The following is a 144179-nucleotide window of genomic DNA, read 5'->3' on the forward strand; positions in this document are numbered from 1 at the left end:
TGCTTGCACTTTGGCGGATGAGGTGCTCTTCAGACCTTCCAAATTCGTAACCAGGCACGAACCTTTTATATCTCTGGTTATCCATTGCAACAGATGTAACGACCCGATTCCCGTGACCGGATCGCTACAAGCAAACACCTGTCAAAATACTCATAAATTTTTTTTAACCAACCATCGCTCTTATTCCATTTCTAAAATGTTTCCTTACAATACATTAAACATTTCAATAATTTATTCAACCAAATAAAGTCCAACTGGGCCATCTAAATTAAAACCGAGACATCGACGAAAAGTATCATCTTCTCAGCTTATTCGCTCTCACCATCCTATCTTCTAGACATCCTCGTGCGTAAACGCACTCTCGTTAGCGTTCTCTAGTCCTGGGGAGAAAAATAGGGTCAGCAGGATGATAGAAACTAAACCAGTATGAGAGTTCAATTTAAAACAACAGATCAAGATCCATATATAATAAATAAGACAGTTATAATTTTTCAGAATAATATTTTACAAATTAATCTTCTAAAACTGAATAGAAAAATCATTTTAAAGTGAACAATGTACTAATAACTGAAAGCGAAAAATTCAATAACAATAGGAACAATTATAAATCTACCACATTCTTATCATAACAATTTCATTTAAACCCAGGGCACTCCAGCTCCCACTAGCTTGTTACCCTTGCCGACACGACCGACTCCGCGTGGATTTATTACGGTAGATCATACCGCCTAGGGACTCTTGGTCTCCGTAGGATTCCGACATCAACTAGGAGTTGCGCGGTTCCCCCAAGTTGTATACCTTTGTTTACGGGGATAACTCAATGCTTTCCCATCACCCTTTCTCATTTCCTCTTTGGATATTTCTTATGTTTCCATACGACTTCCAAGTTATTTCATGTGATAAAAACAATTAAACTGATAATTCTTTATTAGAAATCAGATTCTATTTTCAACATGTAATACAAGAGACAAAATTTCATTTATCATAGAATAGTTTAGAAAATCATAAAAATTTAGATACTTCACCATTGTTGTTGCATGAATTGAAAGCCATACGAGCAAAGTTAGCTATCACCTGCCTTAATCTTACGAACGCGGTAGGATGAGATGGCTCCTGTTAGAGAGTGGAGTGCAACGATCCTGAAGTCACATAGTTGAGTGTAGAGAATAGCAGTTTAGCCTAGGTTCAAGTTGTTGAAAATTTTGTACACTACTTAATCTTGATCCTGTCCCGTAGTGGGACTCACACATACTCTTAATTACACCATATTGCTGCCCTGTTCGAGCATGCAATCACACTCACCACAACACTAATAGTTGCCATGTTTAAGGGCATAAAACACGTACAAAAAAAATGCTAGTTTTCTATTTTGTTCTTGGGTATAAGGAACAACATACAATTAAAACACTTATTCGGAACTCGAGGTCATTTAAATAGTTAAGCACTCGTACTCGTATTATTTGCATGCCACCCCCAAAATATACATACGTAATAGCATGCAAGAAACCTACTATATTGAAAATAAAGGGGCTGTTTTGAGAAAATAATGCAATAGCTATTATACCCTGCCTGCACGCATGAACTGCTTTTAAGGAAATAATTACATATATAATATATGTCATAAGTAATGACTATTTTGAAAGAGAAGGCCATCCCACAAATTTTTATAAACAGGCATAGGGTCTGTTTCAAGAGAAACCATTATATACTCTTAGGATTCACACTTATGATTATTGGGTCATAAGAACTTACATAGCATAAAAAAATCATTTGATCTAGGTGTGAAATCATTTATGGGAAAATTGAAAGAAAATCATTCACTCCACCTTAATACAATTGTTGGAAAAAGGCTCATGTAATAAAGATCGTTTTTACATTGTACATGTCATTAGCACTGTTTGGGCAAAATTATACGTGTGCGAGGTTGTTCTTATGTACAATAGGTACATACGTCTGTTGTAAATCAAGGCCTACATAAAATAAAATTTTAGCAGTTTTATTTCTACATACATATATTATTTTGGAAATAAAAGAATCACTTTATTTAACATATGCCCATGAGTTGAAAGAAACGAAATTTAGATACACCTCTATACGTAAGGTATATAAATAAATGATTACATGTATATACTCATTGGACCCAAAATAATAATAAAAAGAACAATTGAAATTAATTATATCATATAAAAGAAATCTTTTGGTTTTAGAAGTCTGTCCATAAGACATACATATAGGGTCACTTGGAAGGTTTACTAATACATACAACATACGTTTGAAATTCAACTGTCAATACAAGGTTTTTAACTTGCGTATAAATTCTTTTACTGTTTGATATACAAAGAAAATAAAAATAATCAGTTGTAAGACTTACCTAGTCACAAATCACAATACGCATAAAACCTTAAAATTGACCAAAATATATTTGAGTAATAAAATAAAAGTGAAGCCTTATGATTTCATTGTCTCACCCACTGTAAAACTTGAGTAATAAAATTTCATACGGAAATCATGATTTTAAATTGAGGAACTCAATTCATCTACCAAAAATCATGAGTATTACATCCCTCATTTGTTAAAAGAATTCAACAACTTAATTAACTCTGAACGTACTTACTTGAAATTATGAATAGGATAAAAAAAAGCCTTCCACTTCTTCTTCTTCTTCAATATATATATATATATATATATATATATATATATATATATATATATATATATATATATATATATTGTAGGTGGATCTCTCTCTCTCTCTCTCACTTGGGCGTCCAGAAATTTGGACGTGGGAGAGAGCCCAAGTTTCTTATATTCTTCTCTTCTTTGTTGTAGTTTTGGTTGCCTTTCTAAATTTGAATTGTAGGATCCCTTGAATCTTTCAACTAATCTATTCAATATAGTTACTTAACCTTTAAGTAACTCAATCACATCCTTGATTTCCCAATGGACAACAAAATATAGACAATATATAAAAGAGAATGAAGGAGATATGGCAGTTGCTCACAATCAAATCCCTTGATTTCCCAATGGACCACAAACTATAGGCAATATATAAAAGAGAGAGTGTGGGTTTTTAGGAACATGAGTTGGGTGTCTCACAAATTTTGGGCGTGAGGGGATTACATATATTCCCTAATTTTTGTTTTGATTTGCTATTTTGGCTAACCTACTATTAATGATACTATTATATCCCTAAGGTTTCTCACTTGACATCATCCATAAGATTACTTAATCTCCAAGTAATCCCACTACTTCTATTAATGTAAAGTTCCCACTATTGTTAGGATTTGATTGCTCATATTCCAAAATCACAAGATCTTATCTAATAAGAAATCTGCTAAAATTTAGAGATTTTGAATTTCACATAAGTAAATCTACCATACCAAAAGAGGCGTACAAGATTCCTTTCAAAGTGGATATCAAATCTCCAAAAAGAAAAAAAATCTTTCCCTTCCCAATATTCCTAACTTATTTATCATACAATCATTGTTACTTACCCTAATTATATATATATATATATAATTAGTAGTTTTGCAATGCTATTACTAATTAAAAGCAAAGTATACAAATTCAATGGATTATTGAAAAGATTTTAGGTGGACCCACACCATATGCACGTTTTCCCATACAAGGGAAAACGTGGGTTTCTTCCCATAACTTTTTATCTTATTTTATTTTTTTGACTTTCCACGTTTTAAGTGATATTTTCCGTGGAAATTATTTTTACAACAAGACTTATTTTCTTCTCTCATTTAGGGAATTTAGTTATAACCTTCAATCGCCATAGATTCTAAGATCTATGGATCAAAACAAATTAAAGGAAAAAAAGTGATTAAAACTAAGATCAAGGGTTGATCATTGATGGATCGTTGATCCCCATCCTTGAAAACAGATTCACTGATCCAATGGCCTAAATCTTAGAGTTTTGAAAGAAGAAGAATCACAGTCATTACAACAGAGCATAGTATGGGATCCAGGGCCAACTTCCTTGGATGGTGACTCTTCTTTGTTTAAGGTATGTCTCGAATCCGAGCTGGTACCCGAATCGAGAGGTATCTCACTTGACATCTCCACTCATACTGTGAGAGGCATTTTTTTAGAGTTCCTTGGTAGAGCTCTCTTCACGTGGATGATCTAGAGACTTCCGGGGGCTCGTCCCCCGCCTCTCTCGGATCGGGGTCCACAGATATCAACACTCCTCTCTCTCTCTCTCTCTCATGCTCTAACGTTTTCACACAATATATACCTAACCCGGATTCATTTCGTTTCAGAGGAATCTTCTGGTAATTTCGTTCTTTATATAATTCTCACTTAAGGTTATCGACAAAGGATTCTTAATTTTTGGTTGCATTAATTTTTGAAGGAAGGTTATCTCCTTCCGGCAAGATCGCTATGCGCAGCGAAACAAAAATCGCATAGAACTTTAAATTTTATTTTCGATCTTGCTTTTGTCCAAGATCCTAGAGTCTAGATTAGTTAATTATGTTAATTAAACATAAAGAAACACCTCTTTGAAGAAGAAATGAGCCAGTTTTTTCTCGTGTTTGCACAGGACGACAAGGGATCACCACAATCGAGTTTTCAAAGTGGGGGGTGTTATTTAATATGCGCTACTTGCGAACTCGGGACCGTAGTCCTAACTTCGCAAGTTAGAGAAACTCAGAGTCGCCACCTAGGTTAGGGCCTAGGACCCGTATCTAATCTTCCAAGGAAATGAGTAACGACTCGAATTTCATTTGGAAGAATAGAAATTAGGGGTTCCTTTGCTTTGGGCCTAGAACCTTATAATTTACTCTATTTGCTTAAGGGGTGGTCCTTACAGATATCCGGGTAAGGGTTGTGGTTACAATTGAGGAAGGTGTTAAGCACCCCTCTTGCCCGGATTAATCCGGTCTCTTAACTTAAATTAGCATTTTGGAAGGATTTAAAATAAAAGGATTTGATTTTGTTTCCCTTATTAGATTATTTTTAATTCCGAATGTAGTGAAAGAAATTGAAAATAAGTGATAGTTAACCTGATTGGTATTGTGAGTTGCTTACGGAAGATCCAGACATCGCAACTTACTAACAATGCGGGTTAACGTAAATCAAACGGAGAATGACTGTACAGAAAGTAAAGGAAAAATCGAAACAAAGGCACGGTTCGGTTCGATCCTGTTTGAGACCATATGTCACAGGCTCCAAAGGAACTCTGCAACTGATCATAAGTAGGCCCCCTCTCCATAAATCAAACAGAAAATAACAGTACAGAAAGTAGAAGTAAGGTAGAGGGGTTTATATCATAAGTTCAGGGGGCAATTTGTGCGCCCGAGATCTTATGATGTCACCACCTCGCACCTTATTGTGCAAAAAGCTGTAAATTGCAGAAAGTAAAAGCAAATCGAAGGGATTTTTGTCTCGAGCGCTCGGCCATAGCGGAACAAGTCTCTTTGACATCTCAGCCTCGTACCTTACTTTGAAATGTAAAAGTACAGAAAGCAGTAAAGTGCTAGAATTAGTAAAAGGCAGGTAGAGGGTCTTGACATCTGGACGATGAAACCCACCCTAACAGTTTCGTAAATGAAAGCTGTATATAGCAGAAAGTAGTAAAGGCGCAGGTAGAGGAGCTTGACATCTGGACAATAAAACGCACCCTAACAGTTTTGTAAATGAAAGCTGTAAATAGCAGAAAGTAATAAAGGGGCAGGTAGAGGGGCTTGACATCACGGATGATGAAACCCACCTTACCCATTTTGTAAATACACAACTGAAAAGTAAAGGAATTACATTTTTTAGGGTTTTTAACTTACCTCTGGAGAGAGTTGGGCAGCGTAACTGCGCTTGTGTTGAAAGGAGAGCCTTCAAAGGTTGTGGAGAAATCGACGGCGTAACGGCACTGTATAGCCGAAAAAGCCTCCGAGTTTGTTGAGATTTCGGCAGAATAATGGCGCTACTATGGAAAAGTAGCTCGTAGTTCTGCGAAATTCGGCAGAACAACGGCGCAAAAAATAAAAGACGCTCTGAACCTTCTAAAATTCAGCGGAATGCCGACATCCGAAAAGAGCTACTTAGTGTTTCTCTACTTTCTCTCCTCTAAAGCAAGCTAACTAGGGTTTCTGTCTGAATTTCTGTGGGGGTTTGGGGTTTGAAAGGAGGAGAAATACATCGAAACAGGGTTATACACCGGGGGGAGGGAGAGAGAGGAGAGAGTTAAGGTGTTAAAAACCTTTACCCCCTATTTATAGGTGAGGGGTAAAAAATATCTGGTTCGAACCAGAATTCATCTGGGACGAAACAAATAAGGGCCCCAGAAGGTAACCCAAAAGCCAAAAATCTAAAATTTAATGTTCAAATCAACTTTCAAAATTTCCAGGGTTCAGACGCTCGACCCTTACCTTCGAATGCCTCTGAGAAAAATCCACTCTCTGGTTCAAATTGTATTCACGTTCGGACGCCCGAATACCCTTAGTCGGGCGTCCCAAGTGCGAGCTGGGTTTTTGACAAAAATTCTAGATTTTGCACTATTTTCACAAAACTTTAAAAATTCATATCTCCTTTGTTTGAAATCCGAATCGCGCAAGATCGGATCCGTTGGACACTATTGACAAGAAGAATCCAACCAACTCAATTTCATGCTTTGAATTTGAACAAACGACTATTGTAAAATCAATCCAGATTCTTGGTCGAATTTCCAAAACTCTAATTTCCTGATCTTCGGTTCATCGGAATTAAGAACAATATTAATCTCAAGGAATTCAAGATCACTCCTTATATTCTTAACCAAACGAAATCAAACATCTAATCAGTTCTTGTAAACCCTAAAACCCTTTGAGTTAGGGTTCCTAACATTCATAATCTTTCCTAAAGCAAAGATCTTACCTTGGTTCACGGCTTCGACTTCGAAATTGCCATCTCCTTGGTCTTCTTCTTCTCTCTTTGATTTCTTTCTCTAGGGCTAAACAAAACGTTTAGGGTTTCTTAATGGTTGTAAAATTCTACTAAGATGTATATTTATAGGTTTTCTTTAAGAAGCAATAATCTAACTCTAACTCTTACTGACAAAAACACCCCTCTTTAATAGAAGGGAACAAATATTTTCTAAGGGATAATTTCGGTATTTTACAAAAACGGCGATGCGTTTTGATAGGGTGGGTCCCACCACCTCTACAAAACCCATCCATCAGGTGGGGCTCACCATTTTTGCCTTGTGCTTTGGCGGAGTAGGTTTGCAATCACCACTCGAGTCCATGTATATGGTGGGGCCCACAATTTTACACATCATGTTTTGTTTTGAGGGGGTGGGCCCAGTTTTTTAACAGTGCATTAGAATGCTTGTTTGTAGAGATAAGATATTCCCACACCCTTGATTCAAAGCCCATCTTTGACTATCATGTGTATTTTGGTCTTTTTGTAAGGTAATTTTTCTTTTCACGTCTCTTTCAATGAGTCAAAAAAAAAATTAACATGGGTATTCTGGTCACAAAAGGACAAGGTTTAAAATTTCGGTTTCGGACTTTGAAACTTTGAAATTTCGGTCGAAATCTGGTACAAAAATTGAAACCCATATTTTATTCAATATTAAATTTCGGCCGAAATTACCGAAATTTCGGTTAAATGTTAAATTAATATTAAAAAAAATAGATTTTTTGGGTCAAATTTCGGAAAAACCGAAATTTCGGCCGAAATAAATGACCGTTTCGGATATTGCTGGAGTCGGTAATTTCGGATTTCGGTCGAAATTTAAAACCATGCAAAAGGATAGCATGACCTGATTTTAAAGATTCACTCAAACTTGTTGACTCAATCTGCAAATTCTGAAAGTAAAAAACTCAGTAGAAGACTTCTTTTGCAAAAACCCCTTCTAATAACCTTTGAAAGCCGTTGAAATGATAAAAGACAAGTTGAGTTAGTGTATTTATCAAAACATGGTAGTTCAAATATCAATACCTTTTTTTGTCATCTAAATTAGGGAAAAATACAGATACACCCCTTCAACTAAGGCCAAATTCCACTCCTAACCCCATGGTATCAAAGGTACCAAAGACACCCCTCAACTTTCTGGCATTTTAAAGTAGACCCCTGACTTTTCACCCTAAAGTTCAAAATTCATCAAGACACACGTTTAGGTGTGACAATTTCTAAGTTCCCGTCTACCTCGTCATATAACAAGCATTATTGACAACTAAGGGGTGTCTTCAGACCCAGCAAAGAGTAAATAGAGAATCAGATCACAACTTCAAAAGGCGTGGTGGGTCAGCAAGCTATCGTCTCTATTTATTCAGGGCATCAAAAATTCAGATAGAAGAACATATCGAAATCCAAAATTCAGAGCAAACAAGAAAAAAAAAACGAAGCAGGAGAGAGAAGAAAAATGGAGATTAGCTCAACAACTTCTCTTTTGCTACATACAGTTCCAAGAACACCACCTCTTTCTCTTTCTTCTTCTAACTCCATTTTCTTCAGAAATGGCAGAAAAGATTTCTCTATGAAGAAGAACAATTGCATGGTTTTGAGCAGAAACAAAGCTCAGAGGGGCCTCAATTGCCGGTGCTTGTTTGGGCTGGGCGTGCCGGAGCTCGCAGTTATCGCCGGAGTTGCAGCGCTGGTTTTCGGCCCCAAGAAATTACCTGAAATCGGTAAAAGTATAGGGAAAACTGTCAAGAGCTTCCAACAGGTGGGTTCTATTTAATTGGGTAGTTTTGGTTTTGGGTAAGAACAATTTTAAAGAAAATTTGTATTTTTCCTTTCAATTTTTTTGTAGAATTTTGTGATGTGATTTCTTATGTTGGGTTTGGGCTCTATTTGATTGTGGGTGTTTTTTTATTTATGCCTTTGTAGCTGATTTGATGTTATTTTATGGGCATGGCTAGTTTTTTAGTGTCTATATTTGATTAACTTTGGTGGGTTTTTGTTGAATTCTTTTGAGGTTTAATGAAGCTACTGGGATAATTTTCTGGTGGCAGTTTTCAATTTTAGAATTATTGTAGTTGCTCTACAAATATGTTAAATTGATAGTATTTGATCTTTGTTATGTATTTCTATATTTGGGTAAGAAATTTTTTGGGTAAAAGTAGGGAAAAACCGTAGGGAAAAACCGTCAAGGGCTTTCAACAGGTGGGTTCTATTTAATTAGGTATTTCTATATATGGGTAAGAAATTTTTTAAAGAAATTTCATTTTTTGTAGAATTTATGTGATAGGATTTTCTTCTGTTGGGTCTGTTTTTTTTTGTAGATTTTTTTATGCTTTTGTAGCCAATTTGATTTTATCTTATGGGGATTGCTTCTTTTTTTTAATGTCTATAATTGATGAACTTTGGTGGGTTTTTGTTGAATTCTTTGGAGGTTTAATAAAGCCACTGTAATAATTTGTCTAAGCACTGCTCTATAGAATACAAATAAAGATATAAATGGAATAAGGATGGAAGAAGAAGACAGGTTAATTCAAGGAAACCCAGACCTCCATCTGATATTGATAATTTTTCGTGTTCCTTCTCTTACAATCAACCCCTTCTTTATACTAATTGTATCCTTATTAACTACTTAATTCAACCACATAATTACTCCCAAAATCAAGCAATTACAATGTATAATTATTTCGTAAATCAAGCAATTACAATAGTCCCCTTTATTTTTGAAACTCATAAAATATTGAATAAAGAAGCAACCATTCAAAAATAAAAAGTTAGTTTCGGAAGGTTCCTAACGTAATTTTCTGGTGGCAGTTTTCAATTTTAGAATTATTGTAGTCGCTCTACGATATGCTAACTTGACATTATTTGATCTTTGCTATCTATGGTTGTAGACGTGTCTTCTTTTGTTTTGGGAGGAAATTATAGATGCATCAGTGAAGATATAAACTTAAAAATTAAGTAATGTTTGAGGGCCATGAAGTGATTGTGCTCTTCTGATCTTTTGTTGTAGTCCTACTTGTGAAATTACAGACGCAGTCTCATATCTAAATTGATTTTCACAGAACTTGTATGTGATATGGTCCAGTGTAAATGTCAATTGTCAGGTCTATTCCCCAGACTCTGATGTATCATGTACTTTTTTGTGGAATTGATTTGAGCATTCGAGTGGTCCTTGGTGAAAATATTGATTGAGAAGGTTACTCTTCTCACAAGGGATCATTGGCTATCGATTGATGTGAAGTTCCAATCACAGAGAGTTCTTAGTTGTCAGGTGGTTGGCCAAAAGGGCAATTCTATTTAGTGTGTGATCTCTCATCTCCACTTGGGTGTCTTTCTACTTGCTTTCTTCACAAACTATGGATTTCTCGATCAATTATCAGTAGCCATGAGCCTGGACTATGCGTTAACAATTTCTCCCCACTCGTTCCTAAACCCTCTTGCAATGCTGAAATCACCCAGATTTCCTATATATTTTCCATCAGAAGTTAAGAGGCAATTTATGGGAAGAGGGGACGATTCTCCTACATTCTTATCCACAATAGGAGAACTTCATATGATTTCCTTGTACTTTTAAAGAGGTCTACATTAGACACTCCCCAAATTCCTTTCTTACAAGAGCCCAATGGATGGTAAAAAGCTTAATTTCCATTGCAAATTGCCAAGGATGGTGCAGCCAAAATAAACTTAAGTTGAACCCAAAACAATAGAGAGTAGGTAGCGTGATAGATGACGAGGGAATGATAGGGTGTTGTTTCTAAGAGAAAACAGCAGAGAAAAGACAAAACTACTTGCATAAAATTTTTTTTGTGATGGTTAGAGAACTAGTCAAAAGGCACTTATACAGACCATATGCTTGCCCTTTTATGACTCCCAAATTAAGCACTTCTAATCATAGATACCTTCTAACTTGAAAGCACTTCTAAAACAGTCCTAAACATGTTAAAATTCTTTTAGAACACAAGTAGAAACTCTCTAAAGAAAAATAACCTGAATCCCCTTTCGAAATTTAACTTTCTACCCTAAATTGTTTCTAATTATAAGCTAGCCCTGGTTCAAGCTTCTTACTTCAACTTAAACCTCCTCAATTCATAATAGAAACTCTACATCCTCAAACAACCACATCTTCTCTCTAAACATGGACTTTCTAAACCCACCAAAAATATTTTGAAAGTAATCATAAAAAATTCTTTCAACGGTCAACCTTCTCCAATTAGTCGTTTAAAGAACCTCCTGATTTGCATTGCATCAATTCCTTCCCAGTTGGAGATAGTTTGACTTTGGCGAATTAGAAAACTATTAGGATGTCTTCAAGTTTTGAATGGAAATATTGTGGAAACCCTGTCACCAAATGTGGTATTTGGAGTAAGACTCCATACCATTCAAATCCTCCATGTTTATACTTACCAAACTCTTAGTCATTTATCTTCCAAAAGAGCATATCATCTTCTTGATGGATGTTCATAGGATTATTGTGAAAAATGAGTTTAGTAGCCATATTCTTTGTGAATCCTTTCAAAAGGTTTGATTCTTGTAACACTAGATTATTGAAATTGAACGAAACCTGCAAAATCAATAATGAGACTTCACCATTGGTATTATCTTCATCCTTTTGCAATGCTTCATCAATTTCTTCCTCCGTAGAGATCCCTTCGTCGTAATATTCAATGAAATCGGACTCTACGTAAAACGTTGAACACCTTCATTGCAGGTTACATCCTCCATTTCCACATGTTGAGTTTGGTTTCCCCAAACTCCACTGATTTCCACAAATCGGAACTACATTTCCCCCTCTCAGGTGGGTTGGGGCTTGAGCTCCACTTTTGAGACCTTCTAGTTGATTGGTGAAATTCTCTAAAGAATTGTTGACCTTCATCGGTGTGCCCCCAATAACTCTTGTTGAAAGATATGAATCTTTCTCATAACTCCATCCATCTGTCTCGCAAATGCATCTACTTTTCTTGTTAGGGCCCAGTAAGCATTCATTGAAACTCTTATGATTTATGATTCGAATCAATTCATGTGGACTTCAATTTGAATTGCATGATTGAATCAAATTTTTTATTAATTGTTCGAATTTTGACTGAATTGTACATTTTGATCATAAATCATACAATTCGTGTGATTTATCCCAGTTAAGTTTTGTATAAAAGAAAATATTCAAGTGAAAAGAAAAGTTTTGTATAAAAGAAACATACGGCGTTCTTTCGAAAGACTTCCTTTCCCAAAAGAGGAAAAAGGAAGGAGAATGGGAAGAAGAAGAAAGGGAAGGATGAGGGACGAGGAATTTGAACGAATCAAACTAGTTTGAACTGACAGGAAGAAGAAGAAAAAGAACAAGAACAAGAGCAAAAGAAGGGAAGGACCAATTCAAACTAGTTACGCATGAAGTAGTTGAACCAGTTTGAACTAGGCAAACAAGTTTTGCATTCGTTTCAAAGTTCAAACCATCAAAAAATGAAGATGGCAAAGAACATACTTGATGATTGTTGGTGTCTTTTGGCCGAAGCAGCTCACTGCCTGAAGTGGGTAAGTTCTTTGGATTTTTCCACCTTTTTTAGATGTGCGGGAATGCATGTCAGCATGTGTACTTATTTCTCTTTTTTTCACACCGAGATTAGAAGTAGGTCGAGGGTGCATTTCACCTCTTTTGGCCGCAAATAGAAGTAGTTGGGGACTGCATGTAACCTTCTTTGGCTGAGATTAGAAGCATGTGAGAAACGTGAGGTTAGAAGTTCTTTGTTTATTTTTCACTCTTTATCTTTTTTTTTCATAATGATTGCATGGGTACTTATTGTTACAAAATTAATATGCAATTAAATATTAACATACGACTTGTTGATAATTGATATTTTCCATTTGATGTTTGAGACTTTAAGAATTGAAATAAACTTGTATTTTATTATTTATAATATTATTATCCAATATGCATGGGTCTGGATGGAAAACGAATGATTAGTATGTGACAAGGTTTTTTTTTCAAAAAAAAGGGATTGATCCTCTTGCCCAATGGTTAAGCCTTTGGTCTTCAACCTTGAGGTCGGAGATTCGATGCCAACTTATCTACCAAAAAAAAGCCTATTAAAAAATATTTTGTCTGATAATATTGAATTACTAATCATGGTAGTTTTTATTTAAATTAGTGGATTCAATAGAAAATGGATAATTAGTCATTCTATTATTGTCTCTAATTTGTTTTTATTTTTATTTTTTATACAAATATAAGTGAATCTTAAGATTTACTAGACGATTTACGATCTGATATGATTTGACCTCTATTATGATTTACGGTTTGGTGGACGTATGGGTTTGCATTGCATCAAAGATGGTATGACTTCACCTTAAAAATCCTTTTTATTCCGTGAGCCACACACCACAAATTCACGATGAATCCAGAGATCTTCCATAGACTTTCTCCTTTGTTGCTAGGCAGCTCATTTTCCATTTCATAAAAAAACTCCAATATTGATATCGGGAATATTCAAAAGATTCCAAAGCTTATGAGGATATACGACAGAATACTCACAAGATCCCAAGCTTTTGAGAAGATATGACACGCCTTGTTCACCACCTTATCGTGAATGAAAAGGTTGTTGGTTAACTCCGCTTTCCTACAAGGGAAAAACATATTTGCAATTCTTAACTTCTTTTTTCTGTTAATATATAAGTGCCTTCCGCAATCTTTGTCCAACTAAAAGCGTCAACTCTAAGTGGTACCCCAGCACCCCTCACAATGTGTCGGTTAGAAGCTATTATAATATATAGAATGCCTAAGGGCATAGTTGTCTTTGTACATTTATTCCTTTAGTATAAATACATAAGTGAGGGGGAGATCTCTCCAACTCACTATTCTCTTCTCTTATTCTCTCTTGCGACATGGTGTTAGAGCAACAAGAGAGAATGTCTCGGTGTAATCAACACCAAAAGTTTGAGTATACCCTTTAGCAACAAGGCGCGCTTTCAAACGCTTGACAGTATCATCTGGCAAATTTTTTTAATGGAGAACACCCATCTACAACCAACCGGTCGAGCACCAGAAGGTAGAGGAACCAAATCCCTGTTCTAATTCGTGTGAAGGGCACCCATCTCTAGATCCATGGCAGCACGCCATCAGGGTGAGCAAGAGCCTCAGCCACAGAATGTGGTAAAGAGATAGAAGACAATGAAGAAACAAAACTTTTAAAGGTAGGGATTATATTATCATAGGAAACAAAGTTAGAGATAGGATGCACAGTAGAATGAGAACGAGTGCATGAAGCATTAGGAGAATCAGAAAGCACAACAGAGGAAGGTAGAGAGGATACCTAAGCCCAGGATCTTTGGCTGAGAAGAAGAGGGCTCGAGAGGAGGTGGTTTGGGATCATCGTTGCACCAACATCGCTGAAAGTGCTTCGTTGTAGCTAGATGAACATGTGGTGCCGAAAATGGAATAGAAGGAGGGTCCGCGTTCGCTGTAGTCAAAGGCACATATGATGGCGTAGGGAGTACCACAACTGAGTCAGGAAGAACCAGAAGAGAAACAAACGCCACCGGTTGTAAGCCGAACGGCTAACGATCACCAAATTTTGATTGGAACCAAACCCACGTTGATTGATCTATTATACTTAATGTCGCTTGCCTATGAAGTTATCAGGTATAACACATCACATTCAAGCAAAACGACTCGGACATTGTAAGAGATCCACGGAGCCTTGACACACACACAATTGGCGTGGAATGAAGTTCGAAGACTCATGAAAACTCATGAAGATTCAAAAAAACAAGAAGAGAAGATTAATTAAGGGGATTTAGACTGTAGGATCTCTCTTGTTAAGATTGAATGGTTTTGGCACTTAGGGAGTTCCTAATTAACCTTGGATATGTCTAGAAAAAACACTCCCCAAAGTAAGTTAAAAGTCCATTGAAAATTCCCCTTAGAAATATAAGTTCAGTTTTCCAGGGAAATCACGGACGTCTGGGATCTTGGCGGACGTCCGTCTGAAACCTGGACAATTAGTTTTAAATAACTAAGGGAATTGCGGACGTCCGAAAAACCGGCGGACGTCCGTCTGAAAATTGTCTTGAAAACAAAAATTGGCCGAGCAAATGCCGGACGTCTGGGAAACCGGCAGACGTCGTGACAGAACTGGGCGCTTTTGAATTTCAAATGGCACAATTTGTCGGATGTCCGGACTTCGTCCGCGACGCCCGTGAAGACCAAAAATTAGGGTTTCCTTTATGACAATCATATATATACTATGAAAAACCCTAGAAAACAACTCTTGCATTTTTGAGCCTGCATTAAAAAGCCTTAACTTCTACCTACACTCCCTTTGCACATTGATTGGAAGAGAATCTATATTTACTACTCTCTAGTGCCATTACTTTCATTCCTCAAGAGAGATTCATTAGGGATTTGTGTATTGAGTAAGACAAGAGTTGCTTTACGGTCTTCTATCTTTGTATTAGCCTAAAAGATAGGCAAGTGAGCTTTTATATTTCCTTCTCATTGTAAAAGAAGGGTTGTAACCCTTGGAGAGTTTAAAGACTCGTTGATTGTAAGGAGGCCTCGGACCCGACTGTGGTGTGGCGTCCAGAATAGTGGAAAAGCCAAATGACGACAAACTTGGAAGAGTGGATTAGGTCTTTCGAGAAGACCGAACCACTGTAAATCTTGGAGTTCCTTGTATGGTGTGCTTCTCACTCTCTTATTGCTCCTTGTGGTTGGTAATATTCTAAACCCTACTTTTCATGTTTCTAAAGTAACAAGGGTTAAAATAATTGTTAATAAAAACAAGTTTTCAAAACAACAAAAGTTTTTACTATATCTAATTCACCCCCCTTTTAGGTTGCCTAGTTGAATTTCACCGGTTCAAGAATAGAGGTATGAGGCTCAGACGCCTGAGTGAAGAATGGCTTGGACTAAAAAAAAAGGCAACATCGGCAGACACAAACCAACGACAGAGACAAGGATTGTAGCAACGATATCCCTTCTGGGTACGAGAGTAACCCAGGAAGACACAATGCTCGGAGCGAGGGTCAAGCTTATCATGACCAGGACCTATATGATGAACAAAGCAAACACAACCAAATACGCGAGGGGTGAGAAGAAAAGGATCCTGCTAAGTATGTAACACCACAAAGGGGGAGGGGGTCGCCATAAAGAACGGACAAGGGGAGACAATTAGCCACGAAACAGGCTGTGAAAATGGCATCACTCCAATAGGATTTAGGTACCCGCATTTGAAAAAATAGAGTGCAGGCCACCTCAAGTAAGTAACGAAGTTTCCTCTCAGCAACGCCATTTTGTTGAGAGGTGTAGGGACAAGAGGACTGATGAAGGATGCCATGAGTGGAAAGATAATCCTGAAAACCATTCAATCCAGGAAAATACTCTCGAGCATTATCCGTGCGTAGACATTTGAGATTGCAATTATATTGATTCTTAATTTCAGCGTAAAAAGTATAAAAAGCAGAGAAGACGTCAGAATGGTCTTTAAGTAAAAACAACCATGCCATACGTGAATAGTTATCAATAAAAACAATAAAGTACTTAAAACCAGAAGAAGACGCGATCCTAGAGGGTCCCCATACATCGGAATGAACTAACTTAAAAGGACTAGAGACTCTACTAATGACTTGGGATGGAAAAGACACATGATGGTATTTCCTGAGTTCACATAACTCGCACTGAAAAGAAGAAATAGAGCCAGGAACAATATGCGTTTGTTGAAGTCGCTGAAGTGAAGGGTGGCCAAGACGATAGTGTCACTGATAAACGCCCACAGAACTATGGAGGGCAGCAGTAGGCGGTCGACAGTCGAGGCGATAGAGCCCATCCACCTCACGACCCAATCCAATCGTCCTCCCAATCGAGAGGTCCTGAAAAGACAATAAGAAGAATAAAATGAGATTGAGCAATTGAGGCTTTTAGTAAGCTAACTAACAGAAAGCAAACTAAAGGGAGACTTTGGGACACATAAAACTGAAGATAATAGGAGACTAGGATGGGGACAAATCGTACGAACACCAGTGATGGGAGTAGTGAACCCATCAACAAGGGTAATGGACTGAGAATCATAGTGAAAAGATCTGAAAGAGGTAAGCTGAGAAGAATTACTAATCATGTGATTTGAGGCGCCCGAATCAATAATCCAAGACCCAGAGCTAGAGAGGAGGGTAGTGGGTGAACTACTTGGCTGGGCAAAGCCCGCAGTAGGAGGTCAGACACTCAAGCAAAGGCGCTTCAATTCCTCATAGTCAGCGGGGGATAAAGTGAATGAATCATCAGTCGGCACATTAGCAGTAGTGGAGGACGGGGGAGCCTCGAAAGAACCAGTAGCGGAGAGGTGTGCTGAGCGAGTCTGACGAAACTCGTGATGAAGAGTGTAACAGGTGTCAATCCGGTGGCCTTCTCTCTGACAATGATTACAATATGAGCGGCCACACCCACCATCAACACGGCTGCATCCTCTGCCACGGCTAAAGGAACCACCACCACGAATAGAGCGACTACCACCATCATAGGCTGCTAGAACAGAGCTATCGATGGGAACAACCGATGAAGAATCGCCGAGACACTGCTGGGCTATCCCTTCATGAGGGAGGGAATAGATCTAGAGCCAATGATCTGCTGACGAAAATGGATGAACTCAGGGCTTAGACTATCAAGATAATGGACAACTCGGAGCTGGTCCCACTGGCGGTGAAGAACGGCGATATCATATGTGAGGGGCATCAAGACATCAAGCTGCTGGCATAGGGAAACAAACTGGCCATAATGGGCAGTGAGGGACATATCACCACAACGGAGGTGCATCCACTCAGAATACGTGGCACAGATGCGAGGGAGGTTGTCTACCCTAGAATACAGTAGTGCAGTTTGGTCCCTGATTTGCTTCGATGTGGGAAGGAGCATTATCGTAGCAGCAATAGAGGGGGTCATACTCTGCTAAAGAAGCATGCAAATCAGTGTGTCCTCCTAATCCCAATGAGCATAGTTGGGATCAATAGACAAGGGAGGATCCTTGCGAATAAGGCTAACCTTACTCGAGCAAGAAGGTATGTCTCAATAACAACTTTCCACGACAAGTAATTGGTTCCATCCAGTTTAGCAGTGGTCATCTGTGGGAATGAGCCCTCCACAAGAGACGAGTAAGTAGCAGATGAAGTAGCCGAAGGGGTTTGTGGTACGGACCTCATTGGTCGGCCAATAACGGGTGGATCCATGAAGACAAAGAACATAAGACAGTCTAACACCCACAACAATCAGCAAAGGACAAGTGAAGACGGGAAGGACGAAAACCACTAGATGAGACGAAGCATCATATCGCGGCTCCGAAAAAGAGAAAAGGAAAAAAAAAAGATGGACATGGGAGAGAATATCGAAGCCGGGAACAAAGGTAAGAGAAGGGTAGAAAGGATTTAGGACATTAGAGGTTAGGGTTAGGAAAAGGATGGGGTTTTTTTTTAGGGTTTCAAATGGCTGGAAAAGGAGAAGAAAAGGGAGAGGAAGATGGGGTGGGAGAAGGGGCACGAGAGAGGGAGGGAGTCGTGGGAGAGGGATGGGGGGTTAGGGGGTCCCCCCCGGCTAACAAAAAAAAAAACCACCCAAATTTCTAATGTGTGGGCATAATGGATTGCTCTTCTCCCACCTGCTAAAGCCATGTCACCAAAAATGCCATATTCCTTATTATTTTTAAACCCAAGGCCACCATGATTTTATTGCTTCAAAGAAAATAAAATTTGCTCATTCTGTCCATTTTCCTTTAGAATTTCTTAAAACATTGGTTAGAACAGTTTGATTGAAATATCAAAACGAGTTTTGAAAACCATTGAAGTGAACGCTTATGGAAAAGCAAATAAGTAATAAATTGGGGTTGGATTAGACTATGTAGACTTGTAGATCTGGTTTGGTAAGAATAACCAAAAAGTCAAGTTTAATTGATTTCTAATCTGCTCTTTTGCTTTGGCCTAAATATCCGGTGAAAGTTTGGATAGGGAATCAATCTGAAAGGGTGAAAGTTGTACTCGCAGTTCTTTTGATTTTTTTATTTTCTTGCTTTTTGAAAGAATACTGAGAAATCAGTGACATTGTGACATGGTGGTCACGGGTTCGAGTCATGGAAACCGCCTGTTTGCAAAGGGGTGCGTACATCTAGCCCTCCACATACCCCACAATGGCGGGAGACTCGTGCACTGGGCCGCCCTTTCTTTTTTACTCAGAAATCAGTGACAAAAGTGCCCCATCATACTGCTCCTCTTGTATTTCAATGATTTTTATTATTTCTTTGGAAAATTTTGCCAATTTAGTTGTTATAATTTTTTTTTGTTGAAATTTGCAAATCAAGTTGTTTGATTCTATGGGTTTGTCTGTGGTTCACCAACTCACTTCATGGAATTATATACCAATTGGCATCTTTCGGCAAATAATTTTCTTGATGTATTGTTGATGCATCTTTGGGTAAATGATTATCTGGATGTCTTGATGAATGAATTTGTTATATGTCCTACACCTACAATGTTGAGCTTGGCAGTATCTTTTGGGTCACTTGCTAAAAACACGACCATTATTACTGTTAACTTCCCAACTTAAGCTTTTGGAGAAGTTAGTAAGTTAACATGTATCATAGCCAAAGGTCTCGAGTTCAAACCTCCCGGATGGCAAAAATCCACGTGCGATGGTCGGCCCAAAGTGGGACCACATGTGCCACATGTTTGCCAAGTGGGCCACACGTGCAGGGGAGTGTTAAAAGTATAAAAGATAAATAATGCCTTTCTCCAACAGCTTAAGCTTTTGGAGAAGTTGGTAAGTTAACAATTACCATTATGTGTAACCTGGTTAAGAGTCAGTTGTTTCGCGTTTTTTTCATAGCTGGGGGGCATTTATGAGTATATTTATAATTTGTATTATTAGGATGATTTAGCATGAATTTATCATTTGGAAAATGAGCATAAATTGGTTTAAATGTGAAACACGACACACGAGGCACGCGGACTGCTGTTTGGCCTTCAATGGTATCAAACCCAAAATTGTGGCCCTCTGATAGTGGAAGGTGACTCGTCGAATGTGGTTGCTTGGGCATTAAATCGGTGTAGTGGGCCGTGGAGATTGTACCACATTCTTGATGAGATCCGTGATCTAGTTCCACTGTTAAATCCTCAGATTGTACATAGGAGGAGATCTGCTAACTCAACAGCGGATGGTCTTGCTAGGAAGGAGTCGATCTCCCAAATACTATTGCTAGGAAGGAGTCGATCTGCTAAATCTTTATTCAGTTGTTACCTGCTATGAGCTAATTGAGGCTTCCTAGGTTTTTCACACTGTTTGTAATCGGGGACATCTTGTCCCTTCTTTGTTGTTTTCTTCTTATTGGCAATAAAATATTTAATTTTCAAAAATTAAAAAAAAAGATGTGAAACACAACAAAACTGTCTATGGGAACTAATTATTGTATGTTATTGTTGTAGAAACTTTTTTGACTAAATAAAGATTCCGAACAATGTGAGAAAATAACACATCAAACCTTACATCTTTTGTACATTGTACAAGACTACTCAAATTACCCCTTATGACACGACATATTTACACATGCTCTTCCTCAAATTAATGCCAGATGAGTTGATGAGCATCAATTTGTCAATTAAAAATAATGTCTTGCTCCAGCCTCCAGTCAAAGCTTGGTGAACACATTGTTTTCTGCATGGCATACAAAACGGATAGAAGAGTAATGAGCCCTCTTGAATTAAGTGAAATCAATGTTTATGAGCTAGGCTCGATTGTGAAAGACCGTTTGGATGTAAATGTAATACTTGGTGTGCTAGTATTTCACCATGTAGAGAAGTAAAAGGAGAGATAGATGCCTAAGCCTGTAAATAGTTCTCTACTCCAAATAATCTCACTATATTTACACCTTGACATCAAATCTGGTAGCTGGGTGTGATTTGGTTGACAAGTGCATCTTAAAAGGTTATGCATATTAATTGAATTCAACACCCATGTGACAATGTTATCATGATTGTGATGCCCCTACACATGCTTTAATCTATCACCAGTTTGAGGTTTTGAATCTGGTCCATCAGTGAGGCTTTAAAGAGATCATGACATGAGAAAATCCCTGAGGTGGAAGGACCAAAGGGAGTATTTCACCCAGTCCATTATACAAGGATTATGAGTTGATACTGAAACCATTAATGCTGCCATCCCAACCAACATAAGAGAAAGAGCAATATGATAGGGGCAGTTGGAAGCAAGTTATTATGTTTTTGTTTCGGCATGTGTTTCGGTCGTGATGGAAATGGAAACATGTTGATTTTAGATTGAAATTTTGGTTGAAATCTTGTAAATTTATGGAAACATATGCAAATGATGGATATTTAAGATGACACTTCAAGAGTGCTATAATAAGCATCAACATTGTGGAAACATATGGAAACATATGCAAATGATAGACATTTAAGATGGATAAGAAGTGCTAGAATAAGCACAAATACACACGGAAAAACCATCAAATAAGCATAAAAAACCTATAATGGTTTATCAGAGAACGCACGTATGATACTTCAGTACATACAGCATTTCACATATAATTGATATAAATATTTATGTATTATACATGCACCACATTTCACATGCAATTTTTATAAACATAAATATATAACACATATTGGTATAGCATATTACTAATATACTTACAGTTTTGGGTTTGCTATGCTTTTTGGTTTTGGTATTTGTTTCTGGCGCAGCCCAAATACCATGATCAAACAAAAACCAAGAAAGAACAAGTAACAAGTACGAAATCTCACGTATGTCGTGAAGATAAAATTTTATTCAATCTCAAAACTCTCCCAACTCCAATCGTCCATCTCTTTTAATACATCTCTAAAAGATTTCCAAAAGATTTCCACAATCTAAAAAGTAGCTAAAAATGATATTGGCATATCTATCTAAAATATTAAAGTTTCCTTAGCTAAAAACTAGCTACAAATAAGAAAAGAAACTAGAACCTTTCAAATCTAGTAAATAGCTAATTTAGAAAATGATAACCTTTTAGGAAACAAAATACTAAGGGAATAGGAAATCATATTTTCCAAATCTTGAAACTTGCTAAATCTCAAAGCTTTTGCAAGCTTTCCAAGAATATAAGTTTCCCATATCTCAAAATCATGTAAGCTTAGCAAGTTTCCATTCCGCCAAAATACCTCCTTATTCACGAAAACTTTCCGTATTTTCCACTTATGAATCTTCCTAAAATAGCCATCCTCAAAATTTATTGCTAATTTTTGGATTGCATCAGTTTCAGTGGGAATGGACATGGAAACATTTCGATCATTTCATGTTGGTTTCGGTGAAAATTTAAAATTATGGTTGGAAGACACGTAAAAGAAGCTCTTGGTTCCCAAAATGGATTCTCTATAAGTTTGTTAGAGAATTCTTCAAATCTGAAACAAAACAACGAAAAAAATACCCAAAAATGTGTTTTAATAGTATCTTGGGAAGCCGCAAATGGAAACAAGTTTTCGATTTCACTGGTTAAGTTTTTTCATGATTCTCTATATGGAATCCTTCAACGCACCTCCTAATACAGTTCAAAACATTTATTCAGTAGGGGATTGGTCAAAATATCATGAAAAGTGATCAGGTTATCATCAGATATGCAACATGTGTGGTGCGGCAGAGGAGACCGTTGACCACCTTTTTATCCATTGAGCTTTATCAGGGCTATCTGGTCCTTTATCCTTGGCATCATTGGGATAACTTGGGTGATGCCGAACAATATCATTGTTTGTTTGAGGCTTGGGATTTGTGCTTTTGGCTTATTAGAGGGAAGAAGCTTTGGAGTCTGGCCTGCTCAATGGTTTTTTCTCCTGTTTGGAAAGAGAAGGGTCATAGGCGGCAAAAGTGCATGCTCTCGCTAATGGGATATGCGTTGTTGATCCCTCCCTTCTTGATTCCTTAGGTAGAAGGGGATTCGCTTAATTTATGACAAAGGGATGACAAAGGATTGCTATGGTGTTTCACGGTTGTAGGGTTTGGACATCGTGGATGTTGATTGTCATTCTACCTCATTTCAACTTATATTTTGGTCAGGTAATGGAGAAGCAGATTGCTGGCCCGTAGTGGTGCTGCAAGGGATGTTACAACGGTTTTATCACCTTCTGCCTTGAGGGATCTTTGTATTGTATTTTTCCACCTTGTATTCTTCTAAAAGCCACTCTTTTCAAGTGTTCATGAGGGCATTAAATGCCTTCAAAGGGATATTTTATAGAATGATAATGAGGAAAATAGGAAATATGCCTTGGTCAATTGGTAAGAGGTTTGCAAACCTTTGAAGGGGGTTTGGGAGGTGAACAAGCTGTTGGAGATGAATCAAGCCCTCTTTTTTTTTTGTGGGTATGAATCAGGCCTTCTTGGGCCAGTGGTTGTGCATTTATTGAAAAGGAAAAGTGGTAAGAAAAATAATTTATATTGAAAAGGGAAAGATGTAGGAAAAAATGAAGCCACTTCTCAAGGGCAGAGGAACTCGACAATCTAACAATGCTTCCCTAGCTAAAGAGTCTGCAAAATCGTTAATTTGACAAACTGCGGGCCAGCAATAAATGCAAAGGCCCCCCACTGGAAGCACTCAGTTTGCTTAGTTTGAGTAATTTAGCCAGGTAGGACCCAGAGATTTTTTTTTACACTTGCCCTTTTGTTCCTAAAGGTGTTGATGCTTGTTGGACCTGCGTTGCCAAACGAATAATGTTATTTTCAACTTTTATTGGATCTTTGTCTGCAACTATTCATTAATTTAGATCTGCCAATTATTATCTCTGTCCGACCCAACTTCTCTGAAGATCTTTCACCAATACTTTTAAAAAATTATTTGCTTGTTACTGTCCAATTTTGTCATCTCGCGCACAAACTTTCAAGACGGACCATGATTGTTGTACAGACTGCACTTTTTACACAACAACTGCTTTTGTTATTTTGTATAGTCTGCACCTTTTTGCAAAACGAAAGAAGCTTTTGTTTATCCTTGGAGAAATATCAGGTCCTGTAGATGGTTCTTTTCTCTATCTAGAAAAGGTTTTACAATTGTAGAAACATAACATTTGTGAGCAATTGACGTTTTGAATTCTTCTCAAATTGAATGAAACCCAACAGATTTCACATGGGGAAACACAGTTGTATTATGCAGACTTCCATGAAAATAAACATTAAGGCCTTGCTGGTCAGGGAATCCTCAGAACAAAAAGAGTCAATTTTAAATCACCATGCCATGAAAATAAACATTAAGGCCTTACTGGTCAGTGAATCCTCAGAACAAAAAGAGTCAATTTTAAATCACCATGCCAAGTTTGCTTTCTCTCATGAAAATCCCTTATGAATGTACCTTTTTTTTTCCTTCTGGGTGAACCATATGTGTTTGTTTTGCTCCCCTTGTTTCTCTAAAAGTTTTTCAATTTTCAACCTTTTCTTCTTGTTTCTATTGAGAAGTCTTCAAGTGAGAACTGCAACTTCTGTATCACATTTTGATTGGAAAATCCTAAGCTTCGCCATTGCATCTCATGCTAACTCTGATTTGATATATGACTTGCCATTAATATCTATATTTCTAAGGTCTCACGTATGTCTGTAGATAGTTTAGCGATTGGTTTGTTCAACTGTGTTTCTTGCCAACATTGCCAATCTCTTTATCTTGAATTTTACAGGCAGCCAAAGAGTTTGAGACAGAGTTGAAGACGGATTCTGAAGATACAATTGAGTCACCTTCAGGGAAACCCACCGCCGTTAGTGAAGGTACAAAACAAGAACTGGAAGCCTCTAGCACGAAAGAGAGTTTATGAGATGCAAGAGTTCTGATTCTCCTGCGGTTTTCTGCCCTTCAGATTTTAGTGATGTACCTTCATTCGAGTTTTTGTGTTGTAACAGTAGGATTTTATTAGATGAATTTCTGATTTCAACATTGAGATATATAATACACTGAATATAAATTAAGATTGTCTATCTTAAATATAGGGAAGTGATATTTACGCCCCTTTTGATCACCAGGGACACCCAGTGTCAGTGTATCAATGACAAAAAGGGAACTAATGTACTTGATGTCCGAAAAATCCATTGGCTATGATTGCAACGTACACTGGCAATGGGTGTCCCTGGTGATCAAAAGGGGCGTAAATATCATTTCCCTAAATATATTGTTAACAGCCCACCCCTGTTAACTCGAGTTTTTCTTCCTCAGGCCACCCCTCTAGTGTATTTTACTCTCGTTATTTTGTTAACACTACTAAGGGGTGGCCCCAGAGAGGAAAAGGGGGCAAATATATCATTTCACTTACCGGATCTATGAATATTGTGGGACATTGTAAGTCTAATTTTAGGGAAGTGATATTTACGCCCCTTTTGTTCACCAGGGACACCCAACGCCAGTGTATCAATGACTATGACTAAAGGGGGCTAATGTACTTGACGTCAGAAGAATGGTTTGATTGCCCAGTGTATCAATGACTAAAGGGGGGGCTAATGTACTTGACGTCACAAGAATCCAGTGGGTTTGATTGCCTAGTGTATCAATGACTAAAGGGTGGCTAATTAGCTTGACGTCAAAAGAATCCAGGGGGTTTGATTGCCACGTACACTGGCACTGGGTGTCCCTAGTGATCAAAAGGGGCACATTTATCATTTCCCTAATTTTATCATTGCCAAAATAGTGGTTTAACTTGGGTCAGGCTCACCGGACCTAGGTTCAACACCACCCCCCCCCCCCCCCCCCCCCCCACACACACACACACACGGCCAAACGGATAAAATCCCCCTCTGTAACTGTTTCTGTGAGAATGGTTCACATCCTGAGGATAAATTCACCCCCTTAACGTTTTTCTTTATCTTTAAAACTTAACCCATAACGTTAAGGGGGGGGATTTTATCCATTAGGGGGGGGGGGGGGGGGGGGGGGGGGGGGTGTGGGGTTATCAGTCCCCAAAAAAAAGGAAACAAATAAAAATTATTATTATTTTTAGCAATCAAAGTGATTCTAATGAGACTTTCATTTTTCTAAGGCTCTGTTCACTTGTTTTCCCGGGAAAGGAAAAGAAAAGGTTTCCCGGGAATCTGACGTGGCATTAGGAAAAGAAATCTAGGGAATATGTGCGGGAAAAGGTTTTCCTGGACTGTTCACTTGTGCAGGAAAAGGTTTCCTGAGAAAATGCTTGCCCACCTTTTTTAACAAGTTCTCCTGGAAAAGCAAATCCCACCAAAGTAGCAGGGAAAAGGAATCCCCAAAGGGGGGGGGGGGGGAATAGGCTTTTTCACGTCATTTTTTGCTTTTTTGCAAATATTCCACATGTGTATTTTTTTTTCCCGGGAAAGCAAGTGAACAGCAAAATTTTAACTTTCCAGGGAAAGAAGAAACTGTTTTCCAAGGATTTGCTTTCCAGGCAACCCAAGCGAACAAAGCGAGAAAAGTACGGAATGTGGGCTGATGTTTGGAGTAATTACGGATTGCAGGCACCTTTTAAAACAAGAACAAAAAAATGGCTAATCTTCAAAATCGGGTTGGAAAAAGACCTTGATACCCTTCTGACATTGACAGAAACGTCATTCAACTTCCTTTTTCATCACTGCCTATTAAATTGGTGCGTTTCATGAGGCTTTTTTTGGTTCGTTTGAATGCGTATTTGAACTGAAAGAACCTTAGGTTCGTTTCTATCTTGGCCGTCGGAAATAACTAGAGACATATGGATGCTTGACACATGTTGAAAAACTTTTTGGAACATTGACAACCCAAAGTCAATCATTATCTTTTCTCACTTCTCTTTTGGCTTAGAACAGTAACGTTATTGAATACGTCTCTTTTAGCTTTGGGTTCGTTTCTATCTTTTCACTTCTCTTTTGGTCCTCACTTCTGTTTTTGTTTATAACGGTAATGTTTTTTTATACGCCTCTGTTGGCTTAGAACGGCAACGTTATTGAATATTTTATTATTTCTCGCGTCTCTTTTGGCTGAGAACGCCGTTGGATTTAGGAGTACGCCACCGGAATATTAAGGTTATGCCGGCAGAAATAGGGTGTACGCTGGCGGAAATAAAAGGGTACGTCGGTGGAAAGCATAAATAATGGGGGTAAGCCGACGTAAATAATGAGGACTAAAAGAGAAGGGAAAAGATTCTAAGCCAAAACAGAAATAGGGTGTACGCTGGCGGAAATAATGGGGTACACCGGCGGAAAGCGTAAATAATGAGGAAAGCCGGCGTAAATAATGAGGACCAAAAGTGAAGGGAAAAGATTCTAAGCCAAAAGAGAAATAATGAGTACGCTAGGAGAAATAATGGGGTACGCCGGCGAAAATTGTAAATAATGGGGTAAGCCGGCGTAAATAATGAGGATAAAAAGTGAAGGGAAAAGATTCTGAGCCAAAAGAGAACTATGGGTACGTCGGCGGAAATAATAGGGTATGCCAGCGGAAAACATAAATAATGGGGTAAGCCGGCATAAATAATGAGGTCCAAAAAGAGAAGGGAAAAGATTCTAAGCCAAAAGAGAAATAATGGTTACGCCGGCGGAAATAATGGGTACACCGACGGAAAGCGTAAATAATGGGGTAAGCTGACGTAAATAATGAGGACCAAAAGAGAAGGGAAAAGATTCTAAGCCAAAAGAGAAACAATGGGTACGCCGGTGGAAATAATGGGGTAAGCCGGCGTAAATAATGAGGACCAAAAGATAAGGGAAAAGATTCTAAGCCAAAAGAGAAATAATGGTTACACCGGCGGAAATAATGGGGTACGCCGGCGGAAAGAGTAAATAATGGGGTAAGCCGGCAGCAATAATGAGGACCAAAAGAGAAGGGAAAAGATTCAACGCAAAAGATAAATAATGGGTACGCTGGCGAAATAATGGAGTACGCTGGCGGAAAGCGTAAATAATTGGGTAAGCCGGCGTAAATAATGAGGACCAAAAGAGAAGGGAAAAGATTATAAGCGAAAAGAGAAATAATAGGTACGCCGGCGTAAATAATGGGGTACACCGATGAAAATAGGGTGTATGCTGGCGGAATTCATGGGTACGCCGGCGTAATTAATGGGTAATCCCCCATTAAATAATGGGGTAAGCCGACGTTAATAATGATGACCAAAAGAGAAGGGAAAAGATTCTAAGTCAAAAGAGATGTATTCAATAACGTTACCGTTCTAAGCTAAAAGAGAAGTAAGAAAAGATAACGTTGCTCACTATAGTATTCAATAACGTTAGCGTTCTAAAAAGTTTAAGTTTTCCAACACTTGTCAAGCATCCATCCGTCTCTAGTTATTTTCGACGGCCAAGATAGAAACAAATGCAAGGTTCTTTTGGTTCAAATACCCATTCAAACGAACCAAAAGAATCCTCGTGAAGCGTACCAATTTAATAGGCAGTAATGAAAAAGGACTTTGTCGATGTGAGAAGGGTATCGGGTCTTTTGACCACCCGATTTTGAAGATTAGCCCGTTTTTTATTTTGAAGGTTAGCCCTTTTTTGTTCTTGTTTTAAAAGGGGCTAGCAACCGTAATTGCTCCAAACATAAGCCTACATTCCGTACTTTTCTCTTTTTCTAATTAACTCAAGAAATCATTGGGGATTTTTTTGGGCCCTCGCGCAATGCTGGGAATTTCGTACGGGGAGCTTTTTCTCATGCTCGGAGCAACCGCGGCTTTAATCGGTAACCATATTTTGCTTTTACATTATTTGGGTTCTCTGCCTTTGTTTTTTTACATATATTATTCATATTTTTAGCTTGTAGTTTTCAATTGATCTGGTTGTGTGTATTAGAACTTGTTTTTTTTTTTTTTTTTAATATTTCAATAGATTATGACTCTAACTTTTGAAGATTTGTTTCAGCAGTATTTGGGTATTGTTGATACCCCTGAAAATTATTTTATATGCATTTGTGTTTTATAGTTTTTTTTTCCAGAGGATTTGATATTTCTATTTTTAGACTTTTTAGTTGAATTGGGTTTTGGGGTTCTCATTTTTTTTATCTTTTATTAGAGGTATTTGGGTTGTGGCTGTTTTCCAAGTAATGTTGTGGATAGGCCTGAGATCTTTTCATGTGTCACACTTGTTAGTTCTATTGGGTTCTAGGTTTTTTGTTGTTCACAGAGGAACTTGTAATCTAACTCACAAATATCGTTCTCGGGAATTTCTTGGCAAGGGAAAATCTCGGTATATATTAAGTTTTTAATTTTTTTTGGGTTTATATCAGGAAAAATGATTAAAATAAAATTATTTTAAAATATATAAATTAAGATAAATATAAAATAAAAATATTGTAAAAATATCGTGATATTATCACGGCAAATGAAAATATGGGAAATGATATTAACATAACCAAGCTTTAAGAATTGCACAAACCCATCTTGTCTTTTCTTTTTAAATTGGTTTATGTGAGCTTTTTGGGAACTGTAATAACATTTGACAGTTCTGTAAATACTAAAAGGCAAGATGAGTTAGCGAATATATCAAACCATGGTTGTGGTGATATCATTTCCCTTTTTAAATTCTCGGGATTATTTCGGGTTTTTTATTTTTGTTTTATCATAATGTCATGATAAAATTGCTCAACTCAACTAAGCCTTTGTCCCAAACTAGTTGGGGTCGGCTAATGAATCCGTTAGAAATTTTTATGAAGAAGGTGAAGAATTTTCTATAGGATTCACTTCATATAAGAGTGGCAAAGTTTACGGAGATATTAGTGACATAGCTTGTAATCTTGTATTTTTTAAATCCTTTAAAATGGAATTGGGTATTCTTGTTTCTATGGTTCAGGGCCCAAGGATCTACCAATCATCGCACGAACAGCAGGGAGGTTTGCTGGGAGAGCAATAGGGTATGTTCAGATGGCTCGTGGGCAGCTTGAAAGTGTTTTACAGCAGTCCCAAGCTAGCCAGGTATTTCTTCCTTGGATTCTTTTTTCCTCGTTATGAAATTGTGCTTCTGTAACTCGTAATTATGATATTTGGTTTCATATACATCCAATGTTATAAGGGAAGAGTAAATAGATTTTATTTCTTTTCATACGGGCAAAAGGTGAGAAAGTCATTGAGTGAGGAATGATTGCGGAATCATTGTCGTTCTTATTCTATAAAAAATGTCAAAATCCTACTTTGAGGCATTAGTAGATGAGGTTGTGCAGATATCTTGTATTTTGGTACTATAAACCACATATTAGGGTTAGAGTTATTGGTGATAAAGTTTTGGTATTTCTTGGCTGAGAGCAAAGGTGGAAAATAGAGTTTGTAACCCTAATAACGACATAGCGAAACTCTCTTCTCCTATGAACATAGGCACACCGTTGAACCACATAACCATTGTGTTTCTTGCATCCCATCTTGTTGTTGGATGCATATCATGTTTAATTCTGTTTATGTGGAGATTAGGGTTCTCTTGGTTTGCAACAAAGACGCCTCTGCTACCGTTGTATGGATGTAAACATAAGCTCTATTTATGTTTAATCGGTCCTATTTAGTAAATTTAAAGGAATATTAATCAAGAACGCGTCCCATTACCATGGGGACAAATGGGTGCACTCCTTCAATGGAGAGTACAATTAATCTAAATAATAGGATGCATTTTGATTTGTATTGCATATAATACAGACCATAGTTGCCAGGGTAGGAAATGGATTCGTAACGCAAAATGGGAAACAAAAACAGAAAACACAAGTAAAAAATAGAGGGGAAACGAGAAACGGGAAAACAATAAAAAATCATACAAGAAACGTCTTAAGAAACACATTAGAAGTGTCTCAAAAATCATAGAGAAATGTTAATGAAAACGCAAGTGAAACACTAGGAAAAATGAAATATATGGTTTTGTAGATTTAAATTTTGTTAAGTTCAAATTTCTATTTGGATATTTCTTACTTTTAATTTTTATTATAGCATACGCTGTTGTTTTCCTTTTTAATATCTATACCACAAAATTTTTTTTTTTTTGTGTTTTTTAAAAATTATTTTTGTAAGTTTCACACATATTTCCCACACGTTTTCTACAGGTTTTCCGTACGTTTCTCACGTGTTTTATGTAAGTTTCTTATAAGTTCTTCATGCATTTCGGAAAAAAATGTTCCTCATGAAAAAAAAGTTCCTCATGCATTTCGGAAATGAGTTTCCCACCTTTTGGGGGAAACCACTTTTCCGAAACGCATTTTAGGGGAAACGGGTTTCCCACCTGCCCAGGGAGTTTCCGGCTACTATGATCCAGACACAGTTAAAAGTCAGGGTGTCGAGATCCCAAAAATTATGCACGTTTGTAAAATCTGTTTCCTAGTGAACTCTTTGTCTTGGTAAATCTAATTGTTCTCATCATCTATTGTGGTTAACAGATTGGTGTTCGTTTCCTAGTATTTGTAAACCATTAAAATCAATGACTGGAGTTTTCAGTTTTGTGCCCATATTCATGTTTTTTGTTAGTCGTAGATGGGTTGTAGTGAGGGAGAGCCATCAATTTCACTTTTGTGCGGCTTGGAAAGGTGTTTCTAAATCTAATGAGGGAGAGGTTTCAGTTTGAGGGAGCAAAAATTGACATTGCTTGAATTTCTTTAGCATTGGTCTTTGAATTCTTGTTTGGAGCTAGCAGCATTAGGCTAAGCTGGCCTTATCATGAATAATTTGATAATGATCTTAAAACAACATTGATATCTGGTCCCACAAATTATATGGTGCTGAGACAGCAATGATGTGAACTGGTGCAATATTTTTTATTCTATGTTGGATTGGAATAGGCGCATGATCAACTTATGATTCACCCAACTGATGTATGTTAATGTATTGCAAAAAAAATGCACTGCTAGACCTTGTATTTTCATGATCTAAGTTTTAAACCTCCCCCGAGTTGATTCCCTTTTACCTTGGCCGCGTTCCGCGTTGCGTCGCATCCACATTGCGCATTTTTCCCTAGTGAGTCAATAGAAACTCATTTGACTCTCCTGAATTATGACCGCGTCAACCGAGTACTCAGTCACATCAACCGATTACTCGACTGCTTCGTGCCGAGTCGACTAGAATTTTCTTCGGCTGCGTTCTGCGCTTCATCCGCGTTTTTAAACACGGTTCATGATTAGGCATCTTGAATTTTTTAGGGAGGCATGCCTCGGAGAAGGAATACACCCTCAGAACCATAGTTGCCACAAACGAATTGGTGGGAGGGGGGAGGGGGGGCTTGTTTCCCCGGAAACATTTTTGGAAACGGAAACAAAACGTGAAAAATTGGAAAAATATTTTAGAAACACATGAGAAACATATGTGAAGTGCATGACAAATGCATTTAAAACATGTAGAAAGCATATGTGAAACACACATGAAACTATTTGAAATGTGTGAAACGTACGGGAAAATGTTTTGCAGAAATCAATCCAAAAAAATTGTGGAATACTTATTGAAAAGAAAAACAAAAGTATATGTAGTAATAGAAATAAAAATAAGTTAAAAATTCTACTTGAAAATATAATATGAAAAGAACATATTTAAATCATCTATGTATGTCTCTAATTTAAATACAACTCAACTCAACTCAACTCAACCTTTGTCCCAAACTAGTTGGGGTCGGCTAATGAATCCTTTAGAAAATTTTCATGAAGAAGGTGAAAGGATCTACCCGGCTCAAACTGACCAAGTCTAATCCTGACACTAGTTGGGTTCGTCTACACGGATCAATTTCTTCCATTCTATTCTATCCTATCCAAGGTCATGTTTTCTGTTATATTCCCAGCCCTCAAGTCTTTCCTCACTGTTCCTACCCAAGTTGTTTTCGGTCTGCCCCTACCTCTTTTTACCCCATCAACTTGGCACGAGTCACTTCTTCTCACTGGAGCATCCAAAGGCCTACGTTGGATATACCCAAGCCATCTTAAGCTGTGCTCACTCATCTTCTTCTCAATTGGTGCCACCCCCACCTTTTTACGACTGTCTTCATTTTTAATTCGATCTAACCTTGTGTGGCCACACATCCATCCTAAGCATTCACATCTCCGCAACACTCATCTTATGCACATGCTGCTTCTTGGTGGCCCACAACTTAGCATTCTGAGCCGTTCAGCATGGTTGGCCTCACAACTGTCTTATAAAACTTTCCCTTCAACTTGGTAGGTATTTTACGATCGCACAGAACTTCTGAAGCATGCTTCCACTTCAACCAACCTGCATGTATTTAAATACAAATATGAAAAAAAATTATAAATGCATGTATTTATGTGTAAAAGCTCGTAGAAATTTGAAATTAACAAATTCCAAATTTACAAAAGCACACACAATTATACAAAAACTTATGGGAATACAAATTTAAAAATGGTAATATGATAAAAAATAACTAAAATAAAAATAAAACATATTAAGTGTATTTCTCTCACATATTTCCCTCTTATTTCCTTTGCGTTTCCCTTGATGTTTCTCTATCGTTTTCAAAACATTTTTAATATATTTCCTATATTTCTCGTACAATTTTCTATCACTTCCCCGTTTCTCATTTCTCCTCTATTTTCCTGTATTTTTGTTTTCTTTTCATGTTTTGCTTCCTGAATTCATTTCTGAACTTGGTAACTATACTTAGGTTGAGTGGGAATATCTTAGTACGAGGGCTACCGTGGAAATTAGATGACTTATATACACTATTAGATGGTGTATACGATATATAAATTGTGCATGAGGCTTCTTTGTATTGGCTCATATCTACATAAGTATAAGTGTATGTAAGGTGTTAGGAATTGTCTTTTATGCCATTTTTATTATGTACACTAAATAATGGCTTTCTTGTAATTTGGTTTAATAATACTATAAAGGAGAAGAAACAAGTCATGCCATTGACTTGAAACTCTTTATTCCTAATTACTTCCTTCTCATCCAATCGAAATCCTCATTCTCTTTCACCCATCCATAAACCTAATTTCTTCAATCCAACAAACCAAAACCCTAACCCCTCAAGCCCTCATTCTCTTTCACCCATCCATAAACCTAATTTATTCAATCCAACAAACCAAAACCCTAACCCCTCGAGCCCTCATTCTCTTTCACCCATCCATAAACCTAATTTATTCAATCCAACAAAACAAAACCCTAACCTCTCGAGCCAAAAGACCTGAGCCCAAATTCCCCTCACAAAAGCACATAACCCTTGTAATTTGGTTTAATGAATATCTATAAAGTAGAAGAAACAAGTCATGCCATTGACTTGAAACTCTTTATTCCTAATTTCTTCCTTCTCATCCAGTTGAAACCCTCATTCTCTTTCACCCATCCATAAAATTAATTTATTCACTCCAACAAACCAAAACCGTAACCCCTTGAGCCAAAAGCCCCGAGTCCAAATTCCCCTTACAAAGCACATAACACTTCATTCCTCCCTTTGGAACATTAGAAATCAAGATTCAAGAAATAGTGAAGGGTCTTATCAATACACAAATGTATAACTCCCCATGAAAGCTAGAAAATTGGGAAATGGCTCCTTGGAGAGGTAAAGGGAAAATTCTTTGGAAGGTATCTTTCCTTGCAACATTATTGGTTTTATGGAAGGAAAGAAATGCTCGGGTCTTCAAAGGTTTCTCAAAGAGACCCCTCTTCATCTTCAATAAGTTGATAGCAATCACTATCTCTTGGGTGAGAACCATTCCTAGCTTTGCATTCGTGTCTGCCTATGATTTATGGTATGGATGGAAAGTGATTTGTAATGGAGATTGGGTAGAGCCTGAGATGGATCAAGCTTGGGGGCCACCCACTCAAGGCTTTTTGAAACTTAATTTTGATGGATCTAGCATGGGAAATCCGGGTCCATCTGGAATTGGAGGGGGTTAAGAGATGACCAAGGTAATGTCTTATGGGCCTACTCGGGCCCGATAGGTGTCACGAATGCAAACGAGAGAGAAATGCTGGCTATCCACCATGGTATCAAGCTTCTCATAAATGTTGATTTGGAAAAGTTGGAGATAGGAGATTCAAAGAATGTGATAAGATGGAGTAATGGAACTCACTCAATTCTGTGGAGATTTGCGGCATTCTTTGACGAAATTCAAGATAGGATCGGAGGAGCTCATATAAACGCATATCATGTGAATAGGTCGGTGAATGGCATAGCGGATAAGCTAGCTAGAGATGGAGTTTTCAAGGATAGACTGGAGCAGTTTGATTATCTTCCTCCCTGAATATTTTCTTTCCCTTCTATTATTGGCTTGCTTGTTATTACTGTTCTGAACTTCTCGCTCACCTTTCGTTTATATTAATACTATTTACCATTCAAAAAAAATAAAATGAATACCTTACTCCCTTGTACGTACTATGATAAGTCATACTCAACACTTGACGTGTGAGTGGCATTTGGATTTTGCATACTGGTGGGCTACCATTGCTCAGCTAACCAACCTGTTCTGTGGCTGGGCCAGTAGCTCAACAGTTGAGGCTTTGATTCTCAACCTTGAGGTCGCAAGTTCGATCCCAGCTTACCTACCCAAAAAAAAAGTCATACTCAACTCTAAAAAGACTTGCCTAATTGTCCTACTACTCCGGATTGATGGCCCTATGATTTAACCAACGATGTAGAAGATGATTCCCTAGAGGCCATATCAATATCTCAACATAATTTTCTGATTTGAAATTATTGCCTCTTGACCCAGTGCATCAATTGGAGGGAGTGTAGAAAATAAATGACTTATATACACCATTAGATGTCATATATAAGTCGTACATGAGGACTTTGTATTTACTCATGTATACTAAGTACAAGTGTATATGTTTTTAGGAGAAGTCTTTTTATACCCTTCATTTTATGTACTCTACATAACGGCTTTCTTGTAATTTAGTTTAATAAAGATTTATATGAAGGGGAAGAGACAAGTCATAAGGGTGACTTGAACTCTTCATTCCTTAGATTTGTCGATAAGTCTGACCTATTGACACCCTTGTTTTTTCTTTCAACTTGCTCAGTTTTTTGTATTCCTCTAGGATCTACTTTCTTACAGCAGGACCTTATCTCTTAGATGACCATCTTGAGCTGGAGGGGCTGAAAATTGATTATAAGTTGCATGGGTAGTTAGTTACCATTAGTGGGTCTAACAATAATTGATCTTGGGTTAAATTGCGGTGAAGGGACAAGTGGCTCATGCATGTTGGTTTGTTACTCCTCTCGGAAGCATTAATCACACTGTGTTGCATGGATTCGGATTCGCGTGCCAGGATCTGTCAAGGATTCGAGGTGTCAGGTTCGGCAAACCCCAAAAAGTTAGGATTTGTGGATTCGGTAATTTTTATATAAAATAAAATTTTAAAAATTTAAAATTAAAATTTAAAATATATATTTTGAGCAACCTATATATATATATATATATATATATATATATATATATATATATATATGAGGAAAAGGATTGTACGCTCGAGCGTACCAAGCTTATGGTACGCTCGAGTGCCCCAATCACATGGGTCCCACATTTTTTTTGGTGATCCAAAGCGTTCATTTGCAAGGCCCTATCATAGTTAGGGTGTGTACAAAAAATCAGCTCCTTTGAATCATCCTAACCCCTCCAAAAGTGGAGGGCAAAAATGGGCAGATTTGTGGTCTGTCCATTTTGCCCTCCACAAATGGATGGGTTAAGATGATCCTATGGAGCTGATTTCTGGTACACACCCCATCTATGTAAGGGCCTTTCAAATGAATGCTTTGGATCATCCTAACAAAGTGGGCCCACATGTGATTGGGCACTCGAGCGTACCATAAGCTTGGTACGCTCGAGCGTACAATCCTTTTCCTCTCTCTCTCTCTCTATATATATATATATATATATATGAAAAATTTGAGGATGAAGGGTTTAGCCCTAGAGTTTTTATCAAGAGAGTTGAAGAAGGAAGGAAGGGGGCTCGATGTTCTAGGGTCGAGGCGCTAGAGTTTTTATTAAGATAGTACGGGTTGTGCTTTCATGTAAAAAAATTAAGAATGAAACACGTTTAGAGGGAAAATATTCAGGATTCACATTTTAAAAGAGACAATGATGAGTCAGATTCGTACGGGACACGGCTACGAAAAGAATCCGAGTGTATCCCACTTGAATCCATGTCTGATTCGCGTGTGGAGATGTTCAACGCGGATTCGGCATAGGGGGCAAAGAATCCATGCAACACCGATCACACTAATATGATCAAAGGATAAAGAGAACAATTCTCTATGATGATATATCGTAGAATTTGGCATGAAACCGCAGAAACATCCATTGTTGTTGGTAAGGTGCGGACATAGTGTTGGACTGAATGGCCAGGAGTAGTTCCAAAAAGTGCATCCAAGGTGACGATGAGTATTTTGTGTTGGTGGAATGTAAAATGATGATACCAATACCCTTGGATTTCTTGAAAATAGTCCACTTATGGCGGAGTGATATGTGGGTGTGTTGAAAATAGTAAAAAAGGCACTAGTGAATGACCTACTCAAATGGACATTGGTGAATTGGTAGAAAGACAAATTTTAACGGCGTAGTGTAGTATGTCCTCTTGTACACATAGAAAAAGTGAAGACCTACATCTGCAACTTCTAGAGCATCCAAAGGAAATCAAAAGATACACAGAAGGAGAAGGAAGGGCTGTTCGTAAGGGTGTGAAAAGCATGCGAGCAATAGGGGTGGAAGTATTAACACAAGTGCTGGAGAAGAGGAGTTACTTCCCCACAAAATTGATGCCCACTCTTTTTTTTCCATTGGGTTTTATTTAAGTTGTTGAGGCTAAGTGATAGGGTCCACTGTTTATTTCATTTAGTCATAGGTTAATTAAATTCAGTTTAAGTGGTAGGGCTCATTGTTAATTCTTAAGTCATGTTAAGTCATCTTTAAGTTATAAAGATGGGGCCCACTTCACTATTCCTCACTGTTCATGCTCATTGTTCACTCATACTGTTCACGCGTCCCGTTTATTGGGATTAAGGTTACATATGAATGCTTATAAACATGTATGTAAAGTTCATTTTGAGCAGTTTTGAATGGAACAAAAAAACGAAGGGTCAAGGTTTTCCTGTGTGCACTTTCTTGTTGTAGGTTGTACGTAGCGATTGGAGGAAGAAGCTTCTAGAGATGAGGTTTCTGCTTCTGACTGTTACAGGCACCTGAAGATTATTTTTTGGCTATAATCAACCTCCGGAATCCATATTTTTTTACTGTAGTTTCAGCGAAGATAGTTAGTTAACAACATGATTAATGGCATGTTATTCTATATTGTTTTTTTTATTCATGCAGTTTATTTTCAAGAAGCCCAATTAGGTATTGGAGTTTTATGTTTGGAAGGCATCGCCAATCTTGAATCCACAAAATTCAGCAGTTGTACTTTAGTTTGATGTCTTGAAAATATTGTTGTAATTTTGTTTTGATCACACAAAATACGACTGTTAAATGAGTTTTCGATTATGTGAGACTTGAGGATATGGTCCTTATATCATTAATTGGTATTCAGAGATTCCATTGTAGAATCCGTCCCACATTATTTGGAATCAGAGCCATCCCAAGATGTCTCTGTTATCCGAGCCTGTATCGAGCAATGAATCAATTGAAGACAAGATGGAAAAAATTAGGGAATTGATGTGACAACAAAGGTAGAAACGCCATCAAGATATGAAAAAAAAATATAAGAACACCTTAATGCGTTTTCAATCCTATTTAATCAAGGGTTGCCAATTGCGCTGGGACATCTCGAGATCAATACGAGAGGAATTGTAGAGGCGAAAACCCTGGGCATGAAGTGGTCATGAGCTCCGGTTACTTCGGGATACATCGACACAAGTTAACACGAAGTTGAAGATGAACTCGTTCAAACCGAAGGTGCTCATACCTACGACAGTGATAGAGAAGAGTATAGAAGATAAAATGGATATGAATGAAGTAGTGAAACTAGGTTCGCTTTCCAAAAAATAGTTGCGCCATTTCAAAAAAAAAAAAAAACTAGGATTAGTTTCCAATGTAACTTCAACTATGATCGTTGATGAAAAGGTACCTGATGGAGAACATCTGATGCCTTTTATTAGTTTTGATTTTTCAAGATTAGAGGTGTTTGACCTCATCTTGAAAACATTCTCCATAATCGCGTGCTATCTAGTATGTTGATGTATATACTATCAGTTTTCAGTCCCCATAAAGTTGTTCATTAGGAGAATGGAGAGTATTTTTGCTAACTTCTGTTGGGGAAATTCTAAAAGGTAAATTTAACGTCCGGTACGACATCAAGTATGGAAGAGGGCCTCTTAATGAAGCAACTAATAATCTAAATTGTGTGATTTCTTTTTTATTTGAATGATGAAGAATTTCATTAATAGAAAAAGGAAAAGGGAAAGGTCTTCCCAAGCTATAAAAGAATGGGAGCCCCCTCCTTCTAGGATGCTAAAGCTAAATTTTGTTGGTTCTTGCTTGGGTAACCCAGGCTCGGCTGGAATAGGTGGTGTCCTAAGATATTCAAGGGGAGATGTCATTTGGGCCTTTTTTGGGCCTATTGGCATATTAGATGCCAGCGATGCGGAGGTTCACGCCTTTCACCAAGGATTAAAATGCTCGGATGTTGATCTTTTGGGCATGGTGTTGGTGGAGGGAGACTCTCTTAATGTTATTTGGTGCTTAGAGGCTCTATCGTCCCCCCCATGGAGATTTGCTCACCTTTTTGATGAGATCCAAGATAAGGTGGAAGGGTCATCAATCATATTCAAGCATATAAGAAGATCCGCCAATAATGTGGTGGAGAAGTTGAAGAGCTCTAGGCTGGCCCTGTCAACCCCGGCCTTAGCTAAGCTGTCAGCCTCCCCATTTGTCGATCTTTTTTCGTGCTTGTAAATGGTGGGAAAGCCCTTCCACACGATCCTGGATTTTGTCGAACCACTTCCCGAATCTCCAATAATAAGGGAGACTACCCCTTAGCCACCTAATCACATTTAGGGAGTGTCCCTCTACTATTAGACCATCCAAGATATCTGCCTCCATTAGCTTCAAACCTTGATGGCCGCTCTCACCTCTGCTTCATTGGAATCCACTACAATTAGATCAGAGAAGGCCCTTTAGTCCCTCCCTGGTCATCTCTCAGAACCCCTCTTATTCCCGCAAGACCTGGGTTCCCAATGCTAGGGCCATCAAAATAAACTTACTTTTCCTGCTTCCGGCGGCTCCCACCTGGGAAAGAGGTCCTCACCTCCTCTGTACTATTTCATACCTCTCTCTAGTCCAGTCACAAATCATGGACTGAAACAAACCTAACACTTGGTGGGCATTTCATCCATGCAATGGTCAACGCTACGACCTTCATGTAGACGAAAAGTGGAGACTTAACCAAGCCCTTGAAGACTTGGGCATTTATTTCTTTCCATAGCTCCCATAATGTGGTTAGTAACACCATATTCCATAACGTTTTACCTTTAGCTCGCCAAGCAACATGAGACCAACCCTCTAATAGGTTGATCAGCTTATGTGAAAATACGCACATGATGCCAAATTTGTTCATTAGCTTACCCCACACTTCTCTTGCCATCCTACAATGTAAAAACATATGTTCCACTGTTTCGCCTAACTCCACACATAAAGCAGAGTGGCCAATGATCAGCTTTTGTGACCAATGATCCATTGTCAAGATCTTGTCTAAGCAGTCAGTCTATCCAAACGTGCAAACTCTGGGGGGAGCCTGAATGGCCCATACTTTGGCAAACGGCGAAAGTTTAGAATCAGGGGCCATGTGACGATAGAAAGACTTGACTGAGAAGGTCCCGGAAGAGCACCAAGTCCAAACCCTTTTGTCCCTACACGTCTTCTTAATATAACCTGAATCCGATATTTCCAGTAATCTCGTTACCTGTTCCATCTCCCTTTAAAAAAAATCCTTCTAAAATTTAATCTCTAAGATACCCTTCCTTCCACCCACTCAAAGCACTCTGTCACAATCACCTCCTTATCCACTACCATAGGAACCAGATGGAATTTCCACTTTTCATCCGAGCCTCCACATAAAAACTATTTGCTCTATCCTGTTGATAATGCTTGTTGGGCATTTGAATATTGATAACTGATAGGGGGAGTGTTGGCTAGAACTGCCTTTATAAGGGTGACTCTCCCTCGAGAAACCATGTTTCTCTTCCAAGTGTCCTATCTCTTTTCCACCCTCTCAACAGTTGGGTCACATTCCTTCCTCTTCGGTCTTCCCACGCATAGCGTAAGCCCTAGATATGTTGATGGGAATTTATCCACCTCACAACCCAGGATACCTGCTAACCCTCCTCTACTGCCTCAGCCGCCAGATGAATCCCAACTAGTTTGGACTTGCGGAAATTTGATCTCTGCCCTTTAATCATCAGTAACATGTAAGAATCGCCTTCAAATTAAGGACTTTTTCTACTTCAGGAGTGCTAAAGACCAAGGTGCCATCTGCAAATTGACGGTGGGAGACCTCGAATTGCTTCTCTCCCACTTTGAGAATTTCATTTAATCCCAAGCTACACCCCTTTTCTACCAGTCTGCTCAGGGTCTTTTCCTTAGGCCTCTTGAAGACTTGAAGGAACCTTTGGGGGATCCATTTATCAATATCAAGAACCATGCTGAAATGGTGCACTTTCTAATATCTACGGATATTAGAAATGGTAGGATTTCTAATCTTCGTAGATATGTTAAATGCCAACGGTGAATGGAATCTATCTGAAGTAGAAAGTCTCTTTCCTACTTATATTGTTGAAGGTATCAAAGAGCCTTTAACACTAGATCCTTCAATGTGATGACAAGCTCATTTTATGCCTCACGAACTCTAGAAAATTTTCTATTAAAACAACTTGGAATTTTGTTAGACAACATGGTAGCAACAAAGATCAGGCAAATTTTATTTGGGAGGATCTTCTTCCTAAAATTAGCTTTTTTGCTTGGAAATTTTTCAATAAGGCGATTCATGTAGCTGAGGGAATTTAAGAGAAACAAATTACGCTTGCTTTCAAGTGTAACACTTCCAAGTGTAACTGTTGTGAAATCAATACAGATGACATGAATCACCCCTTTGTGGATTGCAGACTTGCTCAAAGCCTCAAACCATTTGGTGTTATTTCTCTAATGCTTTAGATATTCATATGATTCACCATCAAACACTAGAGACTAGAGAGCAGTTTACTATTTTGGTTTGGGATATTTATGCACAACAAATCATTATTTGGTTTTGTTATTAGGGTGGTTCTACTTCTAAGGAATTTAAACCATCTGAAGATTGCATGTATATTGTAAATCTGGGTTTATCACAAATTGTATTAGAATCTTTCAAGATTCAATATAAAAAAGCTATCATCTTGTATTGGAGCATGCCGACTAGGACTTTTTCAATTTGAATGTGGATGGTGCCTCTAAAGGCAATTCAGAGCAGTCTGGAGGAGGCATTATTAGACATAGCAAGGCTAACTTAATCTTTTTATTCTGCAAATGCCTTGCATTCTAGTATTGATTCATCATCCAGGAGGACTAATATGCACAACACAACAGTTGGTCAATATATAAGGGTATTTTGTCAATTCTTGATGTATTGGCATCAATATATAAGCCGCATATCATGTTTATGAGAGCACAAGTTTGGGTTTCCTTGGATGAGGAAAATGGTAGAAAAGGGAGTGTGTAACCCTAATATCGAAATATTAATACTCCTCCTGTAGACGTAGGCATATTGCCGAAACACACAAATTGTGATTCTTCTTTTTGTGTTTGTGTTTCTTGCATCTCATATTGTTGTTAGTTGCACATCAAGTTTGATCCTGTTTTGGGGAGATTAGAGATATCTCGATTTTCGACATTTGCTTTTGTAACAACCCAAATTTCCACATCAGGTCGCTACGCGAAAAAGAAAAGAAAATACAAGGAATTTTTTTTATCATAATACATGAGAGGCATTCAAATAACAGAACTAACATGGGCAATCTTATTCCATAAATTTTTAAAGGGTCTATTACATCTGTTCAACCAGATAAAATATCTAAATCCATAACTAAATGTCTAACTGGACTAAATAACTCAAACTAAGATTTCAACTCGAGGGATGACGCCTTCCCCAGCAATTCCTTCAATAGCGGCTCTAATGTTAAATGAAAACCTTCCACCCAGATCTGATTCTAGCACAACTGCGGTTTGTGATTCAATCACAGCGGGTAGACCAAGAGCAGTTTTATTTTTCGCTATTTTCTATATCTAAGCTGATTCTTGTTAGAAAGAACGGTTTCAATATTTGACTATAGTGACTCCTCCACCCGCCCTTCCGATTGATTTGATTATCAAGTTGCCATTATCGTTTTCAAAACCTGTTGCTCACTCCCCGTCCTACTGTGGTTCAAAGTTGTTCATTTACAACAGCACCGTCTTCTTCGTCTTCTATGTTACCTGGAAGAGGCAACAGAGTCAGAAAACTAAACAAGATCCTATAGAAGACTCATAAAATAATTAGCAGTTTAATGAGATTGTATTATAATTAGGTCCATACGCAGACATACAAGAAATCAAGTATGGACATGGATATGAGAATCGCTAAGAGAAACATGTACGATATTCGAAAGACATAAAAATAAGAGAAGAAAGGATATCATCCAGAGCATGGCAAATGATATAACTAATAAAGCGAACATCATATGGATGAAAGACAATATGGCAAAAGAATTGTGAATCCAAAGATCTCATCTCATGACTATCTCAAAGAAAACTCATCATATGTATATACAGTGTTATATTTAATTATTTTGTCTCACATACCGTCGCATGCGAAAAGTTTACTGTATAAAGGCCTTAGTGTTACGAAGTAATATTGGAAGACAGATATATACATATGACCAAGAATCAACACACATCGGTCTCAAAATTCATTTTTGGAAACTAAACATGTACAATGAAAGCATGCATGCTACTGAATTATAATATCAACCCACCAAAATGCTTTTATAGAATGAGCCAACTATCACTTGCCTTGATTTTTGAGTGTAAGGGCAATGCTAGTAGGTGTCTCTACGAATCACGCAGAAAGGTGCCCTGTAAAATTTATATACCAATGGTGTCAATGTATTACTTTGTAAAATCTCTTTCTTATTTCTAATATTTTTTATCTAACCCATCTTTCATTGTTCTCCTCTTTTCCCCTCATTTTTTCCACAGTTTTGGGCGTGCGCAAGCGGGCGTGAATTGAGAGTTCACGCAATATATTTTTTTTTCCTTTTTCTATGTGTTTCCTTGTTTATTTCTAACATATAATAGGTTTCCTAATCTAAGTCACTCACTAATAGCAAGAGTCCAACTTGATTATAACACTATAAAGGTTGTATTTACAAATTTAGAAGCTAACTAAAGCTTTTAAGAGTTTTTAAATTAATAAGTGGCGTAATAGGACAAATCCCGTCATAAGGGCCCACCTTAACGGAAAAGGCTTATAACTTCGCCAAATCGCGTAATCTTGGGACCGTTGGATAGATAATCGAAAAACCCATCCAATAAGCACAAAATCAAGTCAAACGGACAAGATTTGATGCCCTGAATTCAAGCTATAAATAAAATGACGGGAATACACTATGAGCCATCGATTTCCCGAAATTTCTTGATCTCTTGAAGTTCAGGGGAGATCGACAATCAAATGACGTGATATGTCATCCATTCAAGTGGAGTTCAGGGGAGTTCAGAGGGATCCGGTAATCGATCCAACGGTCTGAAAGGCTACAAATCACAATCTAGACCATTGATCTTTGATCAAAGGATCTATGGCCAAGATTGAATTAAAATTTATTAATTTTCCCGACCCTTGGTGGGGCTGCATGTTACAGCTTTTCTCATTATTATAGCACACATGGTCAAATATGCTAGCTGGAAACTAGCAGTCTCCTTGATGTGTTAAGATATTGCAACATCGTAGGTAAGAGAGAGACTTGGGTTGACATGTTCTAATCAATTTCATCCAAGGTAGTGGTAATTTGCCTGGGTCCATGTTATATTGCTGGAATACGATCAAATTTCTTTTTTCTGATTTAAATACTATGATTTCTCATCAATTCAGAGAGGGCAACTGTGCGGCAGATTCATAAGCCAGCTATGCTTGTGAATCCAAATCCAATGACTGTTTCCGGGATTGGGAAGAGCTTCCTAGAGCGAGTAGGAGAGCTGTGAGATGTGATTTGCTGGGTGTCCCCAACCTCAGTATCAAATAGTAGAGGTTCTGTTCTTTACTCTTTTTTATTGGGGTTTAAGGCTAGGCATGGTGTCCTTATGTTATTATTATCTTTTTCATCAACAAAATTTTAAGTTCTCGCCTGGGTTATAGATAAATTCTGGGTTAATAAAAGCTTGATGGTACAAATTTCATTCTTCTATTTGTGTTAGAAAATGGATCCACCTAAAGATCCATTGATAGGAGATAATATGTACAAAATGACCACTTGTTATAAACAAATCTTCATTAAATAGTGAACAATAATAAATATACTAACTTGAACTACAAATTGCATAAACATTATGTTTGTTGTTCTTCTTCTTGCCTCATACTTGTTTCAATCATTTGATACTTCTCGAGTTTACTTGTCAAGAAAATGTTTTGGTATAAAAATTATGATAATAATTATCATGCAGAGGGGGAACATTATTTTTCCTATTCTTTTAACCTTGCAATTTATTTGATAATTTAATGTTAGAATCGGTTTTGTTTTGTTTTGTTTTGCAGCTTTTGACTTGTTTCATTTGCACTGCAACAATAGATTTTCCCAGCATATTTCTAAGTTTGTAGCATTAATTGCTTATTCAAAGGGACCTGAAAATTATTCACATCTTTTTATAAATAATTTCCTGAAATTTATTCACATCCTTTTACAAATAATCATCAGCCATGATCATATGCATTCCTTTTTTGAAGGTTGGCGGAGTATTGGTAAATGTAGGACTTTTTTTTTTTTTGAAATGGAATGTAGGATTTACTTATTCATCAACAATATTGTATTTTTTTCTAGATTGACACATGGATTTTTTGAAAATTAATTGTTCATTATATTCAAATTGATTGTATTTACTATAATGTAAAAATTGTTGCCTCTCTTGCAATATCCGATGTCTCATACATGACACATAACTATGGAGCAAAAATAAATAATATATTTTATTTGTTAACCCTTTGGTGATCACATTGTATTTAACTCAAGGCCACAAAATAATAGTATTGCTTGGGCATATGGTATTTATTTAAAGAGCAATCATCCCTTGGAAGCATACACAACCTAAACCATGCTCTTTTTTACCTTCTAGGTGCACAAAGAACTCCAGGACACATTGGCCCAATTAGAAGCAATTCGTTATGAAATCCGAAGCATATCAATCATGAACCCTGGTCCAATGACACGGAGGCTAATGGATGGTACAGAGCCTGTACCTTCTAGTAATGGTATGATCAATCTCAACATTTATGAGTTCCTGCATGGATGAACTATCTATCCTTGGATTTCATTTTTAAATATTTGTGTTTCCTTCCTACTATCTTTGTTGTAGACTTGTAGTTATTTTGTGAATTTCTAATGTAACCATGGTTTTAAATTTGTGCCGAAATTTCAGATTTCGATTGGGACTGAAACCGAAATTTTGAAAAAATATGATTTTTTTATGTTTGTTTACAAAATTTCGGCCTAAAATACCGAAATTTCGGTACAATAATGAAATTTGCTTTGTATTTTTACTGAATTTTCGGTTTCGGCTATTGTCCGAAACCTAAACCGAAATTTAAATCCATGAATGTAACTAGGTTTTCCTTGAGTACCAGGGACTGATACCACTGAAAAGCTTGACAAAGAGCAGAGCACAAAAGAAACCATTTCCAAGGTTTTACTTGACCTCTCATATTATGTGGTGCATTTATTTTTATAGGAATTTCTCTGCATTTTAAATCCATCTTATTTTCTTCATGTTTCCTTTGCAAGGATAATGGTGCAACTCCCATAGGTTTGGCTAGTTTGCACATCCAGGCAACAGCATATGGGAGGATAGCTGAATCACCAGCTGTAAAAACTGTCTCTTTAAAGAATAGTGGGGATATGGAGATGCTCAATGACGATGCTGGTCCTTTTACAGTTCTTCCTGTCTCTGCTGAAAGCACTGGGTTAATAGCAAATCGCAAAAGTAATAACCTTAGTACTTTTTACCACTTTTATTTCCACCTCATTGTGTTACTATTTTTTTTTCCTAGAGTAAAAAACGCATTTGATCATGTTCCTTTTTAACTGTTTTTGGTAAATCATGAACAGATCCTAGTATTATCTGAGCTTGACAAATGAAGAGAATTATGGCGAGTTTCCAAAAATAAACTGGGACTAGTGTGCATAGGCTTTATATAAAGCCATAATATGTTGTGGGCTTGGAACATTTCTGTAAGATAAAAATTTATTTTAGCTTCGTTTAAAAATTCAGTAGCCTAAACTAGTTCTGTCTGATTCAGGTTCAGTCATTTCACAATCCATGCTTTTATGTCCTTGAAGATAGAATTTGGAATATTTTTTTACCCTTGCAACTGTAAATGCAATCTAAGGTAGAGCTGATAGATTCGTGCCAGAAAACAGTGACCTTGTATTTAACAGTCAATCTAGTAGGCTGCCTGACACTAGGTTACTTCTAAGAAAGAGGCATCATGGCTAAGTTTTATGTTAATTCAGGTTAGGGCTCATGCATTATATTAGATGTAGGTAGGCTTTAGACGTTCCTCTTTTATTATTTTTTCTGTAGTTCTTTTTTGAGTGCAGTGAATGTCACAAGCCAAGTGTTTTCACCAATTTCTGATGCTCTTGTGATCATTGGTATATGTGAGTCTGCTTGTGATGTTTTCTATATTTCTGCTATGAAGAAAACAGTCCCGACTTATTCATCGGGCTATGGAAATCAAGTTTTTTTTTTTTTTTTTTTTCTGTTCCAACTAGAAAATCAGGGGCATTTTTTTCTAGATTGACATGTGGATTTTTTGAAAATTAATAGTGCATTTTACTCAATTTGATTGTATTTAAATAATGTAAAAAATGTTTCCTCTCTTGCAATATCCGATGTCTCATACATGATACATAACTATGGAACGAAAAGAAATAATATATTATATTTGATAACCCTTTGGTGACTTCAGGCCGCAGAATAATTTATTGCTTCCATTAAAAAAAAACTAGAAATCAGGGGCATTTTGATTTTACATTGGAATTAGTTTGGTCACTTTTGGAAAGGCTAGAAATCTGAATGCGCTTGAGTTGTCCATATGTTAACCGTAAACTCATCAGGAGCAGTGGATTTGTGCTACATTGATATTTGTGGTCATGTAAACCTTTGAGTTTGTACATATCAAATATCACTTTCAATAAAAATGTTGTGGGAAATAGTAATCACACTCTACCTTCTGTAATTTTCTCATCTAATTTGGAAAACTCATTCAAAAGGCAATATCATCAGTTTCACCTTTCAGGGAATACCTTAAATTTTTATATGCAACATGTTTCTGTGGTTTATCTTGCTTTGCATCAGCAGTCCCCGTCTTTCTCGTAGGAGTTATTACCATTCATACCCTTTTTTGGCCCACATTGTTTTTGTTTATATTTCCCTCTTAAGACCCTCAAACTATACAAAGTATATGCTATGCCTGTGGCCTGTCATGCATTCAATAGTGTTCATGCACAACCATTTGTCAAGCATTTTCTTAGTTTTACTTCTGGATGAACGCATGTGCAATCATAGATCATACATGGTTATGCTGGCAGGTGCAATCATAAAAAAAACCATGGGAATGTTCCATGGTTGTCTCACATTTCCGTTATCTTTGAAGAAATTATCTGGTGGTTATGCTGGCAGGTGATGCAAAAGGATCAGACATCGTGCTAGAAGCCATACTGGAAGCGGAAGTGGCTCGCAATGCCAAACATTTTTTTGCACAGCCTGACAATCAAATACAAAGTGATTGAAATGGTAACATTCAAAATCTATCTACTTTTTCACTATCTGGGCTCACAATGCCAAACATTTTTTTTCACAGCCTGAAAATAAAAAACAAAGTGATTGAAATGGTAACATTCAAAATCTATCTACTTTTTCACTATCTGGGCCTTTGTTTTTCGTCATTACGAAGAAAAGAAAAATTCTGTTTAAGAGAATCTGGTGTTTGATTGATTTTGAAAGTGTTCACAGTATTGGTGATTTCTGTGATATGCCGCATTTACTTGCAATTTTCATTATTTAAAAGAAATGATGGGTGAAACCTAAGTAGAGAAGTCAGAATGGTAGGCTGGTCTTTTTTGTTCGCTCGCTGTAGCTACTTCTATCTATAGTTGTGACAATGGGAGTTTTTTTTTTTTTTTTCCTTTTAAACAGAATGTTTTTTACTTGATTCAGGTGCTGCTGGCTGATTGCGATCTACTGAAACAAATATTAATAATATTATTTATGGAATCTGGCACTCAAAAATTAGTAATTTTTTCGAATTATGAGAATTATGGTTTACCCTACTTTGATCATGTTTTTGATCAAATCTATTCTTGTTTAATCTCTTTTTGTCATATTTTGTGAAGACCTATTGGTTTTGTGTGGTTTATCAGAACTCTAGCAATTTTTCTAGATTCCTAGGGCAGTTTGGCTAAACATACCATCAAGAGGGATTGTACGTAGAACCTCCATACACCACTCATGAGCAGGGCATAATAACACCTTTAATGCATTCAGAATCGAGAATACTCGCACCCGCGCCTTCCTCCTTAAAACTCAAGTGCTTAACTGTTGAGAGAAAATGAGAGAAGAAAATGTGTGAGTTGGAGAGATCTCCCCCTCACTCATGTATTTATACTAAAAGAATATAAAGTACAAAGTCAACTATGCCCTTAGGCATATTACATGTTCTAACACCCCCTCAAGCTGGAATTTATTTATCATACATTCCTAGCTTTTTACAAATATCACTCAATCTACCCTTGCTTAGTGACTTTGTAAACATATCGGCTACCTGATCCACTGAACGAGTAAACGCAGTGCATATTTCTCCCTTCTGGAATTTTTACGAATAAAATGACAATCCCCCTCAATGTGTTTCGTGCGGTTATGGAAAACTGGATTGGTAGCAATGTGTATTGCAGCCTTGTTATCACAGTACAGTTGCAAAGGAGAAGAGGCCAACTGAGTTCAGTACTTGTGTGTGCCATTGCTTTGTACTCGGCTTTTGCACTGGACTTGGCTATGACATCTTGCTTCTTGCTTCTCCACGACACTAGGTTACCTCCTACAAAGGTACAATACCCAGTGGTTGATCTCCTATCTGGTTGATCTCCTATCTGCTGGAGATCCAGCCCAGTCCGCATCAGAAAAGCCTTCAATTTTCACATGACCATGCCTTTTAAACAACAGACCCATTTCCTGGAGCACCTTTCAAGTAAAGAATTTGGACTACTGCAGCCTAGTGAGAGGCACGTGGAGAGCTCATGTACTGACTGACTACCCTTACAGCATATAATATGTCTGGGCGAGTAACTGTGAGATATATGAGCTTACCAACCAGTCTTCCATATCTGCCAGGGTCTTCCAACAAGTCCCCTCCTTTTGGAACAAGCTTCACATTAGGATCCATGGGTACATATGTTGGCTTAACTCCATGATTGCCTGTCTCTTCTAATAGATCCAAAACATACTTCATTTGTGATAGATAAGGGTGTCAATTTTGGCTCGGGCTCGGAAGCTCGCTCGAGCTCGGCTCGAATCCTTAACGAGCCGAGCCAAGCTGGCTGGCTAGGCTCGTTAAGCTTAACGAGCCGAGCCCGAGTTAGGCCAGGCTCGGCTCGGCTCGTTAAGGCTCGTTAAGAATTTAATATATTTAAATATATATATATATATATATATATATTATATATATATTAATATATACACTAAAACTAGGGGTGGCCAGAACCGAACCAGAACCGAAGAACCGAACCGGAACCGAAGAACCGAACCGGAACCGAACTGTAAAAAAATATTTTTGGTCCGGTTCGGTTCCACTGATGAAGAACCGAACTTATTTGGTTCGGTTCCGGGTCTAATGTTCTCGGTTCAGTTCCGGAACCGAAGAACCGAACTTTGAATATATATATATATATATATAATATTTTTATATTTCTATTATACATATACTTAATAATATAAATTACTTATAATATTAATAAGTAATAGTTAATACTATTCTTATAATAAGAAAGTAACTTATATTATAACTTTAATTAAAAGTTTTTATAAATTATAATTAATAATTAATAATTAGCCATTAGAACCGAAGAACCGGACCGGACCGAACCGATTATGTTCGGTCCGGTTCGGTTCGGTCCTACTGTGTACTACGGTTCGGTTCGGTTCTTACGGTTCATGGAACCGAGAACCGAAAAAAAAGGAACCGAGAACCGAACCGGTTGGCCACCCCTAACTAAAACGGTTGTCCAGGGAGTGAAAGGGGGAGGCAAATATGTCACTTCTTTTTTGGAATCCCATTTGTTACTTAGACCACCCGCCGTAGTGTAAAAAGAGTAGTCAAATTACACTAGATAGGGCTGTCCAGGGAAGATGAGGGGTGTGAATTTAATATAATCCGAGCTCGATAAGGCTCGCGAGCCTGGCCGAGCCTGACCGAGCCGAGCCTGGTTCGAGCCCGAGCCGAGCCCGAGACGAACTTTTGAGCTTAACGAGGCCTCTAGAAGAATGTGCTACTTCTATCCCAAGAAAGTACCTGAGACGACCCAAATCCTTAGTGGAAAATTCTTTCTGTAAGAAGATCTTCAATTGATATATACCTCCTGAATTACTGCCCGTGATGATAATATCATCAACATACATGATCAACAAAATGCAACGAGCTTAAGAGTGATGACTAAAAACCAAGTGGTCTACGACGCATTGTTTCATGCCAAAGCGCATAACTGCCTCACTAAAACTCCCAAACCATGCGCGTGGAGATTGCTTGAGACCATAGTGATTTTCGCAGACGACAGACAAAGGAGGACATCTCCTCCTGAGCAACAGAGCCTGGAGGTTGCTCCATATACACCTACTCAGTTAGGTCGCCATGGAGAAAGGCATTCTTCACATCCAACTGATACAGGGCCCAACCATGATTCACGGCCAGAGAAAGGAGTCCACGAACGGATGGAATCTTCGCAACTAGAGAGAATGTCTCAGTATAATCAACACCGAAAGTCTGAGTATATCATTTTGCAACCATGCGCGCCTTCAAGCGCTTAACAGTACCATCTGACAATATTTAATGGAAAACACCCATCTACAGCCAATAGGACGAGCACTAGAAGTAGAGGAACCAGATCCGAAGTCTGATTTGTGTGAAGGGCACCCATTTCCAGGTCTATAGCCTCATGCCATCCAGGGTGGGCAAGAGCCTCAGCCACAGACTGCGATAAAGATACAGAAGACACAAAAACTGTTGAAGATAGGGGTGAGATTATCATAGGAAACAAAGTGAGAGATAGGATGTGTAGTGGAATGAGAACGTGTGCGCAAAGCAATAGGAGAATCAGAAAGCTCAATTGAGGAAGGGAGAGATGATACCTGAGAAGTAAAGACCGGGATCACCGGCTGAGAAGAGGACGGCTCGAGAGGTGGCGTGAGCTCAACGTTGTGGCGACGCCGCTGATACTGTTTTGTAGTAGCTGGACGAACAGGCAGCGCTGAAGGGGTAATAGAGGGAGCATCCGCAGCTGGTGCAGCCACAGGTGAGGTGGTAGCACAATTGGGACTACAACTGAATCGAGAAGAACCAGAAGCAAGAGTGAGATTTCTGGGTCAAGAAGAGAAGAGCGAGACTTAGACACCTGAGTAAAGAAGGGATCGGACTCAAAAAATATAACATCAGCGGACACAAACCAGCAACGAAGACGAGGATTGTAGCAACGATATCCCTTCTATGTACGAGAGTACCCCATGAAAACACAACGCTCAGAGCAAGGGTCAAGTTTATCACGACTTGGACCTAGATGATGGACAAAACATATGCAGTCAAAGACACACCGGGGGAGGAAAGGGATTCTGGTGAGGATGTAAAACTATAAAGGGTGCGAGCTACCTCAAGTAAATAACAGAGTTTCCTCTCAGCAATACCATTCTATTGAGAGGTGTATGCACACAGGGACTGATGAAGGATGCTATGAGTGGACAGATAATCCTGAAAGGCATGCGAGCCAGAAAAATACTCCTTATCATTGTCGGTGCGTAGACATTGGATATTGCAATTATATTGTTTTTTTAATTTCAGCATGAAAAGTGCGAACAACAAAGAACTCAGAACGATCTTTAAGTAAAAACAACCATGTCATACGCGAATAGTCATCAATGAAGATAATAAAATACTTGAACCAGTTGAAGACGCTACCCCTAGAGGGTTCCCATACATCAGAATGAACTAACTGAAAAGGTCTAGAGGCTCTACTAACGACCCAGGAAGGAAAAGACACACGATGATGCTTCCCGAGTTCACACGACTCGCGCTGAAAAGATGAAATAGGGCCTGGAACAATATGTGTCTGCTGAAGTTGTTGAAGTGAGGGGTGGCCAAGACGACAATGCCATTGATAGGCATCTACAGTACTATGCAAGGCAGCAGGCGGCCGACGGTCAATACGATATAGCCCATCCACCTCACGACCCGATACAATAATCCTCCCAGTCGAGAGATCCAAAAAAGACAATAAGAAGGATAAAACGAGACAAAGCAATGGAGACTTTAGTAAGCTGACTAACATAAAGCAAACTAAAGGGAGATCTAAGCACACATAGAACTGAAGATAAAGGAAGACTAGGATGAGAACTAATAGTACCAACACCAGTGATGGGAGTAATGGACTTATCAGCAAGGGTAATGGATTAAGAGTCAGATGGAAAACATATAAACGAGGTAAGCTGAGAAGAGTTACCAGCATGTGGTTTAAGACTCCTGAATCATAATCCATGACTCGGAGCTAGAGAAGAGGGTAGTGGGTGAACTACCTGGCTGGGCAAAGCTTGCAGTAGGCGGTCGGGCACTCAATCGAAGACGCTGAAACTCCTCATAGTGAGCACAAGATAAAGTGTATGAATCACCGGCTGACCTACTAGCAGTAGTGGAGGACGGGAGAATCTTAGAAGAACTAGTAGTAGTCAGGTGCGCTGAGCGAACCTGGCGAAGCTTGAGATGAAGAGTGTAACAAATGTCAATATGATGGCCCTCTCTCTGACAATGAGAACAAAACGAGTGTCCACGTCCACCACCAACACGTCCACCTCCACGATCACGTCCTTTGCCACCGCTAAAAGAACCACCACCACGAGCAGGGCGACTACCACCATCATAGGCCACCAGAATAGAGCTATCGGCGGGAACAATCGATGACGAATCACCGAGACACTGCTGGGCATGAGAATATACCTCTGTAAGGGAGGGAATAGAACCAGAGCCAATGATCTGCTGACGAAGATGAATGAACTCCGGGCCCAGACTATCAAGATAATGAACAACTCGAAGCTGGTCTCGCTAGCGGCGAAGAACGACGATATCAAAAGTGAGGGGCATAAATACATCAAGCTGTTGGCAGAGGGAAACAAACTAACCATAGTGAGTAGCTAGGGACATATCACCACGATGTAGGCGCATTCACTCAGAATACGTGGCACAGATACGGGTGAGGTTGTCAACCCCAGAATACAGTAGCGCAGTATGATCCCAGATTTGGTTCGATGTGGGAAGAAGCATCATTGTGGCAGCAATAGAAGGAGTCATACTCCGCCAAAGAAGCGTGCGAATCAAGGCGGCGTCCTGCTCCCAACGAGCATAGGTGGAATCGGTCGACAAGGGAGGATCCTTGCAAATAAGACTAACCTTGCCCCGAGTAAGGAGATATGTCGCAACAACAACTTTCCATGACAAGTAATTGGTCCCTTCCAGTTTAGCAGTGGCCATTTGAGGAAAAGAACCCTCCACAGGAAACGAGTAACTAGAAGAAGAGATAGCCTTCCGTGGGTTTGTGGCTTGTACCCCATCGGTCAGGCCGGTAGAGGGATCCTCAATGACGGGTGGATCTATGACGAAAAAGACAAGAAGAAACAGTAATACCCACTACAACAGCAAAAATAAAGGGTGATAAAAGGAACTAGAAGGGATGAAGCAATCATAGTGCGGCTTCAAAAGGGAGAGAAGATCCGAGAGAAATGGCCATGGAAGCTGCGAAATCGAAGCCGCGAACCAAAAAACATTGAAAAAGGAAGAGGAAATATTTAGGACATTAGGGTTAGTTTTTTTTGTTATTTTAAGGGTTTGGAGATGGTAGAGGAGGGAAGGACAAAGAGAAGAAAAAGGGTTGAGGATAGAGGGTTGGGGGCGGGGGGGGGACTAGGGGGTGGCAGCAGAAGAAGGTGGGTGGTAGGGTTTGCGTAGGGTTCAGTTAGGGTTAGGGGTGGGAGGAAGAAGAAGATGGGCGGGGAGCTAGGTGGTCCCTAGGGGATCAAAACCCTAGGGCTCTGATACCATGCTGAGAGAAAATGAGAGAAGAAAATGTGAGTTGGAGAGATCTCCCCTTCACTCATGTATTTATGCTAAAGGAATATAAAGTACAAAGTCAACTATGCCCTTGGGCATATTACATGTTCTAAGGTACAGTACCATAGCTCTATCATCATCCATCTCATGCCACTTTAGCATTCGTCGACACTCTTTATAAGAGAAATCAAGGAGAGAGTGAAGGATGGCATAAGCCTTAGTCATTACATCAACGCTCGTATTCATAGGCGAGGTAGAATGAAACAAGGATTATCATCCTGTGAAGGATAGGCTATTTTAGGATCGTAAAAGAACATAAAGATTGGGGCGATGTAGTAAGAGGCCCACTCCAAGTATTCAGGCGTAAATGGCCATAATCGAGACTGAGCATAAGGGCTCTCCCCAACTTTGTACAAATCCTTCATTAACAGCCTTTTCCTGTAGGCTCTGTTCACTTGTTTTCCCGAGAAAGGAAAGGAAAAGAAAGGAAAGGAATCTGACGTGGCAAAATGGAAAGGAAAGGAAAAGAAACTGTGATTTTCCCTTGCTTTATCGCTGTTCACTTGCCCAGAAAGCGAGGGAAAATATGCAGGAAAGTTGTTCACTTGCCCAGAAAGCAAGGGAAAATATCTAGAAACCCATATTAAACAAATTTTGCACAAGATTTTTTTTGGCGTTAAATGCTATCACACAAACAACACGTACATAATATGATCTACCAACAGAAATTAAACATAAGTTATAACATTTCTACCAATGTCTTGGTACACCCAAAATATACATATACACACATTAGTTCATATATAAACGGTTCAACAAAAAATAGATAAACATCACAAAACCAAACGGCGCAGAATGCGCCCCAACATCTCCACTCGATCCATCTTGTACAGAGAAAGGAAGGCCTCGGCTTCCTTCTGATGCCCATCCAGGTGAACATAAGCATCAATGAGCTCACCTTTGGCAAAACCATCAATGTTCAACACGGCATCTTTGAGGTCAGGGAGGCTGTGTGTCTCACCAGTAGTAATTTTGGCATCAACAACCATTTTAATGCCCAGTCTGCATATAAAACCATAATGCGAGTCAACATACCTCATAAACAAGTGGAAAAAAGTCAAATGCTACTGTCATAGGTACTAACCCCACACCAATGGCTAACCCCAAAAACCAAGGAACACTTTGGATGTCCTCTTCACGCTTGTCTTTCAAATCCTCATGGCGCTCAATATATGCATTTAAGGCTGCTTCTGCCTCCTTCCTTGTGGCATAGGAGCGATAAGATGCTCCACTATACCTGTTCACTTGAAGGTGACAGTCTGCCCAACTCTCGAATATGCCCACCTGTCGTCCCTTGAAAACCACATAAAACTTATCCTTCGCCATTACCTGGTAGCACATAAACAACACATACATAGTTGCAACAAGAAATGATAGATAAACAACATTTACTTAGATGAGAGGCAAATATCATCCATGGAATCGGTCCGACAATTAGCCGAGCATAAAGAATTCAATATGTTCCAACAGAAGCCCAAGCAATAACATGTAAAAAAAAAACATATTCTCATCTTTCTTCAGTACTAAATATCACTATCACTGCGGAATCTAAAATAATCATCCAAATGTGACTTATACAACGATTTGACAATGTAGTACCATTTGCCTGCCTGCAAAAATCCTATCCCACTACAATATTGAATGCAATAACATCACCCAAGTTAATTAAGGGCGTTAGTGGGCTGAACGCAATCTGGATAGCTCCAATAAGAAGAAGGGCCCTTTGAAGCTTTCGTACAAACACAACCATGCAAATAGTGGAGAACTTGAAATTGACAAACCCAACCAATGTGTACGACTTCTCTTTAACACTAGGGGGAGCTGTCCTAGTAAAAAAAAAAGGGCGACTATTTCATCCTCCCTGTTGTTATCAGACATTCTTACTAAGGTAATTTTCTTTCCGAGTTGTTTGATGTGGTTGAAGGAGCAGACGAGTACTTGCAACTAATGGATGTGGCCAGCAACACAATGCGAGCTCTTTGTAACATGCCTGAAGAGTTCTGCTACGAATAATTTTCTTCAGAGCCACAAGTCCGAGCAACATAATTTTCCAACAGCCCTATGATTTGGGCCAAGGACCACAACCTTCACACACACACACACACACACACACACACACACATATATATATATGAGGAAACTGTTGGTGCGCTTAAGCTCACCAAACTTATGGTGAGCTTAAGCGCCCAATCACATGGGGGCCCACTTTGTTAGGATGATCCAAAGCATTCATTTGAAAGTCCCTTACATAGATGGGGGGTGTACCAAAAATCAGCTCCATAGGATCATCCTAACCCCTCCATTTGTGTAGGACAAAAATGGACAGACACAACTATGATAAGGCCTTGCAAATGAATGGTTTGGATCACCACAGAAAATGTGGGACCCATGTGATTGGGGAGCTTAAGCGCACCATAAGTTTGGTGCGCTCAAGCTCACCAACAGTTTCCTCTCTCTCTCTCTCATATATATATATGAACAGTAACCACCTAAAATTATCATCAAAATTTAGCCAAAGACCCCAACCTTCACATAAATATAATATATCTAAACATTACACCCATCCATAAAACCAATAGTTCCATCAAACTATTACACCCATAGTTCCATCCATAAAACCAACAACACATAGTTCCATCAAACAAATACACCCAAAATATATCTAAACATAACACATAGATAGTTCATAAGTAAAAGGTTCATAAGTAACCCATAGTTCCATCCATAAAAAAGACTCAAGAACCAAAAAAACCATCAACCGAAACGGTTCAAGACATGGACCCACCATCTCCTCTCGGTCCATCTCCTCTAGAGAAAGGAATGCTTCAGCTTCCTTGTGATGCCCGTGCATGTACACATAAGCATCAACGAGCTCACCCCTGGGGAAACCCCCAATTTCAAGCGCGGCATCTTTCAGGTCTGGGAGGTTGTGCACCTCACCAGTAGTAAGTATGGCATCAGCAATCCTATTAATGCTGGAAGACACAACCTGCAACTTCGATAGAAGTGCAACATTAGGACGCTTCTTTGACTTCTTCCCACCACTAGCAGATGGGCCCCTGATAGGAGAAGAGTCACTATAGCCCATGCTAACATCTACGGCAGGTGTAGATGAAGAAGCTCTACCACGAGGTGGAGTACGGAGGAAGCTGTCGTCCATATCATCGAGCCCAACCGGAAGGGTCGATGAAGAAGCACCATGTGTGTCTTGCGTCGGCTGAGTGGGATCCCTTCTTATATCCCTGACATCCTCCCCACGTGCGTAATCACCATCACAGACAGCTTTCATATCTTCATAGAGGGGATTCCGATTGCTAAGAAGCGCTGGTGTTCTGGATGCAACTGTAAAAAAGGAAAGGAATTGTCACGGAATATTATTTAAACATGTAACTTGTAAATAGAGGAAGCGATATACGAAAAATAAATATTACCCTCAAGTATTCATTCTTCACTTCTTCGTCAACTGATAACTTGCATATGGTTTCATCCCAGCCAAAGCCACTGAGATTTATGATGGAGTTCAGAGTCCTGTATGTTGTCTTCAACCGATTTTTCACATGCTCTTTCGTTAGGGTCATGTTCAGGACAGTAACCAGTTCCTGCGCAACAGCAAAATAAGCACTCTTTGAACCCAGCACCAGTCTTCTGCCCCTCGGCTATCTGATTCTTAAGGGCTGCCAAGAGAGCCCCATCCATAGTCACATTCCATGAGACATTCACCTTCTTATTCGCCGTACCTGCAGTTGCTGCCATCTCGCCTGCAACTTTTCGAAACACTTCATATAAAAAATATTCAATCATAGAATTATTGATAACCAATAGACATAAGCAATCATAGAAGTTATATTAACCAATACTGTAGTAAACATAGAAATTACATAAACAGATCTCAACCCAGCACACTAAATGAGTATCTATAAAAATAGTACACCACAAAGAAAGGAATATAAGCTACAGTTCCAACAAAGTACACATCGAAAATGTAAACACAGGTGCGCAACTGTTGCGACCATGTCTTTTCCTAACGACGACGACGTGCTTGGAAATCATTCCACATCTGATTTATGATTGTGGTTCGAATGTTACGGCCTTCCCTTAAATCCTCGGCCCTGGTCATAGGAGGAGGAGGAACAGGTCCTTCCTCCTCTTCCTCTTCAGGTGGAAGCAATGCCAGCTCATCGTCAACATCCTGAATGTAGGCATCATCAGGCATCTCCCTCCTAATGTGGTTGTGGACGCAGCAACAGGCCAACACTATGTCGATCTGCTTGTCATATGAGTACATTGGTGCTGAATTTAATATGCCGAATCGCTTCTTCAGGACACCAAAAGTTCGCTCGATTACATTCCTCGCTGAAGAATGCCTTTGGTTATACAACGCCTCGGGTTTTCTAGGTCTGCGCCCTCTAATCTGATTGAGATTGTAACCAATACCTCAGATTGAAGTTATAAAATGGGACAGGCACGGATACCCGGCATCACCAAGGTAAAACTTTCCTACAATCAAAGAAAGGATTATACTTAAATTAGCTATGTACTACGGGAACTGCATCGATACAAATGGAATAATAAGGTAACTATTACCCGGCAAAATAGGAATCCCGTTCTGCTTTGATATGGCAGATGCTAACACCCGTGAGTCCGATGCCGACCCCTCCCACCCACAAAGGACGTACGTAAATTTTAGGTCAAAGTCGCAACAGGCTAACACATTTTGGGATGGGAAGTGCTTACGACAAATATATCTTTTCTGAATATCCTGAGATACTTTTGTAGGAATGTGCGTCCTGTCAATTGCACCGATAAAATCCTATAATATGGACATTCAGATGTCAACCATCACTGTGAACATGCCTCAATTACTAACAACCTACAGTCGAAATACGTAGCTATCGTAAACGTACCTTAAAGTAAGGCATGAAATTAGGATTATCAAGGATTGCCCGTGGTGTCTCCCTTGATGGACGTACTATGAACATGTATTGCAGAATGAGAACAGTATCGAGAACCTTATTAAAATACTTTGAAATAGTTGCCCCTGACCTTCTTGTGGTTGCCCTAACAGTATGATTCCTTTCGTTGTGTGCAATCACACTTAAGAAAATCATAATTTGTTCCTCAACAGTGCAGTGAATTGTGTCTTCCAGCAAGGTAGTGTTTCTGAAAAGGCCCACGAAGGTGCGGAAGCACCGAACATCCATACGAAGAAGAGCAACACAATGGTTCTCTGCGTCCGTGATACGTCTAACAAAGGTCCTACGGGTTAGGTACCCGCTTTCATAAGGTGCTCTTGTAATATTTTGCTCTAGGTGTAGTCGAACCCTAAGCATAACTGCACCCGCCGCAGAGATTACTATAGTTGTAGCTCGAAGGATCAACATGCGCCTATTTGCTGGCTATCGAGGCATGATGGTAGCCCTATAAAATACTAAACAAACACATAATTGAAGATAAGGACCCAACCACCAAAGACACCATAACCACAGTCACAACAATTGAAATAAAACTCCCACATCCACCAACAATCATCCACAACCACCCACAAACAACCATCAACCACCACCCACAACCACAAATGAAACAAAACAACCACAATCAACATAAACACCTTAGATCCACCCAGAAACAAAAAATATATCCCCAACCCTCATCAGCACCTCAGATCCACCACCAAAAAAATACATCCCCAACCCACATTAGCACCTCAAATCCACCACAAAAAAATGCATCCCCAACCCACATCACCAACAACCAAAACACCATATATCAACACCCACATTAACATCCAACCACCAAAACACCAATACATCAACACCCAACCACCGAAACAACCAACCTCCAAAACATCCATACATACAGTAACATCCAACCACCCAAACAGCCATACATCAACACCCAACCATAGTATCAACCATAAATCAACACCCACAAGCACAAATGTAAAATAAAAAAATAGCCACATATGAACAAAGCTCCCAAAAATATTATATAATCAAAAAATCAGAGGCAGGCCTACAGAGAGAGGTAAACGAGAGAGAGGAGAGGCATGAGAGACAGAGAGGAGAGAAATGAGAAAGAGAGAGGGAGATCATACCAAAAACCCACAAAAATCAGATTCAGATCATACAACAGTATCCCTAAAAAAAATCAGATTCAAATCAGATCATAAAATAGTAACCTTAAAAAAATGAAACCCAAAAAAAAATGAAACCCTAAACCCTAATCTCGAAATCAAGCACAAAACAAAACCCCTAATCTAGAGAGAGGGAAAGAGAAAAATAAACCCTAATCCATGGGAAAACGAGTTTAAAGAAAAGAAAAACCATCAAACCAAAACAAAACCAGAAGTTTGTTTAACAAAAAAACCAAAACAAAACGAGTTTATGAAATCAGAAGTTTTTTTAACAAAAAAAACACAAAACCCTAACAATCGAACCCCCAACACAACAGATCCTGTATAAATCATAAACTCTCTGAAAGAAAAAAAGAAAAAGATGAAGATCTCGCATGGGGAAGAAGGAACGAAGCAATATCTTGTTCGACGGAGGAGAAAGATGTGCTTCGTCGGTATTTGTGTGCTCGCCGGAGTATTTACCGTCACCGGAGTACCCGAGGAAGATGAAGACGAACGGCTAGGGTTTCGTTTCTACTTTTAAGAAAAAACAACAAACAGAAAGGAAAATGGAAGAAACAAAGGCAATAACAAGAAATCAGACCATAAAAAGGAAAAAATCGAACCCCCAACGGGACAGATCTTGTATAAATCAGAAACTCAAAGAACAAAAGAAAAAAAGATGAAGATCTCACATGGGGAAGAAGAAACGAAACAGTACTTTCTTCCAAGGAGGGGAAATATTTGCTTCGCCGGTCTTTCCGCTGCTCGCCAGAGTGATTACTGTCGCCGGAGTGGCCGAGGAAGATGAAGAGGAGCGGCTAGGGTTTTCTTTCAGACGATTGAGTAAAAAAGAAAGAAACCTGATAAATTTTCTCGCGCCTCGTGGGAAACGCGCTTTCCTAGCCTTTTTGACGGAATTAGCGAGAAAGTAAATCGCGCATTTGGCGAGAAATTTTATTTTTCAAGCATTACTTTTCATATTCCATGTCACTAATTATACTTTCCCGAGAAGGCAAAAGAACAGCGGGATTGTATCTTTCCTGAGAAAATTTAGCCTATTTTCATTTCCTTTCTTTTCCTGAGAGGGCAAGTGAACAGAGCCATAGGGAGATGGAAAATCACTCCCAAATCATCATGTGGAAATCACTTCAAATTGGTACCAGAGCAAGTTTGGTGCGGAAATTCATTTAAAGATTTAAAAAATGATTTATAGATTCACGATGAAATTGAAGACAACTATATTTTTTTGAAAATGGGAAATTGAAGACAACATTAATCTACATGTAAGGATCCCATTCGAAAAAAAAAATTCTACATGTAAGGATTGGTCATTTGGAGCATATTCTCCAAAAACTGTCACTAGGGATAAATCAACTCAATTGCGGATTCACCCACATGGAAGAAGATTGTGGAATAGAAATGGTATTGATGTGGAACGAAGATGATGTTGAATGATGGACGACGCACCAACATCACCCATTTCATTGAATCTGGCGTGTGAAGTTCGATCAAGTGTGGAATTATGGCGATGACCAATTTGTTCATGCCATTTCCCAAGCTAGCAACAAAATGGCAGAGTTTTGGGTGACAATTGCGTTGTTGTGTTCCTAGATCTTACCTCACTTTTCACTCAACAAATCATCCACATATTGTGTTGGAAATGTGGTGAAATGCAATACATGCTCTACATTCATTTTCCTTCTTGCTCTATTTGGTTCTCCCTTGAGTGGAAAGGGTAGGGAAGTGACTTAGCGATAGGGAGAATGCAAGTGGAGTGGAAGGAAAGTGAAACTTCACTTTCCATAGGCTACTTGGTTGTGAAATTAAAGGAAAGTTGATGGGGACTGTTAACTGAGATTAGAGAAAGAGAATAGTGAGTTAGGGCTAGGCTCCCCCTCACTCAAGTATTTATATAATAAGATGGAGAAGTACGATAAATATAATAACCCTAAGATTAAAGCTTATTCTAACACTCCCCTCAAGCTGGAATGTATAAATTATACATTCCTAGCTTGTTACAGATATCGCTCAACTTTGCTTTACTCAATGACTTTGTGAACATATCAGCCAATTGATCTGCAGAACAAGTGAATATAGTACATATCTCCCCCTTCTGAATTCTCTGACGAATGAAGTGACAATCGACTTCAATGTGCTTGGTGCGCTCATGGAAGACTGGATTTGTTGCAATATAGATGGCAGCCTTATTGTCACAATACAACTGTGAAGGCGAAGAAGGTACGATACCAATCTCACATAAAAGTGATCTCAATGAGATATTCTCTGTACTCGTGTGTGTGCCATGGCTCTGTATTCTGCCCCAGCACTCGACTTTGCAATGACATCCTGCTTCTTGCTTTTTCATGATACTAGATTACCTCCTTCAAAAGGTACAATACCTGGTAGTTGACCTTCTGTCTGCAAGAGACCCAACCCAATCAGCATCAGAGAATCCCTCAATTCGCATATGACCATGTCTCTTAAATAATAGGCCCTTTCCTGGTACACCCTTCAGGTATTTAAGAATCTGAACCACTGCACTCCAGTGTGAGGTACGTGGGGAGCTCATGTACTGACTGACTACCCCTACAACATAAGATATATCAGGGTGAGTGACTGTAAGGTATATGAGCTTGCCCACCAGTCTTCTATACCTGTCAGGGTCCTCCAAGAGGACCACTTCTTCTGAAACTAGTTTCACATTGGGGTCCATAGGTACAGATACAGGTTTTACTCCAAGATTCCCTTTCTCCAACAAATCCAAGACATGCTTCCTCTGTGATAGAGACAAACCACAAGAGGAATATGCCACCTCTATCCCATGAAAGTATCTGAGGCATCCCAAGTCCTTTGTAGCGAACTCTTTTTGTAAGGTCTTCAGCTTCTGTATTCCCCCTGAATTACTACCTGTAATGATGATGTCATCAACATATACAATCAATAGAATGCAACCCGCTGAGTACTGATGACTGAATACCGAATGATCTACAACACACTGTTTCAAGCCAAACGGCATAACTGCCTCACTGAATCTCCCAAACCAGCTCGTGGAGACTGCTTCAAACCATACAGAGATTTCCTGAGGCGATAAACAGAGGAGGACCATATACACCTCCTCATGGAGGTCGCCATGTAAGAACACATTCTTCACATCTAACTAGTGAAGGTCCCAACCATGATTGACTGCAGGGGATAGAAGAACACGAACATAGGGTATCTTTGCAACCGGAGAGAAAGTCTCATTGTAATCAACCCTGAATGTTTGAGTATATCCCTTAGCCACCAGACGTGCTTTCAGTCGCTCAACAGTTCCATCAGGCAAATATTTGATATAACATACCCATCGACAACCAACAGGTCTAGCACCAGATGGAAGAGGAATCAGATTCCACATCTGATTTGTATGTAGAGCACACATCTCAAGATCCATGGCAGCATGCCATCCTGGGTGAGCCAGAGCCTCTGCCACTGACTGCAGTAACACAACATAAGACATAGAAGAGAACTTTTGAAAGTAGGAATTAGACGATCGTAGGAGACAAAATTGGAAATAGGATGCACAGTAGAGTGAGACCTAGTACGAGAAGCAATAGGAGAGTCAGAGGGAACTACATGGGATGGAAGGGAAGATACCTGTGTGGAGGGGACGGGGATCTCTGCCTGCAAAGACGAAGTGTCTGGGTGAGTAGGTGGGAGACCATCTGTGCGCGGACGCCTCTGATATTGCTTTTTAGTAGCCGGTGAAGCCTTTGGGACCGAAGAAGAATTAACTAGAACAACAGAAGGCACAGATGGTGGTAGAACCAGATCCGGAACGGTGTTAGGAAGTATCAGAAGAGAAATTGAAACCTCTGGTTCCATAAGAGAGGAGTTAGGTGCAGAGGGAAGCTTGAAAAAGGGCTCCAACTCAAAGAATGTAACATCTGCCGACACAAATCACCTATGAAGACGGGGACTATAACAACGATATCCTTTCTGGGTACGAGAGTAACCCAGAAATACGCAGCGTTCCGACCGAGGGTCGAGTTTGTCTCGACTAGGACCTAAATGATGAACAAAACTGACACACCCAAAGACTCGAGGAGTGAGGAAATGGCTCATGCCAAGGATATAAAACATGAAAGGGAGATGCATCACGAAGGACAGAGGACGGTAGGCGATTGGCAAGAAAGTAAGACGTCAAAATAGTGTCACTCCAGAAAGATCTAGGAACCTCCATCTGAAAGAGTAAGGTGCAAGCCACCTCAAAATAGTATCATGCTCTGCCAAATTGTGGTACCAGATGAGGAGATCCCTTCACGACCACGAGGATGCCTTGGATTTGAATTGCTCTTTACTGGTTTATTAATTTTGATAATAGTTCTCTTTTCCGTGACCTTGGGACTACAAAAGTAATCCAAATTTCACAAAAAAAGAAAAGACCAGAGTCCCCACCTAGGTAATGGACTTAGGGTCCGTTGCTTGGTTACGAGAATGGAAGGTATTAGGCACCATTTTCGCCTGGTAAACCAGTCTTCCATTTCAAAGGACGATTCACTTAAACTTGTTTGAAAAGGGCTTGTTAGATTCTATAAGATGTGCTAACTACGAGACATGCAACCTAGAGATCTAGTTTCGATGTGGTTCCTAAGTAATTTATTTAATTTATGTCTAATGAAAGTAAGAAGCAAACAATCATGTAAACCATGAAGCAATATATACAAGGAAGCAAACAAAGAGAAATTGACCACATAAGCAAGGAGATAATACATACAAAAGAGCAAGCAATGAAATAATATATACAAGAAGAGATAGAAAAGAGCAAAAAAAGAATGCGTATGAACTTGCAGGCCACCCGACCTGCCTACGTACCCCAACCGATATGGATCAAGTCGCTCGTAGTTCATCGTTCCTAGTTCTAGCTAACATGCCTAAGTACCTAGGAAAACCGACATGCCTAATGAGATGATTGATGACGTGATTTGATAATGATGATTGATTTGATTTAGTTTGAGAATGAGTGAGAGGGTTCCATCTAGGATGCGTAATGCCTATATGACCCTAAACTAATGCAAGTGGGCCCTATCTCTAAGTTTAACTAGGCTTGTCCTGCAGGGGAAGGCTTTCTAGTGAAACCTAGAACTAGGGTTTGGTTGCATATAGGTACAACCAACCCGATGCAATGGATCCCGGTCCGGGAGGAGATCCCTTCACAGCCCATGAGGGTCGCTTAGATTTGAATTACTCTTGACTGGTTTATTAATTTTTGATATCTGTGAACTTGGGACTACAATAGCAATCCGAATTTCACACAAAAGAAAAGACCAGAGTCGCCACCTAGGTAAGGGATCTAGGACTCTTAAGTGACACTGTAAATAGTTTGTGATCTCATATGTCTAGGTCCGTTGCCTGGTTAGGAGAATGGAAGGTGTTAAGCACCATTCTCGCCCGGTAAATCGGTCTTCAATTTCAAAGGACAATTCACTTAAACTTGTTTAGAAAGGCTTGTTAGATTCTATAAGATGTGCGAACTACGGGACATGCAACCTAGAAATCTAATTTCTATGTGGTTCCTAAGTAGTTTTGTTAGTATGATGTGATCTATGTGACATGTAACCTAGAGATCTAAATTGAATGTGAGACCTATCATTTTATTTAATTTATGTATAAAGAAAGCAAGAAGCAAACAATCATGCAAACCATGATGCAATATATTCAAGAAAACAAACAAAGAGTAATTGACCACATGAGCAAGGAGATACTATATACGAGAGAGCAAACAATGAAATAATATATACAAGAAGAGACGTAAAAGAAAAGAAAAGAAAAAGAGTGCGTCTGAACTTGGAGGCCACCCAAGCTGCCTACGTACCCCAACCGCTGGGGATCAAGTTGCTCGTAGTTCAACGTCCTAAGGCGTCTAAACTGCATGCTTAAATGCCTAACTTATGGGATTGGAACTGGGACTGGTGGTTGCCGACTATGTGTGCTTAAGGGTTCCATCTAGGACTCTACATGCAACTAATTCAAAGGACCTAATAACCCTCTAAGTGCGATTAGGCTTGGCCTAAGGGTTTAAGGGTTCGCAAGTGATCTATAGCTAAGGTTTACTAGCCTAATGACGAAGGGTACCTAATGGGCTCTTAGGGTTCATAAGGGATTCCGAATCCAAAGCTCTGGGGAATTTCGAGTTCTTTCCGGGTTTGTTGAGTCTTTTAGAGTTTTCTGGTAGCTTTTAGTTATCTGGAGATATTTAGGTGTGTTTGGTGTCTTTTAGGTTGTTTATTTAGAAGATTTTAGTTTCAGTTGGGATTTTTAGGGATTTTGATTGAATGGCTTTTAGGTTAGTGGCTTTTAGATTGATGACTTTAGATTGGTTTGGGGAAGGGATATCAACCCGACCATGTTTCGATACTTGGACAAACATGGCAAAACTTTGACTTTTTAAAGATTCAACGAACACAGTCCACTAAAACTATCATAACTCTTTAGCCGCTTTGCAAAATTTGAAGTGTGAATATGCGTTAGAAAGATCTTTCAAAGGGCTACAACTTTGTTCTTTACCATTTTCCATGAACCTGTCGTTTGAAGGTTCGAAATGGTGTTGTAAACAAAGGATCAACAACATTGAACCGGAAACGCCTAAAGCGGCTAAAAGTACGCTGCCACCATTTCATTTGACATACAAGCTATGGATTTGTAAGGTATTATTATGTAGGGTCATTACATAGCCCTCATTCCTTGGTGTAGATATAATCAAGGTTTTAAATCTCGGTTTCAGGCATCATGGAAACGGAAACGTTTCGGTTTTGATTGAAAAATTCGCTGGAAATCCTGTAAAATTATGGAGACTTTTGGAAACATTTACAAATGATAGAATTTTAAGATGAAAACTTCATGAAACACTTAGAAACCATCCCATAAGACAACCATCATAATGGTTTAATAACATTGAACACCTAGTGCGCATGTCAGATAATTCAGTAAATACCACATTTCACATGTAATTCATCTAAATAGTATTACGTAATACATACACCACATCTCACATTCAATTCATATAAACATAATTGTGTAATACATGCTGACACTAATGCATTTATGATTTTGGTTTTGGAATGAGTTTCAGTTTCGCTATTGTTTTGGTGGAGATGGCAGCGGAAACATTTTGGTCGTTCGTGTCGGTTTCGGTGGAAATTTAAAACCATGGATATAATTTCGTCTTGCTTTTAATTCCTTTTTCCCTAACCTTCTTCTGTCTGTAACGAGTAACTGTGCTTTCTTTACATGTAACGAGGAACTGTGCTTCCTTTACATGTAACGAGGAAATTGTCCCTTGTATTTTAATCTAATTATTGATATGAATGGTTCCTATATATTGATGCTTTAATTCAATGATTAGTGCTGTAATTTGGATGCCTTCTATCCTTTTCTTGCAGCTACATAATGGTAGCAAAGGTTGCACATGCAAGTGATGAAGCATGGCTTTGTTTTTAAATGGAAGGCAAAGAAAATTATCGGGGTGCTTCTTTTAGAAGAGATATCCATGGTGACAACCTCTTGATAATAACAAAACCTTGTTTTTGTTAGTTTTATGCCAAATTTAGCTGTGATCCCTTACCATGCATAGAATTGGGTGCTCTTTTCAATCATTTCTTTGGGTGTACTAATTTTGATATGGAACAAGGGTTTGGGCTTTTTTCTGTTTCATTTTTTGTAAGGGTCAAAGAGACGCCCTGCGGAATGCCTTTTGGGATGGTCCCTAGCAAATCCCTTATTCATGTAAATATATGTTATTTAAAATACAATGGTTATATCATTTTCATGCATGATTTTCTTCCTCCTATTGGTATGAGAAACTAATTTAGGTGCATTCATATTGAACTCGAGACCTTTGGCTCTGATACCATGTTAACTTACAAACTTCTCCAAAAGCTTAAGCTGTTAGAGAAAGGCGTTATGTATCTTTTATACTTTAACACATCATTACTAACAAGAGGGTGTCTGGATGTACATTGGAAATGCAATTCGGTGACTTTGGAAATTTTCAACTTCTAATTTATAAGTAAATTCTAGTTTAAATAAAGTTTTTTATGTTGTAGTTTACCCAGGACTCTAATTTGAAAAGGCATCACCCATTGAATGTAAAATTAGTGCTATAAGGGTTTTGTTATTACATTTGAAGAATGGGATCCAAAGCTCTGCTGCACATATTCTTATTTTTAGAATAGCACCAGCAGTAAAATGTGTCGTATAAATAAATGATGAAGCCTCTCTCAGATCTCCCAATACACCACATGTATTGTAACATCAACATGAGAACCTACTTGATTGGTTGAAAGCTTGGATCTTATTGAAGCAAATAAAAACGGGAGACGATATTTTCACCCCCTCTGCAGTATGCATTCGCCCCCTTTATAACGTGAACAGTGGGCAACTTTTAACGCTTTTTGACGTCAAATCACGTTAAAAGGGGGGCGAATGCGTACTGCAGGGGGGGTGAGATATTGTTATGGGTTGTATGTCTCAGGTTATTGGATGAGATGGGTGACCCATTAGGTCAAGTATAGTATTTATAAAATTAAATTTGATGTTGTATATTCATTGGAATTGTCAACTAATTTTTAAATTATAATTTTGATTTAATTGTCAACTAAACAATGCAAATACAATTTCTATAAGAATAAAAGATATCATTGCAAAACTGCATCTTCGAATTCACAGGATGTGACCTGAATGGCGGAAAACATATTCCACCCGCACACCCCACCCCCCCCCCCCCCCCCCTTCCAAAAAAAAATCCCCAGCAAAGTTACTCTATCCTTCTTCATATCTTCCCTTTATTCTCTTCTAATTTCTACTCTTCTACTCCTCTTCTCTTTCTATTCTATTCTTCCTCTCTTCTGCTCTTCTTCTTCTCCTATTCTCCTACTCTATTCTTCTCTTATTCTTCTCCCCTCCATAGCCAACATCGAGTTGCCACTATATTCAATCAAGCATTTGCTCAGGATTGAAGAAATGTGAATTTTAAAGTCGCCCTTCATGCCTTTGATGTGAGAGAAGGCTAGCAAAGGCGCATGAGAGTGATGTTATCTATTATTATTACGTATTGTTTTTGGCGTGCTGTAGATCATAGTTATGCCATGATTTCCATTGGAGAAGGAACATGGGCTGCAACCCGATTGCCCTTATCGTCTGTACTAGTGCCTAGTATGCTTAAATGGTGACCCATATCGGATTCAAGCAAGCACCCCCAAATGGACAAATTATCTTGTGCATAAGATTTTCGATTCCACGCATCTACTAGGGTTCATTTAAAAGGAGACCCCTTGAGTGAAAATGAGAAGTAATCTATGGAATAAATTATCTTGTTATTTTAGAGAATAAGATCAAATCTAGTAAGATCTGATATATTTAGTAGCTGTATAGTTTATAATATTTATTTAGTTATTTATTTAGTAGCTGGATAGATTATAATTTAGATTAGGATAATCTTTATTTAGTTATTTTTATATTTATCGTAAGTTCTTTCTAGATCTTTCTATGTTTATCTTGGAGTGCTTTATACATCATAAATTACTATATTTTGTCTATTGTTCCACAATATCCTTTCTTCTTACAGAGATTGTCTTAGCATGACACACCAAGCGTGGGCTCACCAATTATTCTATTTCACAATTTTGGCACAAGGAGAGTGGCTCACATGCTCATTATTAATGTTACCATGTATTTCATTTCACAAATGTGATGCACCAAGATTAGGCCCCGATGTACTTCATTTAACAAGTTTTCTAGCAGAGAATGGAAGCTCAAGTGTACTTTGTTTTTACCTACTTGAAGCAAATAAAACTACCTTTTAAGTGACATCAATTTTACTATTTTGATATTGTTATGTTGTATGTCTGAGGTTCTAGGATGAGATGGGTGACCGAGTAGGTCAAGTATAGTTTTCATAAAATTAAATTTGATGTTGGATATTCACTGGAATTGTCAAACTAATTTTTTTCTACTTCAACTAAAACTTCCATTACATATGCTTGCTACTCGTTAAATAGATAAATACATAAGAGAGGACGTTCCCACTAACTAGTTTAGGGACTTACAAACATAATAAATAGCCTAGGAACTCAAAACATTGACTAGTCAAGGCTAACAAAATACAGTCTACTAAAACTGACATAACTTTCTAACCAGTGCTCTAAATTTCGACCATGAGTACTTGTTGGAAAGATATAAAAAAGATCTAAAACTTTGTAGTTTATCATTTTCTATAATTCTGTCATTTAATAGCCCAAAACCATGGTTGAAAAATGGTCCAGAAGCTTGTAGCAGGAATGCACCTGCATCATTCTCCCTCGGTTGAACGTCAACTCGTCCTTGAGTTGACCGGGCCGCTGTCACGATATGGAATAAGATAAAAAAACCATTGAGAGTAGCTAAAACGCCATAATCTTCGCGTGATTGAACTCGAAACGGACCATCCGCACGATCTTGAAGTTCGCCAAACTTCCTTTGTTCAACAAGACTCGACCTCGAGTTTTTAAGTGTCGAAGAATGTTAATCATCTAAAACTCTTGACGAACAGATCCTACTACATAATTCCAAAGGCAAAAATAGAATATGTCTCCATTTTGAATATGCTTGAATTCATGAAAAAACACTATAGGCTTCGATGTCGGATCGAATAAAAATGGATCAATGTAATTGGGTGAAAAAATCGATGTAATTCTTTTCCATTCACCCATCTCTTCAATATCCATCGGTTCACCTTATCAGTTGTCCAATCCAATCCTTTTGACGATGAATTCATTAAATTGCCGTTGAAGTTCCCTGTGCTTTTCATTCGTTTCAATATCAAGTAGAGCATAGGATATGCCATTACCCTTGGTTTCTTGATCAAATTTGTTCTCTTAAAGAAAATTTTTACTCTCCTTCACTTTCTTGAACCATGCAAGTTTGAAATTCATAGGCCTCCTCTTGGTCTCAAGATTAACATTGTCCACTATCTCTTGTACCACCACATTCTCACAATGCCCACTATCAATGATAAGATTGCACATCTCTTCATTTGACATATATCCTTTATGAAAAATATTATGCGACAACCTGTGAGGATTTTCTTCCACTTTGGCCGTATTCATAGCATGCTGAATAACTAACGCCTTGCCACAATCGTTCCAAATGATCTCATCACTCTCATCATCATCATTGTAGTCATCAAAATGTGGTTGCTCATCTAGAACATTAAATACAACGAAAGTAAGGCATTCTATAAAGATATTCGATTGTATCTTTCCTTCAAACTCGAAAACCTTCACGTTAACGTCGGTGAAACGTTGACATAAATGGGGATGTCTCAAAGAAGAACTGTCACTCTCTCCTTTGCATTGGTGTGACCGAGTGAAAGGGTTGACGTCTGACTCCGATCCATTACTTTCCTTCGCCTCAACGGGAGGCTCTTGAAGAGCTAACCTCTGGGTGAGGGTTTGAACTTGACGCCTCAACTCCTCAATCTCGATATCACGAAGATCCCTCTCTCGATTGGGAGCCTCTCTTTCAATTGGACCTCGGCAACGTCGATTGGCTATTGAGAAACTTGAACTAGCGCAAATTTCTCGTTGGTAAGAACTAGCGTAGGATTGCCTCACGATCACCGTCGTAAGCTTACACCTAGATGCTCTAATAGCACTTTGATACTGTTAGGATCGGCAAAACGCAATCCTTAGGGTTGTGGAGGGAAACAAGAAGTAGAATTCTTGCAAAATGCTTAAAAAAGCTTTTCTACTTCAACTAAAACTTAACTTCCACTACAGATGTTTGCTACTCTTTAAATATATAAATACATGAGAGAGGACGTTCAAGCTTGCCCACTAACTAGTTTAGGGACTTACAAACATAATAAATAGTCTAGGAACTCAAAACATTGACTAGTCAAGGTTAAGAAAACATAGTCTACTAAAACTAACATAACTTTCTAACCACTGTTCCAAATTTTGACCATGAGTACTTATTGGAAAGATCTAAAAAAGATCTAAAACTTTGTAGTTTATCATTTTCTATAATTCTATCATTTAATAGCCCCAGACCGTAGTTGAAAAACGGTCCAGAAGCTTGTAGAGGGAATGCACCTGCATCACCTTGAGTGAAAATGAGAGGTAATCTTCACCTCATAAATTACTATATTTTGTCTACTGTTCCACAATATCCTTTCTTCTTATAGAGATTGTCTTATCATTTACTTCATTTAACAAGCTTGACACACCATGTATGGGTTCACCAGTTATTCTATTTCACAAGTTTGGCACAAGGAGAGTGGCTCACCATGCACATTATTAGAGTTGCCATGTATTTCATTTCACAAGTGTGACACACCAAGATTAGGCCCCGATGTACTTCATTTTACAAGTTTTCTAGCAGAGAATGGGAGCCCATGTGTACTTTGTTTTACCTATGTGATGCACCAAAGGTGGCCCCAACAAGAGGGGATTATCACAAGAAAATTTATTAGAATTTTTATTGATAATGCAAAAAGTATAAGAAAAACACTATCGCATACCTCCCAATCGCAACCTTGCTCCAACTCCAACGACTTCACTCGGTGCCTCAAGATGAATGATGAGATTCTCCTTGATAGAGTTTTGTTGTGAGATAGAGTTTTGTTGTGATCTTCGTGAAGTAGTTGTAAGAATGGAGCTAATGGGCCTTGGTTAGTGAGAGGGAGAGGTTGTAAGGAGTGAAGATTTGTTTAGTTGAGAGAATTTGGGGCTTTAAATAGAGGATATAATAGAGGGATTTTTAGGGATAAATTAGTAAGGGTGAGGTAACTTTACTTTATTTGGTGCATGCATGCAAGGGTAAAATAGGCCATTTCACTAGGATCTCTCTTAGGTTCTTAGATCAACCTATAGGTAGGGCTAAGATCAACTCAGCTCTATTGTGGCATTGGGGGGGGGGTGCGGCGCTTACATCCCTACATGACCTTGATTCAAAGTAAGAATTACCTTTTGCACAATGCAATCTTATAATCTTTGAATGTATTTAAACCCTCTCATATCCTTGTGCATAGCTTAGGAGCAAGTCATTCACATTTAGATTCACAAGGCAATGATACATACTTAGCTTAAGTGTGAGGCCTTCTGTGACTAGGAATGATGACGTGAATAAGAAATCGAGAAGAGTAAGGGCATTTGGGGGAAGGGAGAGATAGGTTCCATGATATTTCTTAAAATTTAGGAAGATACTGTTATCATAATATGCCCTCAGCAGCCAAATGTATGTTGCATACTTTATGTAACACTACTTTCCATTTGTTTTTTGAAAATTGACAACTATATTCATAATATCAAGATGCTTTCCATTTGTTTTTTGAAAATTGACGAGTATATTCATAATGTCAAGATGTACAAAGAATGGGGAAAAGTAGTCCCACCCCATTACATATATCGTGACAGCCATTGGATTACCCTCCAAAGGCCAAAACAAAAGGAAAAATACATCAAGAAGTATATAATAGATTCAATTGATGCCCCACACTACACCTCCAAAATGGAACACAGAGCTTCAATTCCGCCAATACCCAAAGAGAACCAGTTGTTATCAACGTCCAAGACCGACACCATCAGCAAATCCCACCCTCAGATCTTTACGATCCCCATTCCTTCAGTATAAATGTTGGTTAGCCATCCACGGGCAAGAGAAATCATCAGCAGCGAAGAACCAAGGTTCCTCAAGCACCTCTCAAATATCATTACAGTTCATCCCCTTAAACCCAACAATACTCGCTAAAAACTTTCACCAAAACACAAAGAGAAACATCTCATAAACAAACCATTTAATGTGCCCCTTTAACTGTAAATAAAGAAGAGATTAAATAGAGGAAGCTCCTCGAGTAGCAAAGGAACCAGAATCCCTCAAGCATACTCCAATAACCTCAAGTCATAGTGAGGCACATGATATGGGGTGCCCTACAAGAGATCCTTTCGCTGTGGAAGGAAAGCAATCAAGATGGCTATGTTTAGAGACTATTTTGGTTATATTTTCTGAACGGGATCCCATTTTAGAAGTTTTTCCTAGGTTCAGTATATTTTGTCTAGTTATTTTTAACATACATAATATATTAGAGAAAACGGTTCCTACACATATGTGTAGAGAGTTCTCTACACACTAGCTTAAAATACAGTGGGGGCCCACATTATTTGGGTGATCCAAGCCATCCATTTTAAAGGCCCTCACATAGATAGGGTGTCTACAAAAAATCAGATCCATAGGATCATCCCAACCCTACGATTTGTGGAGGTAAAATGGATGTCTTTAAACCTTCACAAATTAGTTCATTTTTTGCCTCCAAAGTTCGAATGGTTAGGATGATCCTATGGATCTGATTTTTTGTGGACACCCTATCTATATGAGGGCCTTAAAAATGAATGGTTTGGATCACCCAAATAATGTGGCCCCCACTGTATTTTAAGCTAGTGTGTAGATAGCTTATCTACACATATGTGTAGGAACCGTTCTCTCAATATATTATATAATTATCATTTGTAAAAGGAGAATTTTACAAATTGTTTTGGAGATTCAATACAGATAATAATAATTATTCAAAAAAAAAAAATCAATACAGATAATATGTCATATGTAAAATTCATGGGCCACATATGACAAGAAAGTTCATACTGGCACACGTGATTGTTGGATGGAAGATGGGTAGGTTAGTCATTTTGAAGGAAAGGTTTACTTGTAATTATTTTCAACTGTGGGGGTACTTGAAATTTTATTGATGAACATTAATTATGATATGTGAGAGAGCTTCAAATTAAGGGAAGTGATAATTACCCCCTTTTGATCACCAGGGACACCCAGCAAGTGTAGCAATGACAAAAGGGCGGCTAATGTACTTGATGTCAGAAAAATTCAGTCGGTTTGATTGCAACGTACACTGGCGTTGGGTGTCTCTGGTGCTCAAGAGGGGCGTAAATATCATTTCCCCAAATTAAATATTTTCAATTTGAAAATTTCATGGAAATATAACTAATGTTCCATGTTGGAAATGGCTAGTCCCCGGCCCTGAAGTCCCTTGATATTTGATCCAACGGCTGACCACTTTTTAAGAGTCTTTTGTTGGATCAAATATCAAGGGTGGTACTTTTATAGTACCACTTACACTTTACTTCACTGTAGGGGCACCCTATAATTTCTCGGAAATGGTACGAGTGATAAAAAAATTTACATTATGTCTCCTTTGTATTAATTGCACAAAAGATTTGATTGAATATTTTCTATTTCAATTAACGTAGACACGTGGATGAGGATAAGAATAAAAAAGAGTTTCTATTATTAATAAAGTTGGTATAGAATTAGAGTTATCCTATGTATGGAAAGTTCTTTCCTTGATCAAATTTTCTACATTCCATGTTTGGAAGAGATCTCACACGGAATTTATAATCTCTTATATCTTATTGCTCATATTAGGAATACTCTCTTATTTTTTATACTTTATAAAGAATCAAGTGGTATAAGATATAAGGGAGTCCCTTCTTAAAAAAGCATTGTTCAAAACATATGCAAGTGAACAATAATATTGTTAAAGTATATGTTGTATGTAGTTGTGTATGAAACATTCTTGAATCCCTTATATTCTGCTGGTGGAAATCCCTAGAAAATGACGTGGCCAGAAAGAAAAAGAAAAGGGAAAATGATGAAAAAAAGGCAATGTTTATTCGAAATTGTGAAAAAAGGGTGGTAATTTGTAAATTATAAAAAAAGGGTGTGAGGTGAGAGAAAAAATGTATAAAGACCAAAATACCCTTAGTTTAGGTTTTAACCTTTTACACTGTTGATATTACTTTGGTTTTTTACTTTTCACACGGTTTTTTTTTACCTTTCTCTTCTCCGACGAGAGCTCTCACCGCCGGTGGAGAAACGACCGTTGTCACCGTCGTACGTCCGCGTGAATCTCGGTGACGCACCACCAACTCGCCGGAAAGCATCCCCTCTCGCCGGAAATATGCTTCGTCCACTATTCAAAGGTAATTTTGAAACATTTGATGTAGGGTTTTGTTAAATTTGGGTTTTTTTCGTGATGGGTTGGATGTCACGTATCTAAAGCTGTTTTAAGTACGTCTTTGGTAGTTTGTGAGAGGGATTTGCATGAGTATGTAGTTTTGAAGCCTTTGAAATGCTTTGCAAGGGGTTTCATTTGTATGGATTTTGAAATTTTTGGATTTTAATGGGTTTTGATATAGGATTTATATCAAAGGGTTTTGTTGGGCTTTGATTTTGTGTTTGAAAGGGTTTCGTTGAGGGCTTAAAATGGGAATAATGAGTAGAAAAATAAGAGGAGATCTAAATCCCAAGGGGCATTGCGAATCTTCCGCCATTTTTCCTTCGCTAACGATTTGGGAGTATTTTTGAGAAGCAATTGCATTTTGAATTTGTGTCCTTGTATGTTCATTCTCTTTTGCTAAATGAACTCAACACTAGTTATCTACAAAGCACCTACATGCAAATACACAGATATGTATGTGTATTAGGAATTTAGGAGTAATATTACAGAGAATGTTGTTTCTTGATATCAATGGGTTCTGGTTTTTCTATTATTTATACCCAGTTGCTATCTGATCTTCTGTAACTTGGGATGGTTTAAGGTTCTGTACAGAAGCACATACATGCAAAAAAAAATTTTGCTTTTAGAGTTTCATATTGAAAATGTTATTTTTAAAATGTTAAATCATGAAAGCCCAATATTTAATTGTAGGGATTTATAAGTCAATACAACTTTCCCAAACCTACTTACTTTTAGAAGCATTTACGAAAACTTTCTTGAGAGAGATGTGTTCACTTAATATCAGTTCCAAGATTAGCTTACGCTTCAGGTAAATATAAGAAAAAAAGGAATATTTTCCATCTCAAACTTATGACAACCTATGCAACAATTTAGCACTCTAGCAAATGGAAACTGAAGTAGACAAGAACCATCTGAAAGTTGTTCTATATTACCCCCTCTCAAACTTGTTCTGTATTACCCCCTTCAATTCCATAAAATGTTTAATCCATGCCATAGTTTCAAAACTCCCCCACATCATCATGGACTCACCCAAGTCAACTCTTTTTAACTTGGCTGTGTTCTTGGCCGAGTCCGCGTTTTGTCCTACAAAGTTCATCAAAGCTCCTCTGATTCTCCTGGTTTATGTCGGGGGAGTAAACCGATTACTCAGTCTCATCAACCAAGTACTCAGCCGCATCAACCAAGTCGACTAGGATTCACTTTCGCTGCATTTTCACCCCATCGGCATTTTGAAAAACTGATCCATACTGAGTTACAGAACAACCTGCTAATCATGGAGCAACTTTGCCTGTATTTTTTCCCTTTTAAGATTCCCTCCTGTTCTTCAATTTCTTTTTGTTGGTTAAGGTAATGCTAGCCTCGAACAAACTTGATGATTTGAAGTTCTAATTGGCATTGTGATGAATATTTGTTGTCCCTTTTGTTCTTCAACATCTATAATGAAACTTTCATGTAGTTAATGTATTTTTTTTTTAAAGGGAAAAATACAGATACACCCCTTGTGGTTTGGCCATTTTCCACTTTTAACCCCGTGGTTTGGAAGTTAGTAATGACACCCCCTCAACTTGATGACATTTTTTAGTAGACCCCCACTGTTGACGGTCCGTTAGATTAACCTGACGGAATGAGTAAAACTAAACATGGTTAATATATTGAGGACAGAAATACCCTTATCACTGGTTTGAAGCCATTTGCAGAGGGATTAGGGTTACGCCATTTGCCACCGCCACCTCCTTCCACCGCCACCTTCGCCATCTCCGGCCACCGCCGTCACCTCCACCACAGACAATGAAACCCCACCCCATGGCTACATTAAACCCACATTTTAAGAAAGAGAACATTGATAAAAACAAAAAAAGCCCTAAAATATTAGGGTTTTTGTGGAAATCATGATATTTGGACGTGGTCATTAACGGGAGGACCACAAGGCTTCAGTGTACATATGCATAACTCGCAACTTCGTGTTGGAGGATGTTATGCCGTTAGGCCTACAATTTGCGAATGACTTTACACCCGTGAAGGTCGTAAACTTGGGAACCCACCCTAGGGTGGAAAAGGTGTGGAAGTAAAGTTCGTAGAGTTCCATCAACCTCACGACAATGCCCTTGTACGACTACCAGGTGATACAAGGAATGGAGTTCTCATGTGCAGCAAAGGTAGGTAGTTTCCATACCTCATCTTGTAGTGGTAAGTACCATGGGCGAGTGGTTCCCATACATGTTCCCCATTGTACATACGAAGAATGGCAAGGATGGGAGAGTCTCAACCTTACAATTAGTTGAAGGCCGTATGATGGAAAGAGCAATCTGGGCAAGAAGGAATGGGCGCTTGGAGTGTCCCAGTCGGTCGAAGACTCGATGGGAGGACCGAGTTCCTCATCGGAAGAATTGATGGAGGAATTGTTGAAGGAGGTGGTATGCTGAAGGAAAGAAAATGACGTCAACGAGATTTGGTAGGGGAGGATTGTTGTACGATGACAATTGGTCTCCCTTGATATCATTTTATAGGCCTAAACGAGGCTGAACCAAGGTTTTAAACTTCAGTTTTGAATTCGGTTTCAGTTGTGAGATAAACAAAAATGTTTCGGTTCGAAATTTTGCTGGAAATCCTGTAAAATCATGAAAACCTATGAAAATGCTGGACATGTAAGATGAGATTTAGGAAGTGCTAGAATAAGCACAAATATCTAATCTCTGATATTACGTCATCTTGCTTCCAAGGTCCTGACGATTTACTAGCAGCCTAAGCGATGGCGTTAGAGGAGTCCCCTTCGATGATCAGTGGCTCTAGTCTAGCATTTGAATACCATTTCAGCCCCCATAGTAAGGCACGGGCTTCTCTTGTTTTTCTGTCCTTGTAATCTTTGGAGTTTCGACCATCTTGGTCTTCTTCCTTTTAATGAAAGCTTCAACATTCAAAAAAAAAGAAGAATTAAGGCATGGGCTTCTACTTCATTTGCATCACATATGCCCAGTGGTACAGAAAAAGATAAGATTTTTAAAGAACTTTTTTTTAATGGCATGGGATTGTTTACCCATCGTAGTTACGGAAGATTACCCCAATCCTTACCCAGCCCGGGCTTCCTTTGTAGCTTCTGTGAAAATTGAATTTGATTGATCCAAGGGGTGGGGTGTACCACTTTAGCGAGGTTTTAGGTTTTCCACTCTTCTCCATGATAATCGTTGTCCGACCCCTTAGAATATCACTCACCGTGTTTGTGGCTTTGAGCTTGTTCCCTCTTCCCCATAGTATAACAATCTTGATATGTAGCAGTATTCTTCCTATTTCTCTCTCGCGCTCCTTCACTATTCAGTTGTTCCTTATTTCCAAAGTTGACATATCAAAACAAATGGGACATTCTTCCATGTGATTCAACCATCTTCGCCGAAAGAGCCTATGCTCCAATTAAGAATGACTTTCTTGATTGATCCTTGAGATACCCTAGCTATGCCAAAACTCTTGATAACGTGCATCCACAGTTGATAGGAGAATTGGTAAGTCACCAGGAGATGATCTTAGGATTCTTCGCTTTTGTTGCATGCCACATACCTGGTGGTGTCGTTGGTAACTTCCAAACCACGAGGTTAAAAGTGGGAAATGGCCAAACCACAGGCTTCTGTCTTAACTCCACCAAAAAGAAGAAATGTAACACCAAAATAAGAACTCTTTATGCTCTGTATGGTTGCCAGGTTTTTTTTGTTCCTGGGAGTTATGTGGGAGAAAAAAATACCCTGGGAGATAGGTGGGAAAAAAAAAGTCGTAGAAGTATCCCGGTAAAATAAAAATCCCATGTTTGGTTATGTGGGAGGAAAAAATACCGTGGGAGATATGGTGGGAAAAAAAAACCTTTGTTTGGTTGCTTGAACTGTTGGGTAGAAAAAAATTCTTCTCAACCTTATTTTTGGTTCCTGAGTTTATTTTTGTTCCTGGGGTTATCTTGGGATGGGATGACATTTCAATCATTACAAAAGTGGGATTAAAAATTTCACCCCACAAGTAATCATTACAAGAGTGGGATTAAAAAAAACCTAGAGCTAAAAGGCAACCGAACATGGGATGGGACCAAAATTTAACTTACTCTCCATAACTGACACCACAATCACTCAAAACCAACTCCATTACATAGATGAGAGTGACCCTACGGGAAAATTAACATAAAGGAAAATAACTAAATAACTGGTACAGATTCTGCACGTAACAAGGATCCTCTATTTCGGCATTTTCCAATAGGTTCATCTGGTTTCTCTTTTTGTATATAGTTCGAACCAATTTTACTTCCAAAGGGTTTCAATAGTTTAATTTTTGGTTTGAAAGGGTTTCAATGGTTTACGCTCGCATTTATGGTTTCAATGGTTTGCCTGGTTTCATTTAGGGTTTAAATGGTTGCATATAGGTTTTCAATGGTTTCAAGGGTTTCATTTAGGGTTTCCATGGTTTTCAATGCTTTTCAATGGTTGCATTGTTTTGAATTTGTTTGAAGGGTTTCAATTAAGGGTTTCAAAGTTAGAACCGTTATTCCATGGAAGTTGCATCCATGAAACCACTTATTCTGCCGAAGTTGGAACCAGTATTCCATGGACCCTGTATCCAGTATTAGTGATTAAAACTGTGTAATTTGTGGTTCCGTACTTCCTCTATCCAGTTATTGTGGTTTGAACTTTCTAATATGTGGTTCCACTAATCATATTTGTGAACTTTCTAATATGTGGTTCCGTAGTTCCTCTATCCTAACATTGGTTTGAAGTGGTTCGAAGTCTCTAAATAGTGTGTTTGTACAAACTTTCTGAAACATGGTTTTCTTTGAAGTATCTTTAATTTCAACTTTTCAACTATCTTCTCCTTAAAGTATCTTCCCCTCCAAGTTATTCTCCTGCTTTATGCAGATAAGGACCGGAAGCAGCTCCCCTTTTACTTTGTGAACCCCACTAACCACCTAACCCAAAACCCCTATAGTCATGCAGCGCGCGAAGCAAAGAAAGAAGAATGTGAATGTAGATGCACGGTCTTCCACTCGCAAACGGCGTGGGAAGGCTATCCGTGAGCCCTCCCCTAGTCCTCCTGCCTCTGATGAGGATATGGGCAATGAGGATGCAGATGTAGAGGTTGGGTCCCTCGGTCGTATAGAAAGGAAGGGCATACTCCGAGGTAGGAAAGTCATTTTTAAAGATGTCGAAGTTTATAATGTGAAACCCTTATTTCTGGCCGTTGGATGGGTCAATTTTCTCGAAATTCACTGTGACTCATACCCGACTCTCGTCAAGCAATTCTATGCCAATTACAGATTCGACAGAGATTTGAAGGTCTTCCAATCTAGAGTAAACAACAAAACCATCCATATGACAGTTCAAAAGTTTTGTGAAGTTGTCTCTGTTCCCACCACAGGCGACGAAATCTACTTTTGGCCCGGAACCATGGATGACATTACTGCCTGTATACATGATCCAGTCGCCGCCTATGAGGAGCTTGGTTGCGAAGGCCCACCTACTGACGGGTCAACCAACGTATCCTACAATTCCCTGAGCCCAATGTGCAAAGTCCTACACAAGATTCTGAAGAGCAATATCACGCCTCGCGGAGGCAATGCTGACATGGTCCGGCCTTTTGAGGCTTTTATTATGCACCGACTTCTTCGCGGCACGCCCCTTCACCTTGGCTATATCCTCCTTAGGTTCATGGAGGACACGAGGACGAAGGCCTTGGCTAGTCTACCATTCAGGATGCTTCTCACGCATGTCTTCAACCATGAGAAGTTGATACAAGGTGGTGAAGAACGCCTTAGACCCGCAACTGTGTTCAATGCTAAAACTATAAAGGCCATGCGGCTTGATATACAGGGCCCTGCTCCCCCTCCTCGTCAGCCTGCTCAGCGTTTTGCATCACAGGAGTTTGTTGCGCAGGAGCTTCGTGCACATCGTCAGCACCTTGACGGCAGTTTACCGCGGTTCATCAGCTTTTACAATCCCATCATGAGGACCAATTGGCGACTCAGCAAGCTTTGACTGGGGTACGCACCGAGATCTCCACCCTCCGCCAGGACTTCGGCACAGCGGTCACCTCACTCACGGAGCAGGTTTCTTCACTGACCAACTTGGTCCGCCATCTGTTGCCCCCAGATCATTAGAGCGTTGCTGTGGTTGATTTATGGATAGATGGATGTTATGTTTCTTTTAAATTTTTTTTTAATGGTTCATGGATGTTATGTTATATACGGGTTTGTGGACCCCGATCCGGGAGAGAGGTGGGGGACGAGCCCCCAGCGGCCTCTTGGATCATCCACGTGTGAAGGAGAGCTCTACCAAGGAACTCTCGAAACGGTTGCCACCCTCATAGCATAGCACGAGTGGCGATATAAAAGAGATACATCTCGATTCAGGAACAAGTCCGGATTCGAAACGTATCTAAACAAACTCAGAGTCGCCATCCACGGTATACGGCCATGGATCCTTTAAACAAAAATATGCTCTGTATACCATGGATAACCAGAAATATATATGGGTTCGTGCCTGATTACGAATGGAGAAGGTCTGAGAGCACCCCCAATTCGTCCGAGTGCAAGCACTTGGTCTCTTATGCCATTTATTATTAACCTCGAAGAGTTTTGGGCAAAAATCATGTGAAATGGGAACAATCCTCAGGAGTCGTCTACCTAAGCATGTATTTCCCGAGGATAAAGATAATAAACACCCATAAAATAAAATGAAAGATGTGTTGCCTAAGCATAGCTAGGTTATGAGTGACATGCCTAAAGGGTGTCTAAGTTCTGGTGGACGAACACATGCATGCTACAGCTAAAGGTATAGGTCTGCACAAGAAAGTAAGAAAACACAACAAAATATACAATATAACACAACACAACAAATCCTAAGACTCTAAACGATTTAGCCCGAGTCCTCGGATGGTCTGATGTTCATCCAAAGAAGCCTACGTATCCCCGCCTCCACGAGAATCAAGGCAACGTAGTTCTTCGCGCCTATTCTAAGCTAGGATGCCTAAGACACCTAGACCTCTATCTTAGACTCGATCTAAAAGACTGGACTAGTTATTAAAGCTTCTTGAACGATTATTTAAATTCCAGTGAATTGTAGATTTTAGGACACCCTATATGCCCTAACTAAATGCTAGTTAGCCCTAAGCTAATGCAGGTGGTTCCTACAACCTATGTGTAACTAGGCTGTGCATCCTAAGGAAAACAATGAGATCATTAACGCATCCTAGACCTAGTCATCAGTCGGCGATGTGAATCGCCAACCGGACGGAGGCGCTCCTAGCTAGGACAAACTCCTAACTCTAATACAAACACACAACAAGCAACAACAAATCAAAGACAAACCCTAACTCTAAAACCTTCCATCTAAGACAAAGTCCTAACTCTAGAGGAAGATCTTGTTGAAAACAAGGTTTTGAAGAAAAAGGGGGTAAAACATTTATTTACAAAGTTTGGCTGGACTTGGGATATGGATCCCAAGCTGCACTACGTACCTCGTGGAAGAGGATCAAGCCAACGTAGTTCGAAACGAACTCTCATAATTGCTACCTCTAAAACATTCAACACTTTATATTTTTGATATTTTTTAATGTTTTTGATGTTTTTTTAAAGTTTTTCCAATGTTTTTGAGTTTTAAAGCTTTTCAAATGCTCTGAACCTTTAAATGTTTTCAATCTTAAAGGGAACACGCAAGTAACACCACAAACTAGGGCAAAGCCCTAAATCTAAAGGGGAAACCCCAAATAAGCAACTAGCGTCTCAAAGAGACAAATCACAACAAGAAAGATAGCGACCCAAGAACAGAGAAAACAAACAAAGATCCTAAGCAGGGAAGGCTCTAATAAGACTGAGTTAGTCTTGAATCGAAGCGAAGTAATCAACAACTCTAAAGGAGAAACTCCGAACTAACGACACTAAAGAGGGGAACAAATGAGTCAGAGACTCTCTAATAACACTACCGAGTCAAAGACTCACTCTAAAAGAGGAGGCCACTCTAACATGAGGCTAGGTAAGCCTCCTAAAGGGGAAACTCTCTACATGAGACAAGGCTTGTCTCCGAGACACAAATGACGTAAAAAGGAAATAAGAGACCCTGTGCATATTTGGCAAAGGTAAAACACCCGGCCGGGCCGGACAGCTACCTAGCCCTAGGGTGCAATAAATGTGCAACCCAATACCCATAAAGGTAAGGGTATGAAGCCAAGCCGAGTAGGATGTTCTTCCAAAACCAAACGACGCACAAAGAGGAGAACTAGCGAGAGAATGAGACCGGACGGGTCTCCCAAACACACACAAAGATGGGCTCCAAGTAACCTTATCATTGCCCTTGCAAGGGGTAAGCAAGGCTAAGACAACTAATTGACCAAATTGGTCTCTAATTAACAGAGGAACAAATTGAGGTGCAACCTCAGAGAGGATTCTACAAATGAGGCCAAGCAGGCCTTCTAAAAGCTAATTACTTACAAAGGCAAAACAGATGACTCCCTAATAACATTAATAAAGATTAAATGAATCAAAGACTTCCCCGATAACATCACCACATAAACGAAATATTCAAAGGCTCTCTAAATGAGGCAAGGCATGCCTCCTATGGGTACACCATTTATCAAAATCAAAGCAACCTCCTTGAGGTCAAGCTAAAAGCGAGACGTGCCTCCAAAAGATGATTGCCTAACGAGACAGAGTATGTCTCCTAGTATAGGTTATAGTGTCTAAAGAAATCTAATCAGAAACCCAAAAGACTGTGCAAGTCTACCCAAAGAGAGGAAAAAGGATACCAGATAATCTCAAATTTTCAATCAATTATTATAAAAACAAATCAAATATCAGCAAAATATGATCTACAACTAAAGAGTGCACAACCTGTAGCAATCAGAAAATAATAAACAACATTAATTAGTCCAGACCAGCCGCTGAATAGCCTAATAAAGCAAAAACAATATCAAACACTTCTATGCCCAAACACAAACACCACCCCAATATGGGGATGAAATCAGATGATGCTAAAGTAATCATTTGATATCATAATACACATGATAATATTTCTAATCCCGCCTTGAAATCAGACAGTACTCATGTCGATAATATCGAATAGAGTAGTCATCTGATCTCCTTCTTTCTTAAAACAATTTATTTAAATAAAAGAGAAATAAATATCATAAGCCTCAAGATAGTCTCACCTGAATAATCCATTTATTACCTTCTTTAAAACCTAACTCAAATGCTTAATACAAGAGAAGTGTTAAATCTTCAATATATTCAATAATATTCCCAATTTGTAAAAATTTTAGTGCGGAACAAGGGTATCAACTTATGTAGATTCAAGTGCGAAAACACTGTGAGCCACAAAACACAAAGACGGGCTTCAAGTAACCTTATCATTGCCCAGAGAAGGGTTCTTTTTTCTTTTCTTTTTTTTTAAAAATAGTTAAAAGAAATCCAAAAGGTTGGGTAGGCCTACTAAACAAAAGAGGGGAGCGTTACTTGGATTGAGCGGGTCCTCTAAGGATGGGCTTAGACTATCGCCTTCATCGCCCACGCAATGAATGAAGGGTTCTAAGGTTTACAAATACCTAAGAGGTTGAGACATCTCCTTCTAAAGAAAGAAAAAAGGAAAGAGAGTACTACCCTATTCTAATAATCTCTCCAAAGGAGGGATTACCAAAAAGAAAATGATGATTTTTGAACCAATCATCAATGGAAATTTTAAAACCAATGAAAAGGGGACTCCTAACAATAAAAGCTGAAATTTAAAGTTCATGACTCAAAGAATAAACATCAAAATGAACGGGAAGCTACAGGTAATAATGTCATCCTTAAATTGTTTAATCACACAAGCACTATTTATACTCTGTCTTTTACCAATTTTCAAATTTCTTCTATAAAGTTGTTCATACTATCTAGTAAAAACATTATTAGATAGTAGAACATTAATACAACATTAATTTCATGCAAGAAATTTATTCATGTATAGAACTAATCATCAGTACAACGTCATTTAGATAACTTTCTAACCCTCCATCTCTAAAAAGAAATAAGAAAATTTAAAAACTAATAGCTAATTTATTTACACATCAATAGACATAACAAAATTCAATTTGATGGATATTACAGCACAATAATAGAGATACTATTAAAGAAGGGAAATCAACAATATATGACAGTATTAATACTGTTGATGAAGACCAGATACTTGATAATATTACTACCCTCTTCTATTGATTCCGATTAGAATATCCAAAATATAGAGAAAATTTTATTATCTCAGCTCTATTTCTCAATTATATATTCAATCTTTCTTTCTGGGCTAAGACAATATAGGCACGGCTCACAGTCATAAAATACATACACACACATATATATATGTAGCTTCACATACCAGCCAAAACAACATATATACAACTATCTTTTCTATCTCATTATTCTCTATCCTCATTTATAATGAAGAGAGTTTTGATCTATCTTGAACCAGATTCCACCAAAAATATGAAAGTAATACCCTCTTTTACACTGCTAATTCCAACCACATCCATACATGGATAATTATTCAAAATATTGGCTATGACACAACATTATGGAAAACAATGCACAAGCTTAAAATGGAACCATATAATCTGTCCCAGTCACACCTTTATAAGTCATAATAATTTTTTTTATTTTCTAAAACAAAATTAAAGCCAAGAGACTAAAATTTCAAGTCATTAGGAAACTATAAAGTCCAATTATTTTTAAATTCCATGACTCAAACCTATACCATTGTTCTCATTCATGTATCAATATTACTAGTTCTCAAATTTCTACAGGTAACCACCCAAATAAACAAGCAACATCCTACACACTCGCACAAATGTCCATAAGCTTCAAAGCATATAAAATGAAAGTAGACAAAGCAAAGTTATGACTCTCATTTCTTTCACAGGTAAGATATTAATATTAGGGCACAAATAATTATGTGGCGACAAACAAATTAGCAAGCACAGTTCCAAAATAGAGGATGAGATGTCGTGAGAATAATAATAAATTGGGTTAAAGCAATGATAAAGCTAGATAAAGGATGTAAAAATGAAGTCCTATAGATAGGCCAATACAATTCTCAATATTCGAAATGATACCATTAAAATCATAAAAAAAAATTAAAACAGACATGAAGACTCGTACACTTCACCTTATTAACATATTTTCCAACAACACCTTATAAGTCTAGCCTCTATAGCTTTCATACAAGAATAAATCAAGAGTGTATACTAAAAAAAATAATCAAAAGGATATAAAAAGTACTCTTTTCAGTTTATGCTCATAGTATATCAATATCAAAGCAGGTCTAAATGAATTTAAAGCAGATTTCTTCATGATTTTTCCATTAACATACAGATCAAGAATTTATAACATATTTCTTTATAAATCCAACAGATTTAGAACAAGTCTCCTCATAAATCACCTAAATTTAATAAAGTTAAAGATTTTACACATGTCTCTTCCTAGTTCTTTGTTAAATTCTAAATCAATTCAACCTTAAGATATAAATCAGAGTATTATCTATTCCTTTTTAGATGTAAAAATTAAGCACAAGAAATCAAAAAGCCATATCAAGAAAATTAGAGATAAAAATCTGCTTAACCTTTACTAATCAACATTATAATCCCACTAAGAATAAAAATCATCAAAATACCTGAGGTTAGAAGCAGATCAGATTATAGACTTGCTAAGATTTGATTCTGATCCAGCAAAATTCTCGCCTGAGAAGATGAGCTCGTCTGAGTTTTCAGCCGGAGCAAACCAAAGAAAAAGATCGGTGAAGAGGAAAAGTTAGGGTTCCAAAGTAAAAACAAAAGATCTAGGGTTTCCAAGAATTAAATTTGATTTTTCTTTCTCAAAGCCCCCTCAAATCTCTCTCTGTATTTCTGATCTCTCTTTCTAACTCAAATTTCAAATATGAGCTATATATTCCTTTCAATAAACAAATCTGAATCTTCAATTCAAAGGAAAACAGAAAATCCAAGCCTATGAGACTCAGATCTAAAGAGAAAATGTATAGATCTAGGGTTTGGTGAAAGCAATTTGGGGATTTCTCTTTTTAAATCTCTCTTGATCTCAGATCTGTATAAATGAAGAGTGCAGTTAGACAAATTGTGGCTGCGAAATAGATGACCGGAGGAAAGAGCGGAGCCGTGCCAGAATGGATGGAAGTTTTGATCGGAGTCGTCGATCGGATGGTAGATCCGATCGGATTTGCAGAGAGAAGGTTGGAGGTTGCCGGAGAAAGAAGCTACCGGAGAAGGTGAAGGAGATGGCCGGAGAAGATAGATGATCAGATCCGTGCCGGAATGGATGGAATTTTTGATCGGAGCCGAGAAATGTAGAAGAAAAAGAAAATTCGAATGGCGGTGAGAATACGGCCTGAGCAACAAAGGTTTTGGTCGGAAATCCGAGGGCTCGGATCAAAAAATCCGATCGGAGAAGGGAAACCCAAGCTTTTCTTCTCTCTCTCTCTGTCTGCGAAATTTCCGGCTGTGAACAGTGTTTTTTTCTTTTTTCTGATTTTTTAGTATATATAAAGAGAAGGCTGCTGATAATGGCACTACTGTTATTGATAAGGCGCGCGAATTAATAATCGCACCCTTCCCGCTTTGTCGTATTAGCGAAAGGACAAAATCGAAATTTCACACTTCAAAGGTGCACCCCCTCTTCGGATAATCCACCCCCCCTTACAGCTTTAAACTACGACATTGATTCAATCCGTTTGCTGATCAAACGAGCTCGGATTCCAACAAAATTTTACAGGGACCTATGGGGGACTCTAACCTAGCTTAGGGTGCAATTTGGGATCCTAGCTCCGTGATTGGATGGGGCTTCTCACAAACACAGTGAACTTGGGTCTGGTCAAAATGGGGTGTCTACAGATGCCCCTCTTCGGCAGAGCGTGTGCAACACGCGAATGCCGAAGCTGAACAGACAACACATTTTGATCGACCCGAAAACAAAGCAAAGTAATTTTTTGGGTTTTTGGTTCTAAGAACGATATCCACAAAAGTAAAACAACAAAAATACACCATAAGACTCAAAGCAAATAGGGAAGTGGCCTCCCACCAACCCTTAAAAATGATAACAACGATATCTCAAAGAGATAACCTTTCTCTAACGCTCATGACTCAACTAAACAAACAAACACAAAAACACTCTTTCAATTTTGAAATCACAAACATTCAAAGAAAATTTTATTTTATATGGTGCCGCATAAACCAGCTCCATATAAATCCAAATTCATATGGCTCTGCGAAAATCAGATTCATATGAACCTCCTCTTAGACATATTAAAACAAACATAAAACCAAACACTCAAAGAGTTTTTTTTTATTTTTATGCGATGCTGCATAAACCAGCTCCTCATAAATCCAAATTCTTATGGTTCTGTAAAAATCAGATCCATATGAACCCCTCACAGATATCACAAAACCAAACATCCAAAAATTTCTTTTTCAAAAACATGGTGTTGCATAAACCAGCTCCATGCAATTTTTCAAAATAAATGGCACAGATATACTAAAATAAACATAAAACCAAACACTCAAAGAGTTTAATACTAGGGCGATAACTATACAGACTATTGCTGAAAATTCATCTGTTTAGTTATCAAGGTAACTCTGACTCCTCTCTTTCAAGGTAGCGAATCACCTAAAATTTATATGGTACTGCAAAAATCAGCTCCATATAAATCCAAATTCATAAGGCTCTGCATAAACCAGCTCCATATGAACCTCGCAGATATGCCTGACCCCTAACTTCATTAGGTAGCAACACATTGCGGATCAAACTTGATTTGTATGGTGCCACATAAACCAGCTCCATACAGATATAAAACCAAACACTCAAAGAGTTTTTTTTTTTTTTTATTATTTTTTATATCATTGTATGAAAAACCTCACCAAAACGAGTACAAAACCAAACACTCAAAGAGTCTCATTTCGAAAACTAAAGAAAAAGACCAAACCGCGCAGCACAAACTCTAGTAATTTTCCACTTTATTGAAAACTTCTCAAAACGATGACAGAAAATCAAAACCGTGAAACATGGAGCATTCAATTTCTAATCTTATTAGAAACTCAAAACAATGGATGATTGAAGGAAAAGACATCATAAAATTTTAAATTGACGAAAGAAAAGGACCAGGCCATGAGATACAGACCCTGGTAACTTTCTACCTTATTAAAAATCTCAAAACAAATGAAGCAAAAGATTGACTCTTATTGATTTCAATGATGGACCAGTCATCTTTCACAAAGATTGACTAAAAAATGCTTGATCTCGGTTAAAGATCGGACTCAAGTAACTTGAAGAAATTCTCGAGTATCACCTATTTTTCAAAAGTAAAAAATATTCAACGGAGATCTAAAGATTGCCAGAATGAATTCTAGACTCCGCTGGGATAAAGAATTTCTAAAAAACTTGACTCCAAAGGAGAACAATTAGAATGAGGAGCTCGACTCAAAAGAGCATACTGAAACTTCTCTAGTCTCTACCTAATGAAAATATCCATCTCCGATATCATTGTTTGATTGACATCTTTTATGACGTAAGTTATAAAAGATGCCCCTAGTATGATTATTTCCATAACAAGATTCATTATAGAGCAACACAAGAAAAACAGGCCAAAGACTTTTCATTATCAAACATTTGGGATTTACAAAAGATTCATCTCACGAACATTTGAATTTACAAGGCTTTTCACAAGTACAAGAAACTTGTTCTGCTCAAAATTCTCTTCATTTCTGCCATCTGCTAATACTGCAAAGGAGTTTAAGAGTCTGTCACTTTCTGAACTTTGCTCGGTTTCACATTATCCACAGGAGCCATGAATTCTCTGCTTTTCTGAGGGTTTTTTATCACCCCAGCTTTGGGAGAACTTTGACTAAAAAGACCTCGAAACTTGAACTCGACTCGACAAAGGAAAGACTTTGACAAGTAACAAGACGAGGACTCTGACAAACATTTGACTTTTATACTAAGAAAGACTGAATCTGCTTCTTAGAATGATAAATGTTTTAAAATGGTAAAAGTCAACCACTCTTAGAATCCTTTGAATACCGCGTTTAAAGACGTTTCATCCCTCTTTTCGATATTTTAGTTATGGTTATTATCCTTTTGGATTGCTTAGTCTCAACCTCTCTAACTCAAAAAGTATCAAAGAAAACCTTGCTGGCGCTTACTCAGACATTGAAGTAATGCTAAAGAAAGTCTAGCTGGCTCTTGGAAATTGTCCTTTCTGTATGAAGTCACTGCCATGACCAAATCGCCTTTTTAGGTTTTCGATTTAGCGGACCATATGCCTTAATTTTTGCCTGGACTGTCTGCCTTCGCAGATTTTCCATCCAGCAGGCTTTGCACCCTAATTTTTGCCTAAGCCGCCCTTTCGGGTTTTCAGCTTAGCGGGGAATGACCCTAACTTTTGCCTAGACCGCCCTTGCGGGTTTTCAGTCTAGCGGGTCTAAGACTCCATCATTTTTTCTTTCTGTTTCTCTACAAACCTGGGCCTAAAATACACCAGAAGGACTTTCAGGTAGGCTTAGGTTCAAACAGGGTAAACATTGATGGGTTTGAATGGTGTTAAAACCGAATCTGGACCTTCCAGACTGCCTACGTATCCCTGAAGAAAATGGGAATCAGGTCTGCGTAGTTCGCCCATTTGGGGTTTCAAGGATTTCTATTTTCAAAATATTACGAAAGATGTGACCGAACCTGAATTAATCAGGCTACCTACGTACCCTTAAAAAGTGATCAGGTCATAACGTAGTTCAGGTTCAATATCTTTTATGACGCAAGTCATAAAAGATGCCCCTGGTTTGAGTTTATCAAAGGAAGAAACATTATATTTTTTATCGGCTCAAAGAGTTTGCAAAGGGTTTTAAACATATAGGTTGATGGCTCAAAGCTCAAATCGATCAAAGATGGCCTCTTGGTGTATCAGGCGTAATATTTCTTTAACTGATCCAGGTTTGTAGGTTCATTTAATTTTTCTCCGCTTTCATTTAGGAGTCTTACGGCTTTTCCAGGCAGGACTTCATCAATAATGTAAGGACCAGACCAGTTTGGCCTGAATTTCCCCCTCGGATCAAATATCGGTGCCCTATTGGACTTCAAAACCAAATCTCCTGGCTTTAGGTCACGGACTCGAACTTTCTTATTGAAAGCTCTCTCAATCCGCCTTTGATATCCCTGAATGTGATATAAGGCTCTCAGCCTCTTCTCATCTATCATCTGCAGCTCATCATGTCTGGCTCTTGCCCACTCAGACTCTGGTAAGCTAGCCTCTATCATTACTCTCAAAGAGGGAATTCTCAGCTCAACCGGCAAAACCGCTTCCATTCCATACACCAAAGAATACGGAGTCATACCTGTCGAAGATCTGATCGATGTCCGGTAAGCCCACAAAGCATATGGAAGTTTGTTCGACCAGTCTTTATAAGTCTCAGTCATCTTACTGATAATGACTTTGATATTCTTATTCGCTGCCTCTACAGCCCCATTTGTTTGAGGTCTGTAAGGAGACGACTTATGATGTCTTATTTTGAACTCTTCACACAGGTGCAAAACCTCCTTTTTGAAATGCGATCCATTATCTGAAATCAGCTCATGAGGTACTCCGTATCTACAAATAATATTCGCACGAATGAACTTCGCAACTGTGTTCGAAGTTATGGAAGCATAGGATGCAGCCTCGATCCACTTTGTAAAATAATCGATAGCTACCAAAATGTACTCATGCCCGCTCGAGGACTTCGGATAAATCTTCCCAATTATGTCTATTCCCCATACTGAGAATGGCCATGGCGAAGACAAAGAATGCAACTCTGAAGGAGGAATATGAATGAGATTTGCATAGACCTGGCACTTGTGACATTTCTTCACAAAGGCAAAGCAGTCTGCTTCCATTGTGGGCCAATAAAAACCAAGTCTCAAAATCTTTCTGGATAACATTTTCCCATTCATATGAGGGCCACAGACTCCTTCATGGGTCTGCTCAATAATCTCTGCAGCTTTGTCCTCATCCACACACAGGAGTTGAATACCATCAAAAGATCGCCGGTACAGCTCTTCACCACAAATGATGAAGTTGGCAGCTAATCTCTGAAGAGTCTTCCTCTCTTTGCTCGAAGCTTCAGGAGGATGCCCTTTACCAGAAATAAGGCTCTTGATGTCAATAAACCACGGCTTCCCATCTGGACACCTGGCTGATATCTCAATTGCATTCACATGCGCCGGAGCCCACTGTAATCTCACAGCTAAGGGTTGGACTTCCATAGTTGCAGAGATGTCAAGCATCGAAGCCAAAGTAGCCAAAGCATCAGCAAAATGGTTCCTGGTTCTCGACAAATGAGTAAAAATGATATTCTTAAATTTTTTAACCAAATATTCCAAATATGTATTATAAGGGATCAATTTATCCTCTCGAGTTTTCCATTTCCCATTAATTTGACAAATAATGAGCATCGAGTCCCCAAACACATCTATGTCCTGAATTTGAAGAGCTAAAGCTGCCTCAAGCCCTGCAATACAAGCTTCATACTCTGCCATGTTATTCGTGCACTCAAACTGTAGCTTGATGGATATAGGGATATACTCTTTCTTTGGCGATATCAAAACAGCACCCACTCCTTGACCCCGGTTATTGACTGCTCCGTCAAAATACATCGACCATCTGGTACTCGGAGTTTCTTCTTCAATATCCATGATCTCTTCATCAGGAAACTCAGCCTTCAGAAAAGCACTCTCCTCAACAGGAGCATCAGCCAATTGCTTTGCTATAACCCGTCCTTTGATGGACTTCTGAGTGACATAAGTGATGTCAAACTCAGACAATAACAATAACCACCTTGCAGTTCTTCCTGTAAGGGCGGGTTTTTCAAACAAGTACTTTAACGGATCCATCCGTGACAATAAAAATACCTTGTTTGATAACAGATAGTGCCTAAGCCTTTGGGTTGCCCAAACTAATGCTAGACAAGTCTTTTCCAAAACAGTATACTTTAACTCATATTCTAGCATCTTTTTACTGATGTAATAGATTGGCTTCTCCCTTTTAGACCCTGCATCTCGCTGAGCAAGCATATAACCCATTGCAGTGTTTGTAATTGACAAATACATCAACAAGGGTTGGCCATGAATGACAGGTGATAAGACAGGAGGCAAAGATAAACATTGTTTAACTTTTTCAAAAGCTTCATGACATTCCTCATTCCATTTCTTCGAGGAATTCTTCTTTAAAAGCTTAAAAATTGGTTCACATGTCATAGTTAAATGAGATATGAACCTTCTCAAGTATTGAACTTTTCCAAGAAAACCTCTGATCTGCTTTTCTGTTTTTGGCGGTTCCATTTCCTGGATTGCCTTGATCTTCTGAGGATCCACCTCAATTCCTCTTTCACTGACCATAAATCCAAGGAGTTTCCCTGATCTAACTCCGAATACACATTTGTTTGGATTCAGGCGAAGCTGATATTTCTTGATTCTCTCAAAGAATTTTCTCAAGGCAACTGTATGCTCCGGTCTAGTCTTTGCTTTAACGATCATGTCATCTACATACACTTCGACTTCTTTGTGAATCATATCATGAAGAAGAGTGGTCGCAGCCCTCTGATAAGTCGCACCAGCATTCTTTAAACCAAATGGCATTACTCTGTAGCAGTAAGTACCCCACTGAGTGATAAACGCTGTTTTCATCATGTCTTCGGGTGCCATCTTGATCTGGTTGTATCCCGAGAACCCATCCATAAATGATAACAAAGCATGTCCAGCAGTATTATCTACTAGAAGATCAATGTTCGGCAATGGGAAATCATCTTTTGGACTCGCCTTGTTCAGGTCCCGAAAGTCAACGCACATTCGAACCTTCCCATCCTTCTTAGGCACCGGTACCACATTAGCAAGCCATTCAGGGTATTCGACCACTTGGATGAATTTCACCTCTAGAAGCTTCTTGACTTCTTCGTAAACTTTCAACTCCCATTCAGTTTTGAGTTTTCGGAGTTTTTGCTTCTTTGGATTAATGCCAGGGATCAAGGGTAATTTGTGCTGAACAATCTCCTCGCTCAATCCCGGCATGTCATCATAAGACCAAGCAAAAACCTCCTTGAACTCTTTAAGTAAAGAGATTAATTCTTTGCGCTCCTCAAGAGATAAAGTTTTGCCAATCCTTATTTCCCGAATTAAGGTTTCATCACCAATATTCACGATTTCAATTTCCTCTTCAAGTGGTTTTGCTCGGCGACTCTCCTCCTGTTGAATCATGTGTTTGATTTCAGGGGAAGTTTCGTCGGCATCCTCATCAGAGGGGGAGTCTTGATTATCATTATTATTATCAGATTTTAAAGCAGATTCAGTAGATGAAATAGAAACAGAAATGTACACAGAAGAAAACTCCTTTATTTCATTGAAAGTAGAATTGAATACATCCAATGACGAATGGCCCACATCAGGCTTTACAATGGACTCATGAAATGTATTTACAGACTCGAATGATAGGTTGACATCAGTATCAACCGATTCAAACAAATGCAAAGGAGGAACGCCAGGCCCATCAGCAGAAACATCCTCCAACTTGACTTCACTAGGTGAGATGGACTCATCACCGACCTCAGAAATAGACTTGACCTCTACAGTACCTGCATTAAAAGAATCATTAGAAATGGAAGACCCCGAATTAGACTCAGAGAATGACACATACTTATAAACAACTGACTCTTTTGAGAGAGAATGACAGGACTGGAAAGTAACCTGAGGTAGGACCTGAGAGGTCCAATTAGTCAAAGGTCCATCAGCCGGGGTAATAAGGTGAGTGGGATTTAGTACAAGCGGGCTCCTGCTGATCATGGCCACAGTCTGCGAATTCTCATGGAAAAGGGAGCTCAGTGCATCCGGCCCCATTGCATCTGCCCAGTCTATTTCAGCGGTCTGCAAAATTATCGGCTCATCATCCAAATCACAATCAAAGAAAATTTCTAACCCAGGAAGTCTCTGCCCAGTAGTCTCGTCTATCCAGGTTTCAGTAAAGCCACAGAAAGGAAAATTTGCTCCTTCCTTACGGAAACGCCCATTCATTCTTAAATCAAATGGCCCCATCGGCAAGTCCAAACCTTTGCGGCGACACTCTGCCCATTTCATCATATATCGCTTCATTTCTTTGACCTCTGCCTTGGTTGGTTCATACCCAAGTCCAAATAAACCATTAAAGGTCTTGAATACTGGCCACTCAGTCATACCCTGATGGTATCTGCCAAGTCCTGCCCCTGGGATATAGCCCTGTAGACGTATCATCCTGACTACATTGGAATTTGTACTGCTCAAAAAGAAAATCTCCTCATTCATCGCTTCTTTATCGGTTATAGTCGCCACTTCTAAAGAGAAACCAGTCAAACTAATATCTCCCTCCTTTCCCAGGGTCAATTCCTGCGAAATCTGACCCACTTCCAAATCCGGATCTCCTTTAACAGTGACCACCTTATGGTTCAAAATGAATTTCAATTTTTGATGTAAGGTGGATGGAACAGCTCCAACCTTATGTAACCAAGGACGTCCCAAGAGCAACAAAAAGGAGGCTTTAATATCTAACACTTGGAATTCAATATCAAGCTCTTCTCCTCCTATCAGTACCTCGGTAACTAGAGTCCCGATCACATCTCTTCTAGTCCCATCATAAGCCAGAATACCTTGGTCAGAAGGAACAAAGCTCTCAGGTCCGAAACCAAGAGTAGTCGCTGTACTAAGAGGGCATACATTCAGTGCAGACCCATTATCAATAAGGACTTCGGGCACTTTCTTTTTGTTACAAACGACAGTAATTCGAAGCGGCTTCGTATGGTCTTTCCCCTCTAGGGGCAAATCACTGTCTGTGAACGAAAGAGTCTTCGCTGTTCTGGCCACGGAAACTACGCTGACAAGCTCGTCAGGAGTTATCTCAACAGACACCTGGGCAGAATTCAACTCTTTCAACACCACTTTCCGGTGTTTCGAAGATGACATCAATAGACCCCAAACAGAGATATTTGCTTGGGTTTTCTTCAACTGCTTCAGAAGATTATCATCTTCTTCATTCACCACGAACCGATTCTGCCTCTGGCCATCAGCAGCTCTTGCAATCTTTGCCGGATTGTCAGCGCTCAACTCAGGAGGTTTAAAGACTCGCCCTCCTCTGGTCATGTGACGCATCTCGTCACATTGATCATCCAGCAGCAACAGCTCATCGTCATCCATACTTAAAATGTAAGGAATTTTGATATCTTCTTGTTCAAAGTCATCCATCTCTAAAACGTATGCAGCCTTCTTTCCTTTCCCCATGTCATCATTATGAGGAAGATACGATTGAGATGAAGAGGACTCCGCAATCTCTATGTCACTGAATGACAAAACATAGGGCTGCTTCCCTTTCACATCTTGAAGTTCTTCTTCATCAAACTCTAAAACATAGGTGTTATCTGTCATGATAGCACATATAAGGGCAGAGGGATCAAGGATGGGCTCATCACAAAAAATGGCATTAGCTGCAGGAGGAGGAGCAGCACGATGATTCGGGAGGGGATTCTGAGTAATATTCGGCCCTTTAATTGAGAGCTCATCCTTATCAATCAGATTTTGAATTGCATGCTTCAAGGCGAGGCAATTTTCAGTCAAATGGCCAGAATTCCTGTGATACTCACAATGCTGATCTAGCCTCCAGTATGGTGGTAATGGATTTGGCACAGGTTTCAGATCTGGAAGCTTTATCTTTTTGTCCCTCACCAGCTTTTTCAATATCATCGGTAAAGGATAAGGGAGGGGATCAAATTGCCTGAAAACATTTTTCCTCACCGGTCTTGCCACCTCAGCAACAGCTTTGACCTCTGGTCTGAAAGCTGGCTTGAAATAGTTCATTGCATGAACTTCTTTAGGTGGGGCCATAGGCCTCTTGCCTTCCCGCACATCAGACACTGACTTTGCTCTAAGACCCTTAGCTATAGCGTCTTCCGTCTGGGTGCCAGTTTTTATCAAATGATCAAAACTGGGATAATGCTGGGGTGCGATGAAATGGAAGTATTGCGGAGACAGACTTTTAATCACTAACTTGATTTGATCTTCTTCTGGCATCCTCTGACTCAACTGTGCAGACTTGCGCCTCTAGCGCCTGATAAACAACGTGAAAGTCTCTTGGGGACCTTGCTTCAGCTGTTTCAAATCTCTCTTCGTTATCTCGATCCCTTCTTCCATTGAAAACTGCTCAACAAACAGGTTCGATATATCGTCCAAAGATCTGGTTTCTTCAGGCTTTAACCTCAGAAACCACTTCTTAGCTATTCCTATGAGAGACATGGGAAATAGCTGAGCCATTTGTTCACGGCTCAACCCGTGCTGCTGAGAGAGAGTTATGAACCATCTGACATGGTTTCTGGGGCACCCAGTGCCATCATATCTATCATAATCTGGTGCTTTGAACTTCGGCGGCAGAGTAACAGTAGGAGTCTCAAAGTACTCAGAAATGTCGAATCTTTTCGGCCCCTGGAACTTCATGTTTTCAATGTCCTTGGCCATCTTCTGACACATATTGAATAACTCATTCTCCCTATTTGTCTGCGGAGCACAATACTCTTCAGCATATTGGCCCTCGTCGAGGTCAATCTCCTCAGCAGGCACATGAGGTCTATTGGGAGCAGGAAATGCAGAAGGAGTAGGCTGGATGACAGGCGCTCTAGAAGTAGAGGTCTTGTCAGTATTCTGAGATTTCAGCACGACCATTTCTTCTTTCAATCCCGAGATATCTCGAGACATGTTTCTCAACATTTCTTGAATGACCATCATGGGATCAGTTATATCAGCCATTTGGTCAGACTCTGATGAGTTAGATAACTCAAAGGTAGGGGATAAAGATTATCTGGATGATATGGGTGAGTCAAAATGACGGACAAGTCTAGAGACCGAGGAAGGTCTAGACCAGGTAGGTTTGGACTGGTTATCTTTTGATGGAGCGATGGTTGCTCTCTTTCAGAATCCTGAATGGAAATTAACATATTAGATTAAATGAGTGATGAGTGAAATAAGACATTTTGAGCAAATAAAGATAAGAGACAACAAACACACTTTCATTGATAAAATTTGAACTGTGATTACAACAGTTGAACTGGTAAAAGAAAGGATAGCATGGCCAAAACAGTGAAATTCTGAACAATAAGATGCTCAGGACAAGATAGATGAAGATTCTCAATCGGGTCTTTTTCTTCCAACCTAGCCCTCTTAGGTTTACGATTTTCGATGTTCTCCAATAACCACTGATAATACCCCTCGGATACTCCACAATAAGTCTTGCCTCGCAAACCCCACGATAATCGCATTACTTTATGATCCCAATCTCTACAGATTTCTTCGGCAATATTACGATTGAATTGTACAAGAGGACGATCAGGTGTTGGGATATAAAACTCAGTTCGAAAATCCCCATGCGAACATTCGGTTTGAAGTCCTCCGAACTGACGGAAGATACGGTCTGGGATATAGAATGAGGTTTTCTCCAGACCAAGAAATTGAACAATTCTATTAGCTCGGGTCTGGGTCACGAACTGATGATAAACAGGGAACCACCAAGCAATTTGATCAGCTTGACGGGAAGCTAACCACTCAATCCATTCAGCCTTAGAATAGGAAAAAGTTTTCTGTTCCCATTGGTCAAACTTGGACAAGGGAAAGTCTTTGTTTTGCAAAGGTACATAAATTTGGAGTTTTAAACAGAGCCAAATGTACAGAAGGACTGGGGATCCAGCAAAAGTGGTACGGACTCCATTGACAATGTCATCAAATCCATTTAGGGTTTCTGCAAGCATGGTGGGGATTGGATTACTCCCTTTGGAAATTTGATATACAAAGTCCAAAAGTTTAGGGGAAGCATAATGGATATCTTGGGAAAGTAACCATTTGGCGTAAACACACAAAACCAGGGCATGACTACGGCTGGTTTGGAATTCCTTGGTTAGCTTACCAGGCTGAGCAAAAAATTTGACCAATTGCTTAATGGACACACCTTTCTCCCCTAAGATGGATTTAACTGGAACAACTTGAGAGGAGATAAGCTGCTCAAAGACATGATTATAACCTAACTTGGTATCAATTTTGACCAAGGGGCCAGAGCGATCACGGTCCATCAGATAACACCACTCTTCAAAAATGGGGCAGACCTCTTGCATGCCGAATCGAAACACATGGACATCCGGCTGCCAAAAAGTGGCGGCTGCCTTAAGGAGGTTCCAGTCAATCTTATGGGTAGCAAGATGGTAGAAATGGGAAAAGTCATGACCAGAGAAGCTAAGGCGACCACCTCTACGATCAGAAATCCACTCTTTCAACACTTCATTAGACATGATAAATCACCTGATAATCAAGGAAGGTAAATAAAATGAGAATGAGGTTGACTCTAAATATTGAGATACAAAAGGAAGGGTATTGACAAAAAATCACATGCTCAAAGGATACATGTAGGATACAAACAGGATCAAACTTTTCCATCAATGATCTCGATAGGATCCAAGGGTAAAATATGGATCAAACGGATAGTCACTGGATGATAGATCATGGTCATAAGAATGACAAAGTAAGGTCAAGGACCAGATCTAAAATCTGCGTGATGGATGGATATATTTGATCAACTTAGATAAGAAGCTCTTACTAAGAAGTAGGTCCTGGTCTAAGAATCAAGAAATACCAAGATTGAATTTATCATCAACGAAACAAGATGGAGGCCATGGCCATAATAGTGTCAAAATAGAATCCACTGACCAGGTCCAAATCCGAAAGATGAACTGATACTAATGATAAACTTAGACAAGGAAACCTCACAAGAAGAGTAGGCCCGAGTCTAATAGGATCGACTTTACCATGAAAGAATCAAAAGATAGACCATAGCCACAAGGGCGACAAAGAAAGAACCACATGACTAGGTCTAAATCTGAAAAAATGATTGATATGATTGATTGGATTAAATAAGGAACCTCACTAAATAAGTAGGCCCTAATCTAATAATCAATAAATATAAATATATATACATGCATACACCCTAACCAGGGGCACCATCACTAGTCTAATTTAGCAGAGTCAAGAAAATCTTGACCCTTGACAGACTGATGAGTGTACTACAACTGCGTCTGTAGCCACATGAAGTGAGCTACCCTAATCTATAGATAGGACAAGGCCCCTAACTCTAGGCTCCACAAGTGTAAGTAACACATGTTCGTCCTTATATGCAAACAAGAGGACAATGCAATATATAGAAGGGGTACCGATGCGAGGTCCACCTGGCCGGGTGCATAGTTGTACACTGTGACATAGAGTCCAGTGTACGAACTATGTCCGTTTTACACATGAAGTGTCCAGGTGCTGAGTATACTACTGGTGCGGTGGCACTAGAAGGCGGGTATAGCCCTCACGGCTCCTACTCATAGTATCTCGAATAGGTCATCTGATAGTATATCCAAAGCAAACCATAGCAGAAAGTAACCACAAAACAGATAATATATGCATGGATGAAAGTGGTGTGTGAACCCTTGTTTTATTTACGCATTTAATTGGCGCCCCTGGATTCTAATCGATTAAATTTCCATTTATAATAATTTTAGCCCAAAATTCTTCAAAATTAGTAAATAATGGCATTTTTACAGAGTTAGGCAATGTTCCAAGAAGTCCCCAGCAGAGTCGCCAGCCTGTGGACCCCGATCCGGGAGAGAGGTGGGGGACGAGCCCCCAGCGGCCTCTTGGATCATCCACGTGTGAAGGAGAGCTCTACCAAGGAACTCTCGAAACGGTTGCCACCCTCATAGCATAGCACGAGTGGCGATATAAAAGAGATACATCTCGATTCAGGAACAAGTCCGGATTCGAAACGTATCTAAACAAACTCAGAGTCGCCATCCACGGTATACGGCCATGGATCCTTTAAACAAAAATATGCTCTGTATACCATGGATAACCAGAAATATATATGGGTTCGTGCCTGATTACGAATGGAGAAGGTCTGAGAGCACCCCCAATTCGTCCGAGTGCAAGCACTTGGTCTCTTATGCCATTTATTATTAACCTCGAAGAGTTTTGGGCAAAAATCATGTGAAATGGGAACAATCCTCAGGAGTCATCTACCTAAGCATGCATTTCCCGAGGATAAAGATAATAAACACCCATAAAATAAAATGAAAGATGTGTTGCCTAAGCATAGCTAGGTTATGAGTGACATGCCTAAAGGGTGTCTAAGTTCTGGTGGACGAAGACATGCATGCTACAGCTAAAGGTATAGGTCTGCACAAGAAAGTAAGAAAACACAACAAAATATACAATATAACACAACACAACAAATCCTAAGACTCTAAACGATTTAGCCCGAGTCCTCGGATGGTCTGATGTTCATCCAAAGAAGCCTACGTATCCCCGCCTCCACGAGAATCAAGGCAACGTAGTTCTTCGCGCCTATTCTAAGCTAGGATGCCTAAGACACCTAGACCTCTATCTTAGACTCGATCTAAAAGACTGGACTAGTTATTAAAGCTTCTTGAACGATTATTTAAATTCCAGTGAATTGTAGATTTTAGGACACCCTATATGCCCTAACTAAATGCTAGTTAGCCCTAAGCTAATGCAGGTGGTTCCTACAACCTATGTGTAACTAGGCTGTGCATCCTAAGGAAAACAATGGGATCATTAACGCATCCTAGACCTAGTCATCAGTCGGCGATGTGAATCGCCAACTGACCGGACGGAGGCGCTCCTAGCTAGGACAAACTCCTAACTCTAATACAAACACACAACAAGCAACAACAAATCAAAGACAAACCCTAACTCTAAAACCTTCCATCTAAGACAAAGTCCTAACTCTAGAGGAAGATCTTGTTGAAAACAAGGTTTTGAAGAAAAAGGGGGTAAAACATTTATTTACAAAGTTTGGCTGGACTTGGGATATGGATCCCAAGCTGCACTACGTACCTCGTGGAAGAGGATCAAGCCAACGTAGTTCGAAACGAACTCTCATAATTGCTACCTCTAAAACATTCAACACTTTATATTTTTGATATTTTTTAATGTTTTTGATGTTTTTTTAAAGTTTTTCCAATGTTTTTGAGTTTTAAAGCTTTTCAAATGCTCTGAACCTTTAAATGTTTTCAATCTTAAAGGGAACACGCAAGTAACACCACAAACTAAGGCAAAGCCCTAAATCTAAAGGGGAAACCCCAAATAAGCAACTAGCGTCTCAAAGAGACAAATCACAACAAGAAAGATAGAGACCCAAGAACAGAGAAAACAAACAAAGATCCTAAGCAGGGAAGGCTCTAATAAGACTGAGTTAGTCTTGAATCGAAGCGAAGTAATCAACAACTCTAAAGGAGAAACTCCGAACTAACGACACTAAAGAGGGGAACAAATGAGTCAGAGACTCTCTAATAACACTACCGAGTCAAAGACTCACTCTAAAAGAGGAGGCCACTCTAACATGAGGCTAGGTAAGCCTCCTAAAGGGGAAACTCTCTACATGAGACAAGGCTTGTCTCCGAGACACAAATGACGTAAAAAGGAAATAAGAGACCCTGTGCATATTTGGCAAAGGTAAAACACCCGGCCGGGCCGGACAACTACCTAGCCCTAGGGTGCAATAAATGTGCAACCCAATACCCATAAAGGTAAGGGTATGAAGCCAAGCCGAGTAGGATGTTCTTCCAAAACCAAACGACGCACAAAGAGGAGAACTAGCAAGAGAATGAGACCGGGCGGGTCTCCCAAACACACACAAAGATGGGCTCAAAGTAACCTTATCATTGCCCTTGCAAGGGGTAAGCAAGGCTAAGACAACTAATTGACCAAATTGGTCTCTAATTAACAGAGGAACAAATTGAGGTGCAACCTCAGAGAGGATTCTACAAATGAGGCCAAGCAGGCCTTCTAAAAGCTAATTACTTACAAAGGCAAAACAGATGACTCCCTAATAACATCAATAAAGATTAAATGAATCAAAGACTTCCCCGATAACATCACCACATAAACGAAATATTCAAAGGCTCTCTAAATGAGGCAAGGCATGCCTCCTATGGGTACACCATTTATCAAAATCAAAGCAACCTCCTTGAGGTCAAGCTAAAAGCGAGACGTGCCTCCAAAAGATGATTGCCTAACGTGACAGAGTATGTCTCCTAGTATAGGTTATAGTGTCTAAAGAAATCTAATCAGAAACCCAAAAGACTGTGCTAGTCTACCCAAAGAGAGGAAAAATGATACCAGATAATCTCAAATTTTCAATCAATTATTATAAAAACAAATCAAATATCAGCAAAATATGATCTACAACTAAAAAGTGCACAACCTGTAGCAATCATAAAAATAATAAACAACATTAATTAGTCCAGACCAGCTGCTGAATAGCCTAATAAAGCAAAAACAATATCAAACACTTCTATACCCAAACACAAACACCACCCCAATATGGGGATGAAATCAGATGATGCTAAAGTAATCATCTGATATCTAATCCCGCCTTGAAATCAGACAGTACTCATGTCGATAATATCGAATAGAGTAGTCATCTGATCTCCTTCTTTCTTAAAACAATTTATTTAAATAAAAGAGAAATAAATATCATAAGCCTCAAGATAGTCTCACCTGAATAATCCATTTATTACCTTCTTTAAAACCTAACTCAAATGTTTAATACAAGAGAAGTGTTAAATCTTCAATATATTCAATAATATTCCCAATTTGTAAAAATTTTAGTGCGGAACAAGGGTATCAACTTATGTAGATTCAAGTGCGAAAACACTGTGAGCCACAAAACACAAAGACGGGCTTCAAGTAACCTTATCATTGCCCAGAGAAGGGTTCTTTTTTCTTTTTTCTTTTTTTAAAAATAGTTAAAAGAAATCCAAAAGGTTGGGTAGGCCTACTAAACAAAAGAGGGGAGCGTTACTTGGATTGAGCGGGTCCTCTAAGGATGGGCTTAGACTATCGCCTTCATCGCCCACGCAATGAATGAAGGGTTCTAAGGTTTACAAATACCTAAGAGGTTGAGACATCTCCTTCTAAAGAAAGAAAAAAGGAAAGAGAGTACTACCCTAATCTAATAATCTCTCCAAAGGAAGGATTACCAAAAAGAAAATGATGATTTTTGAACCAACCATCAATGGAAATTTTAAAACCAATGAAAAGGGGACTCCTAACAATAAAAGCTGAAATTTAAAGTTCATGACTCAAAGAATAAACATCAAAATGAACGGGAAGCTACAGGTAATAATGTCATCCTTAAATTGTTTAATCACACAAGCACTATTTATACTCTGTCTTTTACCAATTTTCAAATTTCTTCTATAAAGTTGTTCATACTATCTAGTAAAAACATTATTAGATAGTAGAACATTAATACAACATTAATTTCATGCAAGAAATTTATTCATGTATAGAACTAATCATCAGTACAACGTCATTTAGATAACTTTCTAACCCTCCATCTCTAAAAAGAAATAAGAAAATTAAAAAACTAATAGCTAATTTATTTACACATCAATAGACATAACAAAATTCAATTTGATGGACATTACAGCACAATAATAGAGATACTATTAAAGAAGGGAAATCAACAATATATGACAGTATTAATACTGTTGATGAAGACCAGATACTTGATAATACTACTACCCTCTTCTATTGATTCCGATTAGAATATCCAAAATATAGAGAAAATTTTATTATCTCAGCTCTATTTCTCAATTATATATTCAATCTTTCTTTCTGGGCTAAGACAATATATGCACGGCTCACAGTCATAAAATACATACACACACATATATATATGTAGCTTCACATACCAGCCAAAACAACATATATACAACTATCTTTTCTATCTCATTATTCTCTATCCTCATTTATAATGAAGAGAGTTTTGATCTATCTTGAACCAGATTCCACCCAAAATATGAAAGTAATACCCTCTTTTACACTACTAATTCCAACCACATCCATACCTGGATAATTATTCAAAATATTGGCTATGACACAACATTATGGAAAACAATGCACAAGCTTAAAATGGAACCATATAATCTGTCCCAGTCACACCTTTATAAGTCATAATAATTTTTTTTATTTTCTAAAACAAAATTAAAGCCAAGAGACTAAAATTTCAAGTCATTAGGAAACTATAAAGTCCAATTATTTTTAAATTCCATGACTCAAACCTATACCATTGTTCTCATTCATGTATCAATATTACTAGTTCTCAAATTTCTACAGGTAACCACCCAAATAAACAAGCAACATCCTACACACTCGCACAAATGTCCATAAGCTTCAAAGCATATAAAATGAAAGTAGACAAAGCAAAGTTATGACTCTCATTTCTTTCACAGGTAAGATATTAATATTAGGACACAAATAATTATGTGGCGACAAACAAATTAGCAAGCACAGTTCCAAAATAGAGGATGAGATGTCGTGAGAATAATAATAAATTGGGTTAAAGCAATGATAAAGCTAAATAAAGGATGTAAAAATGAAGTCCTATAGATAGGGCAATACAATTCTCAATATTCGAAATGATAGCATTAAAATCATAAAAAAAAATTAAAATAGACATGAAGACTCGTACACTTCACCTTATTAACATATTTTCCAACAACACCTTATAAGTCTAGCCTCTATAGCTTTCAGACAGGAATAAATCAAGAGTGTATGCTAAAAAAAAAATCAAAAGGATATAAAAAGTACTCTTTTCAGTTTATGCTCATAGTATATCAATATCAAAACAGGTCTAAATGAATTTAAAGCAGATTTCTTTATGATTTTTCCATTAACATACAGATCAAGAATTTATAACATATTTCTTTATAAATCCAACAGATTTAGAACAAGTCTCCTCATAAATCACCTAAATTTAATAAAGTTAAAGATTTTACACATGTCTCTTCCTAGTTCTTTGTTAAATTCTAAATCAATTCAACCTTAAGATATAAATCAGAGTATTATCTATTCCTTTTTAGATGTAAAAATTAAGCACAAGAAATCAAAAAGCCATATCAAGAAAATTAGAGATAAAAATCTGCTTAACCTTTACTAATCAACATTATAATCCCACTAAGAATAAAAATCATCAAAATACCTGAGGTTAGAAGCAGATCAGATTATAGACTTGCTAAGATTTGATTCTGATCCAGCAAAATTCTCGCCTGAGAAGATGAGCTCGTCTGAGTTTTCAGCCGGAGCAAACCAAAGAAAAAGATTGGTGAAGAGGAAAAGTTAGGGTTCCAAAGTAAAAACAAAAGATCTAGGGTTTCCAAGAATTAAATTTGATTTTTCTTTCTCAAAGCCCTCTCAAATCTCTCTCTGTATTTCTGATCTCTCTTTCTAACTCAAATTTCAAATATGAGCTATATATTCCTTTCAATAAACAAATCTGAATCTTCAATTCAAAGGAAAACAGAAAATCCAAGCCTATGAGACTCAGATCTAAAGAGAAAATGTATAGATCTAGGGTTTGGTGAAAGCAATTTGGGGATTTCTCTTTTTAAATCTCTCTCGATCTCAGATCTGTATAAATGAAGAGTGCAGTTGGACAAATTGTGGCTGCGAAATAGATGACCGGAGGAAAGATCGGAGCCGTGCCAGAATGGATGGAAGTTTTGATCGGAGTCGTCGATCGGATGGTAGATCCGATCGGATTTGCAGAGAGAAGGTTGGAGGTTGCCGGAGAAAGAAGCTACCGGAGAAGGTGAAGGAGATGGCCGGAGAAGATAGATGATCAGATCCGTGCCGGAATGGATGGAATTTTTGATTGGAGCCGAGAAATGTAGAAGAAAAAGAAAATTCGAATGGCGGTGAGAATACGGCCTGAGCAACAAAGGTTTTGGTCGGAAATCCGAGGGCTCGGATCAAAAAATCCGATCGGAGAAGGGAAACCCAAGCTTTTCTTCTCTCTCTCTCTGTCTGCGAAATTTCCGGCTGTGAACAGTGTTTTTTTCTTTTTTCTGATTTTTTAGTATATATAAAGAGAAGGCTGCTGATAATGGCACTACTGTTATTGATAAGGCGCGCGAATTAATAATCGCACCCTTCCCGCTTTGTCGTATTAGCGAAAGGACAAAATCAAAATTTCACACTTCAAAGGTGCACCCCCTCTTCGGATAATCCACCCCCCTTACAGCTTTAAACTACGACATTGATTCAATCCGTTTGCTGATCAAACGAGCTCGGATTCCAACGAAATTTTACAGGGACCTATGGGGGACTCTAACCTAGCTTAGGGTGCAATTTGGGATCCTAGCTCCGTGATTGGATGGGGCTTCGCACAAACACAGTGAACTTGGGTCTGGTCAAAATGGGGTGTCTACAGGGTTTCATATGTTATTATGGATGGATGGATTAAATGTTATTATCGTTATATTTCTGTGTCTTGCTTGCATGGTATGTTTCTGATGGTTCTTATGAATTTGATTGAAGTATCTATATAGCTATGGTTGTTTTAAGTGATTTTTGGTGGTTTAAGTTTGAATGGTTTTGCTTGAGTCTCGTACGGTTTGTTATGGTTGCTATTAGTTGGGGAGCCATATGTTGTTTGAACCGATGTTTGATTATTTAAATTTGAAGGGATTAGCTACGGTTGTCATATATGGTGTTCATGATCTTTACGTCTGGTTGTTTCCAGTTATTTGGGGAGCCCTGTGTTGTTTAAAGTGATTACATATGGTTTCTCTATCCTTGTTGTTTCAATGGAGTAATACTGTGTTTGAATAGACTAATATTGTGTTTCAAGTGATTGTTGGTGGTTTCGACAGATAAATTGTTGATCTTTCCCATCAATTGTTTCCATTTTTGTGATGGTGAGTAACTGTTATATTTTCCGTCTGCATCTCCTGCTGTTTCTCGCTCAACTGTTTAAGAGTGCCATTTTTGCAGGCGAAATATGTCTTATCTAGATGCTGTCCGTCACGCTTTCACGAGTCCCTACAAAATATTCGGTTACGGGATGTGCATAGGGATTTCATAAAGGATACGCCATTTACAGATTTGATTCTGCATGAGGGCCTCGAAGATGTCGAGTTGCGGAAGAAGATTTTGACGACAATGGTAAATAAATGGGATCCCAAACGGAAAGCATTTCGTTTGGGCGGCATCGTACTCCCATTTCTAGTTAGTGATGTAGCGAAAATATTAGGTATAAGTATGATTGGGGAAAGGCCGAAATTTGATTGGTCTAGCAGGGATACTGTGGATGGTTGGAGGTTTGGGGCTCCAACCGCCACCTTTGACGAGTTGGTCAAGGTTATTCATGCCGATATGGATTCAGACGAAGAAGACTTCGTGAAGTCGACTGTGGAGCATTTGATATTGTTATTCTGCAGCACTGTCTTGTTTGCGCAGAGGAACCAGAAGGCATGTTCTTGCCTCTTCCCGTATATTGATCTGCAGACTATAGGAAATGTTGCATGGGCTTATCCCATTCATGAGTTCTTGGTCAGATCATTAGATTCACATGCTGCACTCCGTGGAAAGGGACATATATTGGGTTGCTCTATCATTTTACAGGTAATTTTCCATTCATTGCATATAGTTTTTGTCTTTCTATCTTATGCGGATCTAATCTACTTTGATATCAGGTATGGCTATTTGAGCATACCACGTTATGGGCACCTAATTCTCCTTATGCGTATCCGCGTCTATTTAAGTGGACCGCTAAGATAAATACGAAGAAGATGGAGCATCGACAGTTGATTAACTGTATTATTCATGGGACGGTGAAAGCCGCAGAGGTGAGAGTATAATGCATGGTGGTCGTTGTATGTCTTTCGTGTTATTTTTATAGTCGTATTTGTAATTAGTAATATGGAATGTATTCCAGGTGGTTACGAGGGTCGAAGCTACGGCAAGGGAAGAATCTCTACTTCGACTCGATGATCAACACGACGATGGTAGTATTCCTTGCGATTCAGTCGGTTCAATTGTGGTCCCAGTGGGGGATTGCATGGGTCAAACTCTGCCTGTACTGAAGGATCCAATGAGGCCAATTGCGACATATCAGAGGAGGGAACGAAGGATGAGAAGTACGAGAGGAAGAGGGGAACATGGGAAGTCTGAGGTACATGACTCCATTACAAAGAGGTCATTGGGGGATGGCATGGGTCCAATTGTGCGCGTAGTGGGGGATTCATTGGCGCCAACTGCAGCAGAGCAGGGGATGGAAAGAAGGAGCAGGAGTAGGAGTGGAAGTGGGGCACATGAGAAGTCCGAAGTAGATGAATCTGTTACAAATAGTTCATTGTTGGAGAGGTTAGCCAGAGTTGAACGTGAAATGAGGGAGGTAAAAATTCATTTGTTCGGGAGAGATTCCAGAAAGAGGGAAGGTTTGGACTCAGGGAATAATATCCCAACGAAGATAACGAGAAAGAGGGAACGAGAGGCCGACAATAGGGATGGGGAAGCCGAGATAGTGACTGCGAAGGGGGAAGTAGGGGATGGTGTTTTTGTAGATGATATGGGGAAACACATAGTTGATGATAGCGTAGAACATATCTCTATTGATAGCCTAATTACTAGGGATGTCAGGGATGCTGCAGCTAAAATGGTTATCTTGCTTGACAGTCCTGATTTGAACCTCAGTAAGAGTAAGAAATCAAATAAGAAAGAAGATGAAAAAGTTATTGGGAGCATTGAAAAAAATGTGAAGCAACGTCGAAGGAAGTTACAACCTAGTAGAGCAGTCAGTTCACCGTATGTCATAAGCAACCGGAAAAGCATATACGCTCTTCGCAATATCACCGGGCCTGCAGCGATGAAGGTGGATGCACTGGGGGCGCTAGAACCTAGGTAAATTTTCGTACAACCTACATTGTTTTGGAATTCTAATTTCTTCGATTAATTTCATACATAGGTTGATTCAGTACAATTATATGACTAAAGGTTCATAGAGGTAGGTGACTTTTTTCTCGATTTGCAGTGAGAGAGTCATTCACAGTGATGGGTACCACATGTGTAAAGAAGACTTGCTTATACTAACCGATCGTAGAGGGTGGATATCATCTCCGGTAAGATGTTATATGGTTCAATTAGTAACGTAAAGCGTGAATAATGCGTTGGTACACATATCTTCTTAAATTCCTTCTCGTTGACTTATGCTCTGTTCTGTAGATTGTTAATGTATATACGGATTACTTGAACTTGCGGGACGAATGTTTGAGAACAATAGAAAAGGGATCATGCATTTGCCTTCCTACCCATCTACCTGTGAGATTAAATTCACTTATAAGTAATGGTTTTTGTTTTTGAAGCTGCGGGCAATTCTAACATTTCTTTTTCTGGTTGCAGCAACTTATTCTTCACGAAAGATGTGAACGTCCCGATGCATGTTCCAGATTCGTAACTCGTGTAGAGAACACCCCTCTTCAAGAGATACGAAAAGTACTCATTCCAATTAACATTGATATGGTTCATTGGGTACTTCTCGTGTTGGATATGGGGCATCGTACCTTCCTTCTTTACGATTCTCTTTACAGTCGCACGGATTGTAGGAAGCTGCAACCCCTTGTGAGTACTACTCTTTACTTCATTCGTATGACAATTATTAATTAATTTTTTGTTACTACTGCCCTAACGTACGGAATTCTTAATTTGTAGGTCGATTACCTTGTTAAATGGTTCAGAATGGTCAAAGACATTGATATAAGTGCATTCCCCATTGATGTAGTGGTCGATCGACCCCTACAAGGTAACAGGTATGTTACGTGCAATTACTTCAATTTACGATACCTCCGTAAACGATTAATTCATATTCTCGGTTTTGCTTCATGTTTTGCAGCCATGACTGTGGGCTGTTCGTTTTGAAAGAGATGGAATACATTACCCGTGACGCTAGGCTCGATTTCACCCAGAAAGATATTACGGCTATGCGAGCTTCCCTACTTTCGGAAATGTTGAATGGGGTCTATGGGAAAGTATCCCTATAAGTTGTTCACATTCTTACCTCGGAGTCATTGTTGTTGGTTGTACATGCATTAGACTTCAATTGCTTGGCGGCTGATCCGATACTTGGTCTCCTCGTTCCTGAAGTAGGTGGGGGAAATCAACCTGCTAGGGTGAGTGGATATTTTCCAAACAATTGGGAAACATCAAAATGTTCTAGTTATTCATTATGATAATTGTGCTTGTTTGCAGGTAAGGGTTGTTCCAAATCCTGGCTCTCTTCAGCGTTAGTGCCAGCTTGAAGAAGTCGTGGATGAGGAATGGCTTCAACATCTGCTCCTTCAATAGCCACCTTCTAAGTGAGCAGGATCGGGAGAAGCGGAAGAAGTTGCAGGAAGAATGGGGGAGATGGGAGAAGCACTGGAGACAGTTGCATGAGATGGCGAACGTAGTGATGAAGAGGAAGAATATGAAGCCAAAGAAGTGGAAGTTGAAGAAGTCGTGGATGTTACAGAAGAGATTGTCTGATATGATTTTTTAGTAGTAGTAGTCATTGTTGACACTGAAATTTTTTTTTTCTTTTAACTTCTACATGTTGATTGTATCTTTATTTTGAACCCATAACTGACACAGCTGGGACTTTTTGTTTCAGTCCCTATGTTCAATGAAAGCAAGAGGCAGGTGCTAATTTTTCCCCCCGCCATTGGTCTCTCATGGGTCCATAAATGTAATATGCAATTTATTATTTTCGCTGATATTGGCAGTACAATGTTTTGATATTAGGACGAACTCCTCTTAAAAGTTTCATTTTCTATAAGGTAGTCCGACACAAAAGATATGTGCTTTTAAGATTAACTTCTTCACATCACGAGTTTACCCCCCAAATGATCATCATTAATATGTATTACACTTATGATCTTGGGCCACAAATGATGTACACATGTGATGAAGACCATTGAATTGGTAGATCCTCGTGAAATAACCTACATGAACTTGGTCGTACACCACATGCACACTTGGCCTTGTATATGATCAACTCCCACAAAAATATTAGGGCGAATTCCACTATAATCGCTATTGTTCTGGACTTTCTTCGGAATTCCGAAGAACCGTCCGGAAATCCGAAGGAACTCCAGTGTACATTCTATGGTACTGGACTTCCTTCGGAATGCCGAACTAAAATTCAGAATTCCGTCTCGGAATTCTGAACATAGTTTCGGTCTTCCGAAGGACGTACATGACAATGTCAACTCTACTGGACTTCCGTCGGAAGTCCGGACGGTGGTTCGGATTTCCGACTCGGAATTCCGAATTTTGGTTCGGAATTCCGAAGGAAGCCCAGTACCATAGCAACTATACTGGACTTCCTTCGGATTGCTGGACCGGAGGTCGGATTTCCGAGTCGGACATCCGAACAAAGGTTCGGACTTCCGAAGAAATTCCAGAACAAAGTGTACTTCCATTTGTCTCCCGTCGGAAGTCCGAACACGTTATCGGAATTCCGACCGGAGACAAGTGATATTGCGCTTCCGCTCTCATCATTGGGAAGTCCGACGCTGGGTATGTGACGGCGCATCAAATGAACGATTTAGAGGATCCAAACAATGTGGGCCGACTGACGTTTCGGTAGTGAGTACAAACCAATGATATTGCCAACACCAATGATACATTAATGATCACTTTTACAACAGTCACGGTCAGCTGTACAACCAATGTAATACTATAAGTCTATAATAACGTTTAATTTATACAAATTCTGTGTGAGTAAATATTTATGTGCAATATGAAGAGTCCCAAAATCAATGTCACTTTGTACAAACAAACCAACAACTCCATCCCTAAGCAAAGAAAGGAGGTGCGAATGAGACACCGGACCTACAAGAAAAACATGCAACAATTAATAAAATTATGGGTTTGATAGAGAAATCATATCGAGTGAGTAATAATGGAACATACGTATTTTCTGTAGGTGCGGATGGACCGATGGGCGTCATATTTAACTTAAGATTTACAAGGGGGGGATTTTTGCACGTTCTTTTGTTGTGTCCAGGTTCCCCACATGATTTGCAGTTGTGATGTTGTCCAAATTGTAGCCCTCTTTCCATTCGTACTTTTTTGGGTCGTCCAGGCTGTCTTCTTACTCGTGGTGGCAACACTACTTCTAAAACATGGGATGGCTCCGGCCATTGTGTGCGATCTAAAGTAGGGTGAATCACGTCGTCATATGTAGTCCGATAAGTTGAAGCCAAAAACCAATCCTGGCAGTACCTATATTTGTCCAGCTTGTTGACTCCCATGGCTGTTATGGCATGCCCACACGGCAATCCCATAATTTGGAAAAGACCACACGTACACGTTCTCTGCTCTAAGTCCACACGATCCGTATTAGTTGACGATATCACTTCATATTCATTCCAACTACACGGCCGGGGTGTAAACTTACTGCCATACAGACATGATCTGGATAACCATTTTTCTACATTATGGGTCAAATGCGTTTTCCATTCAGAAGCAGCCTTGCGGCGAAGGTGGAAGTACTCTTGTACTTTCCATCTAGTGTGATCGACTAGAGCCGCGATCGGTAACTCCCGTGCGCCCTTTAATACGTTGTTGAAGGACTCCGCTGCATTAGTTGTCAACATATTCCACCTAAACCCTTTAAAGTATACATTAGCCCACTTTTCTTTAGGAATCTCAGATATCCATTTCTCTGCTTTTGCGTTCTTCACTTTAATACATTCTATCGTCTCCTTATAGTCTCTCTCCCTTAAAGCATATGCGGCTCTGGAAAAAAGTTTGCAAAGTAATTGGCTCTTAAAGGTCTTCAGGAAATTGGCATTGAGGTGACGAATACAGTAGCTATGATATGATCCCGGCAATGCTTCGTCTATAGCTCTAGGCAAACCCTTCATCCTATCAGAGGAAATAGTGAATTCGTTGTTGTTTTTTTCTGCTGGTATCACCCTTTGCCGGAGTAAACGAAGAAACCATAGCCAGCTCTCATACATCTCATTCTCAACCACTGCATATGCTAACGGAATAATCCACCGTCACCATCTACTGCAGTGGCAGCTAATAAAATTCCTTTATACTTGCCTCGCAAATGTGTCCCATCAATTAGTATCAGTGGTCTAATTGTTTGACTGAAGGCGCGAATGCTAGGGCCGAATGACCAAAATAAACGACAAAATGTATTATCTCCACCCGTCCATAGCTGACGACTTCGATATACACACATAATGGTGCCAGGATTGCATCTCTCCATCTCTTCAGCATATGCAGGAAGGATGCGGTAAGACGCTTCGGCATTTCCACACATTTTTTTGTGTATAATGACCTTCGCATTGAAAGCCTTGACATAGCTTATGGTTATACCCCACTTATCCTTGATGTATGCTCTTATCAAAGTAGGCCTCACGTCTCCTGGGCAGGGAAATAACCCAAGACAGGTGTCTGCTGCCCAAGCTGCTGTGACAAGGGGATGGTCATTACCCCTCATAGTACCTGAGCATGTATGCTCTGGCACAAACCGTTTTACCATAACATGATCCAAACAAATTCTCCCACTGATTCTGAAGGGGCAACTTTTATCCTTGCATCTAACAGCATACTTTGTAGGCTTTGAATCTACTGGGACGAATACAAACTTCCGTTCAATTGCGTACTCTTTCACTTTGTTCTTAAATACTTTCAAATTCGGGAAGATTCCCCCCACCTTCATCTCCTCAAGTCCTATACGTCCCTCATTTAATTCATCTACAACCATCTCATCTACTTCCAACCGCTCCCTTCTATATGTATTACACAACGGGTCGCCCACAACGTTCTGTAGACCAACGAGGGGGCGTACAGCTTCGCACTCATCTTCCTTACCAAAGTCACCTTCGCTTTCACTGTCCTCAACAAAGTCATCATCACCCTTTATATTGTTACCATCCTCGCATTCAATGGCATCACTAACATGCATATCACTATGGAAATCCCTGCTGAACTGTGCATCATGCCTGCACAGTAGGGAGTACGTTACAATGCATATTGTATGAGAGAAACATAGAACTGGCGAAGTAAATGTAATTAGTAATTACAAGATTACATGGCAGTGCTCATATGTTGAGTTGTATTTTCCTCTGTCACATTAAAAATAGGGTCCTCATAGTCTTGGTTCAAGTCCACTGAATATCTTTTCGGATTCCGAGGAATATTAGTATCTACTCGGTTTCTGCCCAGTATTTGTATGTTCTTCGGAGCACCAACGTCATTTCGATTAGGTGTTGCTGACGCTGCACGGATGGATTAATTTATGAGGTTCAATGGCGGTTCAAGAGGAGGAGAAGAAGGTTCACAAATATTTCCATCTAAAATAGGATCTTCATAATGTTGAATTCGATCCCTCATATTCCTGAGCAATGACAAATTTCACATCACCTAATAGTGTAATGGAATGAGAGTTCACAGAATGAAAATTTCCACCTTACTGAATATTTTACCTCCGGATGGGGATCGTTGCAGAACTAATTCCTCCTACTCTGTACTCTTTGGTTATGTACAGGCTCATACAATTGAAGAGGCTATTCTCAAAAAGCATCATCACCATAGCTAGGTCATCGTCATTTCAAATGTCGTACAACACGATTTGATATGAATCCACGACATATCGATATTTTATAGATTGTGAGATACCGGTTGCTGTGGTATGGATTTTTTGGTGAACTAGAGACTCAAAATCTGCAAATTTTATATTCCGATTCACAATTAAAGACATCTTCGTCCCGCCAATATACTCAAATGATACTTTATCCTTCAAGTACCCATCAACGTGTAACATAAAAGAAGCCCTTCTTTCCACCATTTTCGCAAACCCTATTAGGATAAGAACCAATATTAAACCCACATAAAATTAGAATACAAAGTAATATATGAACAACCATTTACAATGATACAACCACAATTGGAACAATAAGTTACACTCTTCGAAGCACATTTTATTCCTTCGAACCACAGCGGATCCACATTTTATACCTCGGAACCACATTTTATACCTCGGGAACCATTTCGGATTCACATTTTATACCTCCGAACCACTACGGAACCACATTTTATACCCCACAACCACTATGGAACCACATTTTATACCACGTAACCAGTACGGGATCACATTTTCTACCCCGCAACCACTCCGGAACCACATTTTCTACCCCGGAACCTCTAGGGAACCACATTTTCAACCCTTGAACCAATTCGGGACCACATTTTATACTCTGGAACCACTAGGGAACCACATTTCATACCCCAGAACCACTAGGGATCCATATTCTCTACCCTGGAACCACTACGGAACCACATTTTATACCTCGGAACCACATTTATACCTCCGAACTAGTACGGAACCACATTTTATACCCCACAACCACTATGGAACCACATTTTATACCTCCGAACCACTAGGGAACCACATTTTCTACCCCGGAACCACTAGGGATCCATATTCTCTACCCTGGAACCACTACGGAACCACATTTTATACACCGGAACCACTTGGGAACCACATCTTATTTCCCGGAACCACTTCAAAACAACATTTTATACGCCGGAACCACTAGGGCACCACATTTCATACACCGAAACCACTAGGGAACCATATTTCATACCCCGAAACGACTATGGCACCACATTTTATACCTCAGAACCACTACGGAACCACATTTTCTACCTTGGAACCACAACGGAACCACATTTTCTACCGCGGAACCACTACGGAACCACATTTCATACACAAGAACCACTAGGGAACCACATTTTCTACCCCGGAACCACTAGGGAACCACATTTTACAACCCGCAACCACTACGGAACCACATTTTCTACCTCGGAACCACTACGGAGCACATTTTCTACCCCGGAACCACTACGGAACCACATTTCATACACAAGAACGACTAGGGAACCACATTTTATAACCCGCAACCACTACGGAACCACATTTTATACCTCAGAACCAGTAGGGAACCACATTTTCTACCCCGGAACCACTAGGGATCTATATTCTCTACACTGGAACCACTAGGGAACCATATTTTATACACCGGAACCACTTGGGAACCACATCTTATTTCCCGGAACCACTTCAAAACAACATTTTATACGCCGGAACCACTAGGGCACCACATTTCATACACCGGAACTACTAGGGAACCATATTTTATACCCCGGAACGACTACGGCACTACATTTTATACCTCAGAACCACTACGGAACCACATTTTCTACCTCGGAACCACTACGGAACCACATTTTCTACCCCGGAACCACTACGGAACGACATTTCATACACAAGAACCACTAGGGAACCACATATTCTACCCTGGAACCACTAGGGAACCACATTTCATACACCGGAACCACTAAGGAACCACATTTTACAACCCGCAACCACTACGGAACCACATTTTATACCTCAGAACCACTACGGAAGCACATTTTCTACCCCGGAACCACTACGGAACCACATTTTATACCCTGGAACCTCTAGGGAACCACATTTTATAACCCACAACCACTACGGAACCACATTTTATACCTCAGAACCACTACGGAACCACATTTTCTACCCCGGAACCACTACGGATCTATATTCTCTACACTGGAACCACTAGGGAACCACATTTTATACACCCGAACCACTTGGGAACCACATCTTATTTCCCGGAACCACTTCAAAACAACATTTTATACGCCGGAACCACTAGGGCACCACATTTCATACACCGGAACCACTAGGGAACCATATTTTACACCCCGTAACGACTACGACACCACATTTTATACCTCAGAACCACTACGGAACCACATTTTCTACCCCGGAACCACTACGGAACCACATTTCATAAATCAGAACCACTAGGGAACCACATTTTACAACCCGCAACCACCACAGAACCACATTTTATACCTCGGAACCACTAGGGAACCACATTTTATACCCAGCAACCACTACATAACCACATTTTATACATCGGAACCACTACGGAAGCACTACGGAACCACATTCTATACCTCGGACCCACTGCGGAATCACATTTTCTACCCCGGAACCACTACGGAACCACATTTCATACACCGGAACCACTAGAGAACCACATTTTACAACCCGCAACCACCACGGAACCACATTTTATACCTCGGAACCACTAGGGAACCACATTTTATACCCCGCAACCACTACAGAACCACATTTTATACATCGGAACCACTACGGAACCACATTTTCTACCCCGGAAGCACTAGGAAACCACATTTCATACACCGGAACCACTACGGAACCACATTTTATAACCCGTAACCACTTCGGAACCACATTTTTTACCCCATGACCACTCGGGAACCACATTTTATACCCCGGAACCACTACGGAAACACATTTTATACCTCGGAACCACTAGGGAACCATATTTTCTACCCTGGACCCACAACAGAACCACATTTTATACATCGGGACCACTAGGGAACCACATTTTATACCCCGCAACCACTACGGAACCACATTTTATACCTCAGAACCACTAGGAAACCACATTTTCTACCCCGCAACCAGTAGGGAACCACATTTTTTACCCCATGACCACTCGGGAACCATATTTTATACCCAGGAACGACTAGGGAAACACATTTTATACCTCAGAACCACTACGGAACCATATTTTCTACCCTGGAACCACTACGGAACCACATTTTATACACCGGAACCACTACAGAACCACATCTTATACCCCAGAACCACTAGGGAACCTAATTTTATACCCCGGAACCACTGCGGAACCACATTTTATACCTCAAAACCACTAGGGAAAAACATTTTCTACCCCAGAACCAGTACGGAACCACATTTTTTACCCATCACCACTCGGGAACCACATTTTTTACCCCGCAACCACTACGGAAACACATTTTATACCTCGGAACCACTAGGGAACCATATTTCTACCCTCGAACCACTACGGAACCACATTTTATACACCGGAACCACTACAGAACCACATCTTATACCCCTCAACCACTTCGGAACCACATTTTATACCCGGGAATAACTACGAAACCACATTTTATACCCCACAACCACTACGGAAACACATTTTATACTTCGGAACCACTACGGAACCATATTCTCTACCCTGGAATCACTAGGGAACCATATTTTAACCCCGGAACCACTCGGGAACCACATTTTATACCCCGCAACCAGTACGAAAACACATTTTATACCCCGCAACCACTCCGGAACCACATTTTCTACCACGGAACCACTAGAGAACCACATTTTCTACCGCGGAACCACTACGGAACCACAATTCATACCCAGGAACCACTAGGGAACCGCATTCCATACCCCGTAACCACTACGGAACCACATTTTATACGTCACAACCAGTAGGGAACCACATTTTCTACCCAGGAACCACTAGGGAACCACATGTTTGACCCCGGGACCACTAGGGAACCACATGTTTGACCCCGTCACCACTCGGAAACCACATTTTATACCCCGGAACCACTAGGGAAACACATTTTATACCCCGGAACCACTACGAAACCATATTTTATACCCCTGAACCACATTTTATACCACGGAACCACTAGGGAACCACTAGGGAACCACGGAACCACTAGGGAACCACATTTTATACCCCGGAACCAGTAGGGAACCATATTTTATACCCCGCAACCACTACGGAACCACATTTCATACCTCGTAACCACTAGGGAACCAAATTTTATACCCTGGAACCTCTACGGAACCACATTTTCAACCCCGGAACCACTTGGGAACCACATTTTATACGCCGGAACCACTAGGGAACCACATTTCATACTCCAGAACCACTACGGAACCACATTTTATACCCTAAAACCTGGTACGGAACCAAATTTTATACCTCCGAACCACTGAGGAACCACATTTTATACGCCGGACCCAGTACAGAGCGACATTTTCTACCCCGGAACCGGTACGAACCAAATTGGGTAGAAACAAGTAATGGTCTTTTTCCAACAGAGAATATGGTGGTTCTAACTTTCTTTTAAAACCCAACAAAACAATGGAAACAATTATACAACCAACATAGAACAACTTGGGTAATTTCTCTCTTTTTTCCAACACAAAACAATGAAAACCTTCATAAAATGTTCAAACCCAACAAAACTGAAAACCTCCATAAAATGTAAAATCCCAACAAAATATGAAAACCTTCATAAACTGTTAAACCCTATCGAAGTAGAGGAGCATGGACATACTTGGAGCTATGTTTATCACCGACGTTCAAATTTCTCAAATGGTGTTTTTTTTTAACAAAATACAATGGGATTAGAGCTTCCAAAGGATAGGGATTGGCTGCACTGGTATTTTTCACGTTGCCTGGGTGAGGTGAGGAAGAAGAAAGAAAAACGTGGGGATTAGAGCTTCCAACAGATGGGAATGGCTGCACTGGTATTTTTCACGTTGGCTGTAACACCATCTTAGAACGGGGTCTCGGTTATGGTGAAACATTGGAAAAAAAACAAAAAACAAAAACAGTTACAAATCAAATCAACGAATTAAAAAAAATCAAATTAAAGAATGTAAAAAAGAAAAAGAAGAAGAAGAAGAGAAGGAAGCAAATAAAAAAAAGATACAAAACAGCTACAGAAACATGCATGCTTTTCAAAGTTCTTGATGTTCTTAGTTCTTACACTTCTTCGGCCAAATCACAAAAGAATCATGGTTAACAACGTTCTTGACCAGACATTGCAAATTTCTCAGACGGCAATCCAGGAAGAATCATTTTTCAGTTTTTTTGTAAAGACCTGAGCTATCTAAGCATATTTTTTTAATCTCGACCCTAAAGTGAAGGCCGAGTTGTTACACAACCTCACAAAATTTATAACTGTTACCAAAATGAGTTCCTAATCTTTTTTTCAATAACCTCTCTCCTATCCTGTTTCTAGTAACAGCTATCTTGCTCTCCTCTACTGTTTCTTATTTCTAGCAGTGAATTATTAAAATCATATATGAGAATATCAAATTGTATTTGACCAAATAAACTCATAATACCCATATACTTACCGATGCTAATATAAGTATAGGTCTTTGGGCTTTTTCAGTTTCTGCCAATATCAAGTCTTCAAGGAACTCTTAGCATGTAAAATTCCTTTCAAAAGAAATAAAATAGAAGATTAAAAAGCAATGCTAGAAAAAATTGCTTATTGAATTATAAATTACTCTTTTTTAAAACGTTAAAGATGATACCTCTTCCTCTTGCACTCGCAAAATCTAAGGAGGTGAGGAAGAAGAAAGAAAAACGTGGGGACTAGAGCTTCCAAAGGATGACAATGGTTGCACTGGTATTTTTCACCTTGGCTGGGTGAGGAGAGGAAGAAGAAAGAAAACCGTGGGGATTAGACCTTCCAAAGGATGAGAATGGCTCTGCTATTTTTGACGTTCCCTGGGTCTTACGGTGAGGAAGAAGAAAGAAAAAGAGCTTAAGAAATGGTGGGAAAATGAATGAAAGTGAGGGTATATTTGTCATTAAACTGATACTCTCTCACCTCACAGCCCTTTTTTAATAATTTTTAAATATCTACCCTTTATTAACAATTTAGCATAATATTTGCATTTTTTTAATCATTTGCCCAAAAGAAAATTAAAAGAAAAAAGGAAAGAATTCAAAAAATTGTTGTTCGGTTGATGAGAGAGTTCTCCAAATATCTACCAAAAAAAGGTTCTCGAAATAGCCTGGCGTTTGAGCACAGTTGAAGAGGCCACCGAGAAATCTAAAAGTTGATTTCTACAATCTAGATCTTGTAGAATGATGAGAGGAGTTGAAGAGGAGGGACCATTGATCTCGACAAGAGGCGACAACATTCTCTGAAGTTCGAGCTCTCCAACCGTGCGGCCTTCCACAGCAACCGTACCACTAGCATTTGGGAACCCATTTATGTTTAGAGTAGGCTACTTCTTCCACATCTTCTCAGAATTTCCAATACCAAAGAAGTTGTATTTCGCCTGAAAGAAGTCGTGTTAGGGTGTTTGATTTTGGCAATACCATGGCTGAAATCTAGAATCAGTGATGACGCATGGAGGACGAGATTGATTTCTGCTGCAAGAAAGCCTTGACACATGCAAGAAGCCCTTTCTCTGCTACAAGAAGCCATGTGGTTTTCTAAGTTTTCTCCTCCTGGAGATGATGGTGCCACTGGAGAGAGAGAGAGAGAGAGAGAGAGAGAGAGAGAGAGAGAGAGAGAGAGAGAGACCATGTGTGGGTTTCTGATCTCCTCTCGTGGATGATGGTGATGATGGGTAGAGAGAGAGAGAGGCGATTAGAAAACGCGCCACGAAAGAAGGCGTGGATTCCTGACCGATTTGGCATTTTCCGTAGCCAGGAGAAGGAAAGATGAGGGCGGAAAGTGAGTTAACACGTCAGCCCAAACGGATTACACTGAGACTGTTTCGTTAAGTAAGTTGGGCAACAGAACGACCAAATTTTGGTCTTTTAGGAAAAAAGTCACGCTTTCCTTTTCTCATTGAAGTAAGCACAACAGAATGGAGCCTTAGTGAAATTTGTTGTGGTGTTCGCTAGGGGTGTAAACGGATCGAATTCGAATCGGATATGGCTATATCCGAATTCGATTACAGTATACATTATCCGAATTCAGATTCAGATTCGAATTAGACGGATATTTAATATCTATTACCAAATTTGTATCCGTCGGATATTGTTCGAATTCGGATATTATCCGTATCCGTTTATCCGGTAAATTCGAACATTTTATTGAAGCACTTTATCTTTCTTCTTCTTACTCCTCAAATGAATTTTCCAAACCCTAAAACCATACCTCTACCTTCTCTTCACAAACTTAACTCTCAAACCCTAAAATATATGAGATCCTCTTCTTCTTTTTAAAACAAAGGCAGAGAGAGAGAGAGAGAGAGAGATGGATGATGGTGTTGGTAGTAGTCTTTAGGTTTTTGTTTTTGTTTTTTTTATTTTTTTTTGTATATGATGGAATTGGTTTGAGCTATTTTGAACAGGGGCAGTGGGAGTGCTGATTGTGGAAGATGAAGATAAATGGGGATAGCGATGGGATTGGGTTAGAGATGGAGGTGTCTGGCGGTGATGGAGGTGGCTGTGAGAAGGTGGAGAGGGGCAGCGGTGGATTTTGGTAGGGTTGGAGGCACCAAGGAATGCTGAAGATAGTGTCTCAGCTTTCTCCTTTCTCCTCTCTCTTGCTTCTCCTTGCAATCCTTAGAAGTCCCTTCTTTTAATTGCATTTTGGGTTTTTACATAACCCTAAGTTGAAAAATTGATCTGAGCCATCCATTTACCATCAATGACCTAGATGGCGTTTTTGCATTAGAATTTTCTAGAAACTGTGACATCTTTCAATCACCGTCATCCATTTGTCTTTTTCATCCTACAGCCCACATTTGTTGCTTTATAAAGAAGCCATGTCAAACTCCAAGAATGCCCTTAAAATGAGAGATTACTTCATTTCCTACCCAAAACACTTTTTGTTTTTGTTTTTTTTTTTCTAAAAAGAAAATTCACTTTTCTTTTAGAAACAAAAGATAGTGTGTCATTACTAAAATTAAATATTAATGATATTATTAATAATAAATAAAAAGGATTTACTTCTCCTATTCGGATGTTAAACGGATCGGATGTACCATTTACCAGATTCGCATCCGCTAAGAGCCGGATATCTCATAAACGGATTCGGATAATATCCGCTTGAAACGGATCTGGATAATATTCGCTTTAAACGGATACGAATGCGGACGGTAATCAAATTTTCGAATATCCATTTACACCCCTAGTGTTCGTAGAAGCAAAAGGAGTCTGGCATAGTAGTGGCAGCGAAAACAATGGTAGATGCCTACAGGGCAACAACACTAGACTCCCACCTAGCGTTGGCAGTAGGGAGGCTGCTGTTTTTTTCCTCTCTAACAAACATGTATAAAAACCCGATGCACCAAAAGCGTAGGCAGGGCAAGGACAAAGAGTTGGATAAATAAAGTGTCACGTGAATAGGAGTGAAGGGGAAGGTGGTGATGTACAACACCTATCTGATAATGAATACACACTAATACCTCATATTAAATTCGGCCACTGACAATATTAATTATTAGAGCCCCAACTGTATATATACCATGAAAACAACTTGGGTAAAAAACAGTGATAAAAGACTTAAGGGCTAGGAACATAACAGAGAACATGACTTTGGAATCTTGGAGAGCAGAGATTGGAAGAAAATGATCCTGTAGATGAACCCGACTAGTGTCAGGATTAGACTGAGTCAATTTGAGCCGGATAGATCCTTTCACCTTCTTCATGAAAATTTTCTAAAGGATTCATCAGCAGACCCCAATTAGTTTGGGACAAAGGCGTAGTTGAGTTGAGTTGAGTTGAGTAACTGTATATATGCCATGAGGAGCACATTTTTTTAAGGATTAGGTCTATCATATTTTATATTTGGAAAAAGATATGAGAATATAATATACACATATTTTATATTTGGAATAAGATATGAGAATATATGTATTTAATTAAAATTACTTAGAAACTAGGCATGGCCAAAATTGTGGAAAAGTTATTCTAATTCATGGATTGTTTATTCTAATTCACATCAAGGATTTGAGAATCTGTGTTTTGTTATTTTTCAAATACTATGGAACAAATTGATAATTTATAACCGATTTTGTAAATATTAATATTTTAGGCTACTTATATTGGCAGTACCATGCTGCCTTGTCTTTTATCTTCTAACCCAATCTCAAAGGCCAATCAAGTAGTACTAATATGTCACCAACTCCGATTTTGGTATAAGATGATGCTATTCCCGGATTCTCAAAGGTTATTATAATTCCCAAAAAGCTCTCAAAAGCCAAATTTAAAAAGAAAAGACAAGGCAAGTATCAATTATAAACATGTATTTTATTCAATATTGGAGATAATAAACCCCAATATTGTTTTATTTCTAAAGTTGTTGGAGATTGTTTTTAATTAATATGATTTTAATTTCTAACTCCATGATTATTATTTTTTAGATATTAACATTGTTAATATATGATTTATATAATCATTTTTGGAAAGAATTTTCAAAAAATATTTTTATTTCTTTTATAAAATAAAGGATTATATGATGATGGATATACCTTAATAATTGATTTCTATCATTTTTTTATGGATGAATGATCGCATGTACATATGATGCACAAATTTTAAATTTTCTATATTTATTTTAATTTGTAGAATTATTTCCACAATTTTTTTTTTTTTTTTGCTTCGCAATTCTCTTCTCTTCTTTTAGGAAAATGTGCCCCCCCTATAGTGCTTGAATTAAAACCTAGTTTCTCGAGTCTTTGTTTTTGTTTGATATAATCATAGATGGATCAGACTCGAATTAGATTCTAAGTTAGAGAAGAAAGAGGAGGAAGAGACAATTTTTTCGTTTAGAGGCTTGTGGAGAGCAACTGAATTGGGCTCATGATTATTTTGTTCCATTCAAAGGAATAAATTTTATGAGACTATTTTGAAGAGTTTTTCTTACATGTTATATTGAGATTTTATATAATCCTCAGTCTTATGCAAAATTTCACAAATAGGTATTGCGATTTTCTCATATTTTTATCTAAAACACATAAAAATCATAAATTGAAGGTCCCCTGTGTAAAAATTGAGTAGGATTGGTTGATGTTACAATTTTTAGTAGGGATTTGTGCAGGAGTCCCCACTTTGCTTTATTTGTGAAAACAGTCTTCTAGCCTGGAGTCTTCGCCTTTTAGTGAATTTTGCAAATCAGGACATGCCATCAATTTATGACCAAAATGCCCTCGATAGATTTTCTTTAAATTTTTTTTTTTTTTTAACCCCTAAACGAGCAAAATTGTGCTTACCCATGAAAACATGAAAATAACCTTGTAAAAAGACCAAAATACTGGTAAAGCTCAGTGATATGTTTTGATACGGCGTGTCCCACCAACTCAATTCAAACCCATGCATCTTATTGGGCCCACTGTTTCACACGGCATATTTTGCTCTGATGGGTAGGTCCTACGATCTGCACCAGTGCCAATGTATACGTGGGGCCCACAGTTTCACACATCGTGTTTTGCTTTGATGGGTGGGCCCAGTTTCTTACAACATGCCAAAGAATGATAGTATATAAAAATGATATTCCCACACCCTTATTCAAAACATGGGTATTTTAGTCATTTTACAAGTTATTTTTGTCTTTACGGACATTTGGGTCTTTTCAACGAGCCCAAAAAAAAAATTCTAAGCAATCCAACAGGGGTGCAACTCGGGCGGGTCGGGTTCAGGTTGATGCCAACCCTAACGCGACCCGAGCAACCGTTTGGTTAACCCGAGCCCGACCCGACCCGAGTTCCAACCCGACTTCAACCCGACCCAACCCGACTTCAACCAGAGATTTTTAGCTTAAAAAAATAAACAAATAATAAAAAAGTCAGGTTGCCCAAGCCCTCAACCCGAACCCAACTTGGGTTGAGAAAACCCAACCTGAACCCGAACCCAACCCGAGTGGAAGCCAACCCAACCCGGCAATTTTCTCGGGTTGAACCCGACGGGTTCGGGTTGGGCCCGCCCGAGTTGTACCCCTTAATCCAACTAGAGCTTAATTCTCTACTCCCTCCCCGCACGTGCCATATCCCAAAAATACCTACGCGCTTTACTTCAAAGCACTTCTAGTTCTTACCATATAAAACAATGGCATAGTTGTAATTTCATTACCATTCCCTCCCCTGAAAAAAAAAAAGGGGAGATGATATTTTCACCCCCTTTGCAGTACGCATTCGCCCCCCCTGATAACGTTAACAGTGGGCAACTTTAATGTTTTTTACTTCAAATCACGTTAAAGGTGGAGTGAATGCGTATGCAGGGGGGGTGAAAATATTAACGCCCAAAAAAATAAAAAAACTAACTTTTTGATTCCTTTTCTTTTTCTTTCCACTCTTTTTATAAGCTTGTGAACCAAAACAGAGAGAGAGAGAGAAGAAGAAAAAAAAGCCTGAGAATTTCTCTCTTTTTTCCCTCACAATCTCTCTCTCATTATTTAAACTCTCTCGAAATCCCCAAATCTCCGATTTATCGGGCTACGAATCTGTATCCCGTTTCGCCGACAAACAAACCCTCCGTTTCGAAACTCCCGTTCGATGCCCTTTAAAAACCCTAACTCTTTCCTCCTCTTTAAAAACCCTAACTTTAAAATCTCTATCTCTTATAAAAGAATTCCCTCATCAGATTATGAATCCTTCAGAAGGATTAAACGATGATTTTTTAGAGCAATTCCTCGCCATGCCTTCTTACTCCGGCACCGAGCCGGTAACCGAGACTAATTTGGCGGGAACTTCATCGATGGTCTTGCAACTTGGATCCTCCGGCGAGGGTTCCGGCCAGGTCGCCGGAGGTGGTTTTCAGGGAGCGGTTTATCCGTTAGGGTTGAGTTTGGAGCAAGGGCATGGTGGTTTTTTAAAACCGGAAGAGGTTTCGGGTAGTGGTAAGCGGTTTCGCGATGATGTGGAGGGGAAAGCTTCTGGAAAGATTGTAAGTGGGATTCTTAAATGTCTTTTTTGGCTAGGTTTTTGTGACTTTTCCTTTTCTTTTTTTTCTTTTTTTGGGTGCTAGTTTTAGCCGTTGGGCTTAAATTTCTGAGTTTATTAAAGCCGGAGAAATTCAGGTAGAAAATGACATATATGCCCCTGGGTTTTCTCGGAAGGACAGGCATGTCCCTTTCTTTGTTTTTCTTTTTTGGTTTTTTCTGTTTTTCAGCTACAGTGAAATTTCTGAGTTTAAAATTAAGGGAAAAATACACTTAGGGGTTAAGTTGAATGTGGTTTCTGACATATTCAACTTAACCCTTAATGTTTAAAAAGTTACAAGTAGACTCCTGTGGTTTCAATTTGTGTAAGGTAGACCCTTCAATTGACGTTTTGTGTCCACATGTTGGAGGGTTAGGATGATACTATGGAGCTCATATTTACCCTATCTATGTCAAGGGCCCAGGATTATGAACACTTTGGATCATCCAAACAATGTGGGCCCACTGTATTTTTTTTGTAGTGGGCCCAAACCCCATACCTGAATCCAAAACTACCAAACCCAGAGTGGGCCCATATTGTTTGGATGATCTAAAGCGTTCATTTGATGGGCCATGACATGGATAGAGTGTGCCCAAAAATTCAGCTGCATACGATCATCCTAATCCTTCAATCTGTGGGTCTACCTTACACAAATTGAAACCACAGGAGTCTACATGTAACTTTTTAAATATTAGGGGTTAAGTTGAATGTGCTGAAAATTACTTGGGGGCTCTAAGTGTATTTTTCACTAAAATTAAAACTGGGGAATTCCAGGTACCAAATGACATCTATGCCCCTGGGTTTTCTCATAAGGGCATGCATATCCTTTTTTCCTGTTTTTCAGCTAGTGTTATAGACTTAAATTTCTGAGTTTAAAGCTGGAGAATTTCAGGAAGCGTTTATTCCGTACGCTTGTCCAAATCTGAAATATAGGCTGAGCATTTTGTAAAATGACATTGGAGTCCTTTACTGTTTTATACTTTTTTTTATTATATTTCAAGTAGGGGAAGGGGAAATGTGTCATTTGAGAACAATCCAAGGGCATATCTGTTATTCTGCGTTGTCACCTTTATTATTAGTGAAATGATATCAATTTTTAGGAAAAGACAAAATATCATTTCATTTTGTTGTTTTTTTTTTAAATAATGAATTTCTACGGATAAAAGAGATGGGTGGAAATGGCCAAAATAAGTAGGTGGAAATTTCTTCTTTTTTCTTAAGCAGGAAAGAGAGGCGATGAATTTGACGAGTTTATTTCCGGGTTTTGGACACGTACAGCCTCACTCAGTACGGCCTAATACTCCTCAGGTATTTACACTCCCTTGTTTTGGTAATGACACTCCCTTTCCTAACTGAACATAAGATTCTTATTATAAAAGTATAAATAAATAGCTGAGAATTTCCCTGTTTTGTTATTTTTTCTTCATAGGGAGAAATTTGCCATCGCAAAGAGGGGACTTTCTTTCTTTTTTAATTGTAGAATTAATATAGGCTACTGATATTGGCACTACCGTGTTTTAATAATTGCACAAACTCAGCTTTTCTTTTCATTTTTGGGAACTGTGATAACATTTGACAGCTGTCAGAAAGTCATAAAAGACAAGTTGAGTTACTGGAAGAATTATTAAAACATGGAGTGCCAATTATAAGAAGGAAGAGGAAAACTTGTGCTGTTTTAACAGGGCGTAGGAGTATTTCTGATATGTAAAAATAATAAAAGACTAGTTGAGTTATTGCTATGATAAAAAATGGTAGTGTCAATAATAAAATAGAAGAGAAAAACTTGCGCTATTTCGACAGGGGTAGGGGTATTTCTGGTATTTTTGTTAAAAAGAAGGAGTGTTTGCTAACCTAAAGAAAAGCTATTTACGTACATCAGCCTTGGGGTGTGGGCCCGAAACTGCCACGCATAAAAATGTGCACTAAGGGTCATTGCCGTACACGCGCGGATATGGCTAAGTTTGATACGGGACACACTTTTGCAAATGATAGACATTAGGGTGATGATATTTTCACCCCCTGAAGTACTTGCACACCCCCTTATAACGTGATTTGAAATAAAGTTGCCCACTTTTCACGTCAAATCAGGTTATAAGGGGGTGTGCATGTAATGCAGAGGGGGGGGGTGAAAATATCATCTCCCTAGAAATTAACTTGGACATCTAGGGCCCACTGCTTCGTGTACGGACGTGGCACGTGATCCTGTCCGTTAATCAAATCTGGTATCTCCAATTGGTGCCAATTCATCATAGAGGATCTCATTTGGGTTACTCCAATAAAACTGTAGCAGTAGATTCTTGTGTAAGTGAGGGGAGCTCTATGAATAAGCCATTTGGTTTTAGGGGAAAAAAATTATTACAGGGTTTAGTAGGTTTGCAATTTTCCTTGAAAGCAGGGAAAATTTTCAATCTGGGGCCTGTTTGGTACAGCTTAAAATGCTCATAAGACAATTTTTTTTTTTTTGAAAATTTTGATTGAAGTTACAATTTTTTCTCGTTAGACGAATTTTAATGCCGTGGCGATTTTCTGCTGTTTGTTATAGGTCCGGTCGGAGGTAAATTGTTAACGGGAATTTTGTTGGAGAAACTTGAATTTTAATAGAAAATGTCATAATTTGCTTGTGGAAACAGTGGTAAAATTATTCCAAATTTTTTTTGAACCTCTCTTATTCATGGAAAATGATTTAACCAAATTTTGAAAAATTCATTTTTCATTAAAACAACTTTCCAATAAAAGTTTTCCTTGCATCCAAACAGTCTTGATCGTCCAATGCAGGGACGACATTTGCTGATGTTGAGTTAAATATTAAGCGCGCGATAAAGACAAACTCGTCTGACATGAAAAGGTTTAGACACTGCATTAGGATCTGCATACCAACCACATTGTGTCTAAATTAATTTTGGGTAAGACTAATCTATCATTTTCAGCAAAATTTTCACCTGTGGTAGAAATTTAGTTGGAAACAGCTTGAAAATTATGGTGCATCAGTACGGGTACAAATGTCGGAACCTGACACGGGTTTCGAGTGGTCGGATTCGGCAAATCTCAAAAAAAAAAGATTTGTGGATTTGCTAAAATATTTTAATTAATTCTGAAATTTTAATTATATAGAAAATAATTAATTTTTTTTAATTATATGTAATAAAATTAAAAATTATAGTACGTTCAGTAAATATAATGTTTATTTTAATATAAAAATATTAAAAACTTTATTAGGATGGATAAAACTTAAAACATGCAATAATTGTAAGATTGTGGTAGCAATCTTCAGAAAAGAACAATTAAGAGGGACCTTGAAGTGTCTCTGTCAATCCTAAAGTATTGGATTTCGATACGTGTCCGACACGGATTCTTCGCCTATTCAGATGAATCCATGTAACTTGAAAATCATCACCACCCTCTATGAAATTCTTAGTTTTAAACTGATTTAATTGTGGTTTTTTATTTTTTTCCCCAGAGTTTCCATGGCCAATCGACAGCAGGCACAGTTGGGGTCCCGCACCCACCTTCCATTCGTCCGAGAGTGCGAGCAAGACGAGGGCAAGCTACTGATCCTCACAGCATTGCTGAGCGGGTAAGCTGACTTATCTATGCACACTCACTCTTTAGTGTATACTTTACAGTGAAGATGTTAAAAATTCACCCGTGAAGATGTTAATGGGCTTTAATGGATATTGCCCACAAAATAAGTTGAATTACAAAAAGTTGTTAGTGGATTTATAGTCATCAATGAGCAGGGATTTGGTTAGTTAATAAACTAACTAGCAAACCCTGTTTAGTAGCTCTTAGACTACATGAATTAGTGGCCTGTCCATATCTCCTCCGGCAACATTTCGTGTGCTGGAACCTTTAATCTGCTCCAGTCCAATATGAACGGACCGCATATTGACTAGGAAATTCCAACAGAATAATCAGGGGCCTGAAAATGGATAGTTGAAACAAAAATGGCCAAGAATAAATATTGAATGAACAGTGTGCATTGGTATCTCTATGTCACGATTTGAGCAATGGCCCAGCTCATGGTGGGTTCCACTAGATGGGGGATGGACTACTAATTCTGGTAGTTTGAGGCTACCTTCCTTTTATCCACAAACTAATTGCTATTACTAAACTGCTCACCTTATTATTCATAAGACTCATACAACCATCTTTGCATATTTTGCTTTTTTCTTTATTTTAAAAAATAGATACCACTATGAAATTTCTTTAATAAAAATGAGGATTACAAATGCAATTTAAAGGGGAGTTCCCTTTAAAGGGAAGAGGTGCTAGAAGCATCCAATTTGGCTACGTTATCTGCCAAATCGGTGGTACTTCTAGGAATAAGAAAAAAAGAGAACCCTCCATACAAACACATATCTTTAAACTCTTCAATGATATTGCCTAGTCTCCATTGACCATCATTGATTCCTTTATCCCACTTCAAAGTGCTAGAAGAGTCGCTTTCCGCTTTCAAACTGCCCCCCCCCCCCCCCCCCGCCATCTGGTTCATGAAGATGGTCAAACCCCAATAGAATGTGCGGACCTCGGTTATGGTGTAATTCGTGAAGCCAATAGGGCCTGTGAAAGAATAGATGATGCCATCCAAATTGTTCCTAAAAATGCCTACAATACCTGCCAAGCCTGGGACTGGGTTGCCAAGTGAGCAAATGCCAACATTGAGTTTGATGACTTTCCTAGGAGAGGGTTTCCATGTCACTACTACCTTTACTTTGGAAGTGTTGCCCCTCAAAATTGTGTCCCAATTCATTATGGTGATGTCAACCAAGTAGCCCGAGAAAGATTGATGTTGAATAGCACAAGAAACCACAGTGAATCTTATTTTCTTTACCATGAAATATAGAGTGGTGCATTTGCCATCAAAGATACTATAATTCCTCTCCATCCAAATAATCTATATGACACCAAAATGAGTAAGATGCCATAAAGTTAGACCGAGAGAAGCAATACTTGTTGCCCTACAACTTCAAAGCAAATCTCGTATCGAATTTGGAAAAATCCAATTAATCCCATATCACACAGGAGCCTGATCCCAGATGAAGGAAGCCAGGAAGCCGTTCTGCACTGAATGAAACAATGTGATATGGATTCCTCATTCGATGAGCAAAGGTAGCATATGTTAGCCAAGTGGAAGTGTCGATCTTTGAGCCTATCTTGAGTGTTGATTCCAATGTTTCAAAATGTGGATGGGGTCAAAACACGGTCTAAGAAAATCCTAGTCGACTTGGCACAGCGCAGTCGAGTACTCGGTTGACGCGGTCATAACTCGGAGAGTCTTTTTATTGACTCTATAGGGCAAAACGCGGAACACGGCGGGAAAATGTGGAAGGCGGCCAAGTGAAAAGGGAGTCGACTCGGGGAAGTCCACGATGACGCAGGGGAGTTTTAAACTATTGTTGATTATGTTGTCCATTATCGTCCACCAAAAAGCGTGAACTCTCGATGGAACAAGGGGTATCTTCTAAGAAGAAACTAACTTGCACTATTAGCTTTATCCTGTAAGCTCCGATAAAAGACTACCTTGCACTATTAGAAGAGATCATAAGATCATGGCTGTTATGAAAAACCAGCAATCAGTCTTTTTAGTCATAGAGTACAAAACTCATACTTTAAGGGGTGCACATTTGGGTAGTTTTAGCCTGAGCAAGTTGAATTTCTGTAAATCAATCAACAAGTCCATGTATGATACTGATGAGTTAATTCTTATTCAGTTTCATAAGACTGACTACAAAACTACAATATTTTAAAATCTTGGGATTTTTTATAGATACATTGGAAAGCCCTGGCACATTCACAATTTATTGCTATGTTTTCAGTGTTATATTCTGACAGTTTACTGGCTTTTGTTCGATGAATGTAGCTACGTAGAGAAAGAATTGCCGAAAGGATGAAAGCTTTGCAAGAACTAGTTCCTAGTTCCAACAAGGTCACTACCTCTACACCATAGCTATTTTACTCTATGCAATGTTGGTTATTTTCTGCACTTAACAAAATATGATCTACAATTAATGTTAGTTTTTTCCTTTTTTGATTTAGGCTCCGTTCCTTTCGATGTAAAAACGTACGTAAAATTTGTTTTATGTTCTTTTTTACAACATAAAACAAATTTTACATCCATTTTTACGTCCGAAGGAACGGAGCCTTAATCTTTTTAACTTTATTTTGAAAGGTATGGAAACAATTTCCATTTCTGCCAAAGTTAGGTAAATTCATAATTTTCCTTTCTAATAATGTGTAATGTTTTCCACCAATGAATAATAATTGTTTTGAAACCCCCTCACCTATAAGATAAAATGCGAAGACTACCACCCTTTCTTATAATAGAACAAAAGAATAAACATAAATTTGCAAGGTTTCTTGTAGTGAATAAATCTATAAAAAAAAGACAAAAAAGAAAGTGATCAAGGAACAAATCGTATTGAAGCCAAAACGACTATCACAATAACTTAGTCCATTCCTCAAATAATCTGACCTGGTTAGCCATCATATCACTGCCAGTGTTGACAACTTTGTTTGCATGGGAATCCAAAGTTATCCTAGACTGGGTTGGCAACTCCTTTTAGTCAATTTTACATAGATATGCTTAATACATGCTAATTCATGCATACTAATAGTTGTGTTTATGTTTGCTTTATCTATAAGATGTTTTTGCATATTATTTCATGTTTGTAGTGATACGTGTTAATGAACTACAACAATTACTTAATTTAATATTAATGAACTAATGATCGTTGACAAGATGGTTTGCTACTCACACCACGAGACCAACCTTGTATAGTGGGGCGAGGATGGTCACACGTAGATGATAGGCTGCCATGATTCCTCTGAAGATTAGAATGAACATATGTTTGTTAATATGCCAAGATGGGATGTCGGAGATGAGACAAACACCTGAGTCGATGAGGACTTTTCCAATGTTGTGAAATTAGGTGACACCTAATTCAAGATTGCTTTAGGCTTTCTAAAATTACGCCACAATGTGTTATCATAGTGGACGTGTTATAGACCATTGCCTATATGTACAAGATTGATCATTATTCTTCTTAATGTGCGAGAAGCTTGTCTTGTTGAGGACTTGTGCCCTTAGCAACCCTTCACTTTGTTAAGAAGTTGTTTAGTGATCGCTACTTTGGTATATGCTTAATTGTTGTTGTGATTTACTTTGTTGGATAAGGTATTGCTGAGAAAGTAGCTAAACTAATACAAAATCAAGTGTGCTTTAAAAAGATTTCCATGATATTATATTATGAACTTTGTGGTCTAATCATCAATGTGGATCCTTGATTGTGATCCTATGGTCATGATGCGGTCATGGTGTGCACTTATGTTCTCTTATCCACTGGTGGTGTCGAGCGTTTTTTGGAGAAGTACAAACTATTTTCTAAATATATTTATTTAAAAAGAGAATTTTGTGAAATGATTATTTACTCGATAAATTGAAAAATGCATGGAGTAAATTGAGACTCTGGGGTACTAGCTCACGTGCGATTGGAGTTGATTCATTTTGATCCATATATATCATATGGGTCTAAAACAGGATAGATGGATTTTGGAATGCTGTTGTACTAGTTAGATGGAGATTTTGTTTAGTGCCCTCGGTATTGCGAAGATGCTCGATCCCGAAGGTCTCAGTATGTGAGATCAGAGTTAGATGCTTAATTGGGAGCCTATTAGTGTTCGGTTAGATGCTTAATTGGGAGCTTATTAGTGCTTAGCTAGATGCTTAATTAGGAGCTTATTGGAGTATAGTTTGTGCCATCGATTTAGTTGCTTTTAGTGAAAAACAAATGGATATTTTATATATAATAGATAATGGCATTATTGTGAATATACTGAATATTAAACACATTTGTTCTCTAATGACATCCTTATAATTATTGAAAAGAGGAAGAATTGCTTTATAATCCCTTAAGTGTAGAGATTTTAGGGGTATACTTCTCATTGTGAAAATCTCAGGAAACCCTAGAGTTTGTTTATGGATATACTTCTAGAGTTTCACTTTTGTAACTAGCGAAAAATATAATCTCTTCCCTAAGCTTCCATAAGTATCTAGCTTCGATCATGGTCGTCCATCTTCATTTGGCCTGAGATCTGATGGGTGTATCGCTATGAACGCACTGGTAGTCCAAGCACAAAATTTCTCAGTGAATCTATCATCTTCCACTTGGTTAAATTATGGACAATCTATGTGATTGCGCACCTATTTTGAAGATCCAGTGAGAAAATTTTAAAACTACGCTTCTGCCAAAAGATCAGATTGCCTTGTCAAAAGCCAGTTCGGCCTGATTACACTTGATAAAGTCCGGTGTAAAAGCATCCATTTTGAGAGGATCTCAAACAGTGGCATACAATCCTTGTATGTTTTCTCTAGACCATCCATCAGGTCCTGAGAAAGTACCCATAGAAAATATATGGATCTAGATGCCTTCTTTCGTTATCTCTCTCATTGTAAGTTGAATTCTTGACCCCATGGATTTCAACAGAGTTTTGCACTGCAACACAACCATGGGAAGACATTGCATACAAACACGACTCCTAATGCTAAATGACCACAGGAAGAAACCCAGGACCAAAGCATGCCATGAAAGAAGCACACTAGGTTTGTATGGTTGTTTCTCCCCAAATACTCTTTGAGATGGAGGTGAAATTCAACAACAAAATCTAGTTCTTTTTATACTTCTAACAAGATGTGAGTTTCTTAGTTAATGGCTAATTTAAAAATGCTCTCGAACACTAGCCAAAAAAAAGAAGTATTCTGCTCATTTGGAAGATTGATAAGAAACGAATGATGATGCCACTATAGAGAAACCTTGACATTGAACCTAAGGGTATGGTCTAAGAAACCCATGTGCACTCAGTATGGAGATCTTTTGTGAAAATGATTTGGGAAATGAAAGGTCTTACCGTTAGATTGGCTTTAGTTAGAAAGGAATTTTGCGGGATGTTGTCCACCTCACCAGACATGCAATTATTGCATGGGAGACATCCAAGGGAGCTAGAGGAGGGGGAGCAATGCTATTTTGGCAACCAAACGGTCCTTCATAGGTCACAAGACAGAAAATGGTGGAAGGATAGTTAGGATAGTTGAAGAATGCTCTAGTGGTGCCTTTTGAGGTAATAATTTATGATACTAATGTTCGGGAGGAAATTGAACCGGCACTCGGCTAGAGCATATTTGTGCTTAGTGTATAAAAAGTGAGAACTGGGCCATTCTTTTCAAGATTCTACATGGATTTAAACATTGACACATACGGAAGATGGAGATGGGGGTATCTGTTCAATACTGTAAGATAATGAAACCTGCATAAGATTAAACAATAGAATATGTACAAAATATTACCTCTTTCAGGTTTTTATTTCTTTGTTTTTTTGTCTATTATCATAATCACTTTGAGTTTATGAGGGATCCGTATTTTACGTTTCAGATACTGTCATCCAAGTTTAGAACATACAAAGACACTAAAACATTCTAATTAGGAAGATAGCCCTTCCATCGAGGACTAGGTCTCTATTCTCACCTGCTCTTTTCTAGTATGATATGAAGCCTCCCAGCTCTCTTCACCTAGGTATACATGAACTAACAGTAAAGAGGGTGTCACACCAACAGAAAAAGAATAAGGTTCAGTTATTCTTGTGAAGAAAAAAACACTTAATAGCCACGGCCCTATGCCACTATGGAGTCTGATGATGACTCAGTAGGATATTCATAATACCCCACGAGCACACCTTTATTTACTCATTATATCAAGAGCATTTTCATTTTTCTATACGGTGTTTCCTGCAATCATTCCTAGAACCTATGGTAAAAAGCATATGTATTCCTTTATGCTCATTAGTACATTGAAATTTACTTGTGCAGACAGATAGAGCAGCCATGCTTGATGAAATTGTGGAGTATGTGAAGTTCCTGAGGCTCCAAGTCAAGGTAAATTGTTGTTCCTCTTGGAATTGAATAAAGAGTTTTGGCATAGCCTTTTTTGGATAATGCAGTGTTCAAAAACTCCTTGACTCGACAAGGAACTCCCCCGAGTCGACTCCTTTTTGCCTTGGCCGCGTTCCGCATTGCACCACATCCGCATTCCCCGTTTTGCCCTACATAGTCATTAAACTCCTTCGACTCTCCCAAGTTATGACCGCGTCAACCTCGTCAACCGCATTCTTGGCCGCGTCCGCGTTGAGTCGACAAGGATTTTTCCTGGCCGCGTTCCGCGTCAAATCCGCATTTTTAAACACTGGGATAATGTAATGGTACCGGGTCATTTTCTGAAATTTGTCTAATGCATTAGAACTCATTTTAATTTTAGCTGTAGCCATTTCTGTACTTGAAATGGGAAGATGAACTGATTTCATCATTTAGGTAGTATGTATATTTACAAATCTTTTGTGTGTTTTCCAAAAACTTTTTCTGTGACTACTCTTTAATTTATCCATAAATCCTATTTAAAAATTTCTATCAAAGCTTCTGACAAAAAAATAAATTTATTTTCATGAACAACCCTTCACCAAATTCATACCAACCTACTACCAACTCATACCAAACCACCCACTTCGTTGCCTACCTTGTCCCTACTTCCATGCTAACCCTTATTGAACCTGGCATATTGAAATAACTTTACATGAAATAAGAGTATCAGTCAAAGGAAACCATGCCAATTGTACAAGAGGGCTAATTTTATTTTCGATTGAATGGTAGGCTTCTGATCAACAAAATTCTACCAAAGTTGTTGCATCCTGTTTTAGGGTGGGTGCAACTCGTTTTTCATCCCCCATCAAGTCCATCAACATTCGAGAAGTTACAGTATATAATTGTTGATCTCCTTGGATGATTTCTAGAAAGAGTTGCAGTATACAAGGTGTTTGCAACTTGAATTTTGAGGCTCTAAGTTGCTGCATGAAATGGAGTTTTTGCTACTTTGATATAGGGGCATGGGAGTTCGGGTTATTGCCTTGATGTCTTCCATAATTTCTCAATATTTGTATTAAGTTACATACCTTATTGAATCAACAGGTTCTCAGCATGAGCAGACTGGGTGGAGCTGGTGCGGTGGCGCGGCTTGTAGCTGACATCCCACTGCAGTCCGTTGAGGTAATTATTTATGGAGAAACTATATGATGAATGGGCGTATAAACAAGTAAAGCTAGTACGATAAAAGTACCACCCTTGATATTTAATCCAACAGCAGCTCCTCAAAGAGTGAGCTGCTGTTGGATCAAATATCAAGGATGGGATGATGAACACATGTTTATATGCCCACTCATCGTATAATTTCTCTTATTTATGTAGGATACATGTTTCTGAATCTATGACTACTGTCAATAATCTATTCAATGCTTGCCTTTACTTTCCTTTGGGGATGAGTCCTTATGCCTTGAAATTGATAAATCCATTGAGAGATTGGATTTCCAAATATAAAGCTCTGAAACTTCACAACACCATTATTGCTATCAGTTGCAAACTGGATAGCTGGCTTGTATGTTCTTTTGTATGTTCTTATGCTTGCAGTATAGGTAGCACAGATTGCTTATATCTCTTTGTTTAAATTAAGCTTTGCAAATTTGTAAAGACGTTTGGCATGCATACATGTAAACTATTATCATCTGTATCTGTGTATGCATTGATGTTTGTTCGTTGTATTTATGTCTCTCAAGTATGCACAAGTACTTCACAGCATAGTTACAAATTTCTCTCAATAATTGAAAATTTCATCAAAAAAATTCACATTTTCAAATTAAATTCAAAGTTTCCAATTGAGCCCGAAATTTATCAAATTATGTGAATTTTACAAATCATTCATCAATTTCTCATTATTATTTCAAATGTAGCAAGAAATTCGACATTTTTGAAAAAGACATTGTATTGATAATTCAACTCACGTCCTAATCTAACAAACAATAGTCTGTTTGGTTGCGATTGGAATAATGCATCTCTGGGAAGGAACATAAATGGTCATTTTCCCCTTCCCCATGTGCTTAGTGTTCATCCCACTTTCCTTGTTTGCTAGGAATTTTCCTAATAATAGCCTTTTGGGTTTCTTCCCAAATCAAGAGGAAAGGGAAAGTATGTAGGATTTTTACTTGTACTTTGTTTTTACTTGGAAAATGATGTCATTTTATTTTCCTTCTGCTGCTACTTAACGTGCATCCAAACCGACCCATACAGTTAACCGTTCTTCCATGACTTTTGTTGTGTTGTAGTAGTTAACAATCCTTCCATGGATTTTGTTTTGTCATCTTTTGGAAAATAAGTATATATGTATAGTTGATACGCATGTCTGTATATAAAGAAGGATTTCCCTTGCTGAATTATTCCTGAATCAGAACTTTGTAATATCCTTCATAGTGAGCACAGGATGTATGCTGTCTGTTTTTCTTCTTCATTTCTTGTAATTTTTTGAAACTAAGGGGGAGGCAAGTGAGGGTGGAAGCAACCTGCATGCGTGGGAGAAGTGGTCGACCGATGGTACTGAACGTCAAGTAGCAAAGCTCATGGAAGAAGATGTGGGTGCCGCTATGCAGTTCCTCCAATCAAAAGCCCTCTGCATGATGCCCATCTCTCTCGCCTCCGCCATTTACCAAACTCACCAACCCGACGTTCCCACACTCATCAAGCCTGAACCCAATGCCCCTTCATAAAATTAGAACAAAAATACGTGTTTGCACGTGCCCACAACGACTCCTACACGCTCAGGCCCGACATAACCATCCTTCGACAGTGATAGTTTCTAACCCTCCCTAGTTGCTATCAAAGTCAGAGGCCATATTTTGTATTTTGTTTTGTTCTTTTTGGTCTTTTCTTTTCTTTTGTTTATCATTTTGTCAAACATGGTGTAATGTCATGCCTGAAAAAAATACAGATATTCCTCTTATGATTCTATGTTTGAGTGTGTGAAGAGGAGAATTGTCAAAGCTTTTGCTGGCTCATCCTTTTTTTGTGAGTGGGGGTAGTGGTGGATTACCTAAACACTTTTTGTTGGTGGGGGGCTGTTTTTTTGTATTTTAGATAGTGGGCGAGGGGACCTTCTAAAAGGGTTGGATGAGTATATAAATACATCATCATATAGTAATAGATATGATTCAGGGAAAGGGAAGAGGATATTGAAATGGATGATATGGTTGGCTGTATTAAAAAGTGATATTGGAGAGAGAGGTGTAGTCAAGAAAGATTTTATTAGGTACCTGTTTTTGGTGAGTGGGGGTATTTTTAACTTCCTTTTAAAAATAAGTCCACTTGCATCATGAGAGAGAGAGAGAGAGAGAGAGAGAGAGATGGGGCCCATTGTCGTTGTCAATCCAACCCAGATGAGAAAAGGGTGTTTGCTCATAATTTCCAAATTTGTAGCTACTTGTGACTTTGTGAGGGTCTTCCTAATAGCCCTTCCTGACAAGCCAACAATACATTGATGGCAATATTATATTGGACTAAAATAGCCTCATCTCTTTTTAAAATGACCAACATAGCATTTTTAATGTTTTCCTTTACACAATGTCATTGAGATTTATGAAAGGGTAAAATCATTTCTTTTTTGAAAATATTCCCAAAAAGTCACTAAATGTTATACCAAACTTCCGTTGACAAAAATGCCCTCAATCATTTCTAAAATCATGAATCTTAGCTTAAAAAAAATTAGCATGAATTCTCATACTAAAATAATTGCTCTTCTCCTAAATAGTATCTGTGGTGTGTGTATCTCCAAGATTTCATCTAGTGTAGATCTCTATCATGGTTTAAAATTTCGGTTTCGGTAACTGTTTCGGACCCCACCAAAAACTGAAATTCCGAAATTTAGAGCAGAAATTTTGTTACACTTTTTTAAAAAATAAATAATGTCATTAAATCGAACTTTCGGACCGAAATTACCAAAATTACCGAAATTTGGTAAATGGCGAAAAATTGAATTTCAGAAAATTTTGGCCCCCCCCCCCCACCGAAATTTTTCGATTTCGGTCGAAATTTTAAACCATGATCTCCATTAGGCAAAACCACTTGGAAAAATGTGGTATGGGGATAGCAAGCCTGGGTTTATTTCATCATCAGGATAGTCTTGTTCTGACCATTGGTTCTTGGTAACTAAACCAAAATTGGTGAACAATG

General features: G+C 38.8%; 5 protein-coding genes across 7 annotated transcripts; 3 read left to right on the top strand and 2 right to left on the bottom strand.

Annotated features, from left to right (window-relative positions):
• The first annotated feature begins 8178 nt into the window (after positions 1–8178).
• On the top strand, positions 8179–24844 carry LOC143887759 (sec-independent protein translocase protein TATA, chloroplastic-like). Its single transcript, XM_077391933.1, has 2 exons — positions 8179–8650; positions 24559–24844. Exons 1-2 carry the CDS (start codon positions 8348–8350, stop codon positions 24691–24693), a joined length of 438 nt encoding a protein of 145 aa, XP_077248048.1. The 5' UTR covers positions 8179–8347; the 3' UTR covers positions 24694–24844.
• Positions 24845–28387: 3543 nt separating this feature from the next.
• LOC143887760 (uncharacterized) lies at positions 28388–69315 on the top strand. 2 transcript variants are annotated; one of them, XM_077391934.1, is made up of 7 exons: positions 28388–28541; positions 29648–29769; positions 46092–46227; positions 46600–46658; positions 46757–46955; positions 48657–48770; positions 68926–69315. In XM_077391934.1, exons 1-6 carry the CDS (start codon positions 28481–28483, stop codon positions 48764–48766), a joined length of 687 nt encoding a protein of 228 aa, XP_077248049.1. In that variant the 5' UTR covers positions 28388–28480; the 3' UTR covers positions 48767–48770; positions 68926–69315. The 2 variants fall into 2 exon arrangements, with proteins under 2 accessions (XP_077248049.1, XP_077248050.1); XM_077391935.1 differs by lacking the exon at positions 68926–69315 and adding an exon at positions 68616–68905.
• Positions 59828–60773, bottom strand: LOC143888676 (uncharacterized). Its single transcript, XM_077393106.1, has 3 exons — positions 60297–60773; positions 59977–60202; positions 59828–59889 (listed from the first exon to the last, which is right to left on the bottom strand). Exons 1-3 carry the CDS (start codon positions 60771–60773, stop codon positions 59828–59830), a joined length of 765 nt encoding a protein of 254 aa, XP_077249221.1.
• A 44483-nt stretch (positions 69316–113798) lies between the features above and the next one.
• LOC143888677 (uncharacterized) lies at positions 113799–116465 on the bottom strand. The gene is made up of 4 exons (XM_077393107.1): positions 115599–116465; positions 115282–115332; positions 115099–115158; positions 113799–113981 (listed from the first exon to the last, which is right to left on the bottom strand). The coding sequence occupies exons 1-4, from the start codon at positions 116463–116465 to the stop codon at positions 113799–113801; spliced, it is 1161 nt and encodes a 386-aa protein (XP_077249222.1).
• A 13003-nt stretch (positions 116466–129468) lies between these two features.
• Positions 129469–142977, top strand: LOC143887762 (transcription factor UNE12-like). Of its 2 annotated transcripts, none has more exons than XM_077391936.1 (7): positions 129469–130052; positions 131309–131395; positions 133545–133661; positions 135948–136013; positions 139947–140012; positions 141096–141173; positions 142490–142977. In XM_077391936.1, the coding sequence occupies exons 1-7, from the start codon at positions 129753–129755 to the stop codon at positions 142718–142720; spliced, it is 945 nt and encodes a 314-aa protein (XP_077248051.1). In that variant the 5' UTR covers positions 129469–129752; the 3' UTR covers positions 142721–142977. The 2 variants fall into 2 exon arrangements, with proteins under 2 accessions (XP_077248051.1, XP_077248052.1); XM_077391937.1 differs by having other exon boundaries at positions 129470–130052; positions 131312–131395.
• The last annotated feature ends 1202 nt before the right edge of the window (positions 142978–144179 follow it).

The sequence above is a fragment of the Tasmannia lanceolata genome, unplaced genomic scaffold, assembly GCF_043159265.1.
Source record: "Tasmannia lanceolata isolate RefF3 unplaced genomic scaffold, GAP_Taslan_0.1 ptg000012l, whole genome shotgun sequence".
Classification (NCBI taxonomy): Eukaryota; Viridiplantae; Streptophyta; class Magnoliopsida; order Canellales; family Winteraceae; genus Tasmannia; species Tasmannia lanceolata.

Excerpts from the sequence above, each read along its gene's own strand:
- LOC143887759 (XM_077391933.1), top strand. The coding sequence starts at position 8,348 with ATGGAGATTAGCTCAACAACTTCTCTTTTGCTACATACAGTTCCAAGA. Across the intron at positions 8,651-24,558 it reads CTGTCAAGAGCTTCCAACAG|GCAGCCAAAGAGTTTGAGAC; the intron begins GTGGGTTCTATT and ends TGAATTTTACAG.
- LOC143887760 (XM_077391934.1), top strand. The coding sequence starts at position 28,481 with ATGCTGGGAATTTCGTACGGGGAGCTTTTTCTCATGCTCGGAGCAACC. Across the intron at positions 46,659-46,756 it reads CAAAAGAAACCATTTCCAAG|GATAATGGTGCAACTCCCAT; the intron begins GTTTTACTTGAC and ends TTCCTTTGCAAG. Across the intron at positions 46,956-48,656 it reads GTTAATAGCAAATCGCAAAA|GTGATGCAAAAGGATCAGAC; the intron begins GTAATAACCTTA and ends TTATGCTGGCAG.
- LOC143888676 (XM_077393106.1), bottom strand. The coding sequence starts at position 60,773 with ATGTTGATCCTTCGAGCTACAACTATAGTAATCTCTGCGGCGGGTGCA. Across the intron at positions 60,203-60,296 it reads ATTTCATGCCTTACTTTAAG|GATTTTATCGGTGCAATTGA; the intron begins GTACGTTTACGA and ends TCCATATTATAG. Across the intron at positions 59,890-59,976 it reads CGGGATTCCTATTTTGCCGG|GAAAGTTTTACCTTGGTGAT; the intron begins GTAATAGTTACC and ends CTTTGATTGTAG.
- LOC143888677 (XM_077393107.1), bottom strand. The coding sequence starts at position 116,465 with ATGTATGAGAGCTGGCTATGGTTTCTTCGTTTACTCCGGCAAAGGGTG. Across the intron at positions 115,159-115,281 it reads GCTTAGGGATGGAGTTGTTG|CTGACCGTGACTGTTGTAAA; the intron begins GTTTGTTTGTAC and ends TTGGTTGTACAG. Across the intron at positions 113,982-115,098 it reads TGGTGTTGGCAATATCATTG|ACAATCTCTTCTGTAACATC; the intron begins GTTTGTACTCAC and ends AAATCATATCAG.
- LOC143887762 (XM_077391936.1), top strand. The coding sequence starts at position 129,753 with ATGAATCCTTCAGAAGGATTAAACGATGATTTTTTAGAGCAATTCCTC. Across the intron at positions 133,662-135,947 it reads CTCACAGCATTGCTGAGCGG|CTACGTAGAGAAAGAATTGC; the intron begins GTAAGCTGACTT and ends CGATGAATGTAG. Across the intron at positions 140,013-141,095 it reads TCCTGAGGCTCCAAGTCAAG|GTTCTCAGCATGAGCAGACT; the intron begins GTAAATTGTTGT and ends TTGAATCAACAG.